A 126,139-nucleotide genomic window follows, 5' to 3' on the forward strand; every position below is an offset into this window, starting at 1 on the left:
CGCACAGGATGTTTAGAGATACTTGATTGCTCTTACGTCTAAGTTTCATGAACTAGGTTCATATTCTTTTTAAGTTATGATGACATTTCAAAAACTTAACCTTGGGTTAAGGTTTTGATGTTGATTCCCCCAACATGGTCTAAATTAATTGACCTTAAATGACCTTTGACCTTGGTCATGTGACCTGAAACTCAGGCAGGATGTTTAGTTATACTTGATTAACCTTATGTCCAAGTTTCTATGAACTACTGTAGGTCCATATACTTTCTGAGTTATGCTGTCATTTCAAAAACTTAACCTTTGGTTAAATTTATTGTTGACACCGCTGCCACCGCCATCGGAAAAGTGACAAAAACTCATTAGGGTTTGATCGATGTGTTGATTTAGTGGTAAAATATGATCAGATGTTAAATTGCTGATTTTATGCCTGTTTTCTTTTGATAATCCTCACCATTCAGGATTTCAATCAATAAACTTGGCATTTTATATTTGATATGACATTTGAATTGAGGAAAACAATGTTGATTTAGAGATTAATGGGCAGATTTTAAGCACCAAATATCTTATTGACAAAAGAAAGGCATTGATGTCATCTAAGTTTCAAATTACTCTACACATGTTTTGTCTACATTATGTTAGGTCTCATCTCATTGATCATTATACACATGTAATTGTAGTTCATCTACAACCAATTTATCTACAAACCATGTGGTCCAATTGCCATTTACCTCATTCACCACTTTGTCTGATTTCCAGTTTTGTCTAATATCCATGCTTCACAGATGAGCTGTTTAAGAACTAAAGAGGAAAATAGCCACATGACTCATTCAACAATGGTAGAGCTCAACAACAACAATAAAAGGTATATATGAACCATGCTGTCATTAACAGAATATTAACTTAATAGGGATGTTGTGTCATGAATTGATATGTGTTATAACAGATCTGCATTATTATCATTGCGAATGTACATCAAAATATTTGAATCCTTTATTCCTTTATAATCAGAAGCATATATATATATGTAAAACTCCAAGTATCAAATAACAACTTGACTGTACATAGCTGTAAGGTAACCAAACCTTATGTGAATTCATATGTATTTTTACTCACAACAAATATTTAAAATTTATCCCATATCAAGCAACCTCCACACTGCTACTAAAAATATAAGAATAATCTTTAAGAAAATATGTAATTTGTGCTTTCTTTTTCCATAGAATACCATTCTTCATTATTATCATATTTAGTCCTCACTATCATCCTAATTTTGAGCACAAAAAAAGAGTTTACAAAAAGTATAATGGAACTTAATGGCAAAGACGGATGAGATAGACACACTGGCAAGTTAATTTCTGAATATTCCTTTGTGTATTCAATCAAATCAAATCTCAAGTTTATTGTTGAGTTTGTATTATGTACAAGTGTTTAATGAGTATACAAATAAAGCTTTTTTTTTATTTATTTGTGTGCGGTGATATAGAAATTAGCCCTGGTGGCCATTGCCAAAAGAAATGGCTGCATTATTTTATGCCTTTTTTCGCTTGGGTCACACACATCTTTTTACAATTGTTCAAGTGGTATATCCCTACAGTTTAAAACCTACCCTTTTTTCCATCTATACAGTTAATATGGTTTCTGATTATATTTCTTTTATTATTTTGTAGACCTCACTATATCTGGACTTTCGTACAACAGACTGTAAACAGGTACATGTAATATGCACATATTGGTTACATTGTGTTCATAACAACATTGGTCACACCTTGGTATTCACAGATATAATTCGATTTCATTCTCTTTGATCAAATATCACAATAAGTACAAACTATAGAGTCCATTTCTTCCCCTTCATAAAAGCACATTGGCAGTAGTTCCAAAACTTCATAAAACTCTCTTCATTGAGACATCATGATATTGCAAACGATGCTCTATTCTTTCACTCCATAATTGCTTGCTAGAGACACTGATTCTTACATATATTGCCTTCACGTCTAATATTATACCGAATGAAGGGCTTAAATTTATTTTCATTACTGAGCAATGTTGGTCAGTGTATATTATTTTTATATAAATATAGAGCGCAGAAGTTTCTTCCATTCAAATTTAAATAGACTACATTTACGACAAACTAGAATGATTGTGCTTAATTCTGTATTGTATGGTGTTACAAAACAATCCAATACTTTCTTGAAGGAATCAGTTAAGATAAAATGATATTGCTAAATATTAACTGCATTAATTCTGAAATAAAAGATTCTTGTTCAAAGTTTCGAAACGAATGACATCATGTGATTCCCTTGAATGCTAAAGCGCCTGATCATGGTAGCCGTGCTAAGGCCATAGGAATAATTTGCAGCACTTAAAAACATTTGTATGAGAAGCTATACATATTTTGCTTTAAAAGTTCATTATCAAAATACAGGCCTCGAAATAATCGACGGCCATCTGTGGCCATGGCCGTCGATGCCCCCATTACTGGCCGTCATGCCCTTCTTCTTTTTGCTATAAGTTACGGCCACTAAAAATGTGCCCTTTTTATATGGCCGTGGTGCCCTTTTTCTGATATATAATGTACCCCTTTTGAAAGTCTGCACCTTTTTTCTGAGCGAGGAAAACTTTTCTCCGATCTCAAAAAGTATTCAATACCTTAGCTTTACCAGCGACGTCCAGTGCATGTATGCAGTCTAGTCCGAAGCCGCGCCGAACGATGAGCTAGCTATACACAGCTGGCCGGCCGGCCGCTAGCGCGCTTTACATATGCTATGAAAGCTGCAGCATAAGAATGGACGAGCTGTCCTGGCGAGCGCGCGCGATGCGTAAGTACAATACTTTGAATGGGAGTGTTTCATAAAGCTGTTCGTCAGTTACGATCAACTTACGAACGACCGGTGATACTTTCTTGGGTGCTAATCAGATTCACATTTAATTACATGTAGCTCCAGAAGGTATCACCAGTCGTGCGTAAAGTTCATTTTTTCTTAAGTAAATAATGTGGTTTGGTAATGAATCTGATGTATAACATCGACTATGGAAAGCCCCCCCCCCCCACGCCGCGAAACTGTAACACCTACAAATAATTTATTACATGCCCCTTAAAAAGTGGCCTTGGTGCCCCTCTGTATGGCCTTGGTGCCCTCTGCTGCCTGGCCTCAGTGAAAAAGTGCCCCTCAAAAAAGTGGCCTTGCCCCCAAAAATCCTATTTCGAGGCCTGAAAATATAATTCACTGAGAACAGAGTTCCTTAAAGCCTAGGTAGATACATAAGAAAAATATGTATGCTATTATTATATCCATTACATGTAAGTCTTCAGCATTAACATTTAACATGATAGCTCAGTTGGTAGAGCGAGGGTTTCGGATCCCGTTGACATGGGTTTGATTCCTTCTTGGTGCACTAGTTCCCTTTGGTGAGGCATTGATCCACATAACCAGTTTCCTCGGAGAGGACCTTAAGCCATAGGTCCTCTAGTTGCTTGCTTACAAGCATTCAATGCTTTAATAGCAATCACGTGAAAAATCACCACCGTTTACCATTAGAAGTTTCTGCATCATTTACTTTGTGGCATAATTTATAGCAAATACACACACAGAATTAAGAATATCAAAACTCATTATTTCTTTACACTTCTGTACATGGACATTCGCAAAAACATGATCCTGCCAGCGTAATCTTTAAAAATATTCAAAGTAAGGCAAAAAAACCCTTTGCTGGATATGACATCCAGGTCTGACATGTACATGTATGCAGCGTAAAAAAAAAACAATACCACTGCATTTTATATGCAGTTGAACGCATCAGCCAATGTACATTATCTGTATTGCCTTTGTTATAAGAAATAGATACATCATTCAAGTCTTATGTACACTATATATGGAGGTCACATTCAAGCACATTTTGCATACACAGAAAGTAACAATCTAGTGTAAATTACTCCACACAAGTACATGGATGATGTTTGCAGTTGGTAAAAACACTACACTACCTAAGTGGTTAAGAAAACAACTGTTGCTCATTTTATGCAGCAGAGGTTCAGATAAGAAATGAATGTTTTTTATACTTCCAATACCTTGTTGTGTGCTCTGTTCGTGGTCAGTGATTTACTTCAGTTTCCACACATAATAAAAATATTTAGCATTTATGAGGTGCCGATTATCTAACAGACATTGATGCGTATGTGAGAGACCATTTTATGATAAGGGCCCTGAAACACATACCATAGCAGTTGATCATATATTTGATTCCTAAGATCGATTGTACATACTAATCAATGCATATATTATAATGCAAGTAATCATAAAAATCAGACTTATGATCAAGTTGTGTGTTACAGGGCATAGGGCAGTTTAGTGCAGTAAACACCATTTAAAAATTCACTTGTTATTCAGTATTTACCAATGTACGCATGATAGTCTGCAAAAACAACAACAAAAGCTTTCAAAACAATGTACATGTAAGAACAAAATAAACAATCACATTGGACCTTATTATTACATCATGAATTTCTCCTCAGGACTTATCACTGTAGTATCAATCATTGGAGTTTTCCTGGCTCACTGTAGCTCTGGACGCATGTGACAACTTGAAGTGCCTGCTCATACAAAACTGAATTCCATTTCACTGTGCATACCAAAGCTGTGACATTGACAATAGTCTATTCCCTTGCATGTGAAGTAGTAACGTATGAGCCGTCACTGGTATTGTAAATGAAAAGCTGTCCCCGCAGCAATCACTGAAGCTGTCCAAAGATCATTCACAGTTCTGGCCAGCAACAGCTTGTTGTGGTACAAAAAAAAACTTGCATTTGTAGCAGTTGCTGAACCCATCCAAACATTGTCATATCACATTCGAGTTGGATGTATTAACAGAAAAGAACTTGCTCCTTGCAGAAATCGCTGAATATCTTCAAACATCATCCACAATTCTGGCCAGTAGTGGTTTGTTGTAGTACAGGATAAAAACCCTGCTACTGTAGTAGTCTTTGACCCTGTCCAAAATTATCATGCATACACACTGGAGCTCATGTATTATAAGAAAAACTTATTTCTTGCAGTGCAATTGCTGATACTGTTCAAACTTGACATACACGTATGGAAGCGGTTGATCCAGGTAGCAGATAGCTGGGAGTACAGCTTGAAAATAATATCATCTGCGCAAGGAACCAAAGTCGGACAGTCAGATTGCCCCTGTTGCAATGGCTGTGTAATGGAGCAACGTTGAGGGCGCTATACACAAGTGCCATGCCAAAGGGGGAAGAGAGCGGGTGAGGTGGGGTTGGGCAGAGTGGGGGGGCAGGAAGGTTAGAGAGTACTTTACAAACAGAAGGCCAAATCTCAGCTCTCTTCTAAAAATGTGATTTCTGGATTATAGTCATCCTGCAAAATAAAACAAATAAAGCACAGGTCAAGTTACAGAGAAAACAAGGATTTACCAGCTCTAGGGTAAAAAGAATTTATCATGTATAATAGTCCACAATCAAGAAAATGTTGCAATAAGATTAGTCTAAGAATAGTGTGTGACATTTCAGGAGCAAATTTACACCATACAAAGAAGTGATAGCTTTCATTGTTCTATGAAATCAATATTTATAAACTGAAATAATATAATGACAATATTAAAGACTATGAACCACATTAATCTAGTAAAAGAAATGTCTTTTCTTCTCATTTCATTCTAAATTTAAGTGGGGGAACTTTTTAGTGCAAAATTAAAATAAAATTTGGATAAAGGTCTTCTATCTTGTTTAATCTGGTAAATGGTGCCCCTTAAAATCAGAGATTTGTCTAATGTACAATGATTACGGTATAGAAACAAGTAATTTTAATCAATACTACGTGTATAACAGTACTAATGAGGTTATCTACTCACATCTGATTTCATATATAGATGATGTTCCCAAACACTTCCTAAACTCTCTGGGTTCTGAAGGTATTGATCTTCTTTTAATTCATAAATTTCATATGCACATTTCATCTAGAGGGAGGGAGAGAAAGAAAAATAAAATGATATAACCGTGGCTAATATATCAAGGAGACTTTAATAGCATGAGTACCAAATGGCAGCTGTAAATTCCTAAAGCAGCCCAGAGAATAAATATGTTGCTTTTGATGTGGAAGGTTCAATGGTCCTTCCCTAGTTCATCTACAACCAATATATATTATCCAATTAATAATAATAGTCAGTTCTTGCATAGCGCATTTACACATTATGAATTACATCTCTATGCGCTTCCAAAGGACAATTTAAAATCTCTCATTGCATTCAAGTCCGTTTACCACTTCGTCTAATTTCCAGTCTGGTGATACCAATTTCATGTTATATCCACTTGACCCAATATCATTTAGTCTACATCTATATAGTTAGGTGAACTTATGTATGAATCAAACTTTCATTTGGCAAAATGAAAAATAGTAAGTAGACATCTTGACATTGGATTTGATGTGAATTTAGACCAAGTGAGAATAGACCTTACATGTAAATATGGACACCATGATCTCATAGCGCCCTCCCTCAGAGGATATAGGAATATACACATACAGATTTGTCAGAGGTGCGCCAGCTGCAGATCACCAACGCATGCAAGGCAATTGCTTCAGCCTCAAAGATGGCACGCCATGGCATCAATGTGCAAGGTCCAGCAACTTTGTGAATAATGTGTGACATATTGAGGAGCCGAAACCTTGGATGTTTTTTGCGATAAATGGCGCTACAAAAATGCTATTCATCATCATCATCACCATCATCATCATCATCATCACCACTATCATCATCATCATCACCACCACCAGCATCATCATCATCACCATCCTCATCATCACCATCATCATCATCATCATCACCACTATCACCATCATCATCATCACCATCATCATCATTATCATCATCATCACCACTATCACCACCATCATCATCACCATCATCATCACAATCCTCATCATCATCATCACCACTTTCACCATCATCATCACCATCATCATCATTATCATCATCACCACTATCACCACCATCATCATCACCATCATCATCATCATCATCATCACCATCATCATCACCATCATCATCATCATCATCATCACCATCATCATCACCATCATCATCATCATCACCATCATCATTATCATCATCATCATCACCATCATCATCACCACCACCATCACTATCATCACCATTATCATCATCATCACCATCATCATCATCACCATCATCATCATCACCATCATCATCATCATCATCATCATCATCATCATCATCACCACTATCATCATCATCATCACCACCACCACCATCATCATCATCACCACCACCATCATCATCACCATCATCATCACAATCCTCATCATCATCATCACCACTATCATCATCACCACCACCACCATCATCATCACCATCATCACAATCCATCATCATCACAATCCTCATCATCATATTGTTGTGTAAACCAAATGGCTTTGATTTACACAACAAAAGACTCACATGATGGTAGACCAAATGGGTTTATTACCAATAAAATCAAAAAAGAGCTTACCTGTTTTGCACATTTCTTAGGAGGCATCATGCCTACATTGGTAGCTAGTCCTGGACATAGAACACTAGATATAGGCAAGAGACCGGTCTTACTTGTATTTGCATTGTGCTTTTGTACTGCAAAATAAGAAACAAAGAACACTGTTAAATCTGGGGCCCCGTCTTACAAAGAGTTACGATTGATCCATCAATATAACTACAGAAATCCATCAGTGTCATAATTTTTTCTACAGAAAATTTGAACAATGTCCTTTGCAAACAAAGAGAAGCACAGTGAATTTTCAAGACAATGATGAATGCATGAATATACATCATTCATAGCTAGAAAATATTTTGAACAAACATGCATAATAGATGTTGACATTGCTGGCTGTCCTTTGTTGCGATCGATTGGATCAATTGCAACTCTTTGTAAGACGGGCCTACAGGCCTAGATAACAAAACAAAAATATTTCTGTGTTTGTATGATCTCTAGAATCACAATGCTGCATTAAAGATATAAAGGAACTTCGTCTCATGCTGCCCTCTCTGATAAAAGAAAAAAGCGTATCAACCCAAACTGCATTTTGAATGTGTTCATCTTTTACCACTTGTTTTCTTCTTCCAGTCCAAATTTCATTTTTTTTAAACCTGCTATGAAGTTTGCAGGTTAACCATCATGCTAATGCATTGGCCCATACATGTATGTGCAGTTGTGCTGAACCCAACCAGAAAAAAAATTCAAGTTCTGCCATCTTTTAGATATTCGATTGTGAAGTCAGGATATAAAATATTACATTCAATAGAGTTTGTTTCTCTGGCTTGCTGAACGTTGTAGTGATGTTGCCTACATTCAACACTCAGCAAGAAGGAATACATTTTCTGGTGGGTTCACAAACATTTTTTAGCACCACTGTTAAATGACAAATTTTGTTACTTGCTTCCTTTTGTCAAAGTATGCCAGTTTGGTGTTGAGCATCTCCCTAGAAAGAATGAAGTCACATTGGGCTATTCAATTTAGAGCACTGATTAAAACTAGTTTAACCCTTCTCTTACTCGACCCTTTTGGACCAGGGGCCTGTTGCAGAAAGAGTTGCGTTTAAACGCAAGTCAAAAAATCAATCGCAAGTCCCAAATGCGCGCTGTTCATTGGTTGAAAATCAAGTTGTGCATGATTTTTAGAGTTGCAATTGATTGCAACTCTTTCTGCAACGGGCCCCAGGACATTACACCATAATGTAGTGTGACCCCAGGATTCCTTGCCCGGTTTGAAGGATGTTGCAAAAGGATAGAGATCTATACAAAAATATTAAAGGAAAAATAATTCAAAGATCTGTGATTCTGAAAAAAAATGTGAGTCATTAAAGGAATAAAAGCACAAAGAGGGAGGGGGGATGGGGTCTTTGAACTGACAAGATTGGCTTCCTATGGGGGCTGGTGCCCTTATTTGCTGGAGCTCCTATGAGTACTGAGCTGACCGGGCTTGCCCCTTAAATTGTCAGTGAACGGTGCAGCATACACAAGGGTACCAAGCCCCACCAAGATGTAGCTGGGAACTTCAGTGGTGGTAATGCAGGATGGTACTTGTAGTGATTTAAGATTTCTATTTTTATCTAAGTAGCTGTTTGTAATGTACATGTATAAAATTTTGTTTCCAAAGGAACTGTTGCTGCGCTAGCGCCATGAGCGTCTCTGGATGGTGTGTGCGCTCAATAAGATATCACTATTATTATTATCATTTAAAGATTCCAAACCCGCCTCTTGGGTAAATGATTACAAACCTGCTAATATGACTGCTCTAAATGCTAAGTAAGCGTTGATACTGTCTGATACATCCATGGGTACCCTCATAGTAGGGGCTGATATAAGGTACTTGATGGGTGTGCCTTGATTAAAACCTTCCCAAGATGTCTTCTCTGTGTTGCCCCAGAACTGCTGACATGTTTGTATAATAATTGCATCACCCTGAAATTTAAAATAATAATAATAACAATTTTATATACCACATATTTGCAAATTGCCTCTAAGCGGTTAAGAGAAAGGAAATATGAAGTATAGACGAAATAGAAATACTTTGCACAACAAAATGAATCAAACCATATGACATGATCCATTTAAAATTTAAAAAGATGAGTTTTAAACATAAATTTTGGTAAGGATTGACAAAAAGTTGAAAAGATATCAGCAAACATATTCAAAAGATGATCTATAAGAATGGATAGAGATGTACAGAGGTGTTGTCGCCAAGTAGGTTTGTCTGAAGACTGTAGATTCCAAGGTACAACGTCAGGGTTCAATTCCCACCTAATCACTAACAAACTTTGGCAAGTCATTTGATCTCCATTTGCAACAATCAACCAAGGAGAGGTAATGGGTACCTGATATGGTAAAAAGCACTGTATTGGCAGATATGCTAAGCCCGGGGTAATAATATGCAGCTCTTGTAAATATTTGAATGAAGTGCTACAAAAAAGTTGCATATCATTATCATTTAGGCTTTACAAAAATTGTCTATGCAAGCATGGTTAGGTTTATCAGGATGGGATTATTGATATGATAATGCCTCTATGAAACAGTCAACATCCAATATTCAAACTTACCACTAAAAGTTCACCATCTTTCTCTGTCATGATCAATTTTTGTAACCTATTCATGCTGTAATAAAAAGAAAAATTACAAAAATATTTGAAATCTAAACCTTTCCCCCACAAACATTTACAAGAAAATATCTGGAGATATTGGATATGTTTTCAAAATATCTTTGAATCAGCAATATTCCTCCTGCAATATGAATTATGTAAAACATTTTGACAAAGTGCCATTGAAATAAGCTCAAACTAAAAATTGAATTATGATGAAATTAAGAAAGAAATATATGATTTTTTTTCGATTAGCATTATATTTGTGTAACAGCTGTGCATGTTTTCATGAATGTGAAATGAGAAAAGTGATGTCCACACTCTCCTCTTTCTTTTGTATTTTTATTTTATAGAATCGCCCATTATGAAATGTTTGACTCAAAGAATGTAACAAGTGGAATGCCTCTGGCCGTCTAACCTGCATCACACGATTCAACATAGCAGCAGTGCTGACTTTGAAAACTACTATAACTCGCAAAAGATGTTCAGTAATACTTGGTTACTCTTATTTCCACGTTTTATGAACTGGACCAATACACTAACAGAAATAGGATGTGAATTCAACAAATACCCCCAATTCGGCCAAAGTTCATTGACCCTAAATGACCTTTGACCTTGGTAATGTGACATGAAACTCATGCAGGATGTTTGGTGATACTTGATTAACCTTATGTCCAAGTTTAATGAACTAGGTCCATATACTTTCTAAGTTATGATGACTTTTCAAAAACTTAACCTCAGGTTAAGATTTTGATGTTGATTCCCCCAACATGGTCTAAGTTCATTGACCCTAAATGACCTTTGACCTTGGTCATGTGACATGAAACTCTAAAAGGATGTTCAGTAATACTTGATTAACTTTATGGCCAAGTTTCATGAACTAGGTCCATATACTTTCTAAGTTATGATGTCATTTCAAAAACTTAACCTTAGGTTAAGATTTGATGTTGACGGCGCCGTCGGAAAAGCGACGCCTATAGTCTCACTCTGCTATGCAGGTGAGACAAAAATTTATTATCTACATTAGTATGTGCAAGATAATCATTGTGTACTTTTAATGTACAGAAGCTCAATCAGCCCATTCATTGCATACCGGTATTCGTGGAACATTTTAAAAAACATCCACAAAATTTGCCTTTTAAATCTTAAGATTGTCTTTATAGTTTTTAATTTTTGTCACAATACTGTTCCTGGGAGTTATTTTGACAAAGCCATTCATTAAGGTTACCATGAACTCCCATTTCATTACAATGATCAATGTTTGATGTAATTGAATTAATTAAAGTCATTTCTGATATTATTTGCAAATATATCAGATGTTGATGAGTGAAAAAAAACTTAAAGTATGAGTTTGTGAAAGCTTTATAAAACCATTCCTGGGATATGATAAATACTTACAGTTGCCAACCAAAATGTCTTGAGTATGCTAAATCAATGCCTCCATCCATGTAACCAAAACTATTCGCTGGAGAAACCTGTGGAAGAAATGAAAAGAATTTTAATATTAACCCTTTGAACCCGGAATTATTAGGGGCGGCTGTGACCTATACCCTGAATTATTTGCACATAAATGTCTTATCGACCACATTCACACAATCCCCCATGTTTCGAGACCCAACGGCACCTTCCCCCCGCTAGTACCCGGACCGAGCCGGCTGAAGTTGTTTGGCTTCTCGTAGACCTAGTCTACAATCAGAAATATCAAATTTAGTGTCTGTTTTGGGCTCAAAATCTCTGTTTTCACCAAAGTTAGATGTACCAATTGCTTCCCCATGGTAAGCACGTGACTCGTCACGTATTACACCGTGTGTTACCGCACATACGACATGAGCAACCACAAAAAAGTGGCATATTTTGGCCATTTTTTAAGCTAAGTCCTTCCGAAATCATTGCCGACATTGACTGAAATTATCGACTAAATATTCCTACACGTACTAAAAGATGACGTCAGTTTAGAAGATCACCTGATATTTAGAATCCATGCTTTTGAAGTCACATGGCTGTCGGCCTATCGGGTATTTGCGCGTTTACTGGCAGGCCGGTATTCCGGCCTATCGGGTTCAAAGGGTTAAAGGCAGTTAGAAACTTTATCTAAGATTTAAAAATCAAAATTACCTTCTACCAACTGTGGTAATCATAGTTACAAATATTCAGGTATCAGGAATCAGCTGTGCTTTATAGCCATTAATTTACGAATTAGAAAATTCATGCCTATAGATGTATAGCATATCACAAAAATATTACCGGTATTCTAACTGGCAGTATGCATAGTTCACATAGTAAAAATACAACCATCTGACTACTAAAACTTCACATAAAATAAAATCTCTGACCTTTGACATCTCACCTTGATACCAAAAAGACTCATCATATACTCATGAGCTAGCTTTGAAATTTACCTCTTAAACAGTTCTTCAACTATCATGATAAAGATACATGTATATTTTCAGGTATAGGATGACGACTGCAAGATATGACCTCATGATCTCAATCTATTCAAATCAATGTCCATCCAATTTAAATACATGAAAAATTTTACAGTTGATTCCCCAAAAAGTTTCTTCCCTTACCACGAGGACAATACAATTCAATGCATTTAATGACATTTGTGACCTTTGACCTAATGATCCCACATTCTACTTACATACATGTAGATGATTTTTTGTTCTCCCCTACACATGAACCTACACTTGAAATTGAGCCCTCAAATGGTTCTTTACTTCCCGTTGGAAGTTGGAACAAAACAATTTTGGATATATAATGACCTCTATAATTTTTAACAATTAACATTATGACCCCAAAATCTAACCAGATCAGCGTCCATCCATAATACATACATGTACATAAACCAATTTTGAAGTTGATTCACTGAACGGGTCTTTGTGAGAACAAGATATTTTCATAATGAACTCTGTGTCTTTTGATCTCATGATCTGAATCTAGTCAGATTATCATCTCTAGTACATGTACATACATGAGCAAAGTTAGAATTGAGCCCGCGAATATTTGAATAAAAACAACTGGATTACCGGAGAGATGAACCAAAACGTTAGATCTCCAGCATCCATTTCCAGTATGCAGAGGCATAAAAGTGAAATGAAAACTACAGAGTACATATCAACAGTGTTCCTACTTACTATTGCATCTGCCGCCGGTGCATTCTTAAAAATATCACCTTCTGAAACCTAGAAAAGTAATAATGAAGAGACAATGACAAAATAAACATTATTAGTAATACAATCCATACATTGCAGACCCCTTGTATAAACATGGAATTACAACATGTAGACAATGTTGTTTGATACTGACAGGTTACTTCTCTAATATAAAACAATTCATATTATTCATTTAGGTACAGTGTGCTTGTTTTAATATTTGCTTGAAACATTGTCATTCATTTTTACTTGTAATTCCACACCTGAAATCTGTTCACCGTACCTTTAAAACACACTGCCTTGCAATCTCAAAAGGGAACAAGTCACAAATCATCAAAGTTTTTTATATAAGTTTTTGATATTTTCTGATTTCACCTACAGTACACGTACATGAACAGCATATTTAGTCTGTTTGTTTGATTATTCTGTTTTGCCTTTTTAATACAAAAAAGGAAAAAAGTGGGGATTACTGTACATCTGTAGTACTCTGTAATATGATTTTATTGGTCCTTGCTTGTAATCAAATCAGTGACAATATCAGGGAATGCATTTAAGGTAGGTGAAAATGAAACATTCTGCTCTTTTACAAAACTTAGCAATGTCACTTTTCTCTCTTGCTTGAGTTACTTCTTTTTGTCAATTAAGGGCAGGTAGGTGTCACACATACATGTATGAATCAATGTACAAGTAGGCATCTCCTATTGTGTTTACCTAGCTCTACAGGTATTTGCTTTAACTACATAGCACACTTGACCCTGGTAACAATACCAGGTGCATTCAAATCATTAGGATTTATTACACCTACATGTTCATGTAAACACCTACTTGTACTCTGCACATTAACTCAACAGTGTGGCACATCTCAAATGAGCAAGTACACATACATGTATCATGTTATGTACAGATCATTGTGTCATTTCAATTTTCATGGTGATTTGTGTATACACAATACATGTGCATGTATGTACTTTTGTGCATACTGGGTCTGGGTGTCCCATAAAAAAGCGCAATGTTGGATTTCATATAATTTTTCTGACTGCCCCAACCAAATCATAATGATGATTCTTCTTCAGTGGTGATTTTATGTTCAATGATGCTTGTCAAAATATCTCATTGTTGAATTAAATGAATACAATATTGTCAAAAAAGAATACAATATTGTCACTTTTGTTCTTATCAATGGACGTTTCCCTTTCATTTTGATTTAGTTCTGAGTTGATCGATGGGTGGACTGATGTTGATGACAATGATGGTAATAATGTTTCATAATGATAATCGCGGTGGTGGTGATGATGACGATGATATTGATGGTGATGATGGTGATAATGCTGGTGATGGTGATGATAAAGATAGATAGTGGGTCGTTGTGGTTTAGTGGTAAGACTCTTGTCTTTTAGTTTGAGGGACATGGATTTGATTCCAGCCAAGGCGTGTTTTCCTTCAGCAAGAAATTTACTCACATTGTGCTACAATCAACCCAGGTGATGTACATGGATGTGTAAATATGTGTAAATGGATACCAACAGGAAGCAATTCCTCAAAAAGCTGTGAACACCAGAATCGGTACACTAGTAACGCCAGGGTATTAAGAGCGCCTTGAGCACCTCAAAAGGTGGATACATGTGCATGCGCTTTAGTTATGATGATAATGATGATGGTGATGTTGATATTGATGACGATGATGATGATGATAGTGATGTTGATATTGATAGTAATAATAAACAGTTCTTGTATAATGCATATCACAATTATGAATACTGTCTCTATGCACTTCCAAAGGACATTGATGATGATGATAATGATGATGATGATGATGGTGATGATGATAATGATGATGGTGATGATGACGACAACGATGATGATGGTGATGAATCTGATGATGAAGGTGATGATAACGATAATGATAATGATGATGATGATGATGATGATGATAATGATGATGATGATAATGATGATGATGATGGTGATGATGACGACGATGACGACGATGGTGATGATGACGAGTGATGGTGATGATGATGATATTGATGATGACAATGATGACCACAAGGAGGATAAGGAAATCAATAATGAGTAGGCCAATGATAACTTACCTCTACTTGATCACAACCCTTAAATGTCTCCTTCCAAGATTGAACCAGCTCTTTGTTAATATCCCTCAACTTGTACATAACACCGGCTGGAGCAGCTGTAATGATATCAAAGACAAACTACAATAGTGAACTCATGTCCACCAAAATAACTGCAACTGAATCAAACAAAAAATGTATGCTATGTACATGTCTGTGATGGTTCCAAGATGTTTGCTCCGGAGACAAGTACATGTACTCGACTATAAATTCCACACGCTAATCAAATGAGTCAAATGGCTATTAAACTTCAACCCAGAATTCAACACTAAACACTGCCCTAAACCTCACCCGTAATGTAATATAAAACCCAACTGCACACCTAACCTTAACCATATATATCGTAGACGAATTGTCACCAGACCAAATGTTGTGTCGCTGTCCGTGCCATTGGTGTCAATCTCACTGGTCAAATTCTAAAATAAGGTTCTACATTCCAATAAACATAAGAAGGAAGGCCTAAACCCATCGATCACTTGATGCTGAGCCATGCCCATGAATAATGTTTTTGGGCCATTTTGGTTTACTGTAACACCAACACTGAACTTGTTATGAGTACTTTAAAAAAATATGGAGTTTCCAAATTTGTTGTTCTATATCTGGTTGTCTATTTTCTGTTTTGTCCCAGCACACATGGTCTAATCCTAGTTGGTCTACAAGCATTTCATCTCCAAACCATTTTGTCTGATTTCCATTTATACCATTTCGCATTTTGTCCAATTATCATTTTAATAGGCCATAAAATACCCATTTGTCTCATATTCACAAGTTACATAACATCACTTAATCTAAACTGGGTTCACAAAGGCACTGCACAAATTCCACTCAGTCAAAATGAAAAATATTTTATACAGACTAGCTTCAATAATCTTTACTAATTACAAGTAAATACTTAAAGAGAGAGATTATAGCCCATCACATCAATTGATGTCAGGATCCAAAGTCACAAAATGGCAACAGAAAGATCAATGAAAATGTTATATAATTATAAACAAGATTCCCAGCTTATTACACATGTCCTTCACAGGCATGTTATAATGATTGGCACAATCACAGAGAATGTACAGGAAATGAACATGAAAATTTGAAATGAATCGACCATTCACATAGCCAAACACAAAACCCCCCAGGGAATGTCGTGGCAAGCAGGGAATAATCTGAACACTACATGTATGTGTGTATCTCACTCAGCCACACACAGATAACACCGTGTTCAGATTATCCCTCGTTTACTGGGTTAGCACCCAGAGATCTGTGTGATTGCTCCAGTGAGTCCAGTTATTTAAAACTTTGATTTTAGCTTCCTGTAGCTTCTTTGCGAACAAGCCAATCGCTCTGAGGGAAATTTGTGAAAATAAAAATCTTGTTTAATCCCAGAGGGGCTATAGCCTCTCAGTGATATAACCAATCTCTTTTTGACGTGTGCTACTGCTTTGTAACATTATTGAAGCTAGCCTGTGTGAAAAAAATTGTTCATTTTGACTCAGTGGAGTTTGTCCAGTACCTTTGGGAAGTTTGACAAGTTTCTTTTGGAAGCCAGTTTATATAGTTTGATGAAGTATTTATGAACCGGGTACATGTAGGTGGCTTTTCATACAGTTGTTTGCTAGTTATGAGGGACTTTCCAAACGTCTCGTGAACCATTCTTAGAGGCTTAATCAACATTGATATATAGAGCTCACACAGAAATTTGACAAATAAATACAATCATCATGGTGACAATGAACCTGCCCACATTTTGCCTGTGGGTACCAAATTTGATGACAATAATATGACGTAGTAGCCTGACTCTACAGAATCTTAAGTATTGTCCAGTATCACCTGTTGGGGAATACAATTTTAGAGTAATCTGGATATATTTTGTAAACCTAACCCTAAGACCCCCCACCAAAAATGATAAGCATCTTCTCTTCACCTTCTAATATTGCTTCTGTGTGCCAACTGTTATGACAAATTGGAAAAAAAGCAGAAGATACAGGTTTTACCAAATTTTCAAAAAAATATGGAACTGCAGCTGATAGAGCGCTCACAAGTAAATCTCTGCGGCGGCGAACGTGGCGCGACAAGGCCAAATCCACAGTATCCTCCGAACTCTGTTCGGGGATTGGCAAAATGAAAATCAGTAGTACAGTAGTAGACCAAAATCAATTCAACCACACTGATAGTACAAATGGGTTTAGCCTATATTAGATTATCTGATTAGGAGAACACACCAACTGCTTGTAAACCACGTGATTTACATGTAAACAAAAATATTTAGGCTATTCTGACCTTTGACCTCTATCTTGGGACTGGTCGTCTGATCCACCTGAGGTTTATTGAGTAGGATATCCTTCCTCTTGATACCAGTCTTTATATCAGTGGAATCTAAAGATAAAATGCCATCCATGATGATGGCTTGTTGGTCCTCCCTTCTCTCAGAGGTCTAGCTCTTCTGCAGGTTGCGTCCGTCGCAGCAATTGATGCGGACAAGCTACCAAGTGTTAGAGGTTCGTTTGATGATCGACAAATGTTCTGTTTCTTCATCTGTTGAGAAGAAAAAACAGCAAAAACAGTTACAATGTATAAGAATAACAGCTCTAAAGCTGATTTGTTGAATTCAGTATGTGTCCTGCACTTAGCAGGTCCTAACAAAGGATCATATTCATAGTTACATGCAGTTATAGTGAAGCAAATAAAATGATCTTGGGACTTGGGTTTCTCAGATACATGTACATGTAAGTAGTGGGCTATACAGAGGTCGAAGGGATTTTTCTTGTCATTTCTAATTTTAACTCCAACGTCCCATCAGATAAAAATTGACCATCAAAAATACAGAATATGCATCATACATGTACTTCCAAAACAGAGGCTTTGCATGTAACATTAGCCCAGATTAAAGGAGGAATCTTTGAGACTGTCTGTCTCTGCAGTTTACTTACCAAATTTCTAATCATTCTGGTGGGTTTAAAGTAGAATGAAACCATTGGAACAAGATAGCTTGTGTGAAAACAGAAAAATCAAAGAAAGAGATCAACAAAAGTTTGAGAAAAATCAGACGAATAATGAGAAAGTTATGAGCATTTGAATATTGCGATCACTAATGCTATGGAGATAGCAAATTGGCAATGCGACAAAGATGTGTGATGTCACTGTGAACAACTCTCCCCATTACTTTAGTATATTTCACTTGAATTGCCTCTTTTATCACATCTATCCATAAATCATGTGTTCTTCCTACATGAGGGCATGTAATACATATTTTTTAAGAATACATCATGGATAAAGAGTTTGTATCATCATAAGAAAAAAGCAAAAAGAGTCATTTTGAGGTTATTTTATAGTCCACCAAAGGGAAAATTGTTCATCAGTGACATCACATATCCTTGTCGCATTGCCAATGGGAGGATCTCCATAGCATCAGTGATTGCAATATTCAAATGCTCATAACTTTCTCATTATTTGTCCGATTTTTCTCAAACTTTCTTTATTCTTATTCTTTGATTTTTCTGTTTCTACACAAACCTATTTGTTCCAAAGGTTTCATTCCCCTTTAAGTAAGAGTCCTTAAATTCAAAATGACAAATTATAAAAACATTCAAGGGAAAGATAGAGACAGTGAATTTCTGGTCCCAGTAATCTATAAAATGGATTTCTTTCATTTCTTTTATTTTATGTTATGCAAAAATCAATTCAATTCACCGTTCCAAAATGGATTTCATGTTTTCCATATTATACCAAAACAGAATTTCCATTTTGAAATCAAGTTTGAGACAAAATTAACCATTATTCAATGGGGGGGGGGTGGTCAAATTGAGGCCCACTTGATCAATTTTGTCACCGCAAAATTTATTTTTACTGTGCCGCTTGGTGACTAAGTCTTCAACATCTTTTGAGAACAAATTTATAACGCTTGGGTATTTGGTTCTGAAATTACACAACAATTTTGTAAGTGCACGACAGACCCAAAATTCATATTGTTCAAAAACGTGATTCCATGTATGGTAGTGGATCGTATTACTGAACACTTTCCATGAATTCAATCATATTCATATCAAATATATTTTTCTCAAAAAATTCACCAAACTTTCACCATACACAAATACCTACAAAAAATTAAATTGTACAAATTTTGCAGAAATTGTTTTTCTCTTGTACGATATCTGCTTCCAAACGGACCCCACTTCACATGGGAAATATTCTGGTCACTTGAAAAAAAGGTATTCAGACCTGCCAACTTCTGGGAATGAAAAATTGTATTCTGTGATCAAAAAAATGTATTTCCCCAATAAAAGTGTATTTCATAAGAAAATGTGTGGCGCACTCGCTTACCACTGTGCTTCGTCTGCTCTTACAGATGAAAAAAAAAAACACATTGAAACATGTGAATATTTCACCCTGGTTTTCAAAATGATTGAAAAAAAAGTTACCTGAAATTAAATTTGATCTAATAATCATGTTTGTGTAAGTTTTATGAAATGAGACATTTTATTCAATTGTTATTCATTTTTTTAATTGATATCAAATGTTAAATGAATTGTTCATGTATAATGTTTATTATTTCAATATTTGTAACTGTTAGTGTTAGATCTATTTACAAACTTATATTTTCACAATTGTCCATCAAATTGAATCGCTCAAGGAAGAATGAAGTTTATCAAATTTGAACAGAATTGGCACTTACTTTTAATCCCATTAAAGACTTTCAATCTTGATAATAATTTTTTGAATATTCAATGCATTGCATGCTGATGTTAGAAAACTCGCCAGAAAATTCCATTCATTTCACAAATTCACATGTCGCGCCAGCACAGTCAATCACCACGACACACATGGAACTACTCCCGTATCACTCACCAAAAAACCCTGCCGAAATACAAATTACGTCATTAAAATTGATTTACATATATCTGCACCATATTTCCAAAGCATGCGACGGAATAGTTCAGATTCAGGAAGCGGGGTCCCCGAAAATGAACTAAAAATGTAGAAATCTGTGATCTTTTCCGAGTTTGCAAACTTTATTTTCTCACTAACTTATGATCGTATCTTCAAAATTCCAATAAAGAACCAAATCAGATTTTTTTTCTTTCTTACGGCGATATCAGACTTTGCAAATTGAGAGATCCCAGAGCACGAGAGCAAATCGCTCGCCAATCTTAATTTTTTTCGCAATTCAGCACCCATAAAAAGAGTAAATATCAAGAAAATTGATGCTGCAAATGTTCAATCAAAATCAGAAAAAGGGAAGCGGGCGAGGACGAGAAACATCACAATTTTTTTTTTTAGCCAAATTTTGAAAATTGTAAATAGTAAAAAATTTCATGCAGCCGCCAAAATAGATGAGCGCGAGGAAGATCAACTATTTTCTTTTTTTACTTGGCCTCATACCTCGCATAACAAATGAACAGTACGTAGCAGGAGATTTTGTGTATGTGCTATTCCAGTATACCTAGAAAGGAAACGTGTTCTCACCTATTCACTTGTAGGCATAATAAATTGCACACGCGGGCAATGGAAATGGTCTCCTGTTTACTCTGTACACAATGGCAATGCCACTGGTGCAGGACTCGCGCTCATTCGTTGCACAAAGAACAATACTACATGAATTGCGAAGCATCCCACCATCAATAAATGAAAAAAATAATATCTGGTAAACTTACAAACTATTTTCACCACCATCACAACAAAGAAATACAATGATTTTAACTTCGCAATTAGGAAAGCTCGGTCGTCTGAAGTCTTCCTCTTGAGATATCTAGCTAGGCTAGCTCAACGAATTAGAGGGCGGCATCACACAAGCGTGTTGCATGCCCTGTGATGTGATAGCAAGTCAATGGCGAATTTTAATAAAAAAGTTTATTGTAAAAACATCAGCAGCAGTGGGAAAACAAATGAAATATTGCTGAAAGTAGCAAAGTTCCATATACATGTAGATGCACCGGCCCCCGAATACTAAAATTGAAAATAAAACATGAAGAAGTTTCAAAATTATAGCTAGCTAGCCCTATAGGCTTGTAGGCGCTTGTAGGCCCTATACCTTCATTATATTGTATTATATCAATAGATAAATCATTTCACACCAGTTCCTGGTAGAAATCTAAAATATGCATCATCACGAACCATAAAAAAGAATTTTGTGCAATGAGGCAGCTGCTAGCTCGTACCCTATATAGTATATGACGTCACAAATAAAAAATAAATTCTAATGACTTTCTTAACATTTGATTTTCCTCAAACGTTCGACAATGCTGTTTTTACAACAATTACTTTTCGTCAGGGTAAACTGCAAAAACCCAGGTGTTGGTTTAACACTAGCCAGGAATCTATTATGTCCACACTAGATAATTATTGTAACAACACCAGTTTAGAATCAAACCGATACTGTTTTAATACTACTTGATATTAAACACCTATCTGGTGTTAGACCAAAACCAAACTGGTAGTATTAACACTTCTCTGGAGTTGACATATAAAGATTCCGGCCGGTGTTAAATCACACCGGTGGGTTTTTTTTTGCAGTGTAGACTTCCCTTTAATGATCGATGCTTGAGAGATTAGATTTGTTTCAAACATGTCAAAATTCTGTTGATCTTTTATTTTCCTTTCTTTTATGCATATCCAATATGGCATTCGCGAATCCACGGGGGCTTCGATCGGAGCCTTATATTTTAATGTGAAATGAATATTTGCCGTTTATCTTTCAGAAATATACACCGGAAAAAGATATATTGACCGTCTATATAGTTGAGTCTTCATTAATAAAATTTAGCCAACTCAGTCATCATCCCCCTTTTATTGGTGTAAATTGATCTTGGTTTATCAAACAACCATTCTTTTACTTTCTGTAGACGGAAAATATTAGACTGCATGGCTACATAAATAGGCCTATTTCAATCTTAGCAGTCTCGATGTTGCACTTACGTGAAGCTTGGCTTGGTAAATTTTTCGTTTAAACGTCAAATATAATAGCGCCACAGAAAACAAAGATTATAACATTTGTTACCAATCTTCTTCGAGAACAAATAAAGCTTATAAAAATGAAGAAAAAGTAAGCAACACTGCAAAAACTCCGGTGTTGATTTATCTGGGGGTGATGGTTTAACTATATTTATACACATTGTATATACTCCTGAAGAAGACGGATGTCCGTCGAAAATTCGAGGAAATAAAAACTATATTGGCTTTGAAAGCATTACCATTTATCTTCAGCATATTTTGTTACTATATAGAGAAGCCAATACGTGAAACTTTAAGATGTTTATACATATATTTATATATATATATATATAACAAAATATGCTGAAGATAAATGGTAATGGTTTTTATTTCCTCGAATTTTCGACGGACCTCCGTCTTCTTCAGGAGTATATACATTGAATCAATTGAATCAGTTTAGAATCAAACCGATGCTGTTTTATTACTACTTGATATTACACACCTATCAAGCTGTCGTACATGTAAAGCTTTACACATTTATATTTCTTCTCTCATACGTGTACTGTATCAAAGCAATAGCTTTGATCCAGCTGAGGCATGGCGGCTTGTCATTGTTCAAAACTCACCTTCACCCGACAAAGGAAAATATAATTGGTATAATGTCGAAAATCTGTCTATCTGACGGTCAATCGGATCGGGCTCAGTCTAGCCACTAACCCGTCTCTGTGGTCTAGTGGTTAAGGCACCGGCGTTCAAAGCTGGGGGCCCGGGTTCTTCGATTCCCGGCAGAGACATTTTTTCGGCATCACCAATTTTTCCAAAGGGTAGATAGCTCTGGGGAACCTTGATTTAAGCTACGCCTACCATTGTTCTCTTCATCCATTTCTTTACAATATTTAAATAAAAAAGAGTTGGAAAAAGCTGTCTTACATGTAAAGCTTTACACATTTACATTTCTTCTCTCATACGTGTACTGTATCAAAGCAATACCTTTGATCCAGCTGAGGCATGGCGGCTTGTCATTGTTCAAAACTCACCTTCACCCGACAAAGGAAAATATAATTGGTTATAATGTCGAAAATCTGTCTATCTGACGGTCAATCGGATCGGGCTCAGTCTAGCCACTAACCCGTCTCTGTGGTCTAGTGGTTAAGGCACCGGCGTTCAAAGCTGGGGCCCGGGTTCTTCGATTCCCGGCAGAGACATTTTTTCGGCATCACCAATTTTTCCAAAGGGTAGATAGCTCTGGGGAACCTTGATTTAAGCTACGCCTACCATTGTTCTCTTCATCCATTTCTTTACAATATTTAAATTAAAAAAGAGTTGCCAAAAGCTGTCGTACATGTAAAGCTTTACACATTTATATTTCTTCTCTCATACGTGTACTGTATCAAAGCAATACCTTTGATCCAGCTGAGGCATGGCGGCTTGTCATTGTTCAAAACTCACCTTCACCCGACAAAGGAAAATATAATTGGTTATAATGTCGAAAATCTGTCTATCTGACGGTCAATCGGATCGGGCTCAGTCTAGCCACTAACCCGTCTCTGTGGTCTAGTGGTTAAGGCACCGGCGTTCAAAGCTGGGGGCCCGGGTTCTTCGATTCCCGGCAGAGACATTTTTTCGGCATCACCAATTTTTCCAAAGGGTAGATAGCTCTGGGGAACCTTGATTTAAGCTACGCCTACCATTGTTCTCTTCATCCATTTCTTTACAATATTTAAATAAAAAAGAGTTGCCAAAAGCTGTCGTACATGTAAAGCTTTACACATTTATATTTCTTCTCTCATACGTGTACTGTATCAAAGCAATAGCTTTGATCCAGAGCAATAGCTTTGATCCAGCTGAGGCATGGCGGCTTGTCATTGTTCAAAACTCACCTTCACCCGACAAAGGAAAATATAATTGGTTATAATGTCGAAAATCTGTCTATCTGACGGTCAATCGGATCGGGCTCAGTCTAGCCACTAACCCGTCTCTGTGGTCTAGTGGTTAAGGCACCGGCGTTCAAAGCTGGGGGCCCGGGTTCGATTCCCGGCAGAGACATTTTTCGGCATCACCAATTTTTCCAAAGGGTAGATAGCTCTGGGGAACCTTGATTTAAGCTACGCCTACCATTGTTCTCTTCATCCATTTCTCTTATATATACGTATATACAAATATTTAAAAAAGTAGAAAACATAAACTCATGGAGGGTAAGTTTGACAAAAATTTCTGCCATTGATCGACAGACCATGCCTACCAGATTTCCCAGCACCACTGGCCCGTGGAGCAGTGTGGCCCAGTGGATTAGTTTTCGGACTTTGAAAAAGAGGGTCGTGGGTTCGAATCCCAGCCATGGCGTAATTTCCATCAGCAAGAAACTGATCCACAATGTGCTGCACTCAACCCAGGTGAGGTAAATGGGGCCGGTAGGAAGTAATTCTTTAAAAAGCCGTGTGCGCTATGAACGCCTAGCTTAGCCGGGTACAGCAGCGCCTTGAGCACCTAACAAGGTGGATATGCATGTGCGCAATATAAATACCCTGATGTTATTATTATTATACAGCGAGAGCATTCATTGTTGGGGAAAAGAAATTAACCAAGAAAAACGAGATATTCAAAAGTGAACAAAAGTTTTTCTTCTCCTCCTCTTCCTCCTTCTTCTTCCTACTCCTCCTCTTCTCTTCTTCTTCTCATCCCCCTCATCCTTTTTCCTCCTCTAGCTTTTTGCTCCTCCTGTTCCTTCCTCCTCTTCCTCCACCTCCTCTTCCATCTTCTCTTCCTCCTCATCTTCCACGTCCTCTCCCTCCTCCTCTTCCACCTCCTCTTCCTCCACCTCCTCTTCCATCTTCTCTTTCTCCTCCTCTTTCATCTCCTCTTCCTTTTCCTCCTCCTCTTCTTCTTCTTCTCCTCCTCCTCCTTCTTCTTCTTCGCCTCCTTATTCTCCTCCTCCTTTTGTTCTTAACTGGATACCTCTAATTTCTATCATCACCCCCACCTCTTCAACTCCTTTTTTTCTCTCCCTCTCTGTGCCTACAAGCATGACAAGTCAACACACCTATATGTCTTTGCTCATCAAGTCTATTCTCTTTCTTTTGAAAATTTAACATTAAAAAATGTTAAGCGATGTTGTGCTCAAACACAATATTAAATACAGATATAGCAACAAGGAATAATCACTGTTTACATTCATTTGTTTTTCTGTTCAATGTTTTGGAAGAGATCATAAGAGAAATAAGGACATATCGGTTGAGAGTTGACCCAAAGTAAGTTGAAGTACAAATTAAAGGTCAAGTCCACCCCGGTAAAATGTTGATTTGAATAAATAGGGAAAAATCAAACAAACATAATGCTCAAAATTTCATCAAAATCGATCAGATGTAAAATAAAAAAAAGTTATGGCATTTTGAATTTTCGCTTATTTTCCAGAAAACAGTGATATGCACAACTCAGCGACATGGAAATGGGTCAGTCGATGATGTCCGTCACTCACTATTTCTTTTCTTTTTTATTGTTTGAATTATACAATATTTCATTTTTTGCATATTTGACAATAAGGACCAACTTGACTGAACCATATAGTATTAAACAATGCTAATTCCACATGTTCAGGGAGGAATTAATAGTTGTTTCCCTTGATAATATAGAGAAAATTAGAATATGTCATAGTTCACATAATAATTAAAGATATAGTGAGTGAATGACGTCATCAGTCCCCTCATTTGCATACCGACCAGGATGTGCATAGAACTGTTTTGTGAAATTAAGCGAAACTTTAATATATCATAACTTTCTTATTTTACATTCGATTTTGATGAAATTTTCAGTGTTATGTTTGTTGGATTTTTCTCTTTTCATTCAAGTCAACTTTTTGTTGGCGTGGACTTGTCCTTTAAATACAGGAATGAAATCTGATACATTTTAATGAAACTCAAAGTAAATGGTTTAGTTTAAATAATTTTATACAGTAAATCAGACCCCTGTAACTGTATACTCGAGTTCACTTGTACTAACAGTTACAACATAAATTGTAACTCATTAAGATCATCGGGCCCTCTTTATAAAGAGTTACAGATTACAAACTCTGTTAACTTGTAATTATGGCACCTATACCATGGTAACGTGGCTCAACACCCAGTAAAGATCAATGTTTCCATGATAGTTACAATGATGGTAATACTGTCACAGTTGAAGCTATTTATCGATTTGATATAATTATTGTTTTCTTCTGCATTCATATATTTTTTTTCATTACATAACATAATATTGATAACTGTTTTACAAGAATCTTAGAGAGAAAATGGACTAAAAGTATCATTCTAAACACACTTATGATCTACTACCAAATTGTTACATCATTCACATTTTGCAGGAGGAGGATTGTCATGACAAGGAGATTGCTTGAAAAAAAACGACAACCCCGATTAAAACTTATAGATTAATTGATGAATTTATTAAACAGAATGGTTTACTATCTCTTCATAATTTCAATAATGAAGATGGAAAGGATGAGGATGATGGTGCCAATGGAGAAGATTAAGGCCATGGAGATGATGATGGTCATGGGAGAGTTATTGGTGATGATCAACTCGAAGGAATTATTACTTTATGATTAACTGAAATACTGACATATTCTGATAATAACATGGATTTAACGTTAAATTACTTTAAACATGCTAAGAGACGAACATCTTTTAATAGACTGTGGTAGAGAGTTCCATAAATCGGGAGAATGGTGTATATAGATCTATGAGCCACAAACAATTGGGTTGATTAAATAAACATTTGAAAAGTTATGTGTAGGGTATGAATGAATGGATGTGTCCATGGAATGAAGGTGACAGCATGTTATTGACGTAGGCCTACTGCTTGAACATAAGCACTTTGAAGTGAACTAATGTCAAATACTGTTAGAGTCTTTAGATTATGGAATAACGGGTTTGTGTGTGATAAATATTGCGAATCAGTAAAGATTATGGGTAGAAAATATTCCGTATGAAAAAATGCACTTTTTCAAAATGAAACGTGCCTTTTTTCAGAATTAAATACCCTTTGGGAAGTAATGCATTTTAGGTGAGAAAATCACATTTTTGCGTCTCGCGCTTCGCGCTTGCATCAATCGCTTAGTAAGATAGCCATCCTGTTCATCGTTACATAAAAGGCTTGTCCAGTTATAGGATCGGAATATCAAGTTTTCTATTGAACTTCTACAATTTTATTTTTTAATTTCAAGCCATTTCTCGGCTTAAATGATGGGGTATGTTTGGTTGCCCCCCTCGAAATTTACGAATCCAGATCCTGTACGTAGGCACTAGCCTTCAATATACAGTGCGTCCCAAAAAAACTATACACTTTTGAAATGGCTGCCAAATAAAAAATGTAGCACTTTGGGGGAAAAGACTTATAGATATGGAAAGCCAATAAAGTCAACTTTTAAATGACACCAAAAAGTTGGAAAATTATTCATGCTTGAGCGAGCACTGCCCACTGAAACAGAGGGTATGCAAATTAGGGTGGGCTGGAATTAGCCTTCCAATTTCTTTCAGATTTTTTGTTTGGTACTTGCAAAGTTGAAGGTTATTTGGTGAATTAAAGATCAGATATGTGATCAGTTTGTTGTTTGTGAAAATTTCATACGTTATTAAATTGAAATTTAATGCATGAGTGATCATGAATTGCAATTTTTAGTGCAGTTTTATCATGTGGATCTCAACAATGTGTTCATGACAGTCAGGAGAAGAGGGGGTAATATGACTTAGGTAGGTGAAGTAAGTTGATGGGCTAAAGGTCAACAGAACATTTAGCAACCCCTCCCTCCATCTCTACCCCCTCCCCCCCCCCCCACTTCTCTCCTCCTGAAAGACTAAGCTTGGCTAGGCTGGGCAGGAATTAGCCAAACAGTTTTTTGAGAGGTTAGTCCTTTGGAACTTACAAAGCTAAGGGTGTTCTGCTATTCATGAGTGAGATAAGTTTTGGTTTTAATAGGCAAATTTCATGAATTACTAAATTGAAATGTACTGCATGAGTGAACAGGAATTGTAATTTTAGTGTAGCATATTCATCTTGTGGACATCAGAAGTGTGTTCATGAGAGTCAGAGTAATGTGATGGTACATGTACCTGTTACAAGCAAGAGGGCGAGGTATGCTAAGACTTGGTTAAAAGGGCATTCCTCTTCTTTTTGTCCTTTTACTAATTAAAAGTCATAGGTAACCTCCCCTCTTCATCTCCATTTTCCAGCCCCCCCCCCTCTCTCTCTCTCTGTCCATCTCCTGGATTGTAGCCTTTTCAAAACTTAACTGCCAAGTGACCGGTGGCTGATGGTCAGTTTGAATGATTACCAAAATAATTTAATGATTATGATGATTAATGAAATAATTTATTGGAAAAAAATGAATGTTTTATTGATCACATTGCACATTGAATGAGTTGATTTACTGATAAATTGTTGATTGAATGATTGATAGGAAAAAGTTGATGCCCTAATTCAGAATTAATCATTAAACCAACATTCTGCTCTGGACTTCACGCGTACATGAGAATAGCCATCAGTCTCTCAACAAGAGGGGAGGGTGGGAAAGAGGGGGGGGGGGGCAGGGGCTGAATATTCTGTTGACCCTTATTTCATCAACCTACTTCTCCCACTTAAGCCCTATCTCACGATTCTCACCCCCTATTTTCCCGACTGGCCGACTCCCATGAACACATTGCTGAGATCCCCATGATAAAGTTGAAATGCTGCCCCAAAAGAGATCCAAATGATAAAGTTGAAATGCTGCTCCAAAAGTTTAATTTGTGTTCACTCATGCATAAAAGTTCAATTTAATGACTTAAGAAATTTGCTTAAGCTATCAAAACTGATCAAGGTTGATCATTAATTTATCACAACGCCCTTAACTTTGCAAGTTCGAAATGATTTGCCTCTCAACAACTGAAATAAATTGGAAGGCTAATTCCAGCCCACCCTAATTTTCATACCCTTTGTTTCAGTGGGCAGTGCTCGCTCAAGCATTAATAGTTTTCCAACTTTTTGGTGTCATTTGAAAGTTGACTTCATTGGCTATCCATATATGTGAGTCTTTTTCCCCAAAGTGCTAGATTTTGTATTTGGCAGCCATTTCAAAAGTGTATAGTTTTTTTTGGGACGCGCTGTATATACCCGAAAAGAAGAATATCTTCTGTGACTGTGATTTCAGGGATTCTGTGTTATTCAAACTGTTTGTTTTATCCATTCTTGTTCTCACCTAAACAACATTTATCACTTTGCAGAGTGGTTTAATGTTACCTCCCAGAAAAAAAATTGGGGGCACACCATGGCGTATTTGTGGAAATGAAAAAAGATGTCACGAGCCAGCGAAAATGTTTGCCTTTTTATAATGAAAACCTAACTTTATAATATAGTAGGCCTATTCAAAGAATGATTTCATATTTAACCCAATGTCCCTTCTTTTTCTTTCCCTTTCTCCTTCTTGTTTGCCCCCTCCTTGGTCTTAGGACTCTGAGGGAACCACCCCCACCCCCCTTTAAGCCCAACCCATCTCCTCCCCATCATGTTGCACACCTATTCGACAGGTAGCCTATCATTGGTGCGAAGATTAATGGTAAGATGTTTGGTTAATTCTTCGAAGAAATACTCATGTCCTCTCACATCATCTGTCCAGTAAATATAAGGTCTACCATCGCTGAGGAACAATCTCACCAAGAACGGCATCTCATCATCTGGGATGTCCTCACGGAAGATCACCACTACGAATTCTGTTCCGATATCACTTACATGGTCCATTGCTGTACGGAATTTAAGTATAAACCATCGATCACGAACTGCAGCTCTGCTGAGGATAACAACGGTCTTATAACTGTGGCTCACCACGTAGTCGACTGCGTCTAAGTAATACATTCCCAACACGAGTTCATCATCGCCAAAGACATTCCTCTGAAACTGCGGAAGCCGTTCTGCGATAGCCGGTTGGAGATGTTCGCGAGTCCAGTCTTCGTCATCATCATAAAATATAACATTCAGATCAAACTCATAGTCATTATGGTCCCGAGCATCTCGCATCTCCTTGTAGCCGATGGCTGCTAGTTTCACAAGAAACAATTTGTACCTTAACTGCCAACGGTTGTGATACGTGAGTCCAATGATCAAAATTAGGCAGATGATTGCCAAGGAAGGAAGGCAGATGATGACGATGTCGATGCTACAAAACTCTTTAGGATCAAATTCGATCAAGTGCTGGTCCTGAAGAGGCTCTAAAGAATCTGATGCACAAATAGTTTTATTGGTATTTTGGAGGATAAGTGACCCACTTAGCCAGTCCATGAGCCAGCTTAGATCACATTCGCAATTTATCGGGTTAGTTGATAGATCAATTGATAAAAGAGAAGTTTGTATCGATTTAAAGGCACTTTGGTCAAGACGCGTTAATTTGTTATTTGAAAGAAGGAGCATTTTTAGTCCTCGGTTGCTGGTAAAAATCCCTCGATCTAGGTCCGTCAGAAGGTTATCACTAAGGTCAATGATTGTTATATTAAGTAATTGCTTGAAAAGAACAGCCGATAACTTTTCTAGGTTGTTGTTTCTAAGTATAAGCATCTGAAGTGATTCCAATCCTGAGAAAGCTTCCGGATGAAGGTCTGACAGATCACAGTCTTCTAGAGAGAGGATTTGTAAAACGGAGAGCTGTCGCAAAACTTCGGGCGGCAGATCCGGATTATGATCACCATGCAAATTCGATAGTTGACTTTTGCTCAGATTTAAAGTTTTGAGGTTGAACAGACCGTCGAAAAGAGATGTATTCATGCCTGGGTCCCAAAGGTCGTCATTAGAAATTTCTACATTCGTCATCTCTAAATGTTCCAGAAGATGCAGTCTTTTAAAGGGACGTAGATGTCCAAAAAATAACCATAGGCCTATCATATTATTAAGGTAGAGGGATTTTAAGTTTGGGACTTCTATGCTATGAAATTTCATAATTTTACAATCAGATAGATCAATTACTTCAATTGTCTTCAGATCAATGAAAGAACCTTCCTCTATGTAGGTGAGCAATTTGTTCGAGGACAAATTTAAATTCGTAAGGTTATGTAACCATGTAAACATATCTCTATATATAGCAGTGAACTGATTATTAGGTAAACATAACTCAGACAATCCCAAACTCCATGACCATGGTATGACTTGTTTATCTATGCGTTTAAGCTGAGTATTTGTCATATCTAATACTCTTAGCATTTGCATGCCGAAGAAGAATTCGGGTTGGACAGCAATGATATCGTTGTAAGCAAGGATAAATTTCCTCACACTTGTCAGATTTGAAAAAATATAAGGAGATAGAGAGCGTATACCGTTTAGAGAGAGGTCGAGGTTTTCTAGAGAACAATCTCGCAGTGGGTCAAATAAGCCTGGCGAAGAGAAGTTAATATTGATGCCATCTGATATTTTAAAACTCTTTATTGATGAATTGGATATTCCTCGGAATATGCTACTCAACGTCTTTGTTGTTATTGTATCAGATTTGAATCTTAAAGATTTCACATGAAGCGACGCAATAACTTTTGGATCCACTGATCTGATGTAGTTCCCATAAATCTTTAAAGTATCAGTATTGCAGGAGAAATTGAAAGTATTTACTGTTAAGTTTGTAATCAAGTTATCTGTCAGATCGACGGTCTTTACCCTACCACACGAGCTTAAATTTATAATGGTGAGCAGAGTAAACCCAAGATTTAAAGTATCCAGTTTGGGACTCCATGCCAGCATATCATAAGGGATTGACTTCACAAATGAGTTTGACATATCTAAGTACGATAGATTCCTTGTGTATTTGAAAATACCTGTACCTTGAAACACATAGAGTGGGTTCCAAGAAAGATCCAGTCGCAGTAAATTCTTTAGAGGGTGGAAAGCTGCATTTTCTATCACGTTAATGTGATTAGTTGAAAGATCTAGTTTGGCAATGAGAGGATATCTTGTAAATGAAGAATTCAGTAGAGAAGATATGTTGTTGTTTTCCAGTTGTAGAACCTCGATGCCATCTGGGAGATGTTGAGGAACAGAATTAAAACCCATGTCACCACACATAGCAGTCTTTTCTTTTAAATCTTCATGACATCTTCGCGGGCCTAGGTTTACCTGTGTTGCAAGACTTTGTGAACATTGGATCAAGATAATTGATACATGGAGAAGTAGGGAGAAGTGTGCCATGATGAAAGATTCCAGCCTGAAACAAGAGATCAAACAAAGTCATAAACTCTCCATGAAATATGAGTTTTCTTTCTTTTTTTTCTTCTAAAAAGGACAAGTCCATCCCAACAAAAAGTCGATTTGAATAAAAAGAGAAAAATCCATCAAGCATAACACTGAAAATTTCATCAAATCGGATGTAAAATAGGAAAGTTATGATATTTTAAAGTTTCGCTTAATTTCACAAAACAGTTATATGCACATCCTGGTCGGTACGCAAACGAGGAGACTGCATGACGTCACCCACTCAATATTTCTTTACTATTTCATTACAATATGAAATATTCGCATTTTCTCCTCATTGTCAAGTGATACAACGATTAATTCCTCCCTGAACATGTGTAATTAGCATTGTTTAATACTATATGGTTCAGTCAAGTTGGTCCTTATTGTCCAAATAAAATAATGCATACTTCAAACGATAAAAAAACAAAAGAAATAGTGAGTGATGGACATCATCGACTGACTAACCTAATTGTGCATATCACCATGATCACTGTTTTGTGAAAAACAAGCGAAACTTTAAAATGTCATAACTTTCTTATTTTACATCAGATTTTGATGAAATTTTCAGCAATATGCTAGTTTGATTTTTCCCTATTTATTCAAGTCAGCATTTTCCTGGTCGTGGACTTGACCTTGAATTACAAACGAATTGAAGTTTCTTTTTTGAATTGGTTTGCATGTACATGTATATAACTTTTAACCGATTACTGATTTATTGTATGGTTGATAATGAGGGGAAAGCTGGTATTATATAAAACAACGTATAATATTAGATAATAATAATATAATAATAATTAAAGATTTGTATAGCGCACATATCTGTCGATGACACTCAAGGCGCACAATTAACTTATATAAAACAGAAATGAAATAAATAAATACAAAAAAAATGAACAAACTGACAAGAAAAATACAAAATCAGTTAAAGTTGGTAGTCAAAATAACAATTCGGGCTTATCTCACAACAGTTAAGGAAATGCTTCCCTCATGAGGAAAGTCTTTAATTTTTTGTGGAATAGCTCTCTTGACTGGCACGACTTAATGTCCGATGGGATTGAATTCCACAAACGTGGACCAGCAACGGAAAAAGATCTGTCACCCCAAGACCTTTTCACTCTAACTTGTTGGAGCTGGTGAACATTCCCTGAACGAAGACCGGGTCTACATGATCTCTTTACCTCCAGAAGATCTGATAGGTACACTGGTGAATGGTTGGTTTTAAGTTTAAAGACCAAGGAAAGAACTTTATATGAAAGTCTTTGCCTAACAGGCAGCCAGTGTAATTCCTTGAGGACTGGGGTGATATGATCCGACAACTTTGAACGCTTTACAAGTCGTGCAGCAGAATTCTGGACCTTAGTCGTTTTATGTGAGTATCAGGCAGTCCAACCAAAGTACTGTTGTACATATCCAAACGTGATGTGACAAGAGCATGAACTGCCTGCTTCATTGCATGGGGATTCAGGTAATCCCGGATCCGACGAATCTGCCTAATGTGATAAAATGATGATCTGATGCAGCTAGAGATTTGTGGTTCCATAGACATAGTACTATCAAGTGTCAAGCCTAGCGAGCGAACTTTAGAAACCGGCTCAACATGTACATCACCAATTTTTAGGTTAGGAATGATGACCTTTTTGATCTGTTGGGAAGAGCCAAAGAAAATGAATTCAGACTTCGCCTGGTTGATTTTCAAGTAGTTCTGTCCCATCCATTTGGAGATCTCTGCTACACATGTCTCAAATCTAGCAAGTACATTGTCCACATCAGTTTGATTAGGTAAGCATGGTAAATACAGCTGAATGTCATCAGCGTATATGTGATACATCAAATCATGCCGGTTGATAATGTCATAGATTGGTAGAATGTACATGGAAAACATTTGTGGTCCGAGAACTGAGCCCTGAGGTACGGAGCAATCAAGAGAAACTGGGTCAGAGATGTCATCCTCACCAATGCGAACTGATTGAGTACGACCATCAAGGTATGACTGACACCAGCTCAGAGCTGCCCCACTGATACCAATTTCCTGTAGTCTGTGACGTAGAATACAATGATCGACCGTATCAAACGCTGAACTCAAATCCAGTTGAACGAGGCCAGTCAACATGCCTCTATCCATGGCTCGGAGGATGTCGTTAGTCACTCTCAAGACAGCCGTCTCTACTGAATGGTGTTTCCTGTACGCCGACTGGAAAGGATCCTGCAGAGACTGGTCAGCTACACATCTGATGATACGAGCAGCAGCCGCTCTTTCAATTACTTTTCCAAGGAATTTCAAGTTAGCTACTGGCCTGTAGTTTTCCAGTCTCTCCTTATCCAAGTTTGACTTCTTAAGTAGAGGTCTAATGGTAGCATGTTTCAAGTTCTCTGGAAAGACTGCTTTGGTAAAAGACCCATTAACCAACTTTGTAATAAATGGCACAAATGCAGAGAGATGATCCTTGATTAGCCATGTTGGAATGGGGTCTTGGTGACAAGAGCTCGAGGGTGACTGTTTGATGATTCTCTCAATTTCAGCCTCCGATACCAAATCTAAACTACACATAAACGGATCTCGACGTGACGGTACTTCATTGTTATCGTGAAGCTGCACAAAAGAATCACGAATTGTGTTGATCTTGTTCAAGAAATGCTCCGAGAATCTGTTTGCTAGCGACCCATCAGGTGGTAGCTGTGGTAACACAGGATCGCATTTCTTCTGGAGTAGGTCATCGATGATGGCGAACAAAGCTTTCTGATCTGATGAACAGCTCTCAACAGCAGATGAGTAGAACTGTGTTTTTGCTTCTTTCATGAGCTTCACAACAATCCGGCATTGCTCTTGGTATCTCTTATGATGTAGTTGGCGTTCTCCTTTGGATTTACACTTTCTCCACTTTCTTTCCAACCTCCGTCTCACCTTCTTAGCAGTCCGAATCTCTTCATTATACCATGGACATTTTTCTCTCTGTTTCAGGCGTCTTGTCTTCAAAGGTGCAAGGTCATCAAGGATACCACAAAGAGATCGTTCGTATGTTTCTACGGATGCAGAAATACCAAGGTTCTCTACGTCAATCTTCGACAAAGCCTCAAAGACGCGTTGATGAAATACCTCATGGTCCATTGCCTTGAAACTGCGCATGGTAATTGTCCTCTTTGGATGTATAGGCTTTTTCAATGACAATTTGCAGGTGATGGCAAAATGATCAGACAATCCTGGATGAACTGATAATTCAGAGACAATACCGTCACCATCACGAGTTATCAGCAGATCCAGTGTATGACCAAGACGATGAGTATGGGTGGATACATGCTGGGTCATACCATATGAAGACAACAACTTCTTAAAAAGAATTGTATTCCCTGCAGTTGTGTCATCCATCCATATGTTAAAATCACCTGTGATCACAAGTTTTGAAGGATGGAGAAGATAATAGTCCATTAGTTTACCGAAGTCCTCAAGAAACGATGTAAAAGGCACATGTAGTCCATTTTCACTGTTCCTTTCAGGGCGGTATATGATGACTAAACGAAATGTACCATGATCATCTGATACTTGTGTATGTAGGGCTTCGAAGGAGTTATACCTCTGGGGTAATTCTGTCTTCAAACATAGATCAGACCTACACAACAAGCCGACACCTCCTCCAGGTCTGTTATCTCGAGGGATATGGACTAATGAGTAGCCTCTTGGGGTGGCTTCCTTGGCCACAAGGTCGTCATCTGGTCTCAGCCATGTCTCCGTCATGGCAATGATATCAAACCCTTGCTCATTTACAAAGTCAACAAATTGAATAGTTTTATTCCGAATTGACTGTAAATTGATGGTGCAAAGTTTAGCAAGCTCAGAGACAGGCTGAATGTGAATCAAGTTATTGGTATCACAAGATCGGACATTTTTCTTAGCTTGGCGTATAGTATCCTGTATGACTGGAATATATTGCTGGCTCTTTATGAAAGAACGATGTCCTCTCTTTGTTGGCTTGATAATACCGATACCACAATCCACTATTGTCTGGTACACATCCCTTGGCAGGGAAGTTTTGGAGCATTGTCTCTTAATGTCCAAGAGTTCCTCTCTTGAATAGGAGTGCAAAGCCATGGTCAATATGATGACAAGGATTACAGCTCGCCAGTGATTAGCCATGGGTTCCATTGATATGCACTCAAGAGGAAATACACAATAGCCATGTAGTTAGCTGTAGAAAACTGAATCCAATTCCAGTGACCAGAATCCAGAAATGAAGATAAATTTCTTCCTAAATTGTCATAAAGTGGGCGAATGAAATAAATCAAAACATGTCCACCAGTTTCACTAAGACTTCCTCTTCAAACTGATGTAAACCATTAAGAAATCGATTCTGAAATTCTCCAGTTATCAAACCAAATATGGAGAGCTGAAAAGAGTGCAACCAGAGCGCAATACTTAACTTGATACAGTGCGTATCAAAAAAAAGTTTACACTTTGAAAAAATCCTGTAAAATTATACATTTGTAATATCCTGAAAATTGTTCCACATTTTAACATTGGTACAGGTCCATTAAAGCAAATGACGATATAACTGTCGAAAAATATTTCCGCTTGAGTGAGCATCACTTACTTTTGAAAAGTTAGTGAAAAATGATTTGCGCAGAAATTTGAAATAGTTATGCAAATAAAAGTAGACCTTAATCATGAAGAACACATGGAATTTAACTAGTAAAATTGATTTGAAGATATCTTCTACATTGTTTGACTTGTTTCCTTGCCCAAAACACTTCGAAGAGTGCATTTTGCCCCACCCCACTCCCCCACACACCGAGGCCATCGTGACGATATTTGCTTTACACTGAGCTGTGATTTACATGAAATGGCTTAAGCTTGATTTTCATTTTGTTAATCATTGCTAAGCTTGGGAAAAGTGTGGAGAAACAAGTATTAAATGAAAAATGAAATGTAAACCAACTTTCAATGACAAAAACTTAGTGAAAAAATGCTGGAGATGTCTGATATAAACTTTTGTTCAGATTCAGTTTATATGTCCTCAGATCTAGCTGGCACAAATAGGGTAAAAGTTGTGCTTATTGAGTGTTGATATTTCAATTTGGGTTGGAAAATCGTCACAAAAAGCTTGAATGTATCCGTTTTAATCCAATTGACTAAAAGTGCAAGGGAAATGTATGATAAATCTTTCGTATAGTGTCAGTTTGATTTCGTCCTTTCCCCTTGACACAGCGTGAAAACAAGCATTTCTGCGCAATCAGATTTATGCGAGCTTTACAGAAATGGACAGTGCTCATTCAAGTGTAACATTCTGACAAAACTTGTACTTTCATTGGATAGATGAAACCCAAACCCAAGATTATATATGAAAAAATTACCCACGTGTTGAGTATTTTTTAATTCCCAGGACTTTTTCAAAGTGTAAACTTTTTTTGATACGCACTGTATAAGAGTCGGATGAGACAAAGAATTGAATGACAGCTATTTCATACATGTACGACACCGCAATAGCATACTGATTAAATTGTTACATGTGAAAGAAATGAAAATCCTGAATGTGTGGATGTTTTGCATTAAGATTATCATCATCATTATTATTTAGTATTTGGTTGGGAAGAATTGTGAGGACTTTAATACAGAGATTAACAAATTACAGAAACAGATGTAAAGTCACAAAAAAGTCAGAAAATAAGAAAAGTATTCTTATATTTACCGTCGTTTTGTCTGAACCTACAGTTCTTTTGCGTGACTGAAGTGAAATGAATTATTCGTACTGCATTGAAATGGAATTGACACGGATCGTCGACAGACTCTCACTCTCAAAAAGCACATGATAATTTTCTTTGATACCAGACCTCTGTAAGACAGGGAAGTAAATTATTAGAATGAAACCCGCACTGAAGATTGTCTGTATTTGTTTCTTTTTAAATCCCGGTATGTCTATAAGATGACAACAAATAGATTAATTTAAAATTGTTTCGGTATAATTAATTTCTTTACGGACCGTTAGGCATTGAAAGCGCATGTGATATTGCATTACTTTGTCACTGAAATGAAAGCGCAATTGCTTACAACACTTATTTTATACGTGCTGAATCACGACAAATGATTATTGTCAATAGTCCTAACATTCACTCTGTTCACTTTCGATGATCATTCATCATTAGGATAAGGTAGTAAAAAAAGAATGTGCAAGCTCCGAACAATGAGATATAAGCCACACTTTCGCAAAAAAAAGAGTATTCCCTAAATTTACGATCACAGGTAATATGGGGTATTTCGTTATAGTATACTATATAATAATGATCACTGATGATAATCACACGAATGAACATAAAGAATACCGTTTTTTTTTTCCTTGTTGATAATCTAGGTTGATATTGCGCCATTCATTTAATCATTTATTCATTGAAAAGCTGTGATGAAATTATCAGTCATATCATTTCAACCCGGGGGGGGGGGGCACTTCCATTGAGTGGATACCATGCGCGACCATGGGGTCTCGAAAAGCACCCTAAACACGTAATTTCCATATTCTGAAAATGCACCCCTTAACAAGTATTGGCGTGTGAAACCCTACCCTTAACAAGTATTGGAAACAAAACGATACTCTTGGCAAATATATCCTCAAATGAACCCCTAAACAAGTACATGAATGTTTTATTGTTACGGGTCCTTCGGTCGTCGGCTTTTCCTTATTTGGGTTAGTACGACCCCACCTTCTACATCTCGCGCAAATCGGACTCTAAACACTAAGTGTTGGGGCAAAAAGGACATCCTTAATAAAACATTTTAATTTTGTTTGATCATCCCCGCAAAATCGACCCTAAACACGTAATTTTCCTAGCGAAATAGATACCCTTTTTTCATTATTTTTGTGTTTTTGACACCCTTATCACGTTACGTACGTAACGTGCCCTATCGTGAAAAAGACATCCTTTTTACGTGTTTTTTTGGTCGCGCATGGTATCCACTCGTCAATGTAAGTGCCCCCCGGGCATTTCAATTAAAAAAAATATTGCAATCTGTAACTGCAGACATTTTGCAAAATTTCATTGAACAGTGTACATAACACAAACCTCAGAAAAAGAATCGTAAATCATTTCACTTAGAAAATTGAATACAAAGTTATGTACATAAATGATTCTAATTACCTGAGCGATGTAGAAAAGGAATCTTTCAACAGTTTTTATTTCCATCTCTCATAATGAGCATCAAAATTTGGATTATGTTAGTTTGGCTAGAGATACTGCTGGAAGGAACACAGTGCCCCCACAGTATGTCCACAATGTGAAATAGGATGTGAAAGCATTTTCACACTGCTAACAGAGTGAATCACATCTTCACTTTAGGTGAACATCACTGTCGAGATGTACAGTGTATTTCTATTCAATTTAAGAGTGTGAATCTTATTGACTCAGAGTCCACTGTCTGAACTCACTGTGACAGTATGTTCACAGTGAGCTCACAGTGTACTCACAGTGTGTTCACATTGTATTCACAGTATGTTCAAAGTGTGTTCTCAGTGTCTACAATGTGTTCTCAGTGTGTTCACAGTGTGTTCTCAGTGTGTTCACATTGTATTCATAGTGTGCTCACATGTTTTCACAGTATGTCTATTAATAGACATACTGTGAAAACATGTGAGGGGTATATATATATATATATATATATATAAGTAAATATTGTGTAAAGAAATGGATGAAGAGAACAATGGTAGGCGTAGCTTAAATCAAGGTTCCCCAGAGCTATCTACCCTTTGGAAAAGGTGATGCCGAAAAAATGTCTCTGCCGGGAATCGAACCCGGGCCCCCAGCTTTGAACGCCGGTGCCTTGGGGAACCTTGATTTAAGCTACGCCTACCATTGTTCTCTTCATCCATTTCTTTACAAAATATTCAAAATAAAAAGAGTTGCCAAGGCTGTTGTACATGTATAGCTTCACACACTTATATATATGTAAATATATATATATATATATATAGATAGCTCTGGGGAACCTTGATTTAAGCTACGCCTACCATTGTTCTCTTCATCCATTTCTTACAATATTTAAATAAAAAAGAGTTGCCAAAAGCTGTTGTACATGTATAACTTTACACATTTGTATTTCTTCTCCCATATGTGTACTGTATCGAAGCAATAGCTTTGATCCAGCTGAGGCATGGCGGCTTGTCATTGTTCAAAACTCACCTTCACCCGACAAAGGAATATATAATTGGTATAGTGTCGAAAATCTGTCTATCTGACGGTCAATCGGATCGGGCTCGCCCTAGCTACTAACCGTCTCTGTGGTCTAGTGGTTAAGGCACCGGCGTTCAAAGCTGGGGGCCCGGGTTCGATTCCCGGCAGAGACATTTTTTCGGCATCACCAATTTTTCCAAAGGGTAGATAGCTCTGGGGAACCTTGATTTAAGCTACGCCTACCATTGTTCTCTTCATCCATTTCTTACAATATTTAAATAAAAAAGAGTTGCCAAAAGCTGTTGTACATGTATAACTTTACACATTTGTATTTCTTCTCCCATATGTGTACTGTATCGAAGCAATAGCTTTGATCCAGCTGAGGCATGGCGGCTTGTCATTGTTCAAAACTCACCTTCACCCGACAAAGGAATATATAATTGGTATAGTGTCGAAAATCTGTCTATCTGACGGTCAATCGGATCAGGCTCGCCCTAGCTACTAACCGTCTCTGTGGTCTAGTGGTTAAGGCACCGGCGTTCAAAGCTGGGGGCCCGGGTTCGATTCCCGGCAGAGACATTTTTTCGGCATCACCAATTTTTCCAAAGGGTAGATAGCTCTGGGGAACCTTGATTTAAGCTACGCCTACCATTGTTCTCTTCATCCATTTCTTACAATATTTAAATAAAAAAGAGTTGCCAAAAGCTGTTGTACATGTATAACTTTACACATTTGTATTTCTTCTCCCATATGTGTACTGTATCGAAGCAATAGCTTTGATCCAGCTGAGGCATGGCGGCTTGTCATTGTTCAAAACTCACCTTCACCCGACAAAGGAATATATAATTGGTATAGTGTCGAAAATCTGTCTATCTGACGGTCAATCGGATCGGGCTCGCCCTAGCTACTAACCGTCTCTGTGGTCTAGTGGTTAAGGCACCGGCGTTCAAAGCTGGGGGCCCGGGTTCGATTCCCGGCAGAGACATTTTTTCGGCATCACCAATTTTTCCAAAGGGTAGATAGCTCTGGGGAACCTTGATTTAAGCTACGCCTACCATTGTTCTCTTCATCCATTTCTTACAATATTTAAATAAAAAAGAGTTGCCAAAAGCTGTTGTACATGTATAACTTTACACATTTGTATTTCTTCTCCCATATGTGTACTGTATCGAAGCAATAGCTTTGATCCAGCTGAGGCATGGCGGCTTGTCATTGTTCAAAACTCACCTTCACCCGACAAAGGAATATATAATTGGTATAGTGTCGAAAATCTGTCTATCTGACGGTCAATCGGATCAGGCTCGCCCTAGCTACTAACCGTCTCTGTGGTCTAGTGGTTAAGGCACCGGCGTTCAAAGCTGGGGGCCCGGGTTCGATTCCCGGCAGAGACATTTTTTCGGCATCACCAATTTTTCCAAAGGGTAGATAGCTCTGGGGAACCTTGATTTAAGCTACGCCTACCATTGTTCTCTTCATCCATTTCTTACTATATATATATATATATATATATATATATATATATATATATATATATATATATACCCCTCACGTTCCCCCTCCCCCTCTATCCCCTTTTCCCTCATCCCCTCCCCTCTTTCTCCCCGCCTACAAATCAACATACTAATTACATTGCTTTTTTTCATTCATTAGCCCTATTCTAACTGGGCTATTCAAAATAAGGTTTTTTACTGGGGGTGTTCAGTATAACCCCCCCCCCCTCAGATTTTGGTAGCTGATCGCCATGAAAATTTATACAAGCTTAGAGCCAGATGTAAACCAATAGACCAGACAATTTTCACAACAAAATATGTAGAATTTTTAATTATTTAGGCAAATAATGATCATGTATTGCCTTCAGCACACTTTTAATAACTTGTAGAGTGCTATATTTCGTGAAAATGTATATATTGATATCTGTAACAAATATCTAAAATAATATATGCCAAAACGCTTCATTTTGTTTGTTTTTTTGTTACATGAATTTGCTTGGTTTTTATAAATACTTTTAATAATAAAAATACTCTTTTAAGAACTTTGTAGATGACTCTCGCAATCGTAAGCAGCACACAATAAATTCATTTAAACCAGTAAAAGTGAAATAACCATACATTTATCATTTTTTGTTGAACAAAAACACACACCGCTCTCTCAATTATCTGACAAACACAAAATGTTGCGTAATTTTGGAATTATTAATACTCTTTCGAACATAATACTCACAAACACAGATATTAAAAACAAAGAATAATCACTGCTTTCATTCAGATATTCATTTTAATGTTTTGTAAGAGATGTATAAGAGAAATGAGAAAAAAGTACATATACATAAGGACACGTTGGTTGAGGAAATCAAGAAAGAGTTGGCCCAGAGTTGTACAGTTTAAGTACAAATTACAGGAATGAACTCCCATACATTCTAACAAAAGTAAAAGATTTAGTTGACATATACAGTAAATTAGATCCCACTACTGTGTACTCATGTGAACCTGTAGTAATTTACAATATAAAATATCATGGGGCCCAATTCATAAAGTTACAGATTACAAGCTATTTTAACTTTGCAAATATGGCAACTACCATGGCAACAGGGCTCAGCAGCCAATCACAATCAAGGATTCAATGGTAGTTGTCATAATAACATTAACATATTTGGAACTCATGAAACAGGCTCCTGTTCTGTGAAACTAGTTCAGAGTATTGCAATATCGTGATGGACAAAGGAATACACATCTGTAATATTCTCTTTTAAAACCAGGATGATCTAGGCTAATAATTTTGCTCCCTCCCAATGCTTATTAAAGCACACTGAATCATCTCTACTTCTGATGCGATCACTGTTAATGAAGTCTTTTTTTTCAAAGATACAATCAGTGGAGAATACAACTGTAGTGATCTACTGAAATATCATAAGATAATATGTTATAAAAATTGGACAAAATATACAATCACGTAATGATAAGTTGAATTTGATGCGTTTGAATCTAGATAGGCAGTAACATCACCACTAATGGTGTAGAATGAATTATTTGCACATAGACACACAGCATAGAAAGACTATCCATTCTTAAAATTCGATGAAATTAACGTAAAATACATGTAGGCTTTACCAAGGAATATGTTGAGCTTTCTAATAATGTACAGGTTAAAACAGAAATATGACATACATGTACATACGCATGTAATATAAACTGTATACTTCATTTGTTTTGGCATTGATAGGAAGTTCATCTACAGAAAGAAAAGCTTTCTATGATGCCAAATATCATAGAATAAAAAAGGTTTCATGACAAGAAATATAAAAAAAACTATGCCATTTTTTCTGGTTGGCTTTTTTTAAAGGGAAACATGATTATGAAGAGAATATCGTGTCCTACTTGTTTGTCTATTTTCTGTGCCCCCCCCCCTCTCCATTCTGAAATATTGAATCCCTCTATACCTAGTAATCAGAATTCACCCTGTATCCCAATTTTAAATTATACATCAAACAGTTGCAAATAATCAAGTAGGTTTGGACCGAACAAAAAAATACTTTTATTTCTACAATGGTATACTTTGAGAGAAAGACAATAAATTTGTGACACACATTGTGACTTGCACTATAAACAATCTTTGTAACCTGGATTGCGCAATAATATGACACAGATACACCAACAACGCAGACTCCAGATCAATCAAATCTATACTGAAGTGATGACGTCACAAAACACTTCTTTCAGCATTTTTGATACCATATTTTGGTAGAGCATATTGAAAAACACTTACTACCAAAATTTGGTTGGAATTGGTCCATGGGGGGTCTTAGGTATGACCTCATGAATAAATAATTATCCCCACTGAAATGAAGTCAGTGTATAAATGGTCTATATCTAAATGTTAGGAACCAGGCCAATAATACACTGACTTGAATGGGGCTAATTATGTATTCATGAGGTCATATCTAAGGCCCCCATGGACAGATTCTCACCAAATTTCAGTTGTGGGGGCTTTTCATTATGCTCTACCAAAATATGGTATCCAAAACGCTGATATGCAAAAAATGAAAAATGAAGTCATACTTCGGTACTCTATTATGTTATTCCTAATCAATGGCATACCATTGGTTGGTTTCGAGTCGGTTTCATTGGTGTAACTGTAAGCATAGCATAAGCAGCCGAGGTGATATCCACACACACACATGCTTCTAATCTATTTCTACAAAGACCCGTAGGGCGTTTCATAATGCTGTTTGTGAGGTACGAGCGACTTTACGAACAACCGTTGATCCTTTCTTGAGGCAAATTATGCTCAACATATTTCATTGGTGTGGATTCAATGTCTAAGAAATAAGTATCAGTTGTTTTTAAAGTCGCTCGTAACATACGAAGAGCTTTATAAAACACACATCTGATGAAATAACAACAAACATATTAATAATACAATATATAATATCTAACAAAGGTATTTGCAAAACTACATAGGCTCAAAGTACACTCATCTAAACAATTCCTGGCTATAGACATCACCACTGTGAAACTATAATACAATACATCTGGTATTTACAATGAGTGAAATGGTTCAACTTTCAAAACATATTTATATTACAAGAAAATTTTGTTCAAATATCTGACGGCTGTCTATATCTTCCTACATGGTATGACAGAGATATCTTCCACTATAAAAGGAAATCATATCTGCAATTTATCTAATAAAGAGCTATTAATTTTTAAATAAGATATATATTTCAAATTTTCTACATGTATATGAAAAGTACATAATTCACAGGCTAAAAAGTGTATAATCTAACACATTTATCACTCATGATAAGTATTCATATAATAATGTATTATAGTGTACAGTAAACCTTAAAAGAAACATACACAACAAACATGTAATATCTATCATACAAAATTTCACTTCATATTGAAAATCATATAAAATATCTTGCATCAATGTTGATGAGTAGAATACAAAGGCCCGTATTCTGAATTCGGGTTTAACTTATACTCAGGTTTAAAGTTGTCGTTTAAGTATGGATAGCCAATTGTTACATAAATCACTAATGGTAGAGATATCATACTTCAACTCAGTTGGCTCTCAAAGCATTCATAAATGTCTAGAAAGTATAAATAGATGATTGTCTTCACCGTCAATGAATCTGGAAAGAGAACAGTAAACATAAGAAACATACAACTTAATACAAAATTTGACACAAATGGCTTCCCATAACTATAGTAAAGAGTTAGACCTGACTTCAGAATACGGGCCAAATTCATCACATATAAATGGTAAACATAAAAGGCTTGTCCAGTTATAGGATCGGAATATCAAGTTTTCAATTGAACTTCTACAATTTTGTTTTTTAATTTCAAGCCATTTCTCGGCTTAAATAATGGGGTATGTTTGGATGCCCCCCTCCGAAAATCAAAGGGATGGATACCCATCCCTCGAAATTTACGAATCCAGATCCTGTACGTAGGCACTAGCCTTCAATATCATATATACCCGAAAAGAAGAATATCCTCTGTGACTGTGATTTCAGGGATTCTTTGTTATTCAAAATGTTTGTTTTATCCATTCTTGTTCTCACCTAAACAACATTTATCACTTTGCAGAGTGGTTTAATGTTACCTCCCAGAAAAAAATTGGGGGCACACCATGGCGTATTTGTGGAAATGAAAAAAGATGTCACGAGCCAGCGAAAATGTTTGCCTTTTTATAATGAAAACCTAACTTTATAGTAGGCCTATTCAAAGAATGATTTCATATTTAACCCAATGTCCCTTCTTTTTCTTTCCCTTTCTCCTTCTTGTTTGCCCCCCTTGGTCTTAGGACTCTGAGGGAACCACCCCCACCCCTCAAGCCCAACCCATCTCCTCCCTATCATGTTGCACACCTATTCGACAGGTAGCCTATCATTGGTGCGAAGATTAATGGTAAGATGTTTGGTTAATTCTTCGAAGAAATACTCATGTCCTCTCACATCATCTGTCCAGTAAATATAAGGTCTGCCATCGCTGAGGAACAACCTCACCAAGAATGGCATCTCATCATCTGGTATGTCCTCATGGAAGATCACCACTACGAATTCTGTTCCGGTATCACTGACATGGTCCATTGCTGTACGGAATTTAAGTATAAACCATCGATCACGAACTGCAGCTCTGCTGAGGATAACAACGGTCTTGTAACTGTGGCTCACCACGTAGTCGACTGCGTCTAAGTAATACATTCCCAACACGAGTTCATCATCGCCAAAGACATTTCTCTGAAACTGCGGAAGCCGTTCTGCGAGAGCAGGTCGGAGATGTTCGCGAATCCAGTCTTCATCGTCATCGTAAAAAATGACGTTCAGATCAAACTCATAGTCATTATGGTCCCGAGCATCTCGCATCTCCTTGTAGCCGATGGCTGCTAGTTTCACAAGAAACAATTTGTACCTTAACTGCCAACGGTTGTGATACGTGAGTCCAATGATCAAAATTAGGCAGATGATTGCCAAGGAAGGAAGGCAGATGAGGACGATGTCGATGCTACAAAACTCTTTAGGATCAAAATTAATCAAGTGCTGGTTCTGTAGAGGCACTAAAGAATCCGATGCGCAAATAGTTTTATTGGAATTCTGGAGGATAAGTGATCTGCTTAACCAGTTCATGAGCCAGCTTATATCACAGTTACAATTTATGGGGTTAGTTGATATATCAATTGATAAAAGAGAAGTTTGTATCGGTTTAAAGGCACTTTGGTCGAGATGCGTTAATTTGTTATTTGAAAGAAGGAGTGTTTTTAGTTCTCGGTTGCTGGAAAAAATCCCTCGATCAAGGTCCATCAGAAGGTTATCACTGAGGTCAATGATTGTTATATTAAGTAATTGCTTGAAAAGAACAGCCGATAGCTTTTCTAGGTTGTTGTTTCTTAGTATAAGTACCTGAAGTGATTTCAATCCAGAGAAAGCTCCCGGATGAAGGTCTGACAAATCACAGTCTTCCAGAGAGAGGTTTTGTAAAACGGAGAGCTGTCGCAAAACTTCGGGCGGCAGATTATCACCATCATGCCAATTCGATAGTTGACTTTTGCTCAGATTCAAAGTTTTGAGGTTGAACAGACCGTCGAAAAGAGATGTATTCATGCCTGGGTCCCAAAGGTCGTTATCGAAAAACTCTGCATTCACCATCTCTAAATGTTCCAGAAGATGTAGTCTTTTAAAGGGACGTGTAGGTCCCAAAGTAAATAACCATACGATATTATTGTTAAGGTAGAGGGATTTTAAGCTGGGGACTACTATGCTATGAAATTTCATAATTTTACATTCAGATAGATCAATAACTTCAATGGTCTTCAGATCAATGAAAGAATCCTCTTCTATGAAGGCGAGCAATTTGTTCGAGGACAAATTCAAATTCGTAAGGTTTTGTAACCATGTAAACATATCTCTATAAATAATAGTCAATTCATTATTAGATAAACATAACTCAGACAATCCCAAACTCCATGGCCTTGGTATGAATTGGTTATCTATGCGTTTAAGCTGAGTATATTTCATTTCTAATACTCTTAGCATTTGCATGCCGAAGAAGAATTCGGGTTGGACAGCAATGATATCGTTGTAAGTAAGGATAAATTTCCTCACACTTGTCAGATTTGAAAAAATATAAGGATGTAGAGAGCGTATATTATTCTGAGAGAGGTCGAGTGTTTCTAGAGAACCATCTCGCAGTGGATCGAATAGACCTGGCGAAGAAAAGTTGATTTTGGTACCACGGGATATTTGTAAACTTTTTATTGACAATGTTGAAGAATTCGAGATTCCGAGGAATATGCTACTCAACGTTTGTGTAGTGATAACATCAGTTTGAAATCTTAAAGATTTCACATGAAGGGACGCAATAACGTTTGGATCGACTGATCTGATGGGGTTCCAAGATAGATCCAAAGTATCGGTGTTGCAGGAGAAATTGAAAGTATTGGATGTTAATCTTATTATCTTGTTATCTGTCAGATCGACGGTCTTTGCCCTTCCACACAAGCTCATGTTTATAGATGTGAGCAGATTAGACTCGAGATTCAAAGTATCCACATTTTGACTCCATGCCAACATATCATAGGGTATCGATCCCATAAGTGAGTCGGACATATCGAAGTACGAAATCTTCTTCGTGTATTTGAAGATACCTGTACCTTGGATCAAAAGGTTTAGGTTACCACAAAGGATCAGTCGCGTTAGATTCTTCAGAGGATGGAAAGCTGCAGTTTCTATCACCCTAAGGTCGTTAGTGGAAAGATCCAGCTTGGCAATGAGAGGATATCTTGTGAATGAAGAATTCAGTAGAGAAGAGATGCTGTTGTATTCCAGTTGTAGAACCTCGATGCCATCTGGGAGATGTTGAGGAACAGACTTAAAACCCATTCTACCACACATAGCAGTCTTTTCTTTTAAATCTTCATGACAACTTCGAGGGCCTAGGTTTACCTGTGCTTCAAGACTTTGTGAACATTGGATCAAGATAATTGATACATGGAGAAGTAGGGAGAAATGAGCCATGATGAATCATTCCAGCCTGAAACAAGAAATCGAACAAAGTCAAACTCTCCATGACATATATGAGTTATCTTTCTCTTTTTCTTCTAAAAAGGACAGTCCCTCCCAACAAAAAGTTGAGTTGAATAAAAAGAGAAAAATCCACCAAGCATAACACTGAAAATTTCATCAAAATCGGATGTAAAATAGGAAAGTTATGATATTTAAAGTTTCGCTTAATTTCACAAAACAGTTATATGCACATCTTGGTCGGTACGCAAACGAGGAGACTATGCATGACGTCACCCACTCACTATTTCTTTTCTATTTCATTATAATATGAAATATTCTCATTTTCTCCTCATTGTCAAGTGATACAACGATTAATTCCTCCCTGAACATGTGTAATTAGCATTGTTTAATACTATATGGTTCAGTCAAGTTTGTCCTTATTGTCAAATCTATAAAAAAAATGAAATAATGCATACTTCAAACGATAAAAAAAAACAAAAGAAATAGTGAGTGATGCATGGACATCATCGACTGACTTACCTAATTGTGCATATCACTGTTTTGTGAAAAACAAGCGAAACTTTAAAATGTCATAACTTTCTTATTTTACATCCGATTTTGATGAAATTTTCAGCAATACGCTAGTTTGATTTTTCCTTATTTATTCAAGTCAGCATTTTCCTGGTCGTGGACTTGACCTTGAATTCCAAACGAATTGAAGTTTCTTTTTTTGATTTTTTTTGCATGTATATAACTTTTAACCGATTACTGATTTATTGTATGGTTGATAATGAGGGAAAGCTGGTATTATATAAAACAACGTATAATATTAGATATATAAGAGTCGGATGGTACAAAGAATTGAATGACAGCTATTTCATAAATCGTACGACACCGCAATAGCTAACTAATAACTAATTAAATTGTTACATGTGAAAGAAATGAAAAGCCTGAATGTGTGGATGTTTTGCATTAAGATTATCATCATCATTATTATTTAGTATTTGGTTGGGAAGAATTGTGAGGACTTTAATACAGAGATTAACAAATTACAGAAACAGATGTAAAGTCACAAAAAAGTCAGAAAATAAGAAAAGTATTCTTATATTTACCGTCGTTTTGTCTGAACCCACAGTTCTTTTGCGTGACTGAAGTGAAATGAATTATTCGTACTGCATTGAAATGGATTTGACACGGATCGTCGACAGACTCTCACTCTCAAAAAGCACAGGATAATTTTCTTTGATACCAGACCTCTGTAAGACAGAGAAGATTGTCTGTATTTGTTTCTTTTTAAATCCCGGTATGTCTATAAGATGACAACAAATAGATTAATTTAAAATTGTTTCGGTATAATTAATTTCTTTACGGACCGTTAGGCATTGAAAGCGCATGTGATATTGCATCACTTTATCACTGAAATGAAAGCGCAATTGGGTATTTTGTTATAGTATACTATATAATAATGACCACTGATGATAATCACACGAAGGAACATAAAGAATACCGTTTTTTTTTCCTTGTTGATAATCTAGGTTGATATTGCGCCATTTATTTAATCATTTATTCATTAAAAGCTGCGATGAAATTATCAGTCATATCATTTCAACCCGGGGGGGGGGGGGGCACTTCCATTCACGAGTGGATACCATGCGCGACCATGCATGGGGTCTCGAAAAGCACCCTAAACACGTAATTTCCATATTCTGAAAATGCACCCCTTAACAAGTATTGGCGTGTGAAACCCTACCCTTAACAAGTATTGGAAACAAAACGATACTCTTGGCAAATATATCCTGAAATGAATCCCTAAACAAGTACATGAATGTTTTATTGTATACGGGTCCTTCGGTCGTTGGCTGTACCTTATTTGGATTAGTACTTAGTACGACCCCACCTTCTACATCTCGCGCAAATCGGACTCTAAACGCTAAGTGTTGGGGCAAAAAGGACATCCTTTATAAAACATTAATTTTGTTTGATCATCCCCGCAAAATCGACCCTAAACACGTAATTTTCCTAGCGAAATAGATACCCTTTTTTCATTATTTTTGTGTTTTTGACACCCTTATCACGTTACGTACGTAACGTGCCCTATCGTGAAAAAGACATCCTTTTTACGTGTTTTTTGGTCGCGCATGGTATCCACTCGTCAATGTAAGTGCCCCCCCCCCCGGGCATTTCAATTAAAAAAATTATTGCAATCTGTAACTGCAGACATTTTGCAAAATTTCATTGAACAGTGTACATAACACAAACCTCGGAAAAAGAATCGTAAATCATTTCACTTAGAAAATTGAATACAAAGTTATGTACATAAATGATTCTAATTACCTGAGCGATGTAGAAAAGGAATCTTTCAACAGTTAGTTTGGCTAGAGATACTGATGGAAGGAACACATTGCCCCTACAGTATAATATATCCACAATGTGAAAAAGGATGTGAAAGCATTTTCACACTGCTAACAGAGTGAATCACATCTTCACTTTAGGTGAACACACTGTGAACATTAACACTGTCGAGATGTACAGTGTATTTCTATTCAATTTAAGAGTGTGAATCTTATTGACTCAGAGTCCACTGTCTGAACTCACTGTGACAGTATGTTCACAGTGAACTCACAGTGTGTTCACATTGTATTCACAGTATGTTCAAAGTGTGTTCTTAGTGTCTACAATGTGTTCTCAGTGTGTTCACATTGTATTCATAGTGTGCTCACATGTTTTCACAGTATGTCTATTAATAGACATACTGTGAAAACATGTGAGGGGTATATATATATATTGTGTTCAAATTGAGCTCACAGTGTTTTAAAACATTGTGAGCTCAATTTGAACACAATATATATATATATATATATATATATGTAAATATTGTGTAAAGAAATGGATGAAGAGAACAATGGTAGGCGTAGCTTAAATCAAGGTTCCCCAGAGCTATCTACCCTTTGGAAAAGGTGATGCCGAAAAAATGTCTCTGCCGGGAATCGAACCCGGGCCCCCAGCTTTGAACGCCGGTGCCTTGGGGAACCTTACACAATATTTAAAATAAAAAGAGTTGCCAAAGCTGTTGTAAATGTATAGCTTCACACACATATATGTATGTATATATATATATATATATATATATATATACCCCTCACGTTCCCCCTCCCCCTCTATCCCCTTTTCCCTCATCCCCTTCCCTCTTTCTCTCGGCCTACTAGTCAACACACTAATTACATTGGTTTTTTTTCCCATTCATTAGCCCTATTCTAACTGGGCTATTCGAAATAAGGTTTTTTACTGGGGGTGTTCAGTATAACCCCCCCCCCTCAGATTTTGGTAGCTGATCGCCATGAAAATTTATACAAGCTTAGAGCCAGATGTAAACCAATAGACCAGACAATTTTCACAACAAAATATGTAGAATTTGATTACTTATTTAGGCAAATAATGATCATGATTTTGCCTTCAGCACACTTTTAATAACTAGTAGAGTGCTATACTTCGTGAAAATGTATATATTGATATCTGTAACAAATATCTAAAATAATATATGCCAAAACGCTTCATTTTGTATGTATTTTGTTACATGAATTTGCTTGGTTTTTATAAATACTTTTAATAATAAAAATACTTTTTTTAATAACTTTGTAGATGACTCTCGCAATCGTAAGCAGCACACAATAAATTCATTTAAACCAGTAAAAGTGAAATAACCATACATTTATCATTTTTTGTTGAACAAAAACACACACCGCTCTCTCAATTATCTGACAAACACAAAATGTTGCGTAATTTTGGAATTGATAATACTCTTTCGAACATAATACTCACAAACACAGATATTAAAAACAAAGAATAATCACTGCTTTCATTCAGATATTCATTTTAATGTTTTGTAAGAGATGTATAAGAGAAATGAGAAAAAAGTACATATACATAAGGACACGTTGGTTGAGGAAATCAAGAAAGAGTTGGCCCAAAGTTGTAGAGTTTAAGTACAAATTACAGGAATGAACTCCCATACATTCTAACAAAAGTAAAAGATTTAGTTGACATATACAGTAAATTAGATCCCACTACTGTGTACTCATGTGAACATGTAGTAATTTTACAACATAAAAGATCATGGGGCCCAATTCATAAAGTTACAGATTACAAACTATTTTAACTTTGCAAATATGGCAACTACCATGGCAACAGGGCTCAGCAGCCAATCACAATCAAGGGTAGTTGTCATAATAACGTTAACATAGTTGTAATTATGTTGAAACAGGCTCCTGTTCTGTGAAAATAGTTCAGAGTATTGCAATATTATGATGGACCAAGGAATATACACATCTGTAATATTCTCTTTTAAAACCAGGAAGATCTAGGCTAATAATTTTTTCTCCCTCCCTATGCTTATTAAAGCACACTGAATCATCTCTACTTCTGATGCGATCACTGTTAATAAAGTCTTTTTTTTCAAAGTTACAATCAGTGGAGAATACAACTGTAGTGATCTACTGAATATCATAAGATAATATGTTATAAAAATTGGACAAAATATACAATCACGTAATGATTAGTAAGTTGAATTTGATGCGTTTGAATCTAGATAGGCAGTAACATCACCACTAATGGTGTAGAATGAATTATTTGCACATAGACACACAGCATAGAAACACTATCCATTCTTAAAATTCGATGAAATTAACGTAAAATACATGTAGGCTTTACCAAGGAATATGTTGAGCTTTCTAATAATGTACAGGTTAAAACAGAAATATGACATACATGTACATACGCATGTAATATAAACTGTATACTTCATTTGTTTTGGCATTGATAGGAAGTTCATCTACAGAAAGAAAAGCTTTCTATGATGCCAAATATCATAGAATAAAAAAGGTTTTATGACAAGAAATATAAAAAAAACTATGCCATTTTTTCTGGTTGGCTTTTTTTAAAGGGAAACATGATTATGAAGAGAATATCGTGTCCTACTTGTTTGTCTATTTTCTGTGCCCCCCCCCTCTCCATTCTGAAATATTGAATCCCTCTATACCTAGTAATCAGAATTCACCCTGTATCCCAATTTTAAATTATACATCAAACAGTTGCAAATAATCAAGTAGGTTTGGACCGAACAAAAAAATACTTTTATTTCTACAATGGTATACTTTGAAAGACAATAAATTTGTGACACACATTGTGACTTGCACTATAAACAATCTTTGTAACCTGGATTGCGCAATAATATGACACAGATACACCAACAACGCAGACTCCAGATCAATCAAATCTATACTGAAGTGATGACGTCACAAAACACTTCTTTCAGCATTTTTGATACCATATTTTGAGAGCATATTGAAAAACACATACTACCAAAATTTGGTTAGAATTGGTCCATGGAGGGGGGGGGGGGTCTTAGGCATGACCTCATGAATAAATAATTATCCCCACTGAAATGAAGTCAGTGTATAATTGGTCTATATCTTAATGTTAGGAACCAGGCCAATGACCAAATGACTTGAATGGGGATAATTATGTATTCATGAAGTCATATCTTTGGTCCCCATGGACCGATTCTCACCAAAATTGGGTTGTGGGGGGTTCATCATGCTCTACCAAAATATGGTATCAAAAATACTGATATGCAAAAAGTGAAAATTGATGGCATCAAACTTCGGTACTCTATTATGTTATTTTAATGGCATACTATTGGTCGATTTCAAGTCGGTTTCATTGGTGTTAAGCATAGCATGAGCAGCTGAGGTGATATCCACACACACACACACACATGCTTCTAATCTATTTCTACAAAGACCCGTAGGGCGTTTCATAATGCTGTTTGTGAGGTACGAGCGACTTTACGAACAACCGTTGATCCTTTCTTGAGGCAAATTATGCTCAACATATTTCATTGGTGTGGATTCAATGTCTAAGAAATAAGTATCAGTTGTTTTTAAAGTCGCTCGTAACATACGAAGAGCTTTATAAAACACACATCTGATGAAATAACAACAAACATATTAATAATACAATATATAATATCTAACAAAGGTATTTGCAAAACTACATAGGCTCAAAGTACACTCATCTAAACAATTCCTGGCTATAGACATCACCACTGTGAAACTATAATACAATACATCTGGCATTTACAATGAGTGAAATGGTTCAACTTTCAAAACATATTTATATTACAAGAAAATTTTGTTCAAATATCTGACGGCTGTCTATATCTTCCTACATGGTATGACAGAAATATCTTCCACTATAAAAGGAAATCATATCTGCAATTTATCTAATAAAGAGCTATTAATTTTTAAATAAGATATATATTTAAAATTTTCTACATGTATATGAAAAGTACATAATTCACAGGCTAAAAAGTGTATAATCTAACACATTTATCACTCATGATAAGTATTCACATAATAATGTATTATAGTGTACAGTAAACCTTAGAAGAATCATACACAACAAACATGTAATATCTATCATACAAAATTTCACTTCATATTGAAAATCATATAAAATATCTTGCATCATTGTTGATGAGTAGAATACAAAGGCCCGTATTCTGAAGTCGGATTTAACTTAAACTCGGGTTTAAAGTTGTCGCTTAAGTATGGATAGCCAATTGTTACATAAATCACTAATGGTAGAGATATCATACTTCAACTCATTTGGCTCTCAAATCATTCATAAATGTCTAGGAAGTATAAATAGATGATTGTCTTCACCATCGATGAATCAGGAAAGAGCACAGCAAACATAAGAAACATACAACTTAATAAAAAATTTGACACTTATGGCTTTCCATAACTTTAGCACAGAGTTAGGCCATGACTTCAGAATACGGGCAAAATTCATCACATATAAATGTGAAAGATAAAATGCATCATAACAATCATATACATTGTATATCCATGACATGTATCTAAACATAATTCTCATTAAGCTCTCAAAATAAATTGTAGACCTGAAAACTTGTCTGAGTAAATCAAGAATGACTTTGCTCTAAAAATAGTAGAGAGACATTTTCTTAGGTCTACCAGTATGGGTAAGAAAGCAACCGAGAAAAACAAATAGAAATGAAAGCTCACAATGGTCAAAATTCATATCAATTGCTCAAACTTCACAATGATAGGGAGAATTGCAAATAGAGATTCAGATAGGTACATGTAGATTAGAGGCAGTAAGGTAGCTAATGTAGATTTGAATTATTATACATGAAAGAGATATAACTTTCTTTTCTTAGATTCGGATGTACAGTAGATAAAGGCCGAATAATGGATGAAACAGAATACAATGCAGATTTGTTTATGAAAGAGACAGTATCATAAATTCCGAGTTGAACAATGTGACAATGTCAAGAAAAATGAGGTAAAGAGCAGGGAAAATATCTTGCTACCAACTTTGATTTTTGGTCACAGAAAAAAAGGTCTCAACTAAGTTCTGTACAGTCCTATTAAGTCTATTACACAATTCTCTTTGTGCAACAGTTTTTCTTTTAATGTGGAGCAAATTGAAATGCGATAACCGAGGGTTGTTTCACAAGTTTAAGTGCGACTTCAAATTATGCCTAAATGCCGAAGCGCACATGATTATGTAACATGCAATTTTGTTAAGTAACATGCAGGAGCTTACCGAATTGACCAATTGATGCAGTGATGCGTTTTGTAATGCACCAACTGGGAATATCTTAAGTCTTTATTTAAACAACCCCAAGGAAAATTATACCCTGAAGAAGGGAATAAGGGGGAGCATTTCACATAGTCACTGATTTCACTGAAAACTGTTATAAGCTACTGAAATCCTCCCACCTGATTGGCCAAGAACAAGGAAGTCGGTGAAAATTAACTAACAAGATACTTCATGAAACACTTCACTGTATAAATATTAATTGACAGACACCAAGGCAATGAGATGTCTAATTGAGAAATTCATTCATGAGATGATATTCATATAATATTCACTCAATGCATAGCTTTGTGAATGTGTGAAGGTTATAATTCGATTCATATATGGACATTATTAATACTGTCATAAAGCAAGCATTATTGTGTTCTATTCATTAAACATGAAATTGTATATTCATGATTCTAGAAACCACATAACTATAAAGTGCATATGATCACCAAAAATATATAGAGTCTATATACATGTATAATACATTTAGTTTTCATAGAAAAATATATACTACACAATACATATACAATTTAAAAAAACTGTACTTCATACTTTTTGAAAAAATTGGACAAGACAAAGTCGTTACAAAAATATCATTAGACATTTATGATTTAAAATTGTTGTTCCATCTCTCAAATGACAACAGTGATACATGTTGGTGCCATGAGTGATAATCTGAATATACATTTATAAGTAACATGATTACACAGGTTTCATATAACAAACATGATAAACATAATAATTGGTTAACATGATCCCAATGATATCATATAAAGAGATTTGTAAAACACACACTTGTTTTTTTCATTATCAATCAATTAAATTTGGGGGCACTCAGGATAAATCTACACTTTTAACAATCACTTTCTATATATATTTGGCATTCATTTGGATAAAATTTGGAAATGTTCTACACGCATAGGAATCAGGTCTCCTTTAAATGGGAATGGATAAAAGGAATCTCCGTTTGAGATACTATGTAAAAATGTTAATGCAAATGTGTAAATACATTAATGCAAATCTATTTTATTACTTTTTAAAAGATAAAATGATATGGACTTTGCAGGAATGACTAAAAATAGTATAAAGATTGTTTTTATCCCAATCTCTCATGCAAAATGTTGTTTGAACAAAATACTATATCCTGCATACGCAGTTAGCACTGGGTTTTAAATGTTTCATTTGTACTACATGTATCAAGTTAGATATAAGTGGCAGACAACCTGATAAAATCTATAAACATATCTTTTTGATAAAAAAAAAATCCTGAGCAGATCAAAGTATTAAGTAACATTTGTGCCATTAAAGATATGGGAAGGATTTTTTTTTTAAATCAGTGCATTTGGCATAAACAATATTTCCTGAGTAAACAATTAGCTTAACTTTTCACCTTTTTATGTGATATATTTGCTCTTTCGGTTTTTAACAAAAGAAAATCAAAAGCAAAAAATCAAAAGAATCATACTTCAATGAAAGGATTAAGGCAGCAGAATTTTTTTACTGAACTATGTATCACATCAATGTGACCTATGATATAACTCATCATGCATGTCCTTGTCATAAAAAATGAAGAAAATATATCTTCCATTGTTGAGGATTTATCTTACATTTCTCTATACTCCAAATCCTCTAAAATCAAGTTCTCCAATGTCGATTAAAGACCAGTCTCAATGAGCTTCTGATTGTTATTTTCAAGAGTACACTCACTAAGACTACACTGACAGTTCTGTTCAACAATGTTTCCTAAAAAAGGACTTTTTCACAATCACCACCAAATAGACCAGCAATTCTCTTGTCCTACAGTCGAACTGTTACATTATTCCAAATTACATACCATGGCTTGGTTTTGGTCTGGGTGACAGCGGAATTCTCTAATATTATCTACAGGGTATGTTTCACCTAGCATCAGGCCACTGTCAACAATGATTCTAATTCTTGACAGAGTTGGTCACACTGAATCTAAAGATTGTCTCTGGTGCTTTTGTAGATTACCAAAGACTATACCACAAGCTGTTTCCAGAGAGAAATGTAACCAGAAGTCTTGCCTTTAACAGAAGATCATCTGGAGTATAGGCCTTACTCTGCTGTTGCTGGTGTTACCCCCTGAAGATTAGAGGCTCCACTCATTGAAGATTTTTCACTGACCATTCTCTCATCCCAAATGTTCTCTTCAGAGACTGCCTCACGATCACCAACAAGTAGATTCCAAAACAATTCACTCTTTTGTCTCAAGGAGAACCAGGGGAGCATTATAAAAGAACTTGTCAGACGTTTCATCCAACAAGTCCTGTTTCATCAAACATTTATCATAGTACATGTAGCTGTGCTTCTCAGTCAATCAAAATCAATCAAAGGGGAAGTTGTCAGATCTGACAGCTTGTTGCACGAAAATGTTGATGAAATGCTCCCTGATAAAAGCTTCCCTATTCTCCGATGTTCTCTACTGAGTCTGCCTCACTGAGTGTCAGGTTGCTGTTGTCAAGGATCAGCTGCAGCATCCGCTCCATACGATCGTTCTGTGACTTGACCTGCTTCATCCTGTACTTGAGGTTGGCCACAGTGTCGGAGATCACCTCCTGTTGCTGGCTGATCTCCGCTAGCTCACCCTATCATACAAAACAATAGTACAGAGAAGAGTTTATATTCACTTGGCCTACAAGCGGTTGGTCTACTTCCCAGATAGCCTATACCCATACTATCTACTTGGTACTGCCTTTGATCTAATGCATACTTCATTGACTCAATACAGAATACATCTATATAGTGCTAACTTGTACTTGAATTTCTTAGCACTTAAAATGTAATTATCACCAGTATTATTCTGGTCATTGTAGCCACCACTGTTCCACTCTTATAATTGCAATATCTCCACTCCCTGGGAAGACCTGGAAAGGAACTTTTTCAAGTGTGCACATAAGCCAAGCAATGTCTTTGATCTTCACATCCTACAGCAACCCCATTAGACACATGAGTGCTAATTGTGCATAAATCCATGTCAAATGACATTAGACCAGGTAGAATCCAAATCCTCAACCTTTAGATGATCCATTAAAGGCCCCCTGTGAGTATTGGGATAGGGATTTTTATTCAGGACAAAGTGGGGATTTCGATGAGGATCAGAGTTAGATATAATGCTTCATGTATGGATGCTCCATTTCTGCTCAAGCAAATGCCACAGAATCAAGTGAAGATATTGTAATAACAGCAAACATATTTACTAAGTGAATACCTACCTTCTCTGGGTTGAGAGCCGATTCAATGGCTTCGGTAAGAACAAAGTCATAATCTCCCCTGAATGAAGCATATAGCTTGGTAAAGATATTGGAAGCAAAGCGATTGGGGTAGATCCGCTTGGTCTTGATGATGTATTGCCTCCAGATGAACGATGGTAGGGCTTCTTGTACGTCCATGGCCAGGTCCACCTACCCAAGGTGAAGGGAAAGCAATGTGAATGTTACTGAAATCTGCATCTGAGTGACATAACCCTAAAGTCGTGAATAATCAAAAACTTGCAACAACCATTAAGATTTGCAGTTGCATACATATTTTCGTTATCATACCACTTTTAGGCCAATCAGAAGAACAATTTATTAGTTGTCACATTTAACAGGACTAAATCTATTAGAAGCTGAATCTATTTTAACAGCCACATGTTAATAAAGACCACACACTTGGTTTCCTTGGATTATAATGCCCATTGAAACATGTATCATAAGAACCTGCCTATAAAGACCACTTTTCTTGTCTCACTTTCAAGTTGGGCTTTACATACATATTTTCACTTTATTACAATAACCTGTCGGCAAATTCAAAACTGCCCTTAAAACCTACTTATTCAAATTGTACCTTAACTCAACTAAATAAACAGACATTTCCTTTTCTTTCCTTTATTTCCTGAAGCGCATAGAGACATATTTATTATGTGTTATGCACTAAACTTATTATCATTATTAAGACCAGTTGCTCATGAAAGCCACTTTCCTTGTCTCCCTGGAGTTATCTTTATACACAGGTTTCAGAGTATCAAGAACCCATCTTTGAGTCCACACTTTTAAAGAATCGTTTTTTCATCTCCCTAATAGATGGCCTTTATCTGCCATAAATAACATTTCCCATCTCCAATAGTGGGAATTAAATATGTATTTCAAGGGCCTGTCCATACCTGCATAGCAAGTCTCTGTAATTTGGCTTGTTCCTGAACTTCCTTGATATCATCTACTGCCAGACCAACCTAAGATCAAATGAAAAGAAACATTAACATTAATGACAAGATCATTCAACACCGTCGGCTGGAATATCAAAAGTGCATGTCACCATTCTAATCCATTACAGGATTTTATGACTGTATTAGCCCTAAAACAGATATGTCGTGGAGAACACAAATTAGTAATCAGTTGTACTTCATTAATTCCCAGGTTTACATCAAAATTAAATTCAATTCAATCCGCTGACTAAAACAAATTGAAATACCTACTTTTTTTTTTTTTGGAGGGGGAGTGTGTTGTATTAAGACGCTTCTCAAGCATGGTATGAGCAACAAAAATGAGAACATAATCTTTGCATGTAGCTTCATGACATTTAATCACTTCAGTTGTATGATATATGCAAATTAAACTTTACGGACCCGAGATCTATAGAGGTAAGAAGCCCTTCTTATTATTATTTGTTTACCCCCCTACCCAATCTTCAGATAAACTTATAACTTGACACACCAGTAAGTTCATAATGATGATTGACATGATGACAACGAAGACGACAAAGATAACGTAGGTGATGCCCTCGTAGTAGACATTCCCAAGGAAATCTTCTTGCTGGGTGAGATCAGGTTGATCAAGGTAGGTTTGAGTGTGGAAGATTGAATCAAACTCAAACTCACCAATCATCATAACAAACGTCTTCACCAGAGAGTATTCTATGCGGTTGAATGGAGACTGAAAATAGAGAAATCAGAAAGAACATTTAATACACAACGTCGGCACTTGGATTACACCTTTGAAAAATAAATTATGTCATAAACACTCGGGTTACTCAATTAATATATTGAATAACAATATTGATATCATTTCAATATTACAACAATACAGTTAAAAATAACAAGAATGACAACAGCAATAAAAATACTTCTAATGATACTACTACTACTGCTACTACTACTACTACTACTATTACTACTACTACTAATAATAATTATTATTATTATAGTAATAATGATAATGATAATGAATAAATGCCATTAAAATTTAAAACTTTGTGATTGGTATTTAGGATTTCTTTCAAACATCACTTTTTACATGCGGGTTACTGAATAATTACAAGACAATAAGAATTATACAACTCCAAAGACTGATTGGACCAAATTGGATCACATGATATTCAGCGAATTGCACTGTTGCATCCAAAATGCACTATCCTGCCCAATGACGTCAGAGTACAGGATAGTCCGAGATCTGGAATCATCTAGAATTTAGATCAACTATAGCATTCGGGGCAACTCAGTAACACAGGTGAAGGGTGAGGTGGGGGTGTATATAACAAATAATACACACATTCTTGTGCATAGAGGACCTTACTAATGGACTCTGTGCTCGACTCGCCAAATGGATATACTGCATCATTGGCTCTTCTCGCACATCGTTCATTATTTGGCCCTGCATGCACACGCTTATGTGCATTATTTGTATAATATAATGGATTACAAACCTGATTCATAAGGAGTGCATAGAAGGCCAATGCAAAGGCAATGATGAAGAGGATGAATAAAACCACAAACTTGGCAAAGGTTTTCAAGATATCTGAAATGATTCAAAAGATAAAAATCTGTGCAAATATTTCTTTACAAGAAAGGACAGATCTAGTCATATATGTAATCCAAGTTCACAGATTGCTAAAGGGCATTAAGGCCAGAAATGAATTTCTTTATTTGTTTGTCAATCAGTTAGAAATGTCAAGAAATATCATAAATTTTCACAGTAATAGGAACACTGAGTTTAAATGGCAATTCTCTATTCCCCAAAATAGAAATTTTCTGCATAACAGGAATCCTTTTTTGTGGTAAATGATAGTTGATTTAGTTCAAAAGAAAGGATCATTGGTAAAGTGGCTCGTAACTTACAACCAGCTTTATGACACACCAATCCGAACAAAAATAGTAAATCAATAAGACAAAGTACCTGTAAACATGACAACATATATGCCGAGCTGGGGAAACTTTCTTATGAAGAGAATGAGGTTGATCCAGGCTAGGAAGATGCCTGCTGCACCGCACTGCCATTGCCATGCCTGAAAGGTTAGAAGAAAAATATCTCATGAAATTACCAGTCACTACAAATAAATCTGCTTGGAGAAATGTGATCAAAGTGAAGTATTTCAAACGAAAAATACGATTGGGACCAGCTACCTAAAAACAAACAAGTCGTTAGGGGAGAGTCTAATAGCGAAAAATGTAATTTGGTCTCGGGTAACATTGTGGTCAGTAAATAAACTCATCATAGAAAGCATCAGCAAAAGCAGCAGTTACAGCATTATCATTGTCACAATCATCATCATTAATATCATCATCACCATCATCACCATCATCACCATCACCATCACCATCATCATCATCATCACCATCACCATCACCATCATCATCATCACCACCATCATCATCATCACCATCATCATCATCACCATCACCATCATCATCACCATCACCATCATCACCATCACCATCATCACCATCTTTGTCATCATCATCATCACCATCACCATCATCATCATCATCATCACTATCATCATCATCATCATCACCATCATCATCATCACCATCATCATCATCACCATCATCATCATCATCATCATCAACACCAACATCATCATCACCATCATAATCACAACTACGACGACGAATACCACAACCATCATAATCATTAACATCATCATCCTCATCATCATTATCAGCATCATTACCACCAAAAAGCAGGAGCACCATTAATGCCATTCTGGTTCCTGTTCCCTTCTTGTTTGCGTGTTATAGAAGAAGAGGGATATAGGGGGAAACCACAATGGAATACTTGCCTCTCTGACCCTGATTTCTCCTGTATTGTCTCCATATGGGTAGAAGTTTGGACTGATGGGTGCTACAAACAGGATGGCTAGACCATAGACACACCATTCCAACAGATTCTCAAAGTCAAGGTAGTTCAATTTCTGATGGTAGATCTGAACCACCTGCAAAAAAGAAAGTACATTCAAAAGAACTTGATTGTAAATACATTAATCCTGAGTTTATTCCCCCCCAAAAAAAAAAACAAAAACAACATATAAATTTAATAAACGGGCAATTAGGACTAACAGGCTTGGATAAGAAAAAAAAAATCTTCCCCAAATTTGCTGAAATTTCATATTTCCCATCTTTGCATCCATGAAATACCCATCTAATTTCTGTGAAGTCATTGTGATTTGAAAGGAAACTATGAAGAAAGTGAAGATTATTGCCATCTTTCTCGAGAACGTTTTCAGTTAATGTCAAACTCAGTCAACCTACATTAAAGACTACATGTGGGACTGTGTGACATCAATTGAAAATCGATCTTTCAGATTCAAGAAGGAACAGAATATTCTTTTATTTTTCTAGATAGTTTTCACCTACTGTAAAATCAAAACAATTTCAAGGAAATATGGAAAATAGATGGACATGGTTGTAAAGATGTGAAATGTCAAATTTCAGCAACTATTGGGGAGAGTTTTATTTATTCCACATGGTCAAATGGTTGCTTAAATATGAAAATGTTTATTGCTTTTGGCATTTAAAAGTTTTCGACTTGGCCATAAAAGGCATGTATAAGGGGCATAATGAGCAAAATATTAATAAGTTGACGAGCAAGGAACTTTCATTTGTGTGGTAAATCGCTCATTGATCTTTACATGCTTTGCCTACTTTCCATTGTGTCTTATCCCACATGGTCTAATCCAATACTGTCTACATCCATTTGATTTGAGGAGTTGCGATAGCTCAGTCGGTAGAGCAGGGGTGACCCGGGTTCGATCAAAAATTGGTGCGCTAATGCCCTTTTGTAATAAAGGCATTTAAATCCTCATTGCCAGGTCCGTTGGAGAGGACCCTAAGCCGTCGGACCTCTGGTTGCTTGCTGACAAGCATTCATGCTTTCTTTAATAGCAATCAGGTAGAAAATCCCTTCCATTTACCATTTGCTAATAATTGGTGAATACATGGTAATGTGATTTCCTCAATAATATCTGACCAATATGGTGATGCAACATCTTCCGCACCCAATAGGGTCTTTAAGTGTAATCTTCTTTGCTCTACGGAGAGTAAAAAAACAGCCATTTTATTGAATTTTATTCAAACCACCTCTATGGAGCTGGTACAAAAAATGTTAAAACGGCCGTTTTCGACTTGCCGTACGGCCGCCATAGATCAAATGTGACCGAGGTATAAATATTCGTTAAACACCAACAAAATCTGCTTGAAAAACTTACCTCTCTCAGTAGATTTATCCCAGCAAGCCCAATGATGAGCCAGTGTCCTATCTCCCCAAATAGAAAGAACGTTGCATTGCTGTAGGACAACATCCAACGCGCATTGCCATCAAACTGGAAGACCACCATGCCTTTGCCGTCCGCATCGGTGGTGACGTTGAAGTAGAACGGTGGAGGGTTGACCACCAGGTATCCAGTGAAGACGGTGAGGAAGAGGAGATAGAAGAGGAGGGAGGAGTAGTAGAAGAATCGACCATAGCTACTCCACTTGTGGTTGAGGAGGCTGGTCACCAGAGGATGTCCGAGCAGCTGTTCTCGCTTCGATCTCACCTATTCAGAAGGAAAGGATTAGCCTATTAAATACCGATTCTATGACTACTCACCAGACAAAACGTCAGCCATGTTTGTAAAGAGGGGGAGATTAGACAATAGTCAAATCTGCCTCTGAGAATGTATCCACAGAGATCATATTTTCTGTTCACTTACAACAAGGAGTATGAATTGATGTGCTATACTTAAAATTGATCTATAAGTATAAATTTGCAACAGAAATTTGCAATTTACTGCAATTTCTTCTTGCATGAACCATTGGATTAAGATGGAAGAAGAGTCACTGATCAGGGAGTTAATTCTAAATCTCACAAGTGTGTCTACGTTCAAGAAGCAAAATGATCAGATCCACCCCATTTCTAGTGGAAGAACCCAATCTTCCCATTGAAGGCTTACCAAGATGGAACTTACCATTATGACAAGAGGGTGGTTTTTCCTGATGAGTTCAGAACTGGTGGTGTATGGTGTTGCACTGTCCCGTAGAGTACCATTGTCTTTGAATGGCGAATTATCTGAACTATCAGACCCACTCTCTGATAGGTTGTCTGTTGAATTCACAAAATAAATAAAATTATTAAATCAAGTATGAATGATACAAATAAACAATTTGTAAAAGTGAAAATCAGTCACTGAGCATAATTGATCAACACCTACAAACCCTACCGGTCACTTCGGTCATCCAACAAGAACCTTTTAGTTGTTCCCAAGGCAACCTCCCACACCCATGGCGACAGAGCCTTTTTAGTTGTGGCTCCTACACTCTGGAACTCGCTTCCTAGCTTAAGATCTCATTCTTTTCTAAGTTTCTTTCAGGTAGCGCTTAAGACATATCTCTTCCATAAATATTATAATTTTTACAGTTGATATGTCCGTAGTTAAGTTGGTAGTTAAGATATGTAAGGTAGTTACGTTGGATGTTAAGCTATGTAAGGTAGTTAACTTGATAAATAAGAGAGTTCAGTTTATCAAGTTAAGTATTTAGGTTTTGTGATGTAAAGCACTTAGAGAAATTTTGACAGGCACTATATAAGTATTGAATTATTATTATGATGATTATAGACAAGGCTTGGGCCCTGTTCTGTATGTAAGATACTTTTTCTACTATAGCTACAAAACAACACTGCTACGGTAATAAATTTTCATCAAATTGCCATTTATCATTGAAACAAATGATATTATACATGTAAATCCAGGAACCTATTATACAAACATATCAGGAAATCCAGTTGCCAATTTTTAAAGAAATACATATGGGCAATGAGCTGTTAAAACCTAGGATCTCAAAATGAAAGAAAACAGATCAGTAACAGCAGTCTTTAAGAATTATTGTAAGAAATTGTCTAATCAGTCACAAAATATTAAAATAAAAAAGACTTTGACAGCCCACTAGCTCTATATGAAGTTAATATTTCAAATTATGAAAATACTTACCTGATTTTCTTATTTACGAGATAACTCATACATCTACTTGATTTGCTAGTTCAGCCCTCTGGACTGCCATACCCGAATAGAACTCCCAAGGATTTAAAAAGCGCGAGCGCGCCCTCTCCCGTTCAGGCTTACTACCCATGATCACCGCGCAATTAGCGTCCATCTTCCTCACCTTTCGCAAGCCCATACGTTGAAACATGTTGCTACGCAAGGCGGAGGGTCGGTGGGAGGGTATCAAGTAGATGTATGAGTTATCTCGTAAATAAGAAAATCAGGTAAGTATTTTCATAATTTACTTCAATAACTCCATACATCTACTTGATTTGCTAGACCAGCACGGACTCAAACCGTAGGGAGGCATGTTTTCAATTGTAAGCCTAAGAAAATTTAAAAGAAAAAACAAAAACAACGAAATTTAGGGAGAGGGGGAAAAAGCCGCAGCTGCTTTAAGCGCCGAAGCAGCAAATCTCGCCTCGCTGGACGGAATGTCCTTCAAGTAGAAAGAAGTGAAGGAGTTAGTTGAGCGCCAAAAGGCGGCCCTCAAAAATGTCCTCGAGAGGAATGCCCTGTATACTCAGGAATACTAAGTATCATGGGCCCTCGGCCTAGTGTCAGGAGAACAACATCACCTGCTGACTAGAGCGTAAGAATCGAAATTTGTTGAAAATTTCAACAAGAATCGTGATCGGAAAACTGAAGCTTTTAAGGCTCAGTAAGTGATCAATCGACCAATCTGAGAAGGCGAGATATCTCAGAACCCCTACCGAAATTTAAGCGTGCCGCTTGCTAGTAACTAGCATGCGACTAGCAGGGCACTCGCTTAATAAGCGAGTGCATGCTAGCGAACAGTCCCTGCTCGCTAAAAGATCGCTTAACTATTACTCTGCACGCATATCACACGCTTATTAAGCTAACCGCATGCTAGTTACTAGCATGCCGCAAGCTTGCGCAAGCTAGTCGCACGCTTCCCGCAAGCTTGGAAATTTCTGTAGGGGAAACCTCCGCGTGGGAGAAAGCGCCCAGAATTCGATATCTGTCTCAAATGCGTGAGGGCAGAAATCTGCAGAATTCTGATAGAGAGCTGTGGTAAAAAGTTACTAGTGGTCCGAAGGGGACCAGGAACGACGGAGAGTAGGGATTTAGGAAGAAAACCACTCGTAAGGCAGACAAGGGTCGAGAAAGCGACTGAGTGCCATCCTGTTAATAAGGAATGCCGCGGACATGTTGCCTATGTAGAATAGAGCAGTCTGGTCAAAACAGCTCAACCGGGCGTGTCAGGGATACAGCGCGGTACACATCATGACAAAAGTGTGTTAGACCGAGTGATCGAGAGAGAACTCAGGATCCCCTTTCTCCCATACTGATTGAAGCACCCATCTGAGGGTGCAGTGCCCGCGGTGGAAGAGGTGGCTTGGCTCAAGCCACCATCGCCGAGAGAGCCCGTGAGGCTAGGCTGCGATGGCTGTCCGCTGGGCGGGGGAATCCCTAGCAGCAGCAAGTGTACGCCAGAGGGAGCTGGCGAAAAAAATCTGTCACGATATTACGTGTAAACGACCATCAAGAGATGCTCTAAACGAACAGACATCGCCAGATATGATACCTCAACCGTTACATTTCCAACGGAATCGAATGAGGTAGCAACGGCCCTGTCCTATCAAGTTAGGGACGGAAACTGGCTAAGAGTGTCGAAGTCCTCGCTTGAAGAAACAAGCGAAGGAGACTTGAGGAAGTAATCACAAAATTTCCATCAGTCTGCGGTGAGAACCAGTTGTTTATGAAAACAGTCACAAGGCCTGTTTCTCAGGTGATCGTAAGAGCGAGCACCGCCGGCGCCAGTTGCGGCAGCGTAGAACAGTCCGATATCGGTAAGATAAGGAGCTCCAAAAAGCTGCGGGGGGCGGCAAAAATGACGCCCTAAGCAGCGGGGGATGAGAATCTAAATTTCTAAAAGAAGAACTCCAGTGAAGTAAATCACTTACATGGAGAGGCTCATCCACAGTCGGCCCGAGAGAAGGCGGGTCGTAGTGATCGTGGTTAGGAAGGCATAAGCATACATCCATCCACTGTTACATCATCCTCGGTCGTGCGGTGACCCTGGCCACATGCCTTGCATGGAAGGAGGATGAAAGCAGCATGCGGGGCGACTCGAGTGTGCCGTGAAAAAATTTCTAAGAAAGAAGCCGATTCGACTAACGGGCACGGTAAAGACATCCACCGTAGACCACTCCGCACAAGGAGGGAGCGGCGGAGACGCCCGCAAGATTGACCCACATAGAGGGCAGTCTATAAGATAGACAGTTAGAGCTCGACCGATGGTCTGGCGGTGTACAGTTTGGTGTGAACTCGCCGACCCGGTACGGTGGGTGTGCCCAGAAAGTAGGCATAGAATGCCGACAGAGAATCCTGGGGCTTCAAACAAGTTTGAACGCACGTACATAGCCAACAATCTCATGAGATGTACGGCGGTTACTTTCCTCCGAGATGATGTTTACCCAACCGGGAAAGACTCGGGGAACAGCTGTGAATGTCAACAGGAGGGATATCTAGCATATGAAAAGCTGATTCCTTCCACGTATTCGGTGCGGGTGCTGCCGGCGGTGTCCGGGGGGACGACCGGTGATGGCAGCTCGGGCAGGGTTCGTACGAGCCGCCCGAATACGAGACAAATAGGTTAACATAACCATAATGCACCGGGTGGTGAAGGCATAGCGATTATTAAGCACAGGAGAACTTTTAATCGCCGTGACATTCAGATCCGATATACATACTCATAAGCTCGGAGAGCTATGAGATAGTGAGACATACCGCTGAGCGGTGATGGTGCTCATATCAGAGTCGCCCTCTCTTCAGCGGCGATCGCTGGAGAACGGGTGTCTGTACTAGCCCTGACTCTGGCGTTGCAAGGGTAGGAGCTAAGTAAGACAGGGCACCCTTACTTTCGAATAGAAAGTGAGGTTCAGGCCAGAAAAGCGACGGTCCCGTCGCCTGGGCGGACGGTCCGCGGACGTGATAGGTTGTCCTCTCAAAGCAGCCAAACATTCTCACGAGAGAAGTGCGGCATGCGGTATGTAAGAGATTCATACCTCCAATCTACGGGCCCGCTTAGGGGGAAGAATGGAGGGAGTTACCGCTGAAGGAGTCGTCGCCGTATGTGAGCTTGACGTAGAGGGCGAATTCGGGAGTACCTGCATAATAATCGCCCCCCCCCTGCCTCTGCCTTCTCGCTAGCCTCGAGAGGCTTGAAAATTTCGAGACGGCGGCGCCGGAGCCTGGCGCTTCCGGGCAGCAGCAGAGCGGGGGTGGGTTTACACCCACGGAGCTGGCGGCTTCCTCGTCGTAGGAGCCGCCTCGTCTAGAGCGACCCCGTCACTCTCCGAGACCCCCAATTCGGCCGATTGAGTTCGGAGCGCCTGAAGAGGCGGGGCGAGAAAATATGGACTCCCTTGCTTCATCAATACCCCCGCTCGGAGGGTAGATGTGAGGTAGATACTTGTCAAGCAGCGCCTGAGCGCTTACTGAAAAGTCGACCGCGGGATAGGGGTTGTCCTCGTAAAGGGAGTCTCGCTCTATGGACTGAACCGGGGGGTTGTCCAGTAAGCGCCGGGGTGGCCCCGCGTGTCGGCTGGGACACGTGCTCTGAGATCGACGAAAATGCTGGAAAGCACACGCGATCTCGGGGCACCCGGTTAGTCGGTGCACTGGCTGGCGATTTAACAGAATCGCTCGAGGATTTCTCGGGTGTCTGGTGGTTATTGCCCACTTGTCTCGCTTGATGCTCAGGGCATCAGCGGGGTGAGTAGACGTCGAGGGTGGGGTGAACCCGCACTACTCGAAAGCAGAATGTAGCAGCATGAATAGCTGTGACACCTGACCACCGACACAAGGGTCTGAAGGAGGGACGCCCATGGCAACAGGGCTGGCCGACCTCACCTTCGACCTCTTCTTCTTCGCGGCCTCCGCCGGTGTGGCCGGGGCAGAAGAAGGCACAAGAGGCACGGGTGATTTCTTACGATTTGCCGCCCCTGGCAGGGCGGCCGTCAACAACGAAACTTCACCCGAATCTGACGGGGTCAGATTGTGGTCACAGTCTGATGTGTGACGCCTCTCGCGGTAGCAGAATGTAGCAGCATGAATAGCTGTAACATCTGACCACCGACACAAGGGTCTGAAGGAGGAACGCCCATGGCAGCAGGGCTGGCCAACCTCTCCTTCGACCTCTTCTTCTTCTTCTCTTTCTGCGGGCTCCGCCGGCGTGGCCGGGGCAGAAGAAGGCATGAGAGGCACGGGTGATTTCTTACGATTTGCCGCCCCTGGCAGGGCGGCCGCCGACAATGAAACTTCACCCGAATCTGACGGGGTCAGATTGTGGTCACAGCCCGATGTGTGACGCCTCTCGCGGTAGCAGAATATAGCAGCATAACATGTATGACTGTAACATCTGGCCACCGATAAGAGGGTCTGAAGGAGGAATGCCCATGGCAACAGGGCTGGCCGACCTCTCCTTCGACCTCTTCTTCTTCTTCTTATTTTGCGGGCTCCGCCGGCGTGGCCGGAGCAGAAGAAGGCACAAGAGGCACGGGTGATCTCTTACGATTTGCCGCCCCTGGCAGGGCGGCCGCCAACAACGAAACTTCACCCGAATCTGACGGGGTCAGATTGTGGTCACGATCAGATTGTGGTTACAGTCTGTGTGACGCCTCTCGCGGTCAGGGGCTGGGCGATCTCTCCCGATGCTGTCAACGGAGGACGACTTATACGGCAGAGATCCTGACCTGTGCCGGGGGGAGAGAACCGCACTCTCCCTCCGGACTTCTGGTGACCCGGTAGCCGGTGGGTCGCATAGCCCTATGGGTGCTGCGGCGGCAGGACCTAGTTTAGGCTTGGAAGCCTTGGCTACCACTTTTTCCTTTGTCCGAGACCGTGGCACCACAGTCTCGGCCTTCCTTCTCTTAGCATCCGACCGCAAATTCGGAATGCTGATCGACGCACCCTCATACTCACCGCCGCTGGGCGCTCACCGCGGCGTCCCTCCTGCTCGCCTGGAGGCGGCCGACTTCTGTAACTTGCAATCGGGACGGTCCCCGTGGAGGGCACCAGGTCCTCTGGGGCTGTGTTAGTCCCATTCAAAGATACCTCTCTCTACCCTGAAAAAGGAAAAACAAGAATTTTTCTTTTTCTTTTTTTTTTTTTTTACAAAGATCTCGCTTAGATTAAAAGTGGAGACCGGAGTGGTCTTTCCCTCCTCCTAAAAGAAGTTTGTTTGAGCAAACAGAACAAAACAAGAGGGGAGGGGTAGGGAGGAAGAAGAACCTAAGAATAGTTTAGGTATCTGCCTGTAAGAAAATGAATGCAAGTTCAGAAGAGAACGAAGTTTCCACCTGCGAAGAAACACAAAAACAAGCATTTCAGAGCAGGAAGAAAAGGGATTGAGAGACAAATAATTCCAGATAAGAGAAATTTTACGATAATTTCCAAGAGGAAAAAAAAAGTAACCTCCTGTGGAAAGGTAAAGAAATTCAGAACAGGAGGAAGGAGGAACGTCTCTAGTAACGATTCCAAGAGGAAGAACGACACAGTAAATCCTCAAAGGGAATCGTAGAGCCCGCCTGTCGAAATAAAAAAATATATAAGACTAGGAGGGAAGAGGGAATTGAACGAAGAAAACAATTCCGGGACAGGTCAAAAAAATTTCTAACAGGAAGGAGACCCCACCTGTAAAGAACAAAAATTTTTTTTTTTTTTTTTTTAGGGGGGATTGAATAACCAAACAATCATCAGGTATAATTGCGTAAGCCGAATTAAACAATCCCCGAAGCGTCTGTGAATAAAATATTAATCAAGAATTTTATTCAGAACAGAAAGGAAAAGGAATTGAGTTTTAGGATCCGCCTGTGAATAAAATATCAATCAAGAAATTTATTCAGAACAGAAGGAAAAGGAATTGAGCTTTAAGATCCGCCTGTGAATAAAATATCAATCAAGAAATTTATTCAGAACAGAAGGAAAAAAGAATTGAGCTTTAAGATCCGCCTGTGAATAAAATATCAATTAAGAAATTTATTCAGAACAGAAAGGAAAGAGAATTGAAGAATTAATCAATCAATAATCAAACGAAAATCTTAATAAATCAATTCCAGAAAGCAAGGAAGGAACAGAGTTGAAGATCCCAACCTGCAAAAAGAAATAACAATAACACCCTCGACAACAAAGTGTAGAGGCTGTCTAGAAATTTAATTCAAAAACGGCACCAAAAGCCACCACGCTTTGAACGTGAAGAACAATAACCATGACAGGTGGTGAAGGCTTGCTGCCACGTAGGCAGGCCAAGCCCGGTGCCTCGCGAACGCGCTAGCGATGCGGCGCGACGAGAACTCAAACGTTAGAAAAACAATTTAAGTGTCACCAAAAACACGTCTAAAAAGTCACGCCAATTGTAAATTCTGAACACAATCTTACACACAAATGGAAAGATTGAAATTAAAAGGGAGAATGCACCACAGATAAGCGAAAATAATATACCAAAGCTCAAAAAAGATTTGAGCTCTTAGGAGACTTATCTGAGCACGTCTTGACAGGTGGCTTGCCGAAAGCAAAAGAGGAAGATGGACGCTAATTGCGCGGTGATCATGGGTAGTAAGCCTGAACGGGAGAGGGCGCGCTCGCGCTTTTTAAATCCTTGGGAGTTCTATTCGGGTATGGCAGTCCAGAGGGCTGAACTAGCAAATCAAGTAGATGTATGGAGTTATTGAAGTAAATCAAAGCTTCAACTGAATTGTTGTTTATAAGAGCACAATACAACCATACATAATACTTGACAGGTTAAATAAAATTCCTTTGATATAAGACATCACTAGTGCATATAAAAATATCACACAGAGTCATCATTAGATTCATAATTAACTTGCATTACATCACACTATATTAGGTGTTAAAATCACAATGCAAATCTGCATCTACATGCAGAACAAAAACAAAATTTTCAAATTGATTTTGCTTAGTCTAAGATACAGTAGATACAAGAAATTTTCAGAAAGAGATTTTTGAAAGAACATAAATGCTCAAAATAACTCAAATGAAAAGCAAGATGAATAGAAAATCATAGTCTCATAAATATGTAAAGGGACAAAACATTGATTACTGAAAGAGGATTGGAGAGAGAGAAAAAAGACCTACAAATAGACAAGATGCATTTTCAGAAGACATTTATACATAAATACAATATTATTGTAAGCAAATAAATGCACATATTGACTAGACTTAAAAGAAAGATGCAGAAAGCAATTAGGAAAAACACTTTTTAAGGGGCAAAAAGAGAATTACTGAAAGAAAATACAGACTTTATTTATTCATCTATTAGGCACTTCAAAATACATAAAACTTTAATAATAATAACTGTGTTAATAATAATAATAATAATATATATGATTTGTATGGCGCCAAATCCATAAGAATATCAAATGCTCTAGGCGCACTAGTGCAAAGTAGAGGTGAAAGAGAAGGAAAAGCATTTAGATTAAAAGTGCTGAAGACAAATAGAAGGGATAAATATCAATTGTAGGCCAAATTAAACATATAGGTTTTAAGATTAGATTTAAACATTTCAACAGAGCTACTATCTTTAATGGTCCGAGGAAGAGAATTCCATGCGGATGGCCCAGCATGGGCAAATGTACGTTCCCCCCACTTTGTTTTGATTTTAGGGATAACCATCAAACCAGAGTCTTGAGAACGAAGAGATCTAGAAGGGGCATATTGGTGTATCAAGGAGATGTTATAGAGAGGAGCGGATCCATGTGTACAGTGAAAGAGTAATAAAAGAATCTTGAAAATAACGCGTTGTTCAACAGGTAGCCAGTGTTGCGCTAAGACAAATAAATATCCATAAAAATAAATGGCTGAAAATAAAAATTCATACATGTTGAAATGGGGGACTCAAAGGTTAAGACAGAAATGGATTTAAATATCCACCAAGGGATGGAATGACAACAATACATAATACATGTAAAACTGTACAAGTCTGCAATATCAATAATTAGCAAATAGTACTGTCTTATTTTGGGCCATTTTAAGAGTTTGCACATGGGACAACAAAAAAACCATCAGTAATGGCTATTGATTGTTTAAAAGCTAATTAAACTTGCTTTTGCCTAAAAACAATTTCACTAGATTGTGCATGGTAGAGAGTTTTAATTTACTAAAAATGATTAGGGGCTTCTAAATTTGGAAAGGAAAATGACTATTTCATGTAAGTGACAAATGAAAATAACAGAGATTGGTGAAGTTTGAAATAAAATTCTACAAGGAATAATAATATGGTTGATTGAGTAATCAGATCAAAATAAGATCAATATGATAATCACAACTTCAACATATGATTTACAGTTAAAGTTGTATTGGTGTCTTACAGTTTGACTATAAATGCTCTTCAATGTTTAAACTACATGTACTATCTGCAGCACAATTATGTCTCTTTTCTTTTCTGAAATAAATTTTAAATTGGGTTTCTAAGGCCTTTTCTTTCTCATCCTTCATAAAAATGTATGATGAACAATAAATTTATTATAAGGTGTAGGATTCCAAAGAAAGAGTATGAGAAGATAATTGAAATTTGCATTGACATTAGACTGAAATTAAGCTTAGCAATCGCAGAAGAGCTATTACTCCATAAACATTTTAATAAAAATTAGAAATAATTGAAATTGAAATAAATATTCGACTTCATATTCAACTGATATTATGTCAAGGAAACTGACACTTGGAAAACATTGGCATTTCAACCAGCAATATTTGAAAGATGCTCCAAATTTAAATAACAAGATTCAGAGTTGTAGAACGGGCATTTCACTTTCAGCATTATTTTGTCAAGAAGCTCCCAAAGTTTATAAGGTGTAGATTAAGCAGAGAATTTGGAGGAGACTGGCATTACAGCTTTCTGAGAATAAACCTCCTGTTATTCAGAAAACAGATTGTATAATCAGAATTCCAAAGCAACACACCAAACTCGAAATTCACAATCAGAAAAACTAATCACATTTCCATACCCGAATACTCCAGATCGCGCGAACGCAACAAAAATTTGCATAGGTGAAAGAGAAAAATGTAATCTATGTGGTTGTACAAGTAAATTCCATTAATATATGACATTTTAAATTAATCAAATAATTATGTTAATTTATTCATAAGTCATACATTTTAAAGCTTCTAGAATGCTCATTTTTGGTTTGCACTTGAAAAAAAATGGATTTCTTTATATTTTTCAGTTTTTTTAAATTTATTATGTATTTCTTTGTTGTTTTTTATTTTTGTTGATTTTTTCCTATAAAGTAGCATTAAATTAAATGACTGCTGTCAATAAAAGCAAATATATTGACATGTGTTGCATGTATAAATGACTGACCTGTATGGCAACAACTTGCTGCCAAGTGCACTACACAGTGCAAGAGCTACTACATGTAAGTACTAAGTGTATTTACACTAGGTGTGAAAGATGGTTACGAAACACTTGTTAGACAACGAAAGCACACCCCTTTTTATTTGTCATTAGACAACACAATACATATCTAGATTGAGTTCTTACCTTTTGTAAAACGGCCTTAGAATTGAATTTATGATTTCACAAAAGAAATTGTTTTATAAGAAATATAATTATCAGAAATGCACAATGGGATAAAAAAAATCACTTCAAAATAAAAATTCTTTGTAAGAAATCATATCCAAATAAGAGTAGAAAGCTTTTATAAGAATGCTATAAATAGAAATTCCATTCAATCTCTTCATTCACATGCATACATGTAGATAATAATTTTAAAAAATAGGCACCATGCTAATAATTCAAATGCAAAAATCACAAGTAACTTTGGTCACGAATTGGCTTTGAAAAAGGGGAAGAAAGCTACATTTCTTTATCAACATTATTTGAGCTAATGTCTTTACAGGTCACTGAGCTTTGTTCGCTCTTGCAACAACCCAGTCCAAATTAAACACTTATAATGCTATGTGTACTTCTGTACACCAAGTCATCACAGCGCTGCATTACAAATTTTTCTTTACAGGAAATGTCACTTTGGTCACATGCTTCCTATTACTACAGAGTGGCAGTACATATATGACCTGCCACTTCAAAACCAACAATAAGTCACCAGGGAAGGTTCTCTGTAAATAACTTAACCCTAACTAGGCCAGGCTTTTTTGGCTGTTCTGTGGCTGGGGGGTTGATCTCGGCCGCCAAGCGCCGCAAAAATTTGCGCCCTGGTAGTGTGCGATGTAATCTACAAGGCTGTATAGTAAAATTTTCCAAAATAACAAGATTTTATTTTATATGAATTATGCTAATTGATGCTTAAATCATACTTTTTGCTCTAATTCACTAAATAAAGCTCCTAGAATGCTAATTTTTGGTGGAAATGTCCTTTGTAGCATTCTTAACAATTGCATTGAAAAAAACTTCGGTTTGGAAATCAATTTCTTATGTATTTTATTGTTTTATGAATTTCTTTGTTTTTTTCACCAGATTTATTGCACAACCTTTTTGAAGCATGATTATGCTAAAAATCGATTTCAGCTGTTTAAAGTAAAAATAATCATATTTTTATGAATAAGATAAGAAAACTCAATTTGCATTGATTTTGTACACAAAATCACGTTTTGGAACAATTTTTGGTCTGACATGCACTTATAAAATGTTGCGTAATTTTGGAACCGCGTACCCGGGTGTCGGAAATTTGGTCTTAAAAGTTGCGCGAGACTTAAAAGTATTAACTCTGTCAGTGGCCAGGTCAAAAAATTTCACGCGGCGGAATGATTGCAGAAAACGTTGAGGCCATTTTAGGGTTAAATAGTCATTTGGTCTTCAGAAGACCCGAAAAGAAATGTAAAGTTGATAAGAAAATGGATAATCTGTTGGTTGTCTTGTATGAAGTCGTGTGTGATATGTGAACAGCTTCTTGAAACAACATCGGTGGATTTATCATACCTGATATATCTTCTCCCCAGCGTGAGAACATGTCGTCAAGGAGCTCGTAGTCAAACGTGATACAGTAGTCTCTATGTTCCCGAGGCTTATCGTTCTCGATCAGACAGTTGTTGAAAACCTTAATAGCCACATCTGAAAATAAGGGATTAAAAATAAAAGAATGAATTGATACACTTATATATATATAATTCTAAAAGCCAACTATATGTACTTTCACCCCCCCCCCCAAAAAAAAAAATGATTTCAAGAGAAATTATTTGACCTCAAGATTTGTTATCACCATTCAGTTTTATTGCATATCTAGATCATGTCCATCTGCATAAATCTGACTATGTGATATCATGCAATCTTAGCTGCAAATAATAATGCTGCAGATCACCAACACAGATAAGAACACGTGGGACAGTTACTTGGAAAAAGGCTCAACACCTGGCCATGTTTATTTTGCTCATTTCTCAGCAACTACACATTTTCTACCATAATACTTTGGCACAAATATTTCTATTTATACAAAGGTCTACAAATACTTGGGATTGTCATTTTTATTTGATTCTGTTTGAACATCTCTTTACACTAATACTACAACTGGCATTTGTCTTTAATGTTAATAATAGGATCAGGTATTAACCCAGTGTGTGCAATTTAAGGAATTATATAAACTATTCTTATAAGTAAGTAAATTAATGACAGACATAACTAGCATTGGATTGTACGATCCTCTGTTGAGTACCAAACTGTGACATCAATTTCCGTTTTGTTCACTTCAAGGAGTATTTTTATGAGGATATAATTGAACTTACCAGGCATTCTTTTGATGAGTTTTCTTATGGGTGTGGTACGTCCCCCGGTGACGGGATCAACGCTCTCAGAACACATAGCATCTCGCCATTTAGGATGACTGATAATGGCTTCAGCAACATCACTAAATAAAATAAAATATGATAGATACATGTATTTATGTTGATACTAATATGCAACATTTATATAGTGCTGTATGTAAAATGCTTCTTTGTGCTGCGGACTATTATCCCTGCTTCAGCAAAGCAGCCATAACCGAGCGTTCAAGGATTCAAGGAATTTCTTCCTACACCATACTCATTAACTACGCCAGTAAATTGCCGATTCGTCCACGGCCAACTCGTCCACTCACCACATGGTCTCCCTTCATTTAGAGTAATGCCATTCTGTCCATCAACATTTCGTCTAACAACCATTTGGTCCAATCATCACTTCGTCTAACCACCAGTTCGTCTATTACCATTTTGTCTATTAACCACTCGGTCTAATACCCATTTTCTTTTCATTCATTTTGCACAATTAACACTTTAGTTTAATTAGACCGAATGGTATATGGACTAAATGTGTATTGGACCAACTGGTTATTAGACCAAATTGGCATTAGACTAAATGAAAGTAGACCATGTGGTAAGTGGATGAACTGATGGTAGACCAACTTATAGTAGACGAGTTGGTAATTGGACGACTTGGCATTAGACGAATTGGAAATAAATCACTACACCTGGGTTGACAGTGGCAAATATAGATTAATACCTTGCTAAAGTACCCGAGTGCTATTGAGGGAAATGCACCCCTGACCTTGTTGTTCAACATCCAGACTCATCCACTGAGCCACAATACCTCAGTATGATTGGTAATATAAAATAACAATGAACATTCCGATGAAGTTCATTGTTAGTTTTTTTCAAAGGTAATAAGTGGCCCAGAGACATACATGTATTTACTGATTAAATATTTTTAAAAATGCAGAAGAGTTATTGCCTATACTTACAGACATTTTGAGTAAAATGTCTTGCCAAATGGCATATCTGTTACAATTGTAAATCTGACAGTTTTCTTACTTAAAATATAAAGAAAGCACTTGAATTGTTTTCATAATGAAAATCAATAATGTTTAATCATGGAACATCTTTAAACAAAGTCTGCAGATGGGGAACATTAAAATATCTCTTGAGGTATACTAACTCATGACCACTCTCAATGGCTAGATCCAGGCTATTCTTCTGGTCAGCATTGATCAAAGATAGATCTGCCTTCCATTCTAATAGAAGCTTGACCATGTCAACATGGCCACTGGATGCTGCAAGATGGAGTGGGGTTACCTAGGAAACAAACAAAACATTTAAAAATACAAACTACCTTAAGTTCCAATCTTATCTTTAATAATAAAGATATTATATTTTTATATTATGCTTTAATACATGATTTGATTTGATTTATTGATTCTGTTTCACAATTGTACATAATATGATAAACATAACATAACAAGGTCAAATACTACAAGACATAATATGATAGATATATATATACCTGGGAGCCCCCCCCCCCCCCCCCCGCCATATGAACTCCTAAAATACCCCGGCCTAGATAAGGTTAAGGAACACAATTCAATAAATAAAGTTATCTCAGATGACATTTGTATTTAAAGTAAAACGGAGGGTCTTGCCATAAAAAAGTAAAGCTTGTACATGTACATCCAACCCCGATTTTATGAACAACCGATGATCCTTTCTTAGGAGCTAAATCCACACTAATGAAATTTGGTGCATATAATTTACCTCAAGAAAGGATCACCAGTCATTTGTAAAGTTGCTGGTAACAAAAGGATGTACATAAAAGGATGTAAATGGCAAAAGCATCTCTTATAGGGAACTTCTATGACTAAAAGAATACATCATTGATTGTGTGAAGAAAATTGAGTAATTATATCTGATACAGGAACAAGTATGATATGAATGAACAGGCACAGTAAGGATAAACATTAAAAAACTATTATGTTCATTATTATTACTTAAAAACTTTGTAGAGCATAATACTAGCACTCTGAATTTGAATTTCGCTGTACACGTATATCAAAATATTAAGTCCATGAAGACAGGAATACAAGGGATTGTGCGTGAGCTTGAGAATGGGAGTTTCTAACAATTCTAAAAGCTTTTATTTGAGGATTGTATTTAAGGTTCTAATTTTCTCCACACCGGGTGAGTGTTACGTAAAGCTGTTCGTAAGTTACAAGAAACTGGGGGTTGGATGTACAAAAAACAGTTATTTTAATGAAGTTCCCATGATTGCAACAAAGAGGAAGGTTTAATTACCTTAGCTTTGTCTGTTGGATCTACAGGACTGTCATTTTCTAGCAGGGCATAGGCAGTCTTCACCCATCCCTTGGAGGCTGCACAGTCTAGAGGAGTCCATAACTGTTGATTCCTATTACAAGATAAAAAAAAACATATATGTGGTCTAGTGGTTCTGACTCGTCCACTTTAATCAGAAGGTCATGATTTGAATCCCAGGAATAAACAACATAATGTATGTGGTGACATGTGGTCAAGTGGTTCTGATTAGTGCATGTCAATTAGGTTGTGGGTTCTAATCCCTAACATTATAAATGTAAAATATGTGGTCTTGAGGTTATGACTAGCGCACATCAATTAGAAGGTCAAGGATTTGAATCCCAGCATAACATATGTGGTCTATTGGTCCTGACCAGTGCCCATCAATCAGAAGGCCATGGATTCCAATACCAGCCATTATGCATTTAAAATATATGATCTAGTGGTCTTGACTAGAGCCTTTTAATCAGAAGGTCATGGGTCTAAATCCCAGCCAAGACGTTATTTCCTTCACCAACAAATTGATTGACATTGTGCAGCACCCAACCAAGGTGAGGAAAATGGGGACCTATCAGGATTTTATTCCTTGATACAGTATAGAGACATATAAATGACAAGAAATAAAGATCTATGGGAAAAATACAAGATCTATATCATCATTATGTGCCAAAGCCCACGTATATTACAAGTATTTACAAATATTTTTGGGTACATAATATACAGAACATATGTACACATGTCTTATCAAATAACAGTGTTATGATCATCATTATTTTTATCTTCATTATTATCATTATTATCATTATTTTCAGTATTATTATCATTACCATAACAATTATTATATGACGATTAGCACCTTCACAAGTTGCGTTATCATCAATTTCAACCTATATCAACCTCACACTAATGTAACTGTCCCTTTGAATAACGCTAACATGATCATGCATTGCAAGAATGACCCCTTGTGAGAGGAATGTCTGACCTTGATTCAATATCAGCTCCAGCATCAATAAGAGCTCTGACAGTCTTTGCATGGCCGGCTGTGGCTGCCTTGTGAAGGGGTGTATTGGAGTTCTCATCCTCATCATTGATTGTTGATTCTTCTCTCTTCACAAACTCCATCACCACCCTGAAGAGAAAATTTACAAAAGTTATAAAGCACTTTATACAAAAGTTTCAAAGCACTAAGAAAGAAGGGGGAAAATACAAGATATCTCAGAAAAAGAACAACAAAGGGACTGAAAGGATAAAAAAAAAGAGGAGTTAAGTTTCGGTAACATTTACTCCAGCCAGCGATGAAAAATCTGCATATGAAGCTAAACTTAAAATATCAACTCAAACCAGACACTGTAATTCCAGTTGTGGATAAGATTTTAAAACAAGTTCAAACAGAATCCAATAAAATGGCTACCAAGTGTCTGTGTGTGAATAAATATTATGCACCAAATGATTCTGGAAAAGATTGACTTGCTGAAGCAAAATAAGCGTGGTATTCAGGCCAAATGTCCGGTCTTTTTCCCAAACAATGATTACACACTGTCCCACTTGTGATTACTTATGTTTGGCGATCTATTATGTGATCGTTTTTCAGCTTATATTTCATCATTTCACAAATTCCAATTATTGCTATATAACTGTATAAATCTAGATGTACAATGACAGTTACAATAAACCTTGGTTTTTTCATACAGATTTTTTCATGAAATGAGTGTTTTCTGCATCTCAATTCATTTATCTTTAACCGTACCCAAACCATAATCATTCTCTCATCATACAAAACAAGTAACTCTAACCCATGTCTACAGAGAGTAAGACAGGAGCAACTCTAACAAGTTTAAAGTTGATCTGTCAAATGGTTCTTTACTTATCTTGAGAACGAAAAACGGGACAGACAGACAGATAAACTGAAAAAAATAAATCTCCGAACAACCATCACCAGTTGGTGGAGGAATGAAAATAAGAAAGCTATTATGTAGAAAAATGCAGCATGATCGAACAAAAAATGCCCTATTTTTAAATAACGAGGGAGTCTCAAAAGACTCCCTCACACCAACCCTACCAGTGGGTAAATCCAAACGAGGGTGACCTACATGATGCCTACATCTAGTTAATTTCTTTGATTAATTTTATCATTTTAACTTACGCTGTATGACCATTAGCAGCTGCCACATGGATTGGTGTTTCCTCATCCTCATTTTTCCAATCCAACTCTGCTCCATTGTTCAACAGAATCTACAAAGGGCAAGATCATGGAAGAGTTTCACCAAAAACATCTTACAAGGGATTTTTATTCACATATTTGCTCACAGCAATTTCGGATTTCAATAGTTTCAGTAACTTGAGAGTTTTTACTAAAAATCCTTAAAAAAGAACATTTCATGATACAAAATTGCAATGGGCCAATCATGATTATTGTGGCATAAGCATTTGTTCAAAATACTGACCACGAACCAATCATGAGAGTTCTTATTTGCTATCAATCAAAAATTTGTATTGTTAGATTGAATAGCAACTGTTATGAATGGTCCACCTTTATAAACACCACTAGAATGGATTCCTTTGAATAACATTTTGTATAAAAACATAATATATTATAAGACTCTGTCATTAAAGACCAGATACTCATAGGCCCGTATTCTGAAGTCGGGTTTAATTAGTATGGACAGCCAATTGTTAACACTAGAGATATAATATTTCCGCTCATTTGGCTCTCAAATCATTTGTAATTGTCTAGGAAGTATAAATAGATGATTGCCTTCACCATTAATGAATCAGGAAAGAGCACAATAAACGTAAGAAACATTTAACTTTAATTAAAAAAAAATGACACTTTTGGCTTCCCATAATTTTAGCACAGAGTTAAACCTGACTTCGGAATACGGGCCATAGACAATTGTACTTTCCTCATTGGACCGTTTTTAATTGACAGGAAAACAATCTAAACATAACAGGTTCAAATGACCTATGACCTAGGTGCAAATGACCTATGACCTACCCTGACAATTCCCAGGTATCCATTTTCTGCTGCAACGTGGAGGGCCGTGTTGTCATAGCGATCACTGTATTCAAGAATTTTTGATGCCATCTTGTGTTCAAGCAGTGCCTACAAATAAAGATTACAGATTAAATATAAGAATGTAATAAATCATTAGTGGAGCGTTGTGGCTCAGTGGATTTGTCTTCTGACTTTGAAACGGAGGGTCGTGGGTTCGAATCCGAGCAGCCCAGCTAAAGCCGGGGTAAAAATAATAATAGCAGGGCCCGCTGGTAGAAAAAGTTTTCAGAGCTGAAGTCTCTTCCTTGGGTAAATATACCTATATTGACATTATTATTATTATCAATGCAAGCTTCCATTAATTACCTTATAATCATTCATTACCAAGAGGTATTTAATTAATGGATTCATTGTTTACATTAGTCAGCCCACCTGTGCACTTTGAAATATCCGTATAATGTGCCCTATAAATGATATTTTCTTATTTGCTTTTTCGCAGGGCCTTGAGCACATAATCAATGTGGATTTGGCACTTTAGAAATACTCTATATTATTATCATTATTACTATAAACATTATAATTATTCATTCAAACAAGACACTAATTCCAATGCTTGTCTTTTGAGGTAGGAAGATGAATAGAATTTTGCAACTTGAAAATTCAGAATGATCTGAGCACACCTAAAAATTTAAGGTTCACATACATGCAGTATTAGAAGGTAAATGTTTTTTTTTTGCTTGTAAGAGAACAGTACCAACTGTCATAAAGTTGAACTGCAGTTTTCATGATCATTCAGAACTTCAGACAGAGGGATGTTCTATGATCAAACGTTCAGATCAAATGTCATAACAATGTTTTTTCTTTTAGGCCCCTTGCATAAAAGTTACACCATAAAAAATCTGATAAAAATGAAAAATCAGATTTACACAATTCTGCTACTGATTTCAACTCAGAAAAAAAAATCTGGCAAGAAATGCCCCAAGTTTTCTCCTGAAACAAAATTTGCGCAACAGGACCACAAAACATGGGTTTCCATCAGTATAAAGCTTGGAAAACACATACTAAACACTGTAAATAAGTTTGAAGGCAATTTTTCACTCATCTACAGTAGTGTTTTATTTGATTCAGTGTTATATTTTGTGTTTCATTTTCATGATTTTCGCTGTACTTTTTTGTATATTATTTTCTTTTGCCTGAAAATTATTATTTCCTGAAGCCTGTGAAGTTGTCATGGTTTCATAAGGAAGGAAACTGGGAACTCTAACCTAGCCATTTATGGATCTGGATGTATACGATGCAGGGCCCTTGAGGCATAAATGTATCGGGTACTTGACCTGAATTTTGCCGGGACCAGCAGGTGCAATACACCATGTGAACACCGTTGACGAATAGTGTATTGGTTTTAACGTGCATAGAATGTGACTCTCCCATACATAGGAGCAACATTTGCGTCCTTTCTGATGGACAGAGTGTTTCCCAACTGCATTCACACCTGCACTGAATACAGTGGTGAGGCACGCTAACACACAACGCTATAGTATCAGACTTTTTTCTTTAGACGTGTTTCGGCATGCGAGGGACTCGAACCCCTCACATTGAGATCTGCAATCTTATCTGAAACATGCGCTCTAACCGACTGAGCTACGCTGCCTCCCCATTTATCATACCTGAAGAGCTTCTGGCTTGTTTTCCTCAGCAGCCCAGAAGAGTGCTGTCTTGTCATGTTTGTCTATGGCTGCTATGTTTGCTCTCTTACCAAGTAAAATCTTAATGGTGGAACTATGACCAGAGCTGGCTGCAATCAAGAGAGGGGTGAAGTTATCCTTGTCTCGGGCTTCAATCTTAGCACCTCTGTCATTGATAGAATAATACAAATGTTAAACATAATATACAAGATGGATATATACAGCACTTTTCAAGATGATACAAAAAGTTATTTCCAATTTGTCTACTTGCTAACTCGTCTACAATCAGATCATCCACTATCCACATGGTCTAATTGCCAGTTCGTCCACTCACCATTTGATCTAATAACCAGTTGGTCCAATAGCCATTTAGTCCATGTAACATTTCGTCTAATTGGACTAAGTGTTAATTGTGCATAATGAATGAAAATGTAATGGATATTAGACCAACTGGTTATGAGACGAAATGTTCATTGACGAAATGGTGATTCGATGAAGTGATGATTGGGTGGAATGGTATAAGACTAAATGAAAGTAGACCATGTGGTGAGTGGACGAGTTGGCAGGAGAGTAAATGGCAATTTACCGATACAAGACACAATTATTTATACTACATCTTTCCATTGAAGGAATTAATTCTGTCAGAAACCCATTCACACCACCTGGGTTGAGTGCATCACAATGTGGATAAATTTCATTGCATCCTGCTTAGATACAGTATTGTACTGCATTACCTGTAACAGTAATTGTTTTATACATTCTATTTCGATAGGCACTTTACCTCGTCAGATGACATGCTTTCAAGCACATAGCTGACAGGTGAACATAAGCACATTCAGGTTTTTTCTTCTATTTTCAATATATCACATGCACTGCAAAAGTTACCTGATGCCCAATGTTACATGTACATGACGTTTTATTGAACATTTTGTAAGACTTTTTATTGGTAATTTGTGTTCATTTCACTTTGTATTCATAATTCATGTTTATACATGTATGACACCTAGATAGATCCTTGTGATTTGATTGGTTGTTTTATATCGTTCATTCGGCCATTTTGCAATGACGTCATCAACCGTGCAATTTTTTATCCATTTATCGTGCAATTTTGGATCCATACGATTTTGTCCATTGCACGAGCGCACCGAGACTTCAGCTGCAGACACCAGCAGTGCGCATGCTTTAATGATCAATGTAAAAATCAACAGACCGAACTCACACTGTAATTTTTAGGTGTCATATAAACCAAATAATGAATTTTTTTTTAATTTGTGCAATGGACAGAATACTTCATTCGGTAAAAGATTAAATAATGATCCATTCAACTTGGCTACGCCTCGCTGAATGGATCATTTCATATTTCACCAAATGAAGTATTCTGTCCATTGCACTCATAAATATTCATTATTTGTATATCATTTTAGTTCATAACTGTGAGACACAATGTTTTGAATAAAATCCTTTTATCTATCTTTCATCCATCTATCTACTGAATCAAACAGTCAACAAGTAAAAGGGATAAAACCCACCTTTCTAGGAGATGCTCTACAATCTTGTATCTGTTGAAGGAGCACGCTCGATGAAGGGGCGTGGCCCTGTCAGCATTCACACTGTTCACATGAGCTCCTTTCTGCAGTAACAGCTCTACAATCTTCAGGTTACCAGCCACACAGGCTGCATGGAGCGGGGTACTCCTGTTCTCACGGTGACAGTTCACATTGGCTCCTGGGATGAAAGAAGAATGGATGATGATGTAAAGTAGGACTTCTTTTCCATGAAGGGTTGCCGATTTGCATAGTTGGAATGAACCAAGTTTAAACTGTTCAGGGACCCGTTTCATAAAGAGTTACAACTGTTGTAACTGTGCCATTATGGCAACTTCCATGGTATCAGGGCTCAGCAGCCAGTCACAATCAAGGTTACCATGGTAGTTACCATAATGGCAAAGTTACAACAGTTGTAACTCTTTATGAAACAGGCCCCATGGCTAGAGAGTGACATGGTTTTTCTTCAAAGCATAAATCACCTACCACGGTAATCACGGGGGGGGGGGGGGGGTTCAGCATCACTGGGTATTAGTGCAAGTTGTATTCTGCTTGCTGTATGCTAGCAAAAGAGATGCTCAGCTCAATGTGTAATATCCATACCATCGCACACTTACCATCCAAAACATACCATTGCATGGATGTCACGCTTTAATTAAGTTCTTTGCGCAGGGTAAATTGCATCGGACAATATTTTGCAAACAAATGTCTCACACATTTTTACCCGTACATCATACAGCCCTGTATTCACAAAGTTGGTTAATATCTTGACGACAGCTGAAACTGTCCAGCCAAGAATTGGGAGTGCAGTTCACAAATCTGTTACATAAAAGAAGAATTGTAAGAGAATTATTTTTATTCATTCGGTTGTTTATAACTCCAGAGATAGATTGCAGAAGAGAAACTATAATTTTTTTAATAAAGAAACTACAAGTAAAGTCTATTAAAATAGACTAGAATATTATACATGTCTCAATTAAGCATTGTTACAACACTCCTTTTAATTGTAAAATGAAAGTAGGCATAAATAACAAGGCAGTGGAATTCTTAGTATTTAGAAATGTACAAGGAACTGGTAATCTCAAGAAAAAAAGATATTAGGATTTAGGTACGTTGTTAATTTCACTAAGCCTGTCGTTCTAGATGTGGAACTGTCAAGGAGATTGAGAATGTTCTTATCACATATAGATTAAGTTTTGGGAATATTGGAAATTGATATAAAAGGCTGGGAAATATTTCAGGAACATCAGAATTTAGAATTTCAGAGCCCAGAATCAATCTCTGTGCAGATCGAGTTTACCTCATGTGAAATAAACATTATTAACTTCTGTGGATCTATTCTCATTTCATCAACAAACTGTTTACAACTATTAAAAAGAGGAACTCTCAGTTCTCATTCTCATCAACCACCCATTATAGAGAACACTCTTTAACCCATGGATTATTGAAATCAACTGTTTATCATCATTAGGCCTGGGACGAATGTCAATTTTACCATTCGATTATTTCCTAAAAAAACAATTGAATCATTTGATTGTTCGTCGGGAATCACGTCTTCTAAGCGAATAGTTGACCTACATATGAAAACCTCCCAAAGTATTGTCTGTTCCTCATAAATGAAAGTATAAAGCCTTTTATCCCCCCTCTCTTTGATTTCAATTTCAAAAGAAACTATATGAAAAAAAGATTAAAACTTTACTTTATTGTTCTAATGAAAAATCTTTCCTACATGTAAATCAATGCTTGTATTATGCATCCCTCCAAGTGCAACACCCCTGCATCCCGGTGGGGTCACTCAATATGACTTGGGGACCGCATGACCGTTACCAAAATCGCGGGAAAAGGGGTCAATTTCACGGAACGTCCGCGGACAGAACACTCCTCGAAGTAGTGAAAATAGGGGTGCTCACCGTCCTCGATCTGATGGAAATAGGGGTCAGGAAAAAGGGGAGAACGATTACGGGAAGTAAAATCCGTCGCCGAGTCACCAGCCGCAGAGGGCGCGCGCATCATGCTCTGTATCTTTATATGGACAACTCTACATTTATTTTTACAAAGAATTCTATTTTTCTTATTTTTCAAAGTTCTTTTGGATTATTGTATCAGTATGACTTGGCTCTTGGTCATCTTTAAGGACTGAGCACTCTGACGTCTGTGTTGCAATTTCCTCTAATGAGGAAAGGGTGTTAAATGCCCTGTCCTTGAAATATGGTAAATAGGGGTAAATTTGCGAAATGGGCAAAAGTGTCCTTACAATCTTATAATTAGGGGTGTTTCAAGGTACCATTTTACCGCAATTTTGTCCTTGTTTTGCGTGAAAATAGGGGGTAAATTTCACAAAATGTCCTTGAAATTGACTGCAATAGGGGGTCACTTGCATTTGTGGTAACGGTCATACGTGTCCCGCTCTGCAGCTGAGTGACCCCACCGGGCCCTGCATATCAATGAATCAGCCGACAGTCTTGGGTCCAATTTACCTCTCTGTAAACAACTCATTCATGAAGTATTCTTCTAAAAGTGCCTTAAACCTATAACTGGGTCTATTTTGGGAGACTAGTCGACAACTGGAATTGGGCGATGGGTGTGTTGGAATGTTATTTTGATTGTGTAATTGGGAGATGGGCCGAGGCTAATTGATATTGCATTGTTCTGAAACATGAAAAGAATTCTGGTTCCACCGCTATCTTTCTCTCTTTCTCTCTCTCTCACACACACAGATAGGGAGGGGTCATTTTGTTTCTGAAGTCACAACCTTTCCTATTACCATAGGTCAATGCTATTACCTTTCAATAATGGGAACGCACATGGCTTCTTCTTTATCTCCCAAAAGTTTCAATGGCCATTGAATGTCCAATCACATATCGGCTCAAGTCGGCTATTTGCGTGTGTACTTTCTGTTTTAAGCACACAGACATGCAACCATAGAGTTATATACACCTATGCATACAACGTACATTGTGTATCAAGGGCAAGGCCGAGTGGGGATTATAATTTTTGGACCTCTATCAGGTTGGTGTTTAACTGTGAATGTGATACAATCATTGTTCATTTTTGACAAATTACATTTGGTAACATTTTTAAACCTGTATTAAGTATTTAAAAACAATTGTTATCATTGTTATCTTGTCATTTTGTTACTGTTACTCGAGTATTCAAGTTATCCCTAGTGTCTAATCAGGATCTGTCGAACACTCAAACAGGGCAAATTTTGCTAATCAATTAGCGATCAGCGGCAAGCCATTCAAACCATTTGATCAATTGATGTTTATCTAATTTATCTTCACTGATAATTTTAACAGTGACTGTGATCGCCCATCTCATTTCAACTTCAATTTCATCATTGCCAGCTTTGTGGACTTAAACTTCAGGATTCTTTACAAGCCCATTTGGATTTTATAGAATGATCATACACAAACTTTTGAATATTCAGAACTGACTCTCATACATGTAGTCAACAGTGATCTATGCGTATAAAAAGATCATTTGTTATCGAGTTAGTTTCTACTTTAGTACTAATAAGCAACAGATAATTTTTTTTCATTGTTATTTGTTGCGTTAAACTTGTATCGTAACAATCCCTTTCACAATCGCCTTCAAGTCCACCCCAGAAAAATATTGTTTTGAATAAAGAGAAAAATCAAACAAGCATTACACTGAAGACTTTATCAAAATCGGATATAAAATAGGAAAGTTATAATATTTCAAAGTTTCGCTTATTTTTCACAAAACGGTGATATGCATATTAAACTTAGTGACATGCAAATGAGCCAGATGATGATGTCCCTCTCTCACTATTTCTATTGTTCTTTTTTTTAATTATAAAATATCTAATTTTTAACAGATTTGACAATAAGGACCAACTTGACTGAACCATATCGTATTATTAAGCAATGCTAATTCCGCGTGTTCAGGGAGGAATTAATTGTTGTTTCACTTGACAATGAGGAGAAAATTTGATTATTTCATATCATAAAATACAAAAGAAATGGTGAGTGGATGACGTCATCAGTCTCCTCATTTACATACCGATCAGGATATGTATAGAACTATTTTGTGAAATGAAGCAAAAGTTTGAAATGTCTTAACTTTCTTATTTTACATCCGATTTTGTTGAAATTTTCAGTGTAATGCTTGTTGGATTTTTTCTCTTTTAATTCAATTATTTCTTAGGGTAAACTTGTCCTTCAAATTCACTTTTTACTTTTAAGACATTTTTGGGATAAATTTTTTTTAATTCAACACAATCAGCTATCCATAATGATACAGCTTTCGACAAGAATTTTATTCAAACCAGAGCTCATACTAGAGGCCATAATTTAGTTCATTTACCTTTTGAAAGACAGAGTTCCACAATTTCAAAGTATCCACTGTCCACAGAGAGATGAAGGGGTGTACTTCTGTCATTATTCACATCAGTCAACATCTGCAGATAAAAAGTAATAGGTATAAGGAATGCCTCTAGATGGCAGTCAAACCTGCTTTCATGATAATAAATATCACAAAATCCTGTACTTAGCAAATATCCATTGCAAGTTTACAATTGATACATGTAGATCAATTTTAAAAGTATCAAATAATAATAATAAAAATAATAATAATAACAATAATAATAATAAAAATAATAATAGCAAGTTTTCATATACACTGTAGCACTTTTCCCAGAACGGCTCAAAGCCCTTTACAGCACATTATTACCCCGGTCATTGGATTGATTTCAATCCCGCATGAAAAGTGCACAATTTCCACTCCCTGGGGAGCTTTCTTTGCATTCATCCCGACTTCAAAATGGCGCTGGCAAAATCAAACATACAATATCTTTCGCATCCTACCGGGGACCCATTTAGCACCTGGGTCCAGAGTGGCAAAGTGTGGATTAACGCCTTGCCAAAGGACGCTAGACCTCGGTGGAATTCGAACACACGACCCTCTGTTTACAAGGGGAGAGTTAGAATCACTACACCATGGCTCTTCCATACCAAGAAATTTCAAATAAATTTGAAATTCTTAAAGCCAAACAGACATTGAGTGCCACTTTTCAACTATACACTGTAGGGGAGACCGGGTTAGTTGGAACATGGGGTAATTTGAAACATTGTAATTTTCTTTAACGCCTGTAAAATGACTTAATGCAATACTGCCCTCAATTTTTTGCTATTAATAATAGCAAAATTAATAGTTGTATCATTAATGCAATAAATTGAGGGCAGTATTGCATTAAGTCATTTTACAGGCATTAAAGAAAATTACAATGTTTCAACTTACCACATGTTCCAACTAACCCCGGTCTCCCCTATGATTGATTTTAGGACCTGAATATGAAAATACTTACCTGATTTTCTTATTTACGAGATAACTCATACATCTACTTGATTTGCTAGTTCAGCCCTCTGGACTGCCATACCCGAAAAGAACTCCCAAGAATTTAAAAAGCGCGAGCGCGCCCTCTCCCGTTCAGGCTTACTACCCATGATCACCGCGCAATTAGCGTCCATCTTCCTCAACTTTCGCAAGCCCATACGTTGAAACATGTTGCTACGCAAGGCGGAGGGTCGGTGGGAGGGTATCAAGTAGATGTATGAGTTATCTCGTAAATAAGAAAATCAGGTAAGTATTTTCATAATTTACTTCAATAACTCCATACATCTACTTGATTTGCTAGACCAACACGGACTCAAACCGTAGGGAGGCATGTTTTCAATTGTAAGCCTAAGAAAATTTAAAAAACAAAAACAACGAAATTTAGGGAGAGGGGGAAAAAGCCGCAGCTGCTTTAAGCGCCGAAGCAGCAAATCTCGCCTCGCTGGACGGAATGTCCTTCAAGTAGAATGAAGTGAAGGAGTTAGTTGAGCGCCAAAAGGCGGCCCTCAAAATGTCCTCGAGAGGAATGCCCTGTATACTCAGGAATACTCAGTATCATGGGCCCTCGGCCTAGTGTCAGGAGAACAACATCACCTGCTGACTAGAGCGTAAGATTCGGAATTTGTTGAAAATTTCAACAAGAATCGTGATCGGAAAACTGAAGCTTTTAAGGCTCAGTAAGTGATCAATCGAACAATCTGAGAAGGCGAGATATCTCAGAAGCCTCCGCGTGGGAGAAAGCGCCCAGAATTCGATATCTGTCTCAAATGCGTGAGGGCAGAAAATCTGCAGAATTCTGATAGAGAGCTGTGGCAAAAAGTTACTAGCGGTCCGAAGGGGACCAGGAACGACGGAGAGTAGGGATTTAAGAAGAAAACCACTCGTAAGGCAGTCAAGGGTCGAGAAAGCGACTGAGTGCCATCCTGTTAATAAGGAATGCCGCGGACCTGCTGCCTATGTAGAATAGAGCAGTCTGGTCAAAACAGCTCAACTGGGCGTGTCAGATAAACAGCGCGGTACACATCACGACAAAAGTGTGTTAGACCGAGTGATCGAGAGAGAACTCAGGATCCCCTTTCTCCCATACTGATTGAAGCACCCATCTGAGGGTGCAGTGCCCGCGGTGGAAGAGGTGGCTTGGCTCAAGCCACCATCGCCGAGAGAGCCCGTGAGGCTAGGCTGCGATGGCTGTCCGCTGGGCGGGGGAATCCCTAGCAGCAGCAAGCGTACGTCAGAGGGAGCTGGCGAAAAAAAATCTGTCACGATATTACGTGTAAACGACAATCAAAAGATGCTCTAAACGAACAGACATCGCCAGATATGATACCTCAACCGTTACATTCCCAACGGAATCGAATGAGGTAGCAACGGCCCTGTCCTATCAAGTTAGGGACGGAAACTGGCTAAGAGTGTCGAAGTCCTCGCTTGAAGAAACAAGCGAAGGAGACTTGAGGAAGTAATCACAAAATTTCCATCAGTCTGCGGTGAGAACCAGTTGTTTATGAAAACAGTCACAAGGCCTGTTTCTCAGGTGATCGTAAGAGCAAGCACCGCCGGCGCCGGTTGCGGCAGCGTGGAACAGTCCGATATCGGTAAGATAAGGAGCTCCAAAAAGCTGCGGGGGGCGGCAAAAATGATGCCCTAAGCAGCGGGGGATGAGAATCTAAGTTTCTAAAAGAACTCCAGTGAAGTAAATCACTTACATGGAGAGACTCATCCACAGTCGGCCCGAGAGAAGGCGGGTCGTAGTGATCGTGGTTAGGAAGGCATAAGCATACATCCATCCACGGTTACATCATCCTCGGTCGCGCGGTGACCCTGGCCACATGCATTGCATGGAAGGAGGATGAAAGCAGCATGCGAGGCGACTCGAGTGTGCCGAGTGAAAAAATTTCTAAGTAAGAAGACGATTCGACAAACGGGTACGGTAAAGACATCCACCGTAGACCACTCCGCACAAGGAGGGAATGGCGGAGACGCCCGCAAGTTTGACCCACATAAAGGGCAGTCTATAAGATAGACAGTTAGAGCTCGACCGATGGTCTGGCGGTGTACAGTTTGGTGTGAACTCGCCGACCCGGTACGGTGGGTGTGCCCAGAAAGTAGGCATAGAATGCCGACAGAGAATCCTGGGGCTTTAAACAAGCTTGAACGCACGTACATAGCCAACAATCTCATGAGATGTACGGCGGTTACTTTCCTCCGAGATGATGTTTACCCAACCGGGAAAGACTCGGGGAACAGCTGTGAATGTCAACAGGAGGGATATCTAGCATATGAAAAGCTGATTCCTTCCACGTATTCGGTGCGGGTGCTGCCGGCGGTGTCCGGGGGGGACGACCGGTGATGGCAGCTCGGGCAGGGCTCGTACGAGCCGCCCGAATACGAGACAAATAGGTTAACATAACCATAATGCACCGGGTGGTGAAGGCATAGCGATTATTAAGCACAGGAGACTTTTTAATCGCCGTGACATTCAGATCCGATATACATACTCATAAGCTCGGAGAGCTATGAGATAGTGAGACATACCGCTGAGCGGTGATGGTGCTCATATCAGAGTCGCCCTCTCTTCAGCGGCGATCGCTGGAGAACGGGTGTCTGTACTAGCCCTGACTCTGGCCTTGCAAGGGTAGGAGCTAAGTAAGACAGGGCACCCTTACTTTCGAATAGAAAGTGAGGTTCAGGCCAGAAAACGACGGTCCCGTCGCCTGGGCGGACGGTCCGCGGACGTGATAGGTTGCCCTCTCAAAGCAGCCAAACATTCTCACGAGAGAAGTGCGGCAAGCGGTATGTAAGAAATTCATACCTCCAATCTACGGGCCCGCTTAGGGGGAAGAATGGAGAGAGTTACCGCTGAAGGAGTCGTCGCCGTATGTGAGCTTGACGTAGAGGGCGAATTCGGGAGTACCTGCATAATAATCGCCCCCCCCCCTTCCCCTGCCTCTGCCTTCTCGCTAGCCTCGAGAGGCTTGAAAGTTTCGAGACGGCGGTGCCGGAGCCTGGCGCTTCCGGGCAGCAGCAGAGCGGGGGTGGGTTTGCACCCTCAGAGCTGGCGGCTTCCTCGTCGTAGGAGCCGCCTCGTCTAGGGCGATCCCGTCACTCTCCGAGACCCCCAATTCGGCCGATTGAGCTCGGAGCGCCTGAAGAGGCGGGGCGAAAAAATAAGGACTCCCCTGCTTCATCAATACCCCCGCTCGGAGGGTAGATGTGAGGTAGATACTTGTCAAGCAGCGCCTGAGCGCTTACTGAAGAGTTGACCGCGGGATAGGGGTTGTCCTCGCACTGGCCGCCTTCGAGAGACTCCTCGTAAAGGGAGTCTCGCTCCATGGACTGAACCGGGAGGTTGTCCCCATGACAAGTTTCCTCCCCTGGAGGAGCTCCGGGAGCCGCGGGAGCCGTACGGCCTCTCGGCCGGCTCTCATGAAGGCAAGGGAGTCCAGTAAGCGCCGGGGTGGCCCCGCGTGTCGGCTGGGACACGTGCTCTGAGATCGACGAAAATGCTGGAAAGCACACGCGATCTTGAGGTACCCGGTTAGCCGGTGCACTGGCTGGCGATTTAACAGAATCGCTCGAGGATTTCCCGGGTGTCTGGTGGTTATTGCCCACTTGTCTCGCTTGATGCTCAGGGGCATCAGCGGGGTGAGTAGACGTCGAGGGTGGGGTGAACCCGCACTGCTCGAAAGCAGAATGTAGCAGCATGAATAGCTGTGACATCTGACCACCGACACAAGGGTCTGAAGGAGGAACGCCCATGGCAACAGGGCTGGCCGACCTCTCCTTCGACCTCTTCTTCTTCTTCTTATTTTGCGGGCTCCGCCGGCGTGGCCGGAGCAGAAGAAGGCACAAGAGGCACGGGTGATCTCTTACGATTTGCCGCCCCTGGCAGGGCGGCCGCCAACAACGAAACTTCACCCGAATCTGACGGGGTCAGATTGTGGTCACAGTCAGATTGTGGTTACAGTCTGATGTGTGACGCCTCTCGCGGTCAGGGGCTGGGCGATCTCTCCCGATGCTGTCAACGGAGGACGACTTATACGACAGAGATCCTGACCTGTGCCGGGGGGAGAGAACCGCACTCTCCCTCCGGACTTCTGGTGACCCGGTAGCCGGTGGGTCGCATAGCCCTATGGGTGCTGCGGCGGCAGAACCTAGTTTAGGCTTGGAAGCCTTGGCTACCACTTTTTTCTTTGTCCGAGACCGTGGCACCACAGTCTCGGCCTTCGGAATGCTGATCGACGCACCCTCATACTCACCGCCGCCGGTGGAGGCGGCCGACTTCTGTAAACTTGCAATCGGGACGGTCCCCGTGGAGGGCACCAGGTCCTCTGGGGCTGTGTTAGTCCCATTCATCGGTACCTCTCTCTACCCTGAAAAAAGAAAAACAAGAATTTTTCTTTTTTTTTTTTTTTTTTTTTATTATTACAAAGATCTCGCTTAGATTAAAAGTGGAGACCGGAGTGGTCTTTCCCTCCTCCTATAAGAAATTTGTTTGAGCAAACAGAACAAATCAAGAGGGGAGGGGTAGGGAGGAAGAAGAACCTAAGAATAGTTTAGGTATCTGCCTGTAAGAAAATAGAAAGGAGGTCGGAGACTTTGAAAAAAGAAACTCCTACAAGGTTCCCCTACTATATTTTTTTTTTTTTTTTTTTTTGGGGGGGATTGAATAACCAATCAATCAAGGTATAATTGCGTAAGCCGAATTAAACAATCCCCGAAGCGTCTGTGAATAAAATATTAATCAAGAATTTTATTCAGAACAGAAAGGAAAAGGAATTGAGCTTTAAGATCCGCCTGTGAATAAAATATCAATCAAGAAATTTATTCAGAACAGAAGGAAAAGGAATTGAGCTTTAAGATCCGCCTGTGAATAAAATATCAATCAAGAAATTTATTCAGAACAGAAGGAAAAAGGAATTGAGCTTTAAGATCCGCCTGTGAATAAAATAACAATCAAGAAATTTATTCAGAACAGAAAGGAAAGAGAATTGAAGAATTAATCAATCAATAATCAATCGAAAATCTTAATAAATCAATTCCGGAAAGCAAGGAAGGAACAGAGTTGGAGATCCCAACCTGCAAAAAGAAATAACAATAACACCCTCGACAACAAAGTGTAAAGGCTGTCTAGAATTTAATTCAAAAACGGCACCAAAACCACCACACTTTGAACGTGAAGAACAATAACCATGGCAGGTGGTGAAGGCTTGCTGCCACGTAGGCAGGCCAAGCCCGGTGCCTCGCGAACGCGCTAGCGATGCGGCGCGACGAGAACTCAAACGTTAGAAAAACAATTTAAGTGTCACCAAAAAGTCGCGCCGGGTGTAAATTCTGAACACAATCTTACACACAAACGGAAAGATTGAATTTAAAAGGGAGAATGCACAACAGATAAGCAAAAATAATATACCAAAGCTCAAAAAAGATTTGAGCTCTTAGGAGACTTATCTGAGCACGTCTTGACAGGTGGCTTGCCGAAAGCAAAAGAGGAAGATGGACGCTAATTGCGCGGTGATCATGGGTAGTAAGCCTGAACGGGAGAGGGCGCGCTCGCGCTTTTTAAATTCTTGGGAGTTCTTTTCGGGTATGGCAGTCCAGAGGGCTGAACTAGCAAATCAAGTAGATGTATGGAGTTATTGAAGTAAATAATGACTTTTGATTGAGTACAAGTTTCTTGCAACCCCCATTAGATCATTCCAGGAAGACAGGGTAACTTCCTGCATTATTCTCTATGGTGTGATAAGGAAATCAGACCAAGACCTTGGGAGAATTTCACAAAACAAACAATCAGGGCTTATCACTTTACTATTGTTATAAGCTACCAAAATCATTGCATTCGATTGGCTAAGAGCGAAATTGTCAGTGAAAATGAATGACAGGATGCTCCATGAAACAATACCCTTTATCAATCTGATTTAATCCCGTACTAAAGGCTTACCTAAATACAGTCTACATACTGCCTTCTTGTATTGAAAACAAATCTTTCATGCAATATATTGAAATGGTGAAAAGTGAGAGGAAACTTCAACTCTCTTTGTTCTGTTCAGTAACATTTATAAAGTAGTTTCTATCGATAATGTCCTTGGCAATGACAAAACACTGCATTCAACAGGTCCTTGGGTATAACTGACAAGTTTACTGACAAGGAATACATATACATATACATGTAAGAACACCAGATGGTGTTTTCAATCATTTTGACCTCAAAAAAAAAAGCGAAAGCTGACATCCAATCTTGGAAGATTGTTATACACGTACTTGGTACATGGTTTAAAATTACATGCATACCTTTTAATATTAGCATTTCATTTGGGTTGTAGGTATGCACTCCCATTAGGTTTTGATTTCTGAGGAAAATGGGGTATTCCATTTCGCAAAAGAAATGGTAATTGAGTCATGCAAAATTTTGCATAAATTATTCCTGAAAACAGCCCCAAGGAGGGGCAAAATTGAATTGAGATCTACTGTACATACTCAAGGGGGCATTTCACAAAGCATTAAAGTCAGCAGACTGACAAACAGGCTCTTAGCAAATCAGATGCAAGTATTTCAGTAGCTTATAACAGCGCTCTACATGTTTACCTGTTCAAGAAGCCCTTGTCCCTCTCCTGCTTCAAACAAGAGCTTGACAATGTCCAGATGCCCCTCTGTGCAGGCAGCATGCAATGGAGTCCCTAACTCTTCATCAGTGGCTCTCAGCTGTGAACCCTTCTTGATCAACATATCTGCGATGGTATCACTGCCGTGGGTACAGGCCATGTGCAGTGGTGTCATCATCTGTCCATCGCAGGCCTGCATGTTCACATTGACAAAAATACATGTTTTCATAATTTGACTGTAGTCTATGCACATTATGATGGTATCACTGCCATGGGAACATGCCATGTTCAGTGGTGTCATGACTGTCATCATCTGTCCATCACAGGTGTGCATGTTCACACTGACACAAAAAACTTTTTCATGATTCCATCTTACGTGTGGTAGCTGTAGAATTTTCATTCCTTGAGTGTAACCATACATGTATATATGTAAAGTCACTAAAGTGTATCTACAGCTCCTACTCTGAGTGGTGTCCCAACTAAAAATTTCATTTTACATTCAACAAAATGATGTTGGAAGAAACAGGGGACTGGTTGGGGAAGGAAAGTGTATGTTGGTATGGCATGTGCAGAGGGACGATACTAGAGCACGTTTTGAGAGGGGCTTTTGAATTCAAGGAAGGGACATGGAAGGAGCAAGTATTAAAGGAGAAGGAAAGTGGGAGGGTTGGAGGGTGCACTGAATCATGAAAAGGGAGGGGTATCCATGGAGGGCAAACATGAAGTGAATCCAATGTCCCCTGTTCAACTGGGACAATGCCAAATTTAACAATTTGGAAAAGTGACAGACTGAGTGATGTTGATGACTTGAAACATACATATTGAAGGAAAAGTTTGGAGAATATTTTCATTTTGTACACAAATTGAGCAACATATGCGTACAGCAGGAAAACTGTGATTGTAAAATACCAACTCATTAATTCCCCTGCTACATGTACATGTACTTTTTTATTTAAAAAGTATCAAACTTGTACGTGCATAGCAAGGCCAAAGTACTCTCTCTGTCTCTCTCTTCCAGAATTTAGTGTTTGGGATAAAGTACTGGTATACATACCTGTAGATTATTATGTATATGTGATATGGATATCACAATATGTTGCTTTGATAAATTGTATACCATTATACATGTATATTGCTCCGCCCCCCTCCACCACATCCATTTACCCCCCCCCCCCCCCCGGCTACACTTTACATGTACCTACGTAGTCTGCTGTGCAAACCCTTCACTCGAGTAAAGGGTCTGAATTGCAGCCTACTCTTGCCTTGTCTCGCTCGCTGAATTGAAACAGCAAGTTTTGTATACGTGCTAGTCTTTGTGTGGAGACTCGCAAGTTGATCAAAGTTTTAATAAGGGTCTGTGCTTGCAGACTAATTTGTACCTACTGTACACTACAAAACCACAGAATTCAGAAGCCAAGTTCACTCACATCAACTTGTATAGTCTTGATACTGAGTAGTTCACTGGCTGCTATGTCATTGTCCCTGATGGCTGCCATATGAAGCGGGGTGACACCATAGATATCTTTTCTGTTGACATCAGCTCCTTTAGATTCCAGGTAGAGGATAACACTCTCCTGCTGCTCCTCTGTTCCATTGCCAACAGTCTGGTTCATCAAATAAACAATGGGGGAGAGAAGCGAGAAAGTTAGAGTTTACTACATGTACATGTAAATGCAATGGCTGTTCAATACAATTCTCTGCAATGCCAATGTGAAACTAACATTATATGCAATGTACATGTACAGTACATGTAATTATCAACAAGGCATTCTAACACTTTCTACATTACACTGTACATGTCATAAGTTTACTTTATTTGTCTTCCAACTTTGAGTTTGAATAAATGACAAACATACAAGTGTGTATGAAACAATAATCAGAGTACATGATAAAACATACAGGTATACATAAAAAGAGTATGCAGAAAACATTGTTAAAAAAATACATTATACAGCTTACGACAGTTAAAGGAAGACAAGGAGACCTAAGTGAAGCAATGCTTGTAAATTAAGGTTCCTCATTACGAAATCAAAGAACATAAGGTAAACAACACAGAAATGGCAATATAATATAATATGATAACTAAAGAGAGAGGCAGGGAGAGAAGAGGGACACATTCATGTACACTGTATGTCTGTGTCTAAAGAAGAATAGATGAAATTTTGTAGCAGTTTCATTCAGAGAAATTTATTACTTTTTACATTAAAAAAATCTGACTTCTGTCTGACCAAGTGACCATTGCTGCACATGGTAACATTTAAACAAAACAAAATTCTGAATATACCGAACTTGTGAACATGTTTATCGAATTTCAAACAAATCATTTTAAAAAAATCTGACCAGCAATATTGGCTATGTAGGGTACTCCAGGCTGAAAATATAATATGAACAGATAAAGACAAATCAGACAAGCAAAACACTGACAATTTGATCAAAAACAGACAAGGAATAACCAAGTTGACATTGGGATTTGCTTATTGTGACATCAGAAGATTTCAAAACTTTTGTATCTTCATTGGCAGATTTTCAGCAAACCTTTAAATATATACACTGTATATATTTCTTAACTTTACATCAATGCCAAATTCTACATACAATGTTAGACCATCTTCTGTATATTTATTTCAAAATCAACAAGGCAAATGCAACAGAATGGTTGAAAATATGAAATTCAATTTGATTTCATGCATGTGACTGCACAAAAGGAATTACATGTAAAAAGGTAGTTAAAAGTGTTAAACACGTCTACAATTATAAACTGGAATTTAACTTGCTATAAAATATTTTCTCCCTTTCTTATATTTTTGTATGCCAAGCAAGTTGCTGATTAATCTCAAAGAGTAGACAGTATACAGTGATGACATGAGTGTCAACTAAAAGAGAAAGAACCACGCCTGTATTGTGTAATTTACTTTGTTATGCTAAACCACCGGACAACGTGTGTAGTATTATTCAGACTTTCATTTGCACCAAAAAAAACTCCCATAGGAAGACAATTGACACCATTCCAAAGTCCTTCAGATATTTATCTTCTTGGATGAGTGCATGTGAATTGTGCGAGTGTACATTGGTAGAGAAATAATTGAACAAATGCAGCCTTTGGCAAAATTTCAGCTTTAACAAAAAAATGAAAACAACTATTTGTACTACTACTACTACTACACTGTACTAATGATGATGATGATAATGTAATAACAATAATAATAATAATAAACATTTAACAATAACAACAAAATTTTACTTTTTCTGGTCTATTTAGTATAATGAGGAAAATTAAATGATTTTATTTCATAAACTCTAGTCTAGACCATACTCAGTACATACATGTATATAGGCCTACTCCTTTCATTCATGAAAATTACACCTCTTGAACTCTACAGTTTGCAGGTGATTCCAATGAGTCTTTAATTTTTACAATAATGCCTATTTCTCTTTCTGTTTCGTTCATCATGACATTTTACAGCTGCCAACATGGACAAAGGATGGACTATTGTACATGCATCATCTCTCCTTTAATATCTAACAGTTTTATATCAAAGTAAACTACATGTACATGTAGTTACAGTCAAGGACAGGACACCTATACATGTATGTTGGTGAAAACAGAAATTGCACCATTTCCTGAGCAGCAAAATATAGAGGAGGATTTTATAATTTGTGCCTAAATCTCTTCAAACAAAAGTGACGAAAATTAGTTGAAAATGTGGCTCACTGTTATGCTTCCATTTAACCTTGATTATAAATAAAGGATATTGTTTTGGGATTTTTTTAATTCAACAAAAATTAGATTAGAATATAAAGGGCCTACTAGGGGTTTACATGAAACATAAAGTAAGACCAACTTCTTTGATTTGCATGAAAGAACTTCCATGTTTAGGTTCTAATATCCTGTGATGAAAGTATCAGTCAGAATGATAAGGTTTTGCTTTTAAATGCATGAAGTGCTTCTATGAACAGGATGACGTTTTAGCGCTTGACAGACATATATGTACACTATACAGTCATCAGATCCTGGAATACACACACACAATGAATGTACATTATCCATAATAATATCTGGGAAGAATTCAAATATTAAAGGTCAAGTCGACCCTAGAAAAATATTGATTTGAATCAATGTACGGTAGATACAAGCATATCGCTGTAAATTTCATCAAAGTCGGATGTACATGTAAAATAAGAAAGTTTCTCTCATTTTTCACAAAACAGTTGTACATTGTATAATGATGCACAACTCGATGATGCAAATGAGAGAGTCGATGATGTGACCCCTCACTATTTCTTTTGATTTTAATTGTTTGAATTACCAGGTATAGAATAATTCAACTTTTACAGTTTATCACTAATACCGACATAACTGAACCACAAAATGTTAAAGAATTGTTATTCCACGTGTTCAGGGAGGAATGAACTTTGTTTCACATGACAATGAGGAGAAAATTGGAAATAATGAAAGAAATAGTGAGGGGTGATGTCATCAGTCCCATAATTTGCATACTGATCAGGATGTGCATACAGTAAAACTGTTTTGGGGTCCAAACAAGTGAAATTTTAAAATATCCTGTTATTTCTATTTTACATTCGATTTTAAATGAACTTTTCAGCGTTAATGCCATTATGCTTGTCTGATTTTTCTCTTATTACATGTATTCGAATCAACTTGTTGTTGGGGTGGACTTGTCATTATTTTATTAAGAGTTCCAAGACGCAATTGCAAGGCATGAACTACGTGTAGACTTTCACAGCCTACAGGGTAGTACTATTCTATTATTATAAATGCAAACCTGGCCATTCCATGCATAATGAAATTTAAAAAACAAATGCCCTTCTACTCTTTGGAGATGATGCGCTTGAAGTGAATACTGTAATGATTAAAGAGTAGGAGCAGAATGTGGTGATTTTTTTTGTATAATAATATTTTGCAATGAAAAGTGACCGATGATTTGAAGAGTACAGGTGAATTTACCTCATTATTTGGAGTTTCGCCCGTCTGCTGAAAATGAGAAATAAACATCAAGCACACATACACAACACAGGGGAGGGTAAAATGGAACAAAAACAAATTAAAAGCAAATTAAAATAAGTCAAGCAAAAAACTAAACGGAAATATGCACTGTAACTTGTAAGTATATCACAAATATGTATTTGATGAAAACATTTAGCAAGCATAGGCACAAAGCAAAGTACAAATATTCTCCTCATTATTAAAACTTGTTTAACCCTATATACAATGTACATTACATTCTTGTGTTTAGGACACATTAAATAGAAAATCATCAAGTAGCAAAATACACTGTACATCTTCATGACCAAATCCCCTGGAGTATTCCCGAGAATGGGAGTTGTCCTGTGCCCATCTTTCTTTTTTTTTTTGATGGGGGCTGGTTCTTCTGCAAATTGGAATTATGCAAATTAAACTTGATTTTCATCCTAGAATCAAATGCACAAAATCTGAACTCAGATTTTTATATTCTTTTTATTTTGTAACTTTTGATTCACTCTTTTGACCCTGATGTACATACATGTACATGTACAACAAATTTGATTTGACAGTCTTTGTACATTATGTAATAGAGATACGTACATGTACATACATGTACATGTACACAGTGTGTAGTTTGTAGTAACCCTTGGCTACATACTGTACATAAAGTAAGAATGTGACAATTTACATGTACATGTAAACAAATCCAATAGTTCTTTTCTACCTACATGTACAGTACAGTATACATGCATGCATATACATAAAACATGTACTTTTGTGTTTATACTGTATAGGCCTAGTTTATGCCTCCCACAGAATCTAAAAATAGGCATGAGATAATAAAAGAATTCCACTGTATGGTGCTGATTCTGATTATATATTATCATAATGAGAACCATAGAGTGGAATTCTACTCTACAGAAAAATTGCGCCACGCCTCCCTGTACCTTGTACCTAAACACAATTTAAGAATAATAATTCAAGAGATATCATTTAAGAGATTTTTTCTTTATTTTCACTGGCGGGTACTGTACGTACATGTACATGTGTACAGTACAAGGCCTGAGATTGGCCAATGTGATAGACTTTCATGCGTTGAGTTTTGGGTGTACTGTAGGCCAAAATACATACATGTAGTACAGGATTTCAATGCAACATATTATTGCCCAATAAAAGTTATTCATGTAATAAACGAAAAACAGTTATTTTTTGTTGTTTCTAATTATGAAATTCCCAGTCTATAGATTTAAAATCAGGTTTTGTTGTAAAATTCATCAAATCATGATGTCAATATCAGAATGCAATTATCACAATCTAAAAAACATCTTCTTTAATTGCTCTGGAGCAATTAAAAAATTCAAAATACAAAGTGCATCGTAAACAATGTGGCAATGATTCATGGAAGATTACATGTAGAATGGCATCAGTGCTAAAAATATCTCATCTAATGTACATGTACAGTAGTAGGGCCTCCCACACTATTAATCAATAGTTAATGCACAATGAGCCAAATAGATAATGGGTCAAAAATTCAAGTAGATAACTCACAATGCATTTGCTTTGGGCATGAAGTCTTGAAAGTGAGCTCTGTTCAGGCATACATGTAGCATACATGTACAAACCATTCAAACCATGTTTCATGATCGTTATCATATTTTGTATCCATACCATGTACACATTGATTTCTCCTGATTAGTATGCACATACATGTAAATACAAATGTACATATTGTAGATTACAAGTTGCCTCAGTTAAAACATAACACTGAATATCACAAAGAGCAACAACCAAAAATGGTGATATATTTATAGTCTGAACGCAAACAAATATCACGGCAAATCAAACGGTAGTATTTCACTGCAAAGACTCATACTGTTCAACATGTATCACCTGGAAGCACGTGTCTACTAATATACATAGACACTGTAGATTGATTGATTAAAAGGGATGGTCCAGGCTGACAGTACTTATAGCTTAATAAATAGAGTCAAATTCACTGAGCAAAATACCGAAAATTTCATTAAGATCGGATAACAAATAACAAAGTTTCTTCATTTGAAGTTTAGCAATATTTTGTGAAAACAATCGTTATGAATATTCATTAGGTGGGCTGATAATGTCGAATCCCCACTTGTTCTTTAGTATTTTATGATATGAAATTAGGTTTATTCCAATTTTTTCCTACAAGAATTAAATTGGATTGACAACTGATTTTAGTGCATTAGATACAGTATTTATTGCTGCAACTTAATTCATTATATTAAAGGGAGACATATTATTCAGATAGACATAATGAAAAAAATATGATTTTATATAAATATAAGAAAAGGGAAAGTGGGGATGTGACATCACAAGCCCACCTAATGAATATTCATGATGACTGTTCACAAAATATTGCTAAACTTTAAACTTCAATAACTTTCTTTGGTAATGTTATCCGATTTTAATGATTGTTTTTATATGTACATGTACATGTATTAACATATATTTTCAGCCCAGACCATCCTTTTAATTGACTGATGAACAAAACAAGAAACTAGTAAAGGAAAAAAAGCCCAATAAAATTAATTTACTTACCGAATCATCACCATCTAGTGATCCAGCATATTTTGAATGTTTAAACTTGCAAGCAAAATGAAGAGGGACCATACCCCCTTCTCCTTTCACGTTTACATCTGCAGGGAAATAATTCATAAACATTCACAATTGTAAGAAAATTCACAATCATGAAGCCAATGCTTAATCAAGAGATATGCACTACTTTTCACAGTGCATTTCTACTATTTTTAACCCCGGACTATCCTTAACCCCATACATTGCGAATGTTGTATTCCACAAAATGTTCATACTGCACATTTTTTCCTTAACCCCGGAAAATTGGTGGAGCTACATGTAAGACCACCCCCTCCCCCTTTAGCCCCACCAATTTTCGGGGGTTAAGGAAAAAAGTGCAGTATGAAAAGCATGTAGCGCCGGGTGTGTGACATAATTCCACACCAATGTGAAGGGCATCAAGGCCAGATACATGTACATGTCTCAGAGCATTGATTGATTGATTGATTGATTTTATTCGTCAAGAATATCACAAGAGATTACAATGAAATTGAAGAATACCTTGACAGGATAGCCCATGAAAGCCGAAAGGCTTATTTCCAATGGGGTCCTATAGTTAGTATAAAACATTAACATATTGTAACAAAACTGGAATATGTAAAAGATAATAAAATACATACATGTTACATCAGTCAAATAATATGCAAACATCTGAAGCAAACAACAATCCTCCTAATATGTGAAACAAGATTATATTTTAACATGCCCTAATGTATACATTATCTAAAATAGTAGAAACCAACAGTACAAAATGTGTGATTTTTAATGGTAATATTGCTCCCGAGTAGCTTCCAGTTTTAGGTGCTTCTTTAATGCACTCTTAAACTGAGAAAATATTTTAACTGCTTTTACTTTATTGGGAAGAGCATTCCAAGATTGGATGCCATTAAAATAAAAAGTGTTCCCTATATGTCCTTCACGTTTTGGCAATATAAAATTAAAATTACTATTTCGAGTACCGTACCTATGGATATTTGATACACGGGTGAAATTATTTGCTATATAATGATCTAATGTATCCGAATAGAATATTTTATGCACATGGTGTAATACTAATTGTTGTGATCTGTGATCTACATGAAGTAATCCTGCCCTTTCAAGTTCATTACATCCGACATGTGCTCTTGGTCCTAAGACATTTATGTATCTCACAATTTTATTTTGGATTATTCTAAGCTTTTTCCTATCCGTAATACCCAGGCTACCGTACCAAGCCGCATTAGCATAGTCAAATAGACATTGTATCAAAGCAAAGCATAAAATACGTCTAGACTTCATATTCAAACAGGTTTGATATCTATACAAAAATTTCAAGCGCGAATTTGCCTTTTTGACGATTGAGTCTACCAAACCCGTCCATGATAGGTTACTTGTTAAATTAATTCCCAGATATTTCACTGAATCTTTTCTGTCAATTACCTGATTATTATATGAAACCTTGAAATCGTGTGTATATCTTAACTTTCGTTTCGAACAAAATAAAATGCTTTCTGTTTTCCCAACGTGTAAACTAAGCTGGTTGTCAGACATCCATTCAATGCAATTTGCCAAATCTGCACATTGACCCTTGATGACCTTGGGCCTGCAGAAGTGTGCTTACATGTACATGTATATTCAATCCCTAACGTGCATCTACCAGGTGTAAATTTATTATTTAAAACTGAAATGTAATGGGGAATTTTTAGAATGTTTTTATTCTTGAATATGGAGTCACCTGTGCAGAACACGCATTTACCATGTGCATTCGACCAAGGTGAGTACAGGTACCCAATAGGGATTATTTCCTTCCTAACAAAACCCACTCTTTTCAATCAACAGTTTCAATATCAATTATCATGGGCTGGGGACATTTGGCCCTCAAACGCTCAAGAGTCGGAGTCCTGGAAAATCCCCATTCACTGCAATGTTAAAGGTGCCACGAGCCTAATTACACCAGGAGGGCTACAGGGTCGTGTGGTCCAGTGGTTAGAGCATTGGACTCATAACTGCAAGGTTGTGAGTTCGAATCCCAACTCTGCCATTGTCTCCACTTTGATAAAAAGGCCCGAGAGTGATATCTGTCGTCTATAACGTCAGCCACTATGAATGATTAACCTAGACGTAAAATGTTTCATAGGTAATTGGTTATATACCAACTTGGCGTTTACCAGCAAAATGCTGTCCTGCCAAGTTCCTACGGGAGTTACCACAAACAGAACAGAAAGAGAAACAGATATTCGTTCGACCCAACCCATTCGATTTTTTTTTGTTCAATTTGATATTGCTGATTAACAAAAGTGTATGAATATGATTCAAAATCTAACACTGATTCTAGAAATGGTAACTACTGAACTTCCTTTGCCCAAATTGGGAAGATATAACTGATTTTTTTTGACTGGTGAAGAATGGGGGCTATTTTATTGTTTCAATGAATGAATTTGATCCCATCGTAGTTATCTTCATAAATGGCGATTTATTTTTTAAATGAGCTGGCTTCGATACCCTTCTCTGGTCAGATATGGAATGTCAGATAAATATCCTATCCAAAGATAGTAAACATTGACCCTCTAATTTCACATTTATTTTTTATGAATTTTTCTTAAGTGCCATTTTAACACACAGGTCTATGGGGAATGTTTTACGTACATGACACCTGAAACTTCCCCACATTGAACATTTGTTCAATACATGTAGATGTGAAAAATAACCCCGAAAATAAAATAAATAGAGTAATTAACAATGATATAAGAAATCATCAATAAATATTTTTCCTGAATGTTTGTAAAATGTTGATGTTATTATAATTAATAGGAACAATTCACACTTTTCAAAGCTTACCTGCACCACTATCAACAAGCATCTTGACGACTGCAAGGTGATTATATCTGGCAGCATAATGTAGCGGACTGATGCCGTTCTCATCAAGGGCATTTAAAGTTCTCCTTCGATTCTTACTAATCTGGTTTATCAGTCTCTTCAATGTTATGGCATCTCCGTCACGAGCAAGCTATTAAAAGGGAAAGTGATGATAATCAAAATTTTGCAATAAGAAGTAAAATCAAAAGCAAGGAAAATGAATTTTTGCAATTTTTCATTTCTACTTCAAACAATAAACTATGGATTATTTACATCAGTAGCAGTAGTAGTAGTCGTAGTAGTAGTACATGTAGCAGTAGTAACAGTAGTATTAGCGGTGGTAGTAGTAGTCGTCATTGTAGTAGTAGTACATGTAGTTGTTGTAGTAGGAGCAGTAGTACTTGTATACTAGTAAATGGTAGTAGTAGTAGTAGTAGTAGTAGTAGATGTAGAAGTAGCAGTAGTACTAGTAGTAGTAGTAGCAGTAGTAGTTGTAGTAGTAGCAGAAGTAGTACATCTAGTATAGTGGTAAAGTAGTAGTTGTACATGTAGTAAAGCACATGTAGTAGTAAGAATAATAATAAATGGATTTATAGTAAAAATAAATAGCGCTTTTTCCAGAGGATACAAAGCACTGTTGATTGCATACTTTGACAAGTTAAGGTTTATAAGCGTGTTTTAAGATGTTTTTTGAAGAGTTCAAGAGAAGACAGGCTTCGAAGAGATGGAATGAGTTTGTTCCAAAGATTGGGGGCAAGAGATTGAAAGGAGTTGAAACCGGCCTGTTTTTTGGATTTTGGAATGACATACATGTACATATAGGAAGGAACAAATACACTGTTGTAGTAGTACAGTGTACATGTACATGTAGTAGTAGTTGTAGTAGTAGTACAGCAGTAGTAGTAGTAGCAGCAGCAGCAGCAGTAGTCATAGTAGTACATGTAGTAGTAGTAGTACTATTAAAGCACTAGTAGTGCAGTTTATAGTTAGTAGTAGTAGCAGCACAAGTAGTAGAAGTAGTAGTAGTAATACTAAAAGTAGTTGTACATGTATTAATATGAAATATGAAAAATATTTATTTTTTTTTAAATGGAAATACATATAAGAAATTCATGAAACCATGAAAAACAAGAAAAATAATGTTCAAGTGGCTATTTCCTTTTCAGTCATACATGTACATGTATCAAACATGTCTCAATTAAATAGTTAAAAGAAAAAATCTCTTTTGTTATTTCCATATATTGAACTATTTCAATTTTTTAAATTATGGGGAAATCGTGTACATTCTCTATGGGGGCAAAATGTCCCATACGTAACATGTCATTAATTTGTTAATTAGAGGGTTTTGGTTTATGACATGAATCTTGAATAAGATAGAGTATTGTGAGTTCTATCACACTTCAAAGTTGTCAAATGAAATACTTTCAGAGAATTCTCAACTTGAAAAAAATGTTCTTAAAATTGTCTTTTTTCTGCGTCCCATACGCAACGGCACATCTTTTCTCTCTAAAAGGTCAAGGTCAAAGTCATACATGTATGTCACCATTTTTTGCATGATTATTCTTCTCCTAGATCATGTTCCCATCATGAGGGTTTTCAATCAAATCAAAGTTACATGTAACACTACTTTTCAGGTCCTCTGAAATGTCCCATACGTAATGTGCGCTAATTCTTGGACTTGCCCATAAAGTTCACAATACGATCTTGACTAATTAAATGCTTCGGTCAAAAATACCTTTACAAACATTGAAAAACGTACATGTACATGTACAAATGATTTATACCATTTACTGCTACAAGTATTATGTATAAAAATAGTTTATACAATGTTCATGGTATTTGTGACCGTAACATTACTAAGAAATACTCTCCATTTATTTGAGCAAATTTAATCCAGATATGTCTGATAGGCCTTTACTGTATAGAGTATGTACATGGTCTCTCAAAATTATTGTCCTTTTGTCTTTATTTCAAGTATGTTTTAGGAGTTTTTTTAGACCCCTATAACTGTACATTATGAACATCTACACGTCACGTACATTGTACATGTATTATCAAGGAGAAGCTCCTTGATACTATACATGCACTGTACATGATCAAGAGATCTGCAGTAAATGCAGTATGTACAATGTACATACATGTATGTAGTCAAGTCCTCCACCCCCCCCCTAATATAATGTTCCTCTTGCATGCCTATGCCCGGGGGAAGGGGGGGGGGGGGAATTTCATGAAACAAGTAGACAATGATTTCACAGGTTTACATACATGTACTTGTCCAAAAGCTAATGTAATCTGAAACATCTGAGAGAAATTTGGGTTTATCATCATTGAAGATGGCTAAAATATTTTGTACTTTTCCAGGTATCAGTGCAATGTACATGTATCATGATTCAAGCATATAATGTACAAATGTACATGTACACACCAATGTACATATATGTAAAATGGAAATGTACTCTGCTCCCATGACAATATAGAGTGATCACTCACTGATCAGTGTACCGTGTAAAATCAAGTACACGTCCCATACCAGTACAAGTGTTTAGTCAAATCAATCTGATTTCCTCTGAATGACTACCAGTAATATCCTGTAATTACCAACAATTATGACAGAAGAAACCTTCAGCTTTCAATCTTTCTACTCAGCTTGACAGTTGAAGAATGGCATGACTCAAAATGCAGATGATCCTGTAGTCTACTGTAGGACCTATGAAAATCTCTTTTGACTATCCACATTTAAGGTTTTCTCTAAAAATATAATCAGTTTGATAGGTACTCCATTCATAGGCCTTCATGTACTGTACATGTACATGTACATGGACAACTGCCTTTTTTGTAATTTCACAATTCACAATATCAATGACAACTGGTCAAGTGCAACATACTTAGATTGTAGACACTGTTCTCATTATACACTTCCTTAAACTAGTTTAAACTAATTTTACAAAAGGCTACCCACAATATTTGAAGCGGTTTTTTCTCTTAAAAGAAAATCTTACAGATTGCATCATAGAAAGCCACACATACATGTACATTGTACAAGTACATAAAGTACAGTACAGTGTACAAAAACTATCAAAAGATTTAAATGTTTTCAAATTAAATCATTGTACTACATGTACATGTACATGTATACAGTGTGGGGTCATTCCATGCCAATTCACCCAATGAAAGTACAATTTTGCACCCGACCCTCTCGGAATTCGTTGTAAATTGGTATACATAAAATTCACCATGGCCCAAGCACAAAACAAAAAAATAGTCAAATCGGTCCATCGGTTCTCGCGCTACAGCCCGCCCTTTTCTCCTTGTTTTGACAAAAATGGGTGTGACCTTCAACTTTCAATGGCCATTGTGTCGTAACGTGTTGACCAATTTTCACGAAACTGGTACCATTTAATAGGAAATTCAGAGAGGAATCCAAAACATGCATCAAATAATGTATTGGAGCGATTTATAAGGTCGTGACCCTTGACCTATTCTTTGACCTTGAATTTGACCCCCGGACAAATAATATTTTGACTTGATTTTCGTGTATGTTAATTATTTGTATGATATTGACAAAATATGTTAAAACCAATGATGATATTTTATTTCTTCACCTTTAAAAACTCTTCCAAAGATATCATGAAATTTCACTCTAGTCCCACATACTGATATTCATGTTAGTAAAGTGTTCACCAGTTACATGATTTCTTCTAATCTTAAGTCACAGTATGCAAACACATTAAAAGAAATTAAGCTCATCAGTTCACAAATGAAACATTAAACATTTATGCTCATGAGTAGGTATCTGTTTAGGCATTTTGATGTTCAGCAATATATATCATATATGTATATATTCTTCTTAGTAAAGTGTTTACCCGGTACTTTTATCATCAAATTGTTGAGTATATGCTTATTTAAGGATCCCTAATATACATGTACATATATGATATATATTGCTGAACATAAATATGTTTTTAAAGGTGAAGAAATAAAATATCATCATTGGTTTTAACATATTTTGTCAATATCATACAAATAATTAACATACACGAAAATCAAGTCAAAAAATTATTTGTCCGGGGGTCAAATTCAAGGTCAAAGAATAGGTCAAGGGTCACGACCTTATAAATCGCTCCAATACATTATTTGATGCATGTTTTGGATTCCTCTCTGAATTTCCTATTAAATAGTACCACTTTCGTGAAAATTGGTCAACACGTTATGACGCAATGGCCATTGAAAGTTGAAGGTCACGCCCATTTTTGTCAAAACAAGGAGAAAAGGGCGGGCTGTAGCGCGAGAACCGACGGACCGATTTGAATAATTTTTCTGTTTTGTGCTTGGGCCATGTTGAATTTTATGTTTACCAATTTACAACGAATTCTGAGACGGTCGGGTGCAACCACTGGGTGAATCCAGATGGAATGACCCTGTGTCACCTCCATGCCTAAACATGTATGTACTGTGCATTGTACAGGTGTACATGTATATAGCTACATCCTACTTCTACTTCTATGATACTCAGCATGATCCATATCAGGATGTAGTGCATGACTACACGTGCGGTGGAAGGACACCATCATCAACACTATTCACATTATGCATAATGGACAGTGACACACCCACAATGTCGGTATTGACTTCAGATGTTAATGGGTGGTGGTGGAGGGGGGGGGCTCTTCTTTTGGATTAGATGGACACATACATATGTATCATAGACAGCTACAATGTCTATTACAGTTTTTTTATTTAGTTTTTTACAATGTGTATTTATATCTTTATTATAAATAGTTTTTTATTTTTTTAGGTTGTCTGAACTATATTGACAGATTAGACCACCCAATCATTTTGTTCCAATTTTCTTTATTAATTTTGTCTTTATGATTATCATTCAATTTTTATTGCTAAATTTTGTTCCCAAGATAGTATGTATTCTCAAAATTGGCCTGTCAATTTCCTTGATTTTCATTTCAGTATGGATGACATTATTGTAGACAACATAGATACATGTACAGGATAGACCAGGGGCCTATTTCATAAAGAGTTGCAACTGTTGTAACTTTGCCATTATGGCAACTACCATACCATAGTAACCTAGATTTTGATTGGCTGCCGAGTCCCGTTACCAATGTTGGATTACTACATTTCAGTTGGGTTCTTCCATTTTCTGTAATTTCATTGGTTAACTTAAATATAAATCATGTTATGTTCCTGTAGTGCTAACAACTTTGATGTGGGATGGGAAGGCAAAAAGGTATAAATATAAAATCAAGAGAATATTTTAATAAATACATACATGTACAGATACACATGCACAGACACGATGTCTGTGCATTTGTCAAGTCCACCTCAGAAAAATGTTGATTTGAATCAATAGAGAAAAATCAGACAAGCACAATGCTGAAAATTTCATCAAAATCGGATGTAAAATAAGAAAGTTATAACATTTTGAAGTTTCGCTTATTTTCGACAAAATAGTTATATGAACGAGCTAGTTACATCCAAATGAGAGAGTCGATGATGTCACTCACTATTTCTTTTGTTTTTTATTGTTTGAATTATGAAATATTTCAATTTTTACGAATTTGACAATTAGGACCTCCTTGCCTGAAGCACAAAATGTTAAAATAATGGAATTTCACGTTTAGGGAGGAATGAAACTTCATTTTACATGAGAAAATCAAAATATTTCATTTTTCATATAATAAAATACAAAAGAAATAGTGAGTGATGTCATCAACTCTCTCATTTGGATGTAACTGGCTCGTTCATATACATGTGTAACTATTTTGTTGGAAATAAGCGAAACTTTAAAATGCAATAACTTTACATCCGATTTTGATGAAAGTTTCAGTGTTGTGCTTGTTGTTGATTTTTTCTCTTTTTATTCAAATCAAGTTTTTGTTGGGGTGGACTTGTCCTTTAATTATTCTGTATTTCATCATCAACTTACAAGAAAGAGTAGGTGTTTAAACCCTACACTATTTTGTGAAATCAAGCAAAACTTTAAAATGTCATAAACTTTCTTATTTAACGTCCAATTCAATTTCAGTGATTATGCTTGATGGGTATTTCCCTTTTAATGGTAGACTTGGCTTTAGATCTATTCTAATTGATAAATAATTTTAGAAAGTTTGATCCATTCCAAAAGTTCAATACTAACCTGATGAAGTGTAACTCCAAGATCTTCTGAGCTTTCCCAATGCCTAAGCACTGCTGCAGTTGCAACAGTTTCATCTGCAGTTGCAGGCTTGTATTCTGGCATCATAAGTGAGCCTCTTTCTCCGCCAAACCCAGGCCCATGGTCACTGCCCGATCTGTACTTCATCTCGAAGGTTGTATCCTTTCTCTCTAAACCCGACATTTTGGTAACTTCTTTTCCTCTATCCTGTGTTTGAAAATCTGGGGAAACTTTCGAGGACCGTAATAACGGCGGCAAAATGACACGACTAGCACTGGCAACACTATTTCCACTAGGATTCCGTGATATAGTCTCAGATTCTCCGGTAATCGAGTTATCCGGCTTCTGTTCTTCAACTTGGCTCTCCCGGCGAGAACCTCGGCGAACTTTCCGAGAACGAGACCCTCGCCTTGAACTTCGGCGGAGTGGAGGTAATTGCAAGTTCTGTGCCTCTGCCAAAGCTTCAGCCTCACCTTCACGCACAACCTCTGGGAGCGCAACTGAAGGCTTCCTGAGTGAAGCAGTCTCCACCGTCTCGTTATTATCGACACAGTCCAAGTAGTCGAAAGAATTCGGCTTATCCAGGGTGATGGTTGGTCACAAACAATAAATACAAAGGCTTCACATCATGGCTCAGCAATTTGCCGGAATGGGAATAAAGGTCGCGTTTTTAACGATAAGACTGGTATTATCGCTAAACGAATATTACGGGTATCCAAGTTATCGTGAAAGACTTGTTGATAATCCGATTGCGCATGCGTATGTGTAGCTAGCGATCGAGTAATTGATTGATATGATTAATGACGTAACAAGTCCTGCATCCATGCTAGCTACAGATTCAAATGAGAGTGATGAGATGAACAACCAAGCAAATCTTGGATTCGATTACCATTGAAAATGAGTGATATTTATTTGTCAGTGCCTTTTCCATGAGATACAAAACGCTTTGAGATGGCATCCCTATACATGTAGTTAGCATTGGACATGTTGGAGATAGACTCCGGGCCGGATAAACTATTGATACCAGGCAGCAATTGCGTATTGACGGAGAGAGCTTGGGGCGCTTGCGCTTGCCCCTGCCCCCAAGCCCCCCCCCCCAAGAAAAAAAAGACGAATTAATAAATAAATTAATTGAGTAAATATATAGATTAATTCATTATTATTTTATTTGTCCTAAAATTTGATTTTCGTCATGAAAATTTAATGTCAAAATTTTTACTCCCTTGTTTCATTCTCTTGCAACTTATTTGTAATATAAATTTTGCCTATATAAATCATAATCTGACCCATAAATGGTTGGCTCATTACGCTACTGTCAGGCAGTGTAAATACAAAGAGAGTTATTAAATAGAGTTAGTTTAATAACAAAGAGAGTCAGCTAGTGCACTTCAAAGAGAGTCGGTGAACTTAGTAAAGAAGTTATAAAGTTATGGAAGCTTATATTTCGAGCGAATATAAAGCGATAATTCTTTTAACATTTTTGCTTGTTTTTTCTATCGTTTTGGGGGCCTCACTTCTTTATTATCTATACTGATATATATTATAGAAATGCATATCAATTATTATAAACGTGAAAGTAAGAGCAATCTAAAATGTACCAACACGAAGGATTATTGAGAATCTTTATAGATTTAGATCCAGAATCATTACAAATTTTTTTGTACTATGAAATTTTTTTTTTTTAATTTCTGTTTAAAGGCAGGTGCGTTTTTTTTATAGGGGGAGCTTTGGTGATTGAGCCCCTCCCCCCAAAAAAAATTAAGCCCCCCAAAATATTTCGACCATAAAGAAAAAAATATATAGGCCCATTTCGTGTATGTCATAATGTGAAATGTTATTCCATTCATGTCGTCAAGTGCTCTATATACTATTAACTCTAAATAGACTGGCTATTTCGATGCCTAAGAAGACTGGGGGGCTGATTCAGCCCCCCCCCCCTATGATCTCGGCCGTCGATCGCGCAATCGCGACGAAACTTGGCACGCGCGTTACCCATGGCATAATCTACAAAACTTCAAGATCGAATTCTGCAAAAAATCTCGTTGCTAATTAATTTTGCTAATTCAGTAAAAATCAATAGTTTGCTTTAAGTAACTAAATAATGCACCTAGAATGCTAATTTTTGGTACACAAACACTTTATATGAATTTGATAAAATGTAGTAAAAAAAATCAAAATCACATTTATTTTCTTATGTATTTTATTGTTTTCTAAATTTCTTATGTATTTCCTTGTTTTTTCGACTTTCTGTTTTTTATTGTTTTTTCAATGAAAATTTTCGGGGACTTTATTTGGACTATAAATAAGTGAAATTAATTGATTTCAATCAATAAATGGAAAAAATAATGATACATTTATGAATTTTGGCTAAAAACTCTATTTGCATTGGATTTGTACACAAATTCACGTTTTTGTGCAATTTTGGGTCTGCATGCACTTACGAAATGTTGCGTAATTTTGGAACCGCGTACCCGGGGGTCGCAAATTTGGTCTCAAAAGTTGCGCGAGACTTGAATGTAAAATGTTTCGGTTGCTCCAATCTCCCTGACCGAAGCTAAAATTATTCAAAACGTAGTTGTTTCGGATTGGGGGAGGCCGAGCTAAGAAGATATCCAAAGTTTAACACAGAAGTTTTCACATGAAGAACGCCGAAAACTGGACAATTAGTAGTATTTCAATGTTAAGTATAATAGTTTTATTGATGCGCTTTCTGGTGCTTTTCAAACATATTTTTGCATTGAATAGGCCTTCTAATATTTGTTTTACGTTGTCAAAATTTGGGGGAGGAAATCAATATATGCATCTAATAGGGCAACGATCCCGGATTATGATCTGTTGAAGGCTTTCTGCATGTCGAATATCCTATTCAGAGATAAAGGTGGTTTGGATTCACCTTTTTAGGGAACTTCATGATAAAGTGCTTTGAATGCAATTTTTCGAACAGTTTGAAAAAATTTCGACACATTGCTCGTAACATTTTACACATTTTTAGGGGGGTGGTAACATTTACATTAAAAAACCTCCACTCCCTGCCATATTCTATACCTTATCTTATACGTTCAAAGGTCTCTAAAAGAAAATATCGTCTTTAAAACAAGTGATTCTCCGCTTGTACACTTAGCTCACTCCCGCATGAACAAAACTCCGACAAAAGTAACAACGCAAATTCGATCCCTTCTTACCCCCCCCCCCGGCATTACCGTAAACTGAAATCATGCACTCATTACTCTACACAATTATAATAACGCTTCATGGCCTATATGTAGATGAAATTAATGTTTATGAAATAAAGAAAAGTCTCAAAATTTCAAAATTCCCAATATGTGACCTGTTTTGCTCGGACGCAATACGCTCTCTCGCATAATATTAATATATATATATATATATATATATATATATATATATATATATATATATATATATATATATATATATATATATATATACATATATATATGTATATATATATGTATATATATATATGTATATATATATATGTATATATGTATATGCAGAGACATTTTTTCGGCATAACCAATTTTTCCAAAGGGTAGATAGCTCTGGGGAACCTTGATTTAAGCTACGTCTACCATTGTTCTCTTCATCCATTTCTTTACAATATTTAAATAAAAGAGTTGCCAAAGCTGTTGTACATGTATAGCTTCACACATTTACATATATATATATATATTAATATTATGCGATGTATTATGTATGTATATATATATTGGGGAACTAGCTGCTTCATCAGTAACCATGGTAACAGTCTCTCGGACATACACATAATAATGCCACCCAGTGCACATGGATAATTTCTATCGTATTGAATAAACCAACGTCGAACTTCTCAAGCCCCTTTCAGCCTCGCCATTTTTTTTTTTAAAGTCTGTAGAACCGCAGCTGTTTAAATTTGGCAAGTATACACTCCAACAAAAAAGTTGGTTTAAATAAATTGAGAAAAATTGTCAATTTATATTGAAATTGGCTCTCCGCGCTCACATATTATTTATAGTGAGACATATGACCTCTTCATATCCTACAAAATTCAACCTAGGCTTCGTTTGTCGAATACGCATCATGATTTTTGTTTTATTATAAAGCGTGCTTCGAAACACTGTTGTGAAAATAAGCATTTTTTTTTAAAGAGGCATGGCTCTTTAAAAAAAATGCTTATTTGGCTCTTTAAACAAAAATGCTTATTTTCACAACAGTGTTTCGAAGCAAGCTTTATAATAAAACAAAAATCAGGATGCGTATTCGACAAACGAAGCCTGGGTTGAATTTTGTAGGGCAGTTATGAAGAGGTCATATGTCTCACTATAAATAATATGTGAGCGCGGAGAGCGAGCTGTATACTTTTTTTTTAAAACTTTGCCATAATCATGGTAACTACTAACTTGCATGGAATCCTTTATTTGATTGGATGTTGATCATCGTTACCAGGGCCGTTACAATTGGACGGCACCAAAATGGTAACTTTTATGCAACAGGACCCTGGAAGCATTTTAATCAACATTTTTCAATTCGTCTGACAAGTTGTCAGATCGGACAAAAACACATTCCTAGACGTCCGACAAGTCCTTTCAAGAACCCTCCCTGAAAACGTGACATTTTATATAGATTGTATTCATTTCCCTTCAACAAAATACAGTCGAAGAAACAGCATATTAAAATAACACAGAATTCAAGCATATTTCCTAAAAAAATAGAGATAAATTGAATAGATACTAACGTGAGCTGCAAATATTTTGGCTAAAAAAGAATATGATAAAAAGGCAAATGTCCCCTGCCTCGATCCCTCCCGGTCATGCCGGTTGTGATTCCGGTTTGGTTACCCCTGCAGAAAGGCAATCGTGCTAATAACTTACATGAGCAGACTGACAATTTTGAACAAAAGGAGGCACTTATATTTCATAAGTAGGGCCTATTATAAGAACATTATTCAAATGCTACACAGAAAATGAGCACGTTGCAATAAAAGAAAGTTTCACCAAGAAACAAAACCGGTGGCAATAAACATACTTGAAAAGGGACTATTAAATTAAAGAAACACTAAATGAAACAGATAAGGAAAATGGGCGCTGATCGAGCATGAAAAGAGAGGTTTTAGAACAATCGAAACTTGTCTCATACGAGATGGGCACTGAAAAAGTCGGCAGTGGGGCACACTAAAGAAAATGCAGGCGCGTACTAGCATCTTTGATATTGTTTAAGTGCATTTTTCAACATTATTATTTCCCTCCCCTTTTTGATGACTTTCCTGACAAGACATGGAGGGGGGGGGGGAGGGGGTTGACCTGGACAACGTTGACGTGGTCCCCATAATGCCCATAAAAAGAGTGAGACCACGGGCAATCTTAAATGGGCCGTGAAAAAATTGAAAGTGAGGGGGAGGGGCTTGCAGAGCCCTTTTTTTTGGGGGGGGGGGTGCATGAACATTAATATAAAATTGATGGCGACTTATTATTACATGGTAACTGAAAAATAGTGGACCTCTGATTTGTCAACCACGGGGGTAGGATGAGGCATATGGCCCCCAATATTTCAGGTAGCGGGGGCTGTGTTATCAACACCTCAAAAAATTACAGTTGAACGTCATATCATTTACAATGAATCATGTTTAAAAAAAATAATCATAAGCAGGGAATAGCCTTCATGATCATGATATTGACTGTTGTATTACGCATGATGATAATCAATTTCATTTCATCGAATGGACTTATGTTTATTGTTATTGAATGAAACCGTTCTTTTAAGATATTGCAAGAAAACAAATGGTAGCGTGTGCATGTGCTAGACACCATAGGCAGAATTCCGTGGCTATTTTAGCAGAAATTGGACCAAAATCACTTTCATTCGTAATGAAAACCTTTTTTTTTAATTTTCAATAATTCGTGACAAAAATGACCTTCATTTTGTAGCAGTGGCGTGATGAGCGAAAACTTTGAGGGGGCTCGATATGGCGTATCGTGCAATAAAAAGTTGCGAGCGAGCCAAACGAGTTTGTGATATAGAATGTTAAATATATTCAGAAAATAATATCATATTTCACCTTATCCCTCTCATTTTCTCGTATTTTTCTGGTCGTTATTTTTTTATTTTATTTTTTTTGGGGGGGCAAGAGCCCCCAAGCGCCCCCATCTGTATGCATGTGTTTTGTAGTAAAAAAAAAACTATATAGGGAGGATCGAAAAAAGGTAACCTCTGATTATCCGTTTCTGTTTATAGTAGTGCCAGTAATTTTTCAAATGACGTTTACAGGGGCGGAACCAACCTTCGCCAATGGGGGGGGGGGGTAGCCATGTTGTCCCGATCGGCCGCTCGAAGATGATTTGTGTTTGTTACTTTGAAGGGGTAGTCCTAATGCCACTTCTTACAGCTTCATTGTTATAAATCGACCTAATGATATTATAAGCGTTATTTATAAGATGCGAGCGCGAGCTAATGTTTTTTTTTTTTTGAAATTTTATGTATGGTTTCCTGAAATTTGAAAATTTGGGGGCAATGTTTGTTATCCTGAAAAAAATATGTATGCAACTAAATAATTACTAAACGCGAAGCGCGAGCAGAAAATTTTGATACACTTTTTGAAATGATGGAAAAGGTACACCCGTTAAAAACTGCTTCCAGTTAGTCATGAAGACGTTTATATTTGAACAATAAAATAAGGCGAGCGCGAAGCACGAGCTGATTTTTTTTTTTTTACATTTTTACATTAAGAATGGAAATTATAAGCACTTTTTGTACCTTAAACAAGATAAGTAATTGATGCGAGATTTAGAGATCTCGCAAATTTCGACTCGGAGATTTAGACCTTAAAAAGGCGACACTCTTATTCATGTTATGTAAATCATGGAAAGGATAAGTAATCTTCCTTTAAATTAATGATGCGAGCGCAAAGCGCTAGCAGAAAATCATATGTTTTGAACTGTTGCACTTAACCATGAAGACTTTACATGATTGTGTTAGACACCATAGGCAGAATTCCGTGGATATTTTAGCAGAAATTGGACCAAAATCACTTTCATTCGTAATGGAAACCTTTCTTTTTTTATTTTAAAATATTTCGTGACAAAATGACCTTCATTTTGTAGCAGTGGCGTGATGAGCCAAAACTTTGAGGGGGCTCGATATGGCGTATCGTGCAATAAAAAGTTGCGAGCGAGCCAAACGAGTTTGTGATATAGAGTGTGACATGATATTCAGAAAAATCATATTTCACCTTATCCCTCTCATTTTCTCATAATTTTCTGGTCGTTATTTTATTTTATTTTATTTTTTTTTTTTGGGGGGGGGGCAAGAGCCCCCAAGCGCCCCCATCTGCATGCATGTGTTTTGTAGTGATGTTTTTTTCTTTTTGTTTTGCTTGTTAAATTCAAACCAGCACCCCTATATTAAAAACCGCCATGAGCGCATGGGGTGTGCCCCGTTTATTTTAGTTGCTGATATTTTTCATTATTATGACTTTTAGATTTGACAAAGACCGGGACATCCTTATAGAACATATCATCATATGAATAGGATGACTATATCTTCCTATTCCTCTTGCTGTACACTCTAAAAACAAATCAGTAAAGAATGACTAGTTAAAGGTCAAGTCCACCTCAGAAAAATGTTGATTTGAATTAATAGCCCGGGGGGGGGGCCACTTCCATTCACGAGTGGATACCATGCGCGACCATGGGGTCTCGAAAAGCACCCTAAACACGTAATTTCCATATTCTGAAAATGCACCCCTTAACAAGTATTGGCGTGTGAAACCCTACCCCAAACAAGTATTGGAAACAAAACGATACTCTTGGCAAATATTCCCTGAAATGAACCCCTAAACAAGTACAGGAATGTTTTATTGTTACGGGTCCTTCGGTCGTGGGCTTTACCTTTTTTGGTTTAGTACGACCCCACCTTCTACACCTCGCGCAAATCGGACTCTAAACACGAAGTGTTGGCGCAAAAAGGACATCCTTTATAAAACATTTTAATTTTGTTTTATCATCCCGCAAATTTGACCCTAAACACGTAATTTTCCTAGCGAAATAGATACCCTTTTTTCATTATTTTTGTGTTTTTGACACCCTTATCACGTTACGTACGTAACGTTCCCTATCGTGAAAAGACATCCTTTTTACGTGTTTTTTTGGTCGCGCATGGTATCCACTCGTCAATGTAAGTGCCCCCCCCCCCCGGGATTAATAGAGAAAAATCAGATAAGCACAATGCTGAAAATTTCATCAAAATCGGATGTAAAATAAGAAAGTTATGACATTTCAAAGTTTCGCTTATTTTTAACAAAATAGTTATATGAACGAGCCATGCAGTTACATCCAAATGAGAGAGTCGACGATGTCACTCACTCATTATTTCTTTTGTTTTTTATTGTTTGAATTATACAATATTTCAATTTTTACGAATTTGAAGATTAGTACCTCCTTGTTTGAACCACAAAATGTTAAAATAATGGAATTCCACGTGTTCAGGATGGATTGAAACTTCATTTCACATGACAATGACGAAAAAATAAAAATATTTCATATTTCATACAATAATATACCGAAGAAAATAGTGAATGATGTCATCACTTCCTCATTTGCATACCGACCAAGATGTGCATGTAACTTTTTTTTTGAAAATGAAGCGAAACTTTAAAATGCCATAACTTTCTTATTTTACATCCGATTTTGATGAAATTTTCAGTGTTATGCTTCTTGAATTTTTCTCTTTATTAAAATTAAGTTTTTGTTGGGGTGGACTTGTCCTTTAATAGGGTCAGCTGCAGGTGCAACTGTTAATCTGTCATATTTGACTATTTTCTAGTCGTATTTTACTAGAACAGAGTCATTTCTGACTAGAATATGTCATAAATGTACTTGCCATATCATTTGCACCCAGCTGACTACTGGTCTAGTCAATTTGACGGATTTGTTTTAAGAGTGTTACAAGCGCGAGATGAAACAAAAGGAATAATTAATATCTTATCCATTAATGCCTTATATATGAGGCGCGAAATCGGATGATGCATGAAAACTTGAAATTTCAAAAACTTTTGTAATTATGAATAGGATGCATCAGTTAACATATTTTAATCGTTAATACGAGCCCGGGGGGGGGGGGCACTAACATTGACGAGTGGATACCATGCGCGACCAAAAAAAACACGTAAAAAGGATGTCCTTCCACGATAGGGAACGTTACGTACGTAACGTGATAAGGGTGTCTAAAACACAAAAATAATGAAAAAAGGGTATCTATTTCGCTAGGAAAATTACGTGTTTAGGGTCGAATTTGCGGGGATAATAAAACAACTAAAAATGTTTTATAAAGGATGTCCTTTTTGTCCCAACACTACGTGTTTAGAGTCCTATTTGCGCGAGGTGTAGAAGGTTGGGTCGTACTAAACCAAATAAGGTAAAGCCGACGACCGAAGGACCCGTAACAATAAAATATTCCTGTACTTGTTTAGGGGTTCATTTCAGGGAATATTTACCAAGAGTATCAATATCTTTCCAATACTTGTTAAGGGTAGGGTTTCACACGCCAATACTTGTTAAGGGGTGCATTTTCAGAATAAAGAAATTACGTGTTTAGGGTGCTTTTCGAGACCCCATGGTCGCGCATGGTATCCACTTGTGAATGGAAGTGCCCCCCCCCGGGATACGAGCGCAAATCGCGAACCGGGATTTTAAGTAGTTTGTTGTATAATCATTGAGACATACATTACTCGCCAATCAAAATGCGAGCGTGGAGCGCTAACTGATATGTTGACAATCAGACCATGAAAAGGGATATTTTGAAAACTTTATGGAATACACGAAAATAATAGGTACTTGATAGATCAAAATTGCCAACGCGCAGCGCTAGCAAATATTCAGACCATAAAACTGTCATCAGAGCACTTAAAAAATTAATTTGAAAATCACACAATATAATGAAAGTTTGATTTCCGAGGAGACAGGTTTTTTATATTGACTTCCAAACTTGATATCTAAGCTCCATATTGAAAAAAAGATATGCAAATCACCTAACAGGCACTAATGCGGGCGCGAAGCGCGAAAATTGTATACAGTGACAAGAAACATATTTATTTTATTTTCCAAGGCTTCCCCCTCATTCTAC

General features: G+C 37.3%; 4 protein-coding genes across 9 annotated transcripts; all 4 read right to left on the minus strand.

Annotated features, from left to right (window-relative positions):
• Positions 1-5,291: 5,291 nt before the first annotated feature.
• LOC121414278 lies at positions 5,292-21,192 on the minus strand. Of its 2 annotated transcripts, none has more exons than XM_041607396.1 (10): positions 21,069-21,192; positions 17,698-17,952; positions 15,391-15,485; positions 13,280-13,327; positions 11,541-11,617; positions 10,104-10,158; positions 9,285-9,468; positions 7,526-7,641; positions 5,869-5,973; positions 5,292-5,375 (listed from the first exon to the last, which is right to left on the minus strand). In XM_041607396.1, the coding sequence occupies exons 2-10, from the start codon at positions 17,813-17,815 to the stop codon at positions 5,334-5,336; spliced, it is 840 nt and encodes a 279-aa protein (XP_041463330.1). In that variant the 5' UTR covers positions 17,816-17,952; positions 21,069-21,192; the 3' UTR covers positions 5,292-5,333. The 2 variants fall into 2 exon arrangements, with proteins under 2 accessions (XP_041463330.1, XP_041463332.1); XM_041607398.1 differs by lacking the exon at positions 21,069-21,192 and adding an exon at positions 20,881-21,013.
• Positions 21,193-29,874: 8,682 nt separating this feature from the next.
• LOC121412743 (toll-like receptor 3) lies at positions 29,875-32,625 on the minus strand. The gene has a single exon (XM_041605510.1). The coding sequence runs from the start codon at positions 32,527-32,529 to the stop codon at positions 29,887-29,889; it is 2,643 nt and encodes an 880-aa protein (XP_041461444.1). The 5' UTR covers positions 32,530-32,625; the 3' UTR covers positions 29,875-29,886.
• Positions 32,626-46,593: 13,968 nt separating this feature from the next.
• On the minus strand, positions 46,594-49,240 carry LOC121413055 (insulin-like growth factor-binding protein complex acid labile subunit). Its single transcript, XM_041605817.1, has 2 exons — positions 48,251-49,240; positions 46,594-47,872 (listed from the first exon to the last, which is right to left on the minus strand). Exons 1-2 carry the CDS (start codon positions 49,238-49,240, stop codon positions 46,595-46,597), a joined length of 2,268 nt encoding a protein of 755 aa, XP_041461751.1. The 3' UTR covers position 46,594.
• Positions 49,241-55,179: 5,939 nt separating this feature from the next.
• LOC121414279 (transient receptor potential cation channel subfamily A member 1 homolog) lies at positions 55,180-116,755 on the minus strand. 5 transcript variants are annotated; one of them, XM_041607400.1, is made up of 27 exons: positions 116,009-116,755; positions 109,840-110,008; positions 106,987-107,084; positions 104,392-104,418; positions 100,853-101,029; positions 99,409-99,618; positions 91,798-91,891; positions 87,454-87,649; positions 85,907-86,090; positions 84,240-84,347; positions 83,388-83,476; positions 82,227-82,373; positions 81,227-81,338; positions 80,097-80,233; positions 78,914-79,035; positions 78,114-78,245; positions 76,719-76,733; positions 66,122-66,255; positions 65,381-65,710; positions 63,956-64,108; positions 63,070-63,178; positions 62,600-62,691; positions 61,612-61,830; positions 61,062-61,130; positions 60,133-60,321; positions 59,308-59,505; positions 55,180-59,275 (listed from the first exon to the last, which is right to left on the minus strand). In XM_041607400.1, the coding sequence occupies exons 1-26, from the start codon at positions 116,207-116,209 to the stop codon at positions 59,323-59,325; spliced, it is 3,696 nt and encodes a 1,231-aa protein (XP_041463334.1). In that variant the 5' UTR covers positions 116,210-116,755; the 3' UTR covers positions 55,180-59,275; positions 59,308-59,322. The 5 variants fall into 5 exon arrangements, with proteins under 5 accessions (XP_041463334.1, XP_041463335.1, XP_041463333.1 ...); XM_041607401.1 differs by having other exon boundaries at positions 55,180-59,505; positions 104,392-104,415; XM_041607399.1 differs by having other exon boundaries at positions 55,180-59,505.
• Between the last annotated feature and the right edge of the window lie 9,384 nt (positions 116,756-126,139).

This window comes from Lytechinus variegatus, chromosome 4 (genome assembly GCF_018143015.1).
Source record: "Lytechinus variegatus isolate NC3 chromosome 4, Lvar_3.0, whole genome shotgun sequence".
Taxonomy (NCBI): domain Eukaryota; kingdom Metazoa; phylum Echinodermata; class Echinoidea; order Temnopleuroida; family Toxopneustidae; genus Lytechinus; species Lytechinus variegatus.

Coding starts and splice junctions, on each gene's coding strand:
- LOC121413055 (XM_041605817.1), bottom strand. CDS start 49,240: ATGGCTCATTTCTCCCTACTTCTCCATGTATCAATTATCTTGATCCAA. Junction 47,873..48,250: donor TCGGCATGCAAATGCTAAGA/GTATTAGAAATG, acceptor GAACATTTAGAG/ATGGTGAATGCAGAGTTTTT.
- LOC121412743 (XM_041605510.1), bottom strand. CDS start 32,529: ATGGCACACTTCTCCCTACTTCTCCATGTATCAATTATCTTGATCCAA.
- LOC121414278 (XM_041607396.1), bottom strand. CDS start 17,815: ATGGATGGCATTTTATCTTTAGATTCCACTGATATAAAGACTGGTATC. Junction 13,328..15,390: donor AGGGTTGTGATCAAGTAGAG/GTAAGTTATCAT, acceptor TTACTTTTCTAG/GTTTCAGAAGGTGATATTTT. Junction 10,159..11,540: donor AGACATTTTGGTTGGCAACT/GTAAGTATTTAT, acceptor TTTTTATTACAG/CATGAATAGGTTACAAAAAT.
- LOC121414279 (XM_041607400.1), bottom strand. CDS start 116,209: ATGTCGGGTTTAGAGAGAAAGGATACAACCTTCGAGATGAAGTACAGA. Junction 101,030..104,391: donor GCGAAACTCCAAATAATGAG/GTAAATTCACCT, acceptor TTGATGAACCAG/ACTGTTGGCAATGGAACAGA. Junction 61,831..62,599: donor ATGCACTCCTTATGAATCAG/GTTTGTAATCCA, acceptor CTCTATTTTCAG/TCTCCATTCAACCGCATAGA.